Source organism: Tympanuchus pallidicinctus, unplaced genomic scaffold, assembly GCF_026119805.1.
Source record: "Tympanuchus pallidicinctus isolate F22 unplaced genomic scaffold, pur_lepc_1.0 scaffold5, whole genome shotgun sequence".
Classification (NCBI taxonomy): domain Eukaryota; kingdom Metazoa; phylum Chordata; class Aves; order Galliformes; family Phasianidae; genus Tympanuchus; species Tympanuchus pallidicinctus.
The window spans coordinates 52,178,066-52,322,244 of NW_026294769.1; the positions used below are offsets into that span (position 1 = coordinate 52,178,066).

Here is a 144,179-nt window from a genome sequence, read left to right on the forward strand (position 1 = left end):
GGCTCATTTTTGGTGAGGATTTTAAGAGATTTTTAGGATTTTGAGTTCCCAAATCTGTTGTCTTCCTGAAGAACTGTTAGGTTGCTATTGGCAGGCCCAGTGTAGAGCTTAATAAATGTACCTCAGAGTATGTCTTTAGAGCATCTTAAGCCCATGAACTTGCTATCATATGCCCAGTTTTTAACAAAAACAGAAGCATAGGCTTTATTTTGGAGTCCTAATACAGAAGCTGGCATTTATGACCAGGTTTCTTTATAATTTTTCTTGTTTAGGGAAAGATAGAAAGCTGTCAACTGGGCAGCACTGAGTTAACCAGTCAATAGCCAGTTCATCCTACTGCACTTATAGAAAACTGCCTCTGTGGGACCTCTTCCCTGAACGGATGTTCTGCACCTCAGAAGAAGGCTGAAAGCCCTAAGGCCACCCCCAGCTGCCCAGAGGGAGAGCTGTGTTGTGCCTCTGAGTGACAGCTCACGTCTGCACATACAGGTGAGAATTATTAAGCACCTCACCTCGCTGACCTGCTCTTTGAAATATGATTGTTGTCTAAATAACTACCTACTCTGGATTTAAAAAACAAAACAACAAGCAACCACAACAAAACAAAAAACCTCTAGCTCTTGTGATTATCAAAGACCTTTAAACCTTTTAGTCACCTGAGCTGCTAAGCAGTCTGAATAGCAGAAAATAGGTAATAGCTCTGTTTTTCATTATTTTGAGTGCATGCAGCTAAAAATATGCAAGTGTTGTCTCCTAGTGTGTGTGTAGATTTGCTAACAGCCTGCAGTCTCCAAGTGAAGGTAGGTGGACCCAACTAGTAACAAGAGAAGGTACCAAACGCTGTACAGTCAAGCAATATGATATGGCAGGCTAGTAACAAGCATTCTATGGATGTTACCTAGTCTGTAACAAGAAGAATTCAAACACTGAATAAATTCTTAATTCCATTGTTTCATTACACCACTGTGTACCTTTTCTTCTATTGAAATCCTGCCTTGTTTGATGAGTGGGATGCTCTCCCCTGAGCAGCCTCACTCTTGGCTACCCAGAGGATGGGTCATCACTTGAGTTCTGTGCCAGAGCATCACAAGCACAAGCTCACAAGCATGTTTTTCTGCCCTGGGCCTCATTGCCCCTTGGCTCTTTTGACCTGTGTGTCATGCTGCATCCATATCCATGTGTGCCTCAGGGCTGTATTGTGTTCATGTTGCCAGTGAATCTTGAAGGTCCTCAGAAGTAAAGGCTGAGTGATAGACTCTGGCTTCAACAGATTCTTAGTTTCGCAGGGGTTTATGGACTGAAACAACCATTTTGGAATACTTGCATATCTGCTAGTAATATCAGCTAATAACAAACGGAATTTATTCTATGAACCAGGAGGCTATTTCTGCATTCGAAATTAATCACAGTGAAGTATTTTAGATATAAGATTTGAGAGATACATTGCCTCCATAAGTGCAGGTAAGCTGAAAAACATGCTACTAGAGCTCTGACAATTGTACAGGCAAATGAACCAATCTCTGAGAACAACCTTACGAAATGTTTCTCAAGGTGCCTTCATCACTGTCATGGAATTAAATCACACATGTACCCCTGCATCCTGCCCCTAAGTTCTTCTGTATTGAATGAGCAAGGGCAGAACAAGACACATCAGTTACTAACAAGGGTTAAATTAAATACAGACATAACATTAAAAGGGCACAGCATATATTTTTGCTACAGTTTTTACTGATTTCCCAGACTCGGTGCGGCTGTTTGAGAAGTGAGGTAATTAACTAGTTTTATTTTAGTTTATTTTGAAAATATTAACATCCTCAGTGGTTATTTTGTTTTCTATTTTCGAAGCAAAAAAAAAATTCAAATTAATTCAGTATGAGAAAAAAAATCATTGCAAATGTTGAAGCTCGTTATCAAGTGCAAAAGTATTTGTGTGTCAGTATTGGAGACAACTACAACTCTGTTAATTCTGCCTTCTGAATAAGTACTAAATGCAAAACATATTGTATGGAGCTTATTCGTGTTCTACTGATTTTTTTTTTAGGTAACTTTAAATTTGTATGCTATATTTAAGAACAAATAACATATTTAGGAATTCAATACATTTAAGATATATATTTAAGAAAGAAAATAGTTAACTTTTACATGTCTATTGCTCTTATTTTCATAGTAATGCTGAGAGACTGCAAGCCAAAATCTATTGTGACAGGAGCTGTTCAAAAACCTCAGCTTAAATGCTTTTGTTTAAGGAAAAAAAAAAAAAAAAGAATTTGTGTGTCATGCATATTTGCATATCTCACTGGTATTATAAGAAAAGGAATACAGTGCTTCTCAGATCCAGGCACAGGATCTGTTTGCTAGGCTAAAGAACAAGAAGGAAGATCTGGGATTGTTAGTTTCACACATGACCAATCTCCAGACCCCTCCATGGTCTCAGCTCAGTTTTCACAAATAATCAAAGAAGGCACAAATGAAACTTGTATTATACATTTTAACCTTTGTATGATAAAATTGTACTTAAGGATGGCTGAAAATAATTACAAGCCTGTCCTGTGCTGGTTTTGATGCAGAGTAAGGCAGTAAAAAAGAACAATAAAAATCTGCTGTAATTTGCTTGCAGGACTTATGTCAATTCAAATCGTTTTTGAAGGATATTACTATGATATCTGGCTAAGTGAATTTCTAGATTTCATAAATTGGCCATGCTGGGAAGGAGATAAACTGTGGAACTGGATCTTTCTGATACTGTTTTCTGTGCCACTGTATTAATGTTTCTTTTCCTACACTACTGAAATAAAATTTCTCCTGCTATTTGGCAAGACTATTGAATAAAGATAAAAGCAGCCACGCTTATTGTTATATTTTCCCAGGTCTGCTACATTAGGAAGAGAGTGAGAAAGAAGAAGACCCAGCCTATTTTTCCAGACTGTTATACAGAGCAGTGCCCTGCAGCAGCATGTATAGGGTCCACAAAACCCTCTCATCATTTTAATTTACAGAGGTTTCCTGCAACTGCAAGAGTAAGTCTTTAAGATAAGATTTTATACTGTACGTTGTCTGAGAACTGTAATAACATTACTCTGTGTAGTATGAAATACAGGACAGCATTATTAATAACAGTTATAAAAATAGCTAACTATAGGTTTTTACATATGGTTTCAGGTAAGGTACAGAACATGAGAACTATGATAAACTATACAGGATGCTGGTGGAGAGAATGTCTCTTGCTGTTCTTTGTGTAGTGAAACAACCATTCTTATTCAGTATTCTAATCTCTGATGTCCTGTGATACATTTGGAACTTGGCATTGGCATGATAACCTCTGAAACCATTAGTTGGGATGTTTATTCATTTTTTTTCTTGTTTCTTTTAATTTATGTCTCTCTCTCTCTCTCTCATTTATTCATATATAAAAAGTATACAAGCACCATGATAATGGAAACATCATGCAAGTCTGTGTTTATCAGTACTTGGAATAGGGTTGATTCCTCTCCATATAGCAGAAATAAGAATGTCTATAGAGAATAGGATTTAAATGTGAGACTCATAAGCACAGAAGAATTGTATCTCTAGTCCCATCAACATGGTTGTGGGATAAATCACCCGCCCACTAGAAAACACAGACACAGAACATTATTTGGTGGAGTGATGACTCAAGAAGTTGGCGGCAGCAAACGGTGCAGAAAGTGGTTGTTGTTTTCAACCTGCTCCTTCACACCTACAAATGCAGGACTACTGGCACATAGAGCAGCAGGAAGAGTCATAATCACTGCAGTCAAGCATTCTGCATGTTGCTTCTGTTCCCAGAAATGATGGACAGAATTTAGCCACTGATTCTAAAAGCCTATTTTTGGTGACTTTTTGTCCCATATGCTTTACTTCTGTCACTACAGAGCACTCATGCAAATTTATGTATGGAGTCTGCTGTTACAAAGGTACAATTTATTGGCCTGCATTAATTTTACAGACAGAATTTAACTGTGACAGACAGAAATTACCATGGTAAAGACATCTTAATTTACACAAAGGAGACCTCTTCTTTTATTCCTAACTAGAATTGCAGTTCTTGTAGAGCTTATTATTATTATGTGTTCTTGATTGAACATCTGTCACTTCTTTTAGTCTTGGTGCTATTCTAGCTAACCATATTTTTAGAACAATGGAGGAATTTTCTGTCCCAATTCTGAAGCAGTTCATGTTGGAAAATATAATCTTGATTGGCAAGAAAATTGTTGATGTGATTAAATTTTTTTCCAGCCCAGTTTCATATCAGCACATTACCATAACTGCTAAGCTCCTTCTTGGTCATCTTGTAGACACTAGCTGCTTTCAAAAATCTTAATTTAATATATTCACTTCCCCCTAGTCACAGTGCATATACTCAAGATTCCTTCGTTTATTATCTATCAGATGTTTCAATTCAATCAATGCCAATAGATCCCTTCCTTCTGTTAGAAAACATTCCATTCGTTTAGTGTCTTGTCAGATGTTACTCTATGGTTGCTTTTGAGTAAGCTTTTAATTCCTTTAATTTATACTTTCTTTTGTCTTCTTGAATGGGTGGATATTACAGAGTGTGCTTTTTTATATACTTCTAGATTTGAAGATGCTTCTACATTTTAGTTTATATATGATTTTCACTCTATCATTGATTTTTGGTTGGGTGGGTTGGGAGGAACAAGAGGACGGGTAGATTACTTTTCTAGCCAGAAACACATCTAAGTCAATGGCTAGGTGTGTGAAATTCAAGAAAAACTGTTGAAGATCTAAAATGACTCCTGGTGTTTCAATAGATGGCACTCTGCTCTAAGGAGGAATGGAGTCGCTGTACATTTGTGGTGCTAGCTAGAGATTAAGTATAAAGAGGTAAGCTTAAAATTGAAGTGAGGGTTATGATGTCTTTAGATCATGAGGTATCCCATGACACATATCACAAGAATAACAGCATCTTTGTGAAACTCCACTTTGGTTAATTATTCGTCTAACTTGAATTCCCTCTGCCATTTCAGTCTCAAAGAGCATTCTTCATTTTCAACCAAAACTTGTTTCACACAACATTTTAATTAAAGGCTTACTGCATTTCAGGAGTGGATGGATTAACATAAATGAGTATATGATTTTCCAGGCCAAAACAATCAGAGTAATAATGCCTGTTACTATGTGAGTATTGATACCTATTCTAAGTACTGTCTCTCTGATGACCTAATGCTTAATAGGTTCATGACAGTATTTTAAGTTCTACTGCAAAGGCTGCTGTGCACACAGAATCATAGAATCATAGAATGATAGAATCCTTAGAGTTGGAAGGGACCTCTGAGGGCCATCTAGTCCAACTTCCCTGCAATGAACAGGGACACAACATCTAGATCAGGTTCCCCAGAGCCTTATTCAGTCTCACTTTGAAAGTTTCAAAGGCGACTTTCATCACTTACATTAACCACATCTCTGGGCAACTTGTTCCAGTGCCTTACTATCTTCACTATAAAAGATTTTTTCTTTTGATCTAACCTAAATTTATCCTCTCTGAGCTTGAAACCACTTCCCCTTGTTCTGTTACCACAGACCCTGCTAAAGAGTCTGTCCCCTTCTTTCCTGTAGCTCCCCTTTAGATACTGAAAGGCTACTTTCAAGTCTTCCTGGAGCCTTCTTTTCTCCAGGCTGAACAGCCCCAGCTATCTCAGCCTGTCCTCATAAGAGAGGTGTTTCATTCCATAGGACATTTTTGTGGCCCTTCCTTGGATGCACTCCAACAAATCTATGTCTCTTCTGTACTGAGTACTTCAGGTGAGATCTCACCAGCACAGAGTAGAAGGGCAAGATCACCTCCCTTGCCCTGCTGGCCACGCTTCTTTGGATGCAGCCCAAGATATGGTTGGCTTTTTTGGCTGTGAGGGCACATTGCTGCCTCATGTCCAGCCTTGCATTTGGATTTGTTGAATCTCATGAGGTTCACCTGGGCCCACTGCTCAACTGTCTAGGTTCCCCTGGATGCCATCCCAACCTTCTGGTGTGTTGATCACACCACACAGCTTGGTGTCATCAGCAAACTTGCTGAGGGTGCACTCAATCCCACTATCAGTGTAACTGATATAGATATTAAAGACAATTGGCCTCAGCACCAACCCCTGAGGGACACCACTTGTCACCAGTCTCCATCCAGATGTTGAGCCACTGACTACCACTCTCTGGACTTGATCATATATGGATTGTATGGATTGAAATGGCATCAAACTTAATTGCAGTTATTAACATAATGCTCGTACATGAAGATAATGCTCGTGTCATCGAGACTATTCACATTTAGCTGGCAGTCTTTGAATCACTAGAACTTTGGATGTAAACATTTGAAATCAGGCCGGGGAAGTGAAAATGCTGGTGATGGCCCTTCTCCAAGATAAGCTCTATGACTGGGAGCTGCCAAAAGAGATGCTGCTGAAGGAATGTGATCAAATGAAAACCTTAAAGAGCATTGGGTGCCTAGAGCATGGCTCTCTTAGGGTTCCAGGTTCAGGGGGTTAGGAAGGCTTCACATTACTTGATATGTGTTTGTATGAAGTGGAGACTGAGTTTACTGTGAATACCCAGAAATTATACTTGCATGTTTGCAACTAAATACTGGCTCCATCTACATCTACATAACCTCTTTTCATAAGGAAATCATTTATTTATACAAATACAGAATCCTATTGTGTGTATCTCAGCATGTGATGCCAGGGTGGCAGTAACTAGTCTAATCACATCCACCAATAAGAAGGAAATTGTAATTAACTGCAAAACGTAGCAGCATTAGAAGCCTGGAGGGACTCCAGCTGCTAGAAAGCTGAATTTCCATCTCTAAGAATAATGGATTATTTTTTGATCTCTAACTAGATGTTATCAGTGTAGGAAAAGTGAAAACATAGGTTATTAAGGGAAAAGAATTGAGAAGTGAGTGATTTGCAAGGACTAATACCTGAACACTAGAGAAGCTGATGAAGGCCTGATGAGTTCAATGCCATAAAATCATGCATAGGCAGAGCATTTCTTGCATGAAGCCAAGAGTTGCAGAGATGTGTCTTGAAGGAGCTGAGATTTCCAGGGAATCAAAATCAGAATTGCTCAACATCTAAAGCTGAGCAAGGGCACAGGCTGAAGGAATGTGTTAGGTAGAAACATACCAGAAAAATCATGGTACAGTACATACATTGATGAATGCATGAAGTATTGAAGGAAAATTGTTCAGTACTTGGAGACCAGAGCAAAAAGAAAAAAAAAAGAAAAAAAAGAAAAAAGAAAAGTACTTTCTCCATGTTCCAGTGGCATGATATTGATACACTGCCAACAGCTATATATTACTGCCTAGCAGTGACACATATGGTGGATGATACCTCTAGGCACACTGTAAATATGTGATCAGATCACAGCTGAGGAAGTTATTGGTGAGCAAATTCAATTATAGACGATGCTAATAAGAGAGTCAAGGACTATGCTGTAGATGCAGTGGTTGCTCAAGAATATCACCACTAGATGGTACAAAGAGCAAGAAAAACTTTCAAAATAGATTCACCAGCATGCTAATACCTTCACTTGTGATACTTCAAACAAACCAACAAAGCATGAACAAAGCAGACTAAGATAGGCCATAAAAAATAATTCTAAAAATGGACAGTTTTCAACAATGATGCTAGAGAAGGCTGTAGTGAGTGATGACTAATGTGAGCAATAAGTGATTTTGTTTAGAGTGGTCAATGAATACATATGGCAAATTTAAGAGCTGACGTCAGCTGCCATGGATAAAGTTGATCTCTCATGTCTGCAAAGATGCAGAGCCCTCTACTGACTGTATGGATACTCACTTGACATGGAATAGTGTAAAGCATGCTAATATTACCATGATCTTCAACAGAAGAATAATATACAATTTTTTTATAGAAATCCCACTATTATCCTTAGGAAGGTCAAAACTGAGGTGCGAGCTACTTATTCCTATCAACTGACCAGTGTTGAGATTGATGGGAAAAGATACAGGATGTATAACAAGGAGAAAGAATGTAAAATGGTACAATTAGGGTTACAACTGAATAGGAAAAAAAAATCCTTCTTACAAACAAGTTTCAAGATCCATACAATTGAAAATGGTGCAATAAGGTGAGTGTAACTTTTATTGCAGCATCTTTAAAGTAGCTTTCCTAGTGAAGAGCTAATACATATGCAGCCTTTGCACATAGTTACTCAGCAGATAGCACATGAAAAGTTTCCCATAATCTCTTCATCTGGAAAAAAGAAAAACGAGAAAAAGAAAAAAAGAAAAAAAAAAGCACAAGAGAGTTATTCCAGTGTATCTCTGCAAAAGTTCTTTCAGTATGCAAGTGTTGGGACCCAATGGCCCAATTTCCATGTGATTTTGCTCATCAGGTTACTTCCTTAAATTATAAAATTTAGTTCTCTCCCTATGGAGCTGGAAGATGTTGCATTCTGCTCCTATTGCATATAGTATTACAGCTATTAGGGAAAGTTTCAATTTCACTTTTTACCTGCAGGCAACTATCACAGTTCCAGCCAGTCTGCCTTCTTTCCATAATCCCTCCCAGATGACCTACTATATCATTTGAGCTCTCTATTATGCTATCTATTATAGATCACAAAAAATGTTGCTTCCGTATGAAATTTATAACATCTATGTTCTCTGATATATCCTTATATGAAAGTGCTATTGTATCATCTCTGGGCATGTTACTAGAACAGATGGCTAACCAAGAACGTAAACAACTCTTCAGTGTGTTTGGAGAGCATGCTCTTGGAAGTTGAGGACAGACACTGGAGTCAGACAGAGACTGATTCAGAGTTCAGGATTTCCAAGGAAGTGGAAAATGCAGTTCTGGGACAGATCCAAGTCCTCAAAAATAAAATAAAATAAAAATAACTCCTCATTAAAACAACAACAGTGAAGGAGTAACAGCAGTTGTTTTTGTAAGTATTGCTTTCTTTAGGTATGAAAAAGGATTTTATTTATTTATTTTTGTGAAATGCATAATAAGATGAATAGATGTAGGCATCAGCTTTATTTATTGCTTTGACTTTGAGAAAACTGCTGGATTCTTTTTTTTCCTTCCATAGGATTATGCTGACATTAGACAGCAAAGGTATGCAGAGCTTTGGCAGGTGCTTATTAATAGATGTTATAAATCCAGAGATAAAACTTCACGAAGCAATTTCAGGGAAAGATTGAAAGGTGGCTGATGTTGTGCCAACACTAGTTTGAAATACTGGAAGTAGTACTTTCGGTCTTGCAGCTCCATAGTCATAATATATAACTCTATGATTCTTCTGACCTATTCTCTTTTTTACCAAGCACTGTATCCTCCATATGCTCTGCACCTTTTCAAATAATTAAACTGTCCTTATTGTTTAATCATATGTTGCTTTTTTCCACCTCATCAGTCTCCACAATTCAGTCATAACTCACTCCCTGTAGAGGCTGTTCATTCTAACAGACTGGAAGAGCAAACAAAAGTCTGTTGCCAAACTCATCAACTACTTAATCAACTCTTTGTTTGTAAATGCTGAACACAGGGTGATAGTTTTCTTTGGAGTGAGCACAAAAACATTTCTGCATGTCAGTCAGTATTTGTGTATTTGTGCAGCCTACTCTCCTTGGAATCGCACTGAAGAGTTTTGGAGTTTATCCATCTGATTTGTAAATCTCTTTTAACTATTTCATTGCCCTGGTATTGTTTTTCCACTCCAGGTCCTTATCCTGTTTTGTCCCTCTGTCTTCCATGTACATGATTCCTTAATCCTGTTCATTCAGTTCATCTTCGTTTTATCTTGCAGCCTTGCTTCTTGCCAGAGCTATTTCCCTACTCCACCTACTACAAGTAGGGATCAGTGATTCCCTGTCACCTTATACTACTAACCTTAGTCCCATTGTTCATCCTCTACTTTAAAATTTCCCTCTCTCTATCAAACACACCTTCTCCAGTTTCTCTCCCATTTCTGTACTAGGTTCTAGACCTTCCATCCTCTTCTCACAGCCATGATCTTGATGTCCAACTACCTCCTCACTAGGCCAATGCTACCTTCACAGTTTCCCTGTCTCTTCCCCTTGTCTGGGCCTCCAGACTCCTTTTCTGACTTCTCTTCCTTGTCCTTATGGCACTTAAAGCTGGAAAGTTGCATTTCTTTCTTCCTTGGCTACCTGGCATATGAGAGTATGAGAGGTGGGCTCCAGTACTCAGCCCCATAGAGAGTAACTGTAGACAGGCCTTGCAGGTAGAGCTCAGGTTTGCCTGTCCTTCAGCTCTAGGCAGAACGTGCTTCTCCAATCTGCAGGACACCTTCATGCTTTGCTAGAGCAGCATGAGGGGCTCTGACACAATCTGAGAATAAACATTTTCAGGCAAGCTTCCTACTATACATATTCACAATAAAAAAACATTTTTGAAAACATAGCTAGTTAAGAATCTATTCTGGTAGTTTCTTCATTCTTGGGCTCAAACATTAAACTAAGCAAGCCAAACACGAAAGTGTGCTTTGTGCTGCTTTGTAAGTGAAGGTTCTACTTACAGATCTAAAGATGTGAAAGTCTTTATACACATCAGATGGGATTTAAAACTATTCACAGACCACCAGCATTTAGTATTGTCACCCAGACAGTTTATTCTTGAATCTCCTTTGTCCCCCTCATTGCTGTTATCAGGTGTGTATGTAGGTTCTCTGCTCAGCCATCTCAGCTGTTTGTCTGATGTAGACAGATATTTCAGAGTTGTGACAGTAATGGAGAGAATCAGACAGCAGTTTGTATATTGGACACCTCTGGTCTGAAGGAAGGTGTTAAATGTATTTTCTCTATATATGGAATTATATTGCACTAATTACAGTATGCATTTTGAATAACGTATGTGTACACATAGATTGCAGTTTTAGCTGGAGTTCCTACTACTGAATGATATTTGGACAGTCTTAGGGATTGCAATAATTGTCTGGTAACACTTTCTAGCAGTTTAAGGAGTACCTAGGGTCCCTCTTTTGTTCCCTTTCATTATCATCAAGTCTTGGAAGATTATTAGATCATTGGGAAAAAAAATGTATGCTTACGTTGAGACATTCTCTTTCATTGCTCTATAGCCATAACAGACAGCATTTGGAAATTCCACAGTCTAGATAGGAAATAACTGTCACTGTGAAAATTGCTTCAGCTTCAAGGAGTTTAGCAGAGCATGGATTGTTGATTAAGGTTCTTGCCAAGACTATACCAGCAAAATTTGATAACATCCAATGCTAGCCCCATGAAACCTGATTCACTCTCTGGATAAATGGTTGTTAGTACTGGAAGCCCCAAGCATCTAATTTTGAAACCTTTTTCTGCTGAAATGAAGGGTAAAAAGTTGCAGTTGAGTTGTTTTTTTTAATTATTATTTCTGACAACTTAGTATGCATTGAAGTCACTTCCTGTCAAACACAGGTTGCATCCAGACTTATAGGTTTTCATGAAAACTCTCCATTCTAACTGCTGAGCTAACTGACATTTACAGAGCCTGGCAAAACTTTGCTACCACTAACACACACCACTTTTCAATAGCAATCTTCATAGAATTTGCAAAGAAATCTGTGACTCTTTTTACACTTTCTAGTTCAACAGATAGAAAAGGTAAATAAATTTGGTTTTGTGAGCATTAAAATGTTAAATTCAGAAATAAGCCCCATTATTTTGTTTAATTGTATATATATATTGTTTTATATATAAATATATATATAGTAATAAATGTAACTGATTACTGATAGGATTTGTATTAGGTCTTGACACTTAGAATCACAGCATCATTTAGGTCGGAAAAGACCCTTCAGATCATTGAGTCCAACCATCATGTAACACTACAAAGTCCACCACTAAACCATGTCCCCAGGTGCCACATCCACAAGTCTCTTAAATATCTGCAGGGCTGGCAATTCCACCACTTCCCTGGACAGCCCATTCCAATGCCTGAGCACTCTTTCCATGAAGGAATTCTTCCTGATATCCCACGTAAACTTCTTCCCTTACTGCAACCTCCTTTCAGAGTTATAGAGTGATGAGGTCTCTCCTCAAACTCCTTTCCTCCAGATAAAACAACCCCAGTTTCCTCACATTCCAGTCCTTACATCTCATTTTCTAGTTCCTTCACCAGCTTTGTTGCTCCTCCCTCCACGTGTTCTAACAATTCAGTGTCCCTCTGGTAGTGAGGGGCCCCAAACTGAACACAGTATTTGAGGTGTGGTCTCAACGGTTTTGAGTACAGAGGGACAATCACTTGCCTAGTCCTGCTGCAACTCTCTTCCTATTGCAGCCCAGGATGCATTGGCCTTCTTGGCCACTTGGGCACACTGCTGGCTCAAATTTAACTGGCTGAAGACCAGCATGCACAGGGCTATACTTGTCAGAATGGTGTTGATAAGCTATTAGAAAACAGCTTCATGGATGAGTGATTTTAGGTACAGGTATCCTGTGACTAAAATTTGTTTGCACTGTTTCCAGAAAACATAACTTTGTCAGTACTCTGATCCATGGCTGGCATTTTTAAGGTAGAAGGTTGACATTTTCAATCTAAGCATCTTAATGTGCATGTATGCCATGTTAGATTTTGGAAGCAAATAAGAATATGCTTCATTCTGTGGAGGCTTTAGTGCAATTTAATGTATACTTAATTCACATAGAATAATTGCAAACCTTACTACAATCTGATTTTATGGCACTGAGTAAAGGAAAATATAACTATTTCTGATTCAGTATCTCAGATCATGATTGACTGCTTACATACTACATGAGTCAGAAAACTCAATAAGACCTCATTAAAACAATAAAGCCACTTGAAGAGTTTTGTGTATGGCTGCAACTAGTCTGTAATTTATTTTAATGCCCAATGAGCAAGGAACATCTTGGAGATAACAGAGGGAAATGAGATAACATATATACCTAAAAGTAGTAATGCAGCCCCTTTGCTCAACCAATTTTTTATATACCACTTAGCTGGAGTAAGATTTGGATGCTCTTTACTGCTGTCATGAAAACTGTCTGCTACACAGCATTAACTTACTGGTTTTGGCACTGAAGAAGCAACTGAGATTTTCCTAGTACCAGAAGTACCACACATCCTACTCTGATTTCTTTATAAAGTACTACTGAACAAAAGACCTTCCTGAACCACTGGGAAGAAGATACTCTACAATACAATAAATATGAAATAAAGAGAACATAACAGCTGATAAAGTCAGTGTCCTAGTCAGATGTTATCAAAGGTAACCCCTCAGTCACTGATTTCAGTGATTATTTTGTCAACACTGAGATACATTTCAAAACTGCCCCCTAATCCTGAAAATGTCTATTATGACAGTATGCAAAGCACAAATCATCATATAGTTGTCATTGACTTGGATGGGAAAATCGAGTTTCTCTTTATGAAAAAGATTAATAAAGTTGTAGGTTTCTCTAGGCCCATTATGATAATCCATGATTTCTTCGTATTCTGAGAGAATTTAAGAAGCATTTTTTGCATGGAGCCAGTTGAGGTAATCTTATCTATTAAGAAGCACTCACAAGTCTTGATTTAAAGACTTGTGTGACAGTGAACCTATCATATCCTGAAGTGTTCCACAGTTAGCACAGTTAGTTACCTGAGATATTCGTTCTCTCTCTTTTTTTGTAATTTCAGCTTTTAGTCAACGGATTTTATTAGGAGTTTGCTGTTAAACTACACTTTTTGCCCAGAAATTGTAATTAGTCAAACTAAACTTAGTCACAGTAAGGCTTTATTTAAGCATTTGATTTATGTGTCAGAGAGGAAAAAGGGATAGATTTTTTTTTTTTTGGGGGGGGGGGGGGGGGGTGAGAGGGGAGGCATGTACATAATCCTGTTGTACTTGGTCCTGAAGACATCCTTGAGAAGCCAGGAATTCTGGAGCAAGCAGGCATGGTACATCAGTGCCCTTGGCACAGACAGGGAGAGCAGTGGCACACAAACAGCCCTGGCAATCCCACAGAGACATCATGACTGCAGATCCCATGATGTCAGTTTCCAGAAATTCAGAATTTAGTCCCCTTAAAATGTGTTTTCTAGACAGCTTGCAGTCCTTGCTCTCTGCCCCTAAGCTATAAGTATGCTTTGTGATCATGGAGAGCCTTACTTTCTCAGGTCTCATCAAATGCCTTCTGTTGTTTGGTTGTTTTTCTCTTGCTTAGTTACTGCTGCTGCTTTTCTTTGGTATGCTCTGAGGAGTCTTTCTCATAGCTTGCGATGTGTTTTTTCAATGATTTGTTCACACTTTTGCATCTTCTATTTTCATCCTGTTCTGGTATTTTCAAGGCCTTTGTAGCTATCCCACATTACAGTCCACAATAGATGTCTGGTACCAACCACCAGTTCAAAGAACAGGTTCTCACAACAGGCTGATAACCAACCTAACAGGTCAGGATTGAGGCCTTGAGAAGTTAGAAATAAGCCTGCTAGCCATGGCAATGCTCTTCTTAATTATTCTCATTTATTCTGTTGCATGGCAGTAAAGGAATTAGCTCTCCTATGCTCAATGGAGGGTCCCAAATCCTACATAATCTTGACTTCAGTTGTGCTGAGAGGTGTTCAAATAAGGGTGACATATTATACAATCACAGAGTCATTAAGGCTGAAAAAGGCCACTAAGATCATGTAGTCCAATCACTGACCCATCAACACCACGCTCACTAAACCGTGTCCCTTAGTGCCATGTCTACACCTCTCTTGAACACCTCCAGGGACAGTGACCCCCACCACTTCCCTGCGCAGCCTGTTCCAATACCTCACTACTCTTTCTGAGAGGAAATTTTTCCCAGTGTCCAACTTAAGCCTCCTCTCGTGCAACTTAAGGCTATCTCATGCTATCACTGTTACCTGGGAGAAGAGGCTAACCCACACCTCGCCACAACCTCCTTGTTGTAGAGAAGGCAGTTGTAGAGAACAATAGGGTCTTCCCTGAGCCTCCTCTTCTCCAGAGTGAAAAATCCCAGCTCCCTCAGCCACTCTCCATAAGACTTGTGCTTCAGACCCCTCCTCAGTTTCACTGTTAGTGTTGTTGCAGTGTGACAGCTGGCAGCACAGGGGCAGTCTGACACAACGGCATCTGACACAGAAGTGCGTAAGAAGCAAAGTGTGGGACTGAGCTTCTACATGGAAAAAATGGCACTATTGACATTCACTGATTCTTGCTGAACGTTGATGGAGACCACACAGTGGATACGAGCACAGTGAGGCAGTGAGCAGTGAAGTTTCTGCAGCAGTGCCAACAACACCGGTCACTTCCACTGGAGCAGATCTTCAGGAGACAGCAGGCAGGCTACTGTTCGTTGCTGGTGAAAATGCACAGCTAATGGCGGCAACTGTGCTGACAAATAGTGTTTTGTGGCTGAGAGTTTGCTCTATCAAACAGCACGATTGTATATGTAGCGCTCTTTGTATCTGCTGAAGTTTCCATGGAAATAAATAGGAAGCATTATTTTCAGAGCGAGCTATGTCCTTCTTTCCGTTTCTAAAGACAGTCCCATAGGCAGCCTTGGATCAGATAGGTCTTTCGAGCAAGCCACTCCGCAGGTGTTTTTGCCGCGGTGTTTTTGCCGAGGGGGTGCTTCAGCCTTACGATCGATCAGACAGGGACGGCCGTGCGTCTCCCTCACCGTCGTCCTGCGCTCTCACACCGCCCACCAAAGAAACGCTGCCACCGCCGGGCTCAGGGCGCAGAACGCGAGGGCTGCCGAGGCGGGGAGAAGCGGCTCCTCTCAGCGGCGGGGCAGTCCCAGGACACCGGGGCCGCAAACAGCCGATCCCGGAGGCGCCCGAACCCGGAACAACCGAGGCGCCCCAGGCCCGCCGCGGCCCTCCCCGCACTGCGGGCGCGGGTGGAGGGCGGGGCCGGGCGGCGCGGCGCTGCCGGAAGCACGCGGCTCCCGCCGGGGTCGGGGTGAGGGCGTCCGGCGGGCTCGGGCCTGCGGGCGCCCATGGAGGGCTCCGAGGACGAAGAGGCGGAGGCCGGCGGGCCGCTGCAGCAGCTCGTCAAGCGGCAGCGCAGGGAGAAGCGCGAGCTGCAAGGTGAGGAGGGCCGGGAGCAGGGAGCGGCCTGCCCGCTGGGACAGCGCGTGGGGCTCCCTGCAGCGAGAGAGGCCGAAGGGACGGCGGCGGCGGGCGCTTTCTTGCGTTAGCGTGTGTCTCCCGGCCCGGCGTTGTGCTCTTTTCGTTTGTTGTGAAGGGAGACGCGCTTTGGTGAGGCAGTGCAGAAGCGCTTGCCGAAGGGACCCGCATGGCCGCGTGTCATCGCTCACGGCGCGCTGCGGCCTCCGGCCTCGGCCGGCCGCGGTGACGGCGGTCACTGCAGCGCTGCGTCCACATCTCACCGATACGGTGCGGTACCACGGTGTGACTGAGAGATCCTTTAGATGGGTTCTGTTGAGCTGCAACAAAAAAGGTTGACCGTTACCTTTTCGTTAAGCGTTTCCCATTGTTGATATATCGATACGGGCTTTTCCTTATCTGCGTTCTTTGGTATTTAATGAAAGAGATCAATTTTCAGCCTTTAATCAGGAGGTTAGTTTGGCAGTGTATTATTATTATAGGAGCACATTGTTTTGGGATGTATTTTCATCCCTCAGCAGTAGTCAAGAGGTCCTGATAGATGAAAAACATGACATGAGCCTGCAGTGTGTTGTGTGCAATCCAGAAGGTCAACAGTAACCTGTGCTGCATCAAAAGAGGGGTGGCCAGCAGGGACAGGGAGGTTATTGTCCCCCTCTGCTTTGCTCTTGTGAGGCGCCATCTGGAATACTGCGTCCAAGTGTGGACCCTGCAATACAAGAAAGACAGTTGGAGAGGGTCCAGAGAAGGGCCACGAAGATGATCAGGGACTGGAGCACCTCCCCTGTGAAGACAGGCTGAGGGAGCTGGGCTTGTTCAGCATGGAGAAAAGAAAGCTGTGGGGTGACGTCATTGCAGCCTTTCAGTACCTAAAGGGAGCCTACAAACAGGAGGGGAATCAACTCTTTGAAAGGGTTGATAACTGCAGGACGAGGGGAAATGGTTTTAAGTTCAGGGAAGGGAGATTTAGGTTGGATGTCGGGGGAAATTCTTTACAGAGAGAGTGGCGAGGTGCTGGAACAAGCTGCCCAGATTGGTTGCGGATGCCCAGACCCTGGAGGTGTTCAACAAGGCTGGATTGGATGGGGCCCTGGGCAGCCTGGTCTAGCATTAAATGGGGAGGTTGGTGGCCCTGCATGTGGCATGGGGGTTGGAGATTCATGATCCTTGACGTTCCTTCCAACCCTGGCCATTCTGTGATTGTGTGATCTGGAGACCCAAGCACAGGAAAGACATGATGCTGTTGGAACGAGTCCAGAGGAGAGCTGTTAACGTGATCGAGGGCTGTTGGTCTCCTGTGAGGAAAGGCTGAGGGACTTGGGCTTGTTTAGCTTGGAGAAAGCACTGGAGAGACCTCACTGTGGCTTTCCAGTACTTGATGGGTCCTTATAAACAGGAGGGAGAGCGACTTTTTGCATGGGTAGATAGTGATAGAACAAGGAGGTTTTGAACTAGCAGAAAGGAGGTTCAGATTAAATGTGCGGGGGAAGTTTTTCACTGAGAGGGCAATGAGGCCCAGGCACAGCTGCCCAGAGAAGCCTGTGGATGACCCATTCCTGGAGGCATTCAAGGACAGGTTGGATGGAGCCCTGGGCAGCCTGATCTGCTGGGTGGTAGCCTTGCACACAATTCAAGCCTGCTTGAATTACTCCTTCTTGAACCCATTCTGCTTTATATAATAGTAGCGTAGAACACTTCAGTGTCATGATTTCAACTGTTAAAAGAATATATGTAATGTAAAATGCGGTGTGATATGCAGCCTGATATCTGAACTGTTAAAGCATTCTGATGTCTTGAGATATGTAATTTTTTCTTTATGGCTAGCAGTCCTCCTTTAGGCCATGACTGTGGAATTGATGTAACATTTTATCACACTATTTTAACAGCAAAAATTCAAGGCATGAAAAATGCTGTTCCCAAGAATGATAAAAAGAGGCGAAAACAGCTGGCTGAAGAAGTTGCCAAACTAGAGGCAGAACTTGAACAGAAGCACAAGGAAGAATTAAAGCAGCTGAAGGAAACTATGCCCGAGCAGAATAAGGTATATTCCTTAACCTCAGCTGAAGTTGTGTGGATACAATTTGTGTTCAAACTTCTTTAACTTTTTTAAAAATTATAATTAACTAATGTGTAATTTTCTAAAGCATTTCTCCTTTTACTCTCTGTATTTCCCTGTAGTAACTCTTATAATCTTTGGAAAAATCCAGCTGCTATGTTGGTTAAGCAAACGTTGCTGGAAGAAGCATTTACTTGCATTCTTAATGATGAACAGTATTTGGTTTTGCTCTTACAGCTAAGTTAATAGCTCAGGCTAATTAATAAATAGTATGCATTTTTATAGTTCTCGTTACCGTAAGCAGTAGGCTACTCAAGTACTGGACTGGTGAACTTCAGTAGGCAATTGAAAAATGTATTCTGGTTGGTTTTGTGATTCTGGCAACATTATAGGTGACATTCTTTTTTTTGCAAATACATTTCCTGTAGTCATGAGAGTTTTGACCTAAAGGCTGCTGTTAGGCTTTGTTGGCAGTACAACTACTTGAATGTTTCCAGTGTGCTGTGATTAATTTTTTACAGAGGCTTAGTATTATTCCAGTTTAACTGCAGGAAATACTGACGAGTAAACTATATATGAGCATTTAATTAAATAATGTACAGAAATTAACCTATGTTTTAGCAATTACTAAATAAAGTGACTGAAACTCCCATTGCAAACAATTTGCATTCCACAGACTTAATTCTGTATATCCAGTCCTGAAAGAAACCCTTATTTCTAACATGTACTTGAGTTTAAATGCAGTTGATGCAAGCAGGCCTGTTCATATACTTTCTTCTATCTAAATGGCAGTACAGGTTGCAGCTAAATTGGCACATTGGCACAGCATGGTTATCTGTGACTGATGCTATGCTCCATGCTCGTTTGTCTCCTTAAGTGACTTCCTAACTTCGACTTTTTGCTATGTAAATCTTGTAAAGAAACAAACAAAAGCCTGTCTCTGCAGTGCTTTCTGGACACAAATGTTTTCTAACTTAAGGAGGAAGTAAGCAGGTTGGCCTATTGTTTGAAAACAAGAGAGAAAGATCAGTGAAAGACTTTCAGACAAATTGCCTTGTCTGAGAAGAATCTACTGAGATTCCTTTTGAAAACTTTTCAGTTGCGAGCCCTATAACCCTATGCAAACCTTATGTAGTGGTCTTTAATCAGATTCTTAAGCAGGTGTTTAATTCATAAGCATTAAATGTAATGCTTTTTTAGGTTAGTTTCAGTGATTTGTTTCATTTTTGCCAATGAGTTGTCAAAGTACTAGCTAAAGTTCCTGTGGCAATCATAGAGTTCCCTGTGAGGATTTTGGTTTGAGATACCTGTTGGTCTTCTCAGATTTATTTCTTGACTTCTCTATTCAGACCAAAAGTACACCTGTGCTTTCCAGGGCAACATCTGGTTCATACTGTAATGAGATGAGTTTTGACATTCTGTCTTAGAAATGTCAATTCTTGGTCTCTTCCAAGTACTTATTCTTTGTTAAGAAGGGTGGAGCCTTCTGATTTAACTAGCACTGAACTTGGTAACAGCTCCCTGGCTGTTTCAGCTTAACATGCTTCTGCAGGTAAGGAGAGGAAAACTCCCCAGCAGCCAGTAAGCGTGTGTTCAAGCTTCATTGTGGAAGCCTGTAAGAGAACATACAGAATTGTGCAATTCACAACCATTCGTATTTTGAGATGAAAGGAAGAAGGTAATCAGATGGTTGGGATGTGAAACGCTTGACTGTCAGCTATGAGAGGCTTTGTTGAATGCTGATCTTTGTGTAAAAACATTGTACATATACATTGAGACTACCTTGGAGCAGCTTAAAATTGTTTTAGGAGATGCTCATCTCGATGATTTATACCAATAAGAACTTCTAACGCCTTTTTTTCTCTTTTCAGATAGATTCTATAGCTGATGGTGTTGCAAATTTTGAGCTTGAGGGACGGGAGCAGCAGATTCAGCATCCTCGAATATCAAAAGCACAGAAGAGACGGGTATGATATAACATCAGAACATTTTACAAATATTTGATTAAGTTCGTTTAAAATAAACTGTAGTAGCTGGTAATGATTTTACAGAGGGCATTATCTGGATAATTCTGTATTGATTTTGCACCTACTGGATGTCTTGAAAACTTGTGAAGTTGCTATGTAGTCATTTGTAAGCATTTTTAAAATAGTTGCACTTCTTTACATTCAGCTGGAAGTCTGAATAGATGAGGAGGTAGAAGACAGGAGAAAAAAAAAAAAAATTCTAAAAACCAGACAGTTTTGTAAGAATTACACTGGAATTACTAACAAAGAAATAAAGTAAAATACCATAGGATATGTGGAAAAAATGAAAGTAATAGAACATCACAGATTCAACAAATGAACCTTAATAATGAAGTTATTGTAAATTTGTGAGTTTGGGGATTTATTGGTCATTTAGCATTTGCTAAAACTTGGGTTTAGGTTTCTGAAACTTAGTAGTACTGATTTCAGAGAACGTTTCATAAACTTCAATGTACTGAGGAAGCATTTCAGTTAAAGAGTTAAAGACAACTATTAAGTGAAGAGCTGTATAGACATCTTCTGAAGTCTAATAGTTGATATAATTTATATTTACAATCTAAGGAAAAAAAAGCTGCCTTGGAGAAAGAAAGAGAAGAAAGAATAGCTGAAGCTGAGATAGAAAATCTAACAGGAGCAAGGCATCTTGAAAGTCAGAAACTTGCCTCCTTGTTGGCAGCAAGGCACTTGGAGATTAAACAGATTCCTTCAGATGGCCATTGCATGTACAGAGCTATTGAAGATCAGCTTAAGGATCACCACAACTCCTGGACTGTTGCAACTCTGAGAAATCAAACAGCAAAGTATATTCAAAGTCACTTTGATGACTTCCTGCCATTTCTTACAAACCCCAATACTGGAGACATGTATAGCAAAGGTAAGAGTTGTAGTGTAAAACATTTTAGAAACCATTATAATGATTTCTGATATTATTATTGCCCTCTGTTACAGCTGAGGTGTGACTAAGTCATTATTATATATTTGTTCCTGAACTTCATTAGTGTGTTGGTTCTGCTGTGTTCTAAATGCTGTAGAAGTTAACAACTGTTTGGCTAATTTGGAATTCAAAAAGCAACAGCTCAACTACTTGCAGTTGCAAGATACTAAAAATATATCTCACTAAGAATTAAGCATAATACTTGCTTTCATATTCTGTTCTAGACTCTCAAAACAGTAATTTTCGAAACACATATGCAATTTCATGCTTTTTGTTACTAACAACTCCTTGAATAAAAAGTTCAAAATGTAAACTTCTGTTTTTCCCCCATAACTTTCCTTATTTCTGTCTTCAGTCTTCATTTTTCTTTCCAAAACAGTTGTGCTTTTTGTTTCTGGTTTCTACTGCTTTTTTTTTTTTTTTTTAGTGAGCATGTATATTTTCCCATGTTTGGACTTTTCAAGCTCTAGTTGTTCATTGTGCAACTGTTATTTTTCCTTAGTTGCTAGCTCTCAAAGGAGAGGACTACTAACAGTTGACTTTTTTTTGTTTCCCCACAGAGGAATTTGCAAAATACTGTGATGATATAGCAAATACGGCTGCGTGGGGTGGTCAACTGGAAGTAAGTGTCGTATTCACTCAGTTCAGAATTCTGCAAATTATCAATTTATCTTTAAAAAAGGACTTTTTAGGAAGTAGTGCCTGTAAGAATAGGGAAACATTTGTAACTTTCTTCTGCTGCAATTTTCTCCATGTCGGCATTTCTGATGATCTACTGATGTTCTGTTTGACAACTGGTAAAGAATTCAGTAGCTTGAAATATTGTTAGAAAGAATGACAGTAGCGTTAGGGGAAAACTTTGTCTTAAGGGGAAGAAAGCATTTTTTTGTCGTGCAAGTTGGTGGTAGGTGGACTGTGTTCAGTTTTGGGCACCTCAGTACAGAAAGAAAACGCTGAGGTGCTGGAGCAGGTCCAGAGAAGGGCAGCAAGGCTTGTGAAGGGCTTGGAGAATGTGCCCTGCAAGGAGAGACTGAAGGAACTGGGGTTGTTGAGTTTGGGGGAAAGGAGGCTGAGGGGAGAACTTGCTGCTGTCTTCAAACACCTGAAAGGTGATTGCAGCAAGAGGGGGGTTGGTCTCTTCTTGCTGGTGACAGGTGACAGGATGAGGAGAAATGGCCTCAAGTTGCACCAGGTTGGGTATCAGGAAAAACTTCTTTACAGAAGGGTTGTTAAGCACTGCAATAGGCTCCCCAGGGAGATGGTTGAGTCACCATCCCGGGATGTGTTTAAAAAACTGTTTGGATGTGGTGCTCAGGGACATGATTTAGCAGTGGGTTGTTAGAGTTAGGGTAGGATGGTCTGGTTGTGTTGGACTCGATGGTCTTTAAAGTCTTTTCCAACCTAAGCAATTCTGTGATTCTATTGCAGTTGGACTAGATGCTCTTGGAAGTGATTTCCAACCTTGGTGTATCTATGATTGTATAGTAACAAAGCTGACTATAATGGAGCAGTATTGGATTTTTGTAATAACCTTTAAGGTTGAGAAAGTACGTTTTAGTTTATGTCCTTATATTTATTTTTTTACTGCTTTCTGAAGTTATTATGTCGCTAGCACAGTGTTGTGTGTTTTTATCAAGATAATAAATAACTTAAGGCAATTAATTAGTTGGAAAAGTTGGAAGTTGTTTTGCTTTGTAATAAAGTTTAGTTTGTAACAAAATTTGAAATGTTATAACTAGACTCATGTTTGCTAGAACTAAATAGTATGTCTGCTCCCCACTTGGATTTAATCATGTTACTGAATGGTTGGTTTTTTTTGCCTTGCAGCTAAGGGCTTTGTCGCACATTCTGCAGACACCTATTGAGGTGGTGCAGATGGATTCCCCTTCCATTATTGTTGGTGAAGAATATTCAGGCAAACCAATAATACTTGTGTAAGTATGTAGTTTTACCCATTCTCAAAATTCTTACTAACATTAATAAAACTTTCTTTTTTATTATTATTCAAAGCTTATGTCAGTCTGTGTCTGAAAGTCACCAACATTAAAACCTGCCTTTATTAATACTCTTTTTTTTTTTAATGACCATTTATTTTTCTGTGCTAAAGCTTGAACTTAAACTGTCCAGTGCTGTTAATGTTTGGCGTGCAGTATATTTCAGTATATTTTAAACTAAATATTTATTTTCTAACTTTTTTTCAGGTATATGAGACATGCTTATGGATTAGGAGAACATTACAATTCTGTAAAACTTCTAACAGACACAGCTACAGAAAATGGCAGCTAGTATTAAAAAATCCACATTAGTAACAATTGCATCTTGATATGTTGGGCTCCAGACAACTGTTAGATGGACTAGAAAGTAAAACTAACTGGAATGGATAAAAAATGGAAAAAAAGATGTTTGAGGCTCTGCTGGGAATCATAAACAGCTCTTTATTTGAAACACGGAAACAAAATGTTCCACACACCACAGAATTTTGAACTTGTTGGTATTAATCATATTTAGAAAATCTCTAAAATACTGACTGTGTAGGTCAGAACTCTTTTTCTGTTGGTTGGTTTGTTTTTCTTTTCGTAGAACTTCATCTCATGCCACTGTGAAAATACTCAGCAGCAAATGGTTAATCTGAAATATGCTAAAGAATTAAGGTTACTAGGTAGGTTTCTGTTGCATTATTTCTTGGAGATTTTCATGATCATGGAAGAGTTGAGGACTTCAAAATAATTGATTTGTTTAGACTGATGAGTATTGTTTGCTGTATTTTAGTTCCATCAGAATCTAGCTTTAATAATATATTAGGGATCCCCTTTATTTGGGCAGGGAAGAGCTTGACTGAAAGAGTCACAAAAAGTGTCTTAAAATTTTACAGGCTTTTATCAAGTTTTTTACAAGATCTGAGGGCTTTACTTTTATTTTGCTGTAGGATGCTGTTGATGCTGTTCCTAGTACTGAATCTCTTAGGTAGAGAATTGTTGCTGATGACTGTACATCATAACATGGATGAGTCAGCTGTGTTGTTTATCCTTCGTCTGTGTGTTTTGATGGTACAGAAATCTTACAGGTCCTCAGTTTCCTTAGTTCAGGTAGTGAGACTTTACCTGAACTCATCATGCAAGGACCTGCTGATCTATGCGTGGCCTAAAATGCAGTATTTTATAAGGCTTAAAACAGCTGGTTGCATACAAGTGTAAAAATAACCACCTTCTCTTACATCAGTAACTTTAAATGTGATATGCAAAATAATTTATGTTTTACTTTTTATGCACAGAGAAGACTTGAAAGGCTTGTGTTTTACTTTTTGTTTGTCTTTTTACATTGGAAATGTAGATTTTTGTCTATTTTGGAGTCAATTATGACTCCAAAACTGGTATCAAACTGTAATGCAATCAGTTGTTTCTTAATAGTAGAAGTCATTTTGATCTATAAGCCATAGCCTATAACATCATAATTGTCTGCATTATCTTAGTGCCAGTAAGTTGCTTTGGAAAAAAGCAGTTCTTGTCAGATTTAAACATGTTTGCACTCAGTTGAAGATAATGAGGTAACAGTGCACACATTGTAATCTTTTGATGAATTTAGCCAGTGGATACATGTTCATAGGACTTAAAAATTGCAAATCTGCTCTTAATCAAATAGATAAATGTTCACTTTATGGATCAGGTTCTGTCTGAATGAAACACTTTGAGAGAGGGAAAAGTGAAAATAAAAAAGCAGTCATAGCAGAGGTCTGTGGGGGGCAAAGAGGTGCTGGTTGAACAAGCAGAACACGTATTAAGAGTTTTTTTAGAACGGTTTAGGTAACCATGTATTAACAAGATCAAGAATTTGCTGCATTCTTATTTATCAGACATAGTACAGCAAATGTAGCTCTATTTACAGCAGCTGTTCCACTGCAGAATTTTACTACCTTGCCTGTATGAAACCACGTTTTTAACAAAAAAGATGTCTCTATTCATAATACCACTATGAATTTTGCTAAAAATAATAATTTCAAATATTAATCTCAGTGTTGCTTCAAATTGGCATGACATGAAAGCATATGCTGCTTTTCGTAGATACCTTGTGAAAGAAGTTCTTTGGTTTGTTGGGTTCTCATTTTTTTAATTGGTAAGAGGAAGATGTCAGAATCCTGCAATGCCTGTACTAACAGTTTGTGCTGTTTATTATGTTTACAATCTGTATAAAGAAAAAGAATGTTTTAATAGAGTGGGCAAAAGATCCTTGCTCGTGCTGTGTGGAACTTGCCAAAATGTAATAAATTGGTTTATATGTGGCATTTTTTGTTGTGGTCACTTCTAATTCTGTACATGAATTGTTCACTTCTTAATTTCTAGTATTAATAAATTTACTAATTTTTATGACTTTAGGATCCTGCTGTAGCATGAATTCTCTGCGACTCCTCCCATTCAAGCAGACAGAGGTTTGCTCTTTGTAAAATTGTGTTTATAGATGAGTTGCATGCTCAGCATTGTAGTAATTTTCAGAATAATTTATTTGAAAATATCCTTGAATTTCTCTGTAAATGAAAATGACCAAGTGAAATGGAGTTCTCTTCAGAATCTTAATTCTGAATATTAATTTCCTGGTGAATGTGGGACACCTGCCTGTACCTGTCACCATCAGACTCCCCCATCGCATGCCCTTCTCAAAAGTCCTTTCCCAGCTTTCTTGTACGCCCTGTTCAGATATGGGAAAGCCGCTACATTCAGGTATTGGAAGTGCCTCCATTTCCTGAACCTTGCCTTTTAGCAGCCATTGCAGAGCGCTGCGGTTCAGGCTTGCCCTGGGGGCTGCCATCTAAGGGCAGTGCTGCCGAGTGGTGGTGGCTGGCAGGGCAGTGCCCGTGGACCAGGCCGGGAGGGCTGAGCCTTGGTGGGGTGTGGGGCTGTCTGTGGGGCTGTCTGCGTTCTATGGCGTAGTACGTCTGCAAGGTGGGAGTGAAGGGTCTTCCCTGGCCCACTGCAGCCGTTGCCCCCAGCTCTCCCCACCAGCAGGAGGGAGCAAGGGACAGGCACGTTGCCTGCGGGCTGTCCTGACATCGCCCTCCCTGCTCATCTTGGTAGGTGTCCTTTCTCTCAGTCTTTTGCCAATCTGTTTTGTGCCGCCCTATGAACCCTGGCTGATCTGTCAGCCATCCCAGCTGTTCCCTGGGGCTCAGCATTGAGGAGCAGGGACAGAGGGAGCTCTTAATGCCCCCAGGAGTCACAAAAACTGGTGCTGTGGCAGCGCTTACTCTGAGAACTGCGGATACTCCTGCAACCTCAAGGGAGGAAGGATTTCTCACCTGGCCACATCCTGCACATCCTGGAGGTGGGTTGCAGCACTGAGAAGCGCGTCTCAGCTGCCCTACTCCTGAATGTCTTCCATCAGGCTCTTGAGGTTCGTGCTGCATCTTCAAGGACTCCACTGTGGACCTGCAGGTGGAGTCACACAGGGAGCCGCAGCAGGACGATGGGAATATGGCATGCGATGGAAGCGAGCTGGTTTTCATGGGGCTCCTTCCAGAAGATTTCCACCTTCTGCAGCATCAGCTCTGTGGTTAAGGACACTGGTTTAAATAAAAAGAAAAAGAAAAAAAGAATCAGGAAGAGCTGTGGGAAAATAGCCTCCACCACCTTCATGACATGACAAGAGGCAGCTGGAGTGTTTTGGGGATGGTCCAGCCCATTTTGAGACTTGTAGGGGTGGAGGGACAGTCAGGGAGGGAGATCCCCCAGGCAGGTCTATGGCCAGGGACAAGCCTTTGGGGTAGACAAGAGAATGGGATCAGGGACTCAGGCTCAGAAAGGCAAGTGAGGAACTCACGCCCAGGGTACGGAGATGTGCCCCGTGCCTGGTGGGTGGGAGGGGGGTGTGTGCCTCACTGAAAGGTTATCACCATTGGAATACGTCCTGCAGCACCTTCTCTATGGCCAGGAGCTCCAAGAGCATTGCCCTTCAAATGCTGACAGCAACATTGAGGATCCTGTCAGCGTGGCTGCCCCTTCCTGGTTGATGGCCGTGAGGCGGGGAGGGGAGATGAGCCCTGAGGGCTGAAGGCCCCATACCTGGTGCAGGTCAAGGAGTTGTACAGCAGACTTCTAGCCGTATCCCTGGGCTGTTGGCTGGCCAACAAGGATATGAATACTGTCAAAGAATTTATTTACATGTCTCTTTGACAACTACACTACTAAGACATTTTGGTAATATTTGGTCCCTGTGCTCCCTATCTACTCTGTTTTTTGCTGGACAGGTTTTGTTCCCTGCACATCAATTCAAACAGGCAGTCAGCTGGAGTTCTCCTCTTCAGTCTAATTCTTCTTGGGCTGTTTTGGATCCCCTGGGCATCATCTCAGTTGAAGCTGGGGTTATAGGAGAAGAGTGAGTAAAACAAATGCAGAGGAGTATTGTTAGTTGCCGCCATAATATCAAGAAAAGAAAAGAAAGACTTTGAATTGCAAAAGAGAAAGCTGTGCATAAACAAGCCCGTTGTTTGGATTCAACCTTCAATCCAGGCAAGTGCTCTGTCCTGTTGTCTGCAGGGTAGGAAATCCCTCCAGTGATCTCTCCTACTGTAACACAGCAGTGGTGCTGCATCCATTTTCCAGTTTGTCATCCTGTCTGCCTCTGGGATGGTCATGAGAACACAATCAATCTGCTGGTGCCAACAGCCCCAAGAGTGAACTGATCACCATAAATCAGTGAGACTGCCTGCCAGTTCACTCAGCTTGCCGATCCCAGAGGGTAGAAGGATCCCAGATGAGCCTCTGGGTTGTTGGGAAAATTTCTGCTCAAATAGGCTTGCTCCATCATCTTTATCCCCAAAATAGGCAGAGAAGAGTCTCCAGCTTTCTTTATTTGAATAAAGCAAGAATCTGCTAGGGGCATTTCCCTATAGAGTCTCTCAAAGTATCGAGTGTTGTAGCCCCCTTTTTTCCTCATCTCCCAACCACATTGTCCCTCCTCCTTTCCTCATTGGCTGAAGTAGTCAGAGGTTATATGGACAACAGGTTGGCCATGAACCAGCAGTGTGCCCTTGTGGCCAAGAAGGCCAATGGCATCCTGGGGTGCATTAAAAGGAGCATGGCCAATAGGTCAGAAGAGGTGATCATCCCCCTTTGCTTTGGTGAGGAATCTTGTGCGCAGTTCTGGGCTCTCTGGTCCAAAAAAGACAGGGATCTATTGGAAAGAGTCTAGCAGAGGGCCACAAAGATGATAAAGGGCCTGGAGCACCTCTCTTATGAGGAAGACTGAGCATCCTGGGTCTGTTCAGACTTGAGGAAAGAAGACTGAGAGGGCATCTGTCAGTGTCTATAGATATCTAAGGTGCAGAAGGCAAAGGGACGTGGCCAGACTCTTCAGCATTGTATGGTGTTAGGACAAGGGCAAATGGCTGTAAACTGAAGCATAGGAAGTTCTGCACAATTGTGTGTAGGAACTTCACAGTGAGGGTGATAGAGCACTGGCACAGGCTGGCTAGGGAGGTTGTGGAGTCTTCTCTGGAGATATTCAAGACCGATCTGGATACCTACCTGTGCAACCTGAATAGGTCTATGTTTAACATATACTGTTTAAAAAGAATGTTGAAGAAGTGATAGAATGCTAGAACGGTATCCAGTAAGCATCTTAAATAAGTTTTCTGACAAGTCACCTTCAGTGGAAAAAGAAACAGATAAATATAAATGGCATAAAAATCTTCTGTTCTGGGGATTGGTTCTGACTGCATTACTTTATTGACAAACTGCTTAACTTCATCAGTTTGTTTTTTTATTGCTGACAAATGAAGTTGACATTGTTTATAAAAAGGACTTGGGAACCCATATTCTGGCATAAACAAAGTAACTGGAAGTTGGATGCGCCGAATTTGTGCTATGTACAGATCTCTGGTGAAGACAATTCTGAATCCTTTTCTAGCGTACATCTATACAGATGCATTTATAAAAAGTGATTAAAAATTATCTTCTCTGTATTTAATTTTAATCTACACTTTCATTTTCTATGAAGTACTTTTGTAACTTTATTTTAATGAAGCAATGAAGAAAACAGAGTACTCTTCTGGCACCAAATCACTATCTGAGAGGACTCTGTTTACTGAGCTTTTCTTTAATTCCTGTTACTAAAACACAGGCTGCATTTTGCTGAAACCAAAATGTTACTGGTATTAAATGTGGATTAACTTCAAAAGATAATTATTCCCAATGCCCAAGGAAGCATCGCTAGACTGTAAAGACAGTTAACAGCTGAGAGAGCAATTAGATTGTCCTGAATGGGACAACATTTCAGCCGACCTTCTCATAGTCGTTAGTAGTTCACTTTCCAAAAGAAAAAAAAACAACAGATCTTTTTCCTCCCCTCACAGTTGTATTAAAAAAAAAAGGATTTCTGGGCCAGCTATATGAGCTCTGTTAATAACTCTTAGAAGAGATTTGCATATAGAAATAAACAAAGGCTTGTCAAAAGAATTTAAGCTGTCAAACATTCTTAAATTATCCACTAATTTAAACAATGTTTTGCTTTATTTTGTGAAGTGAATTAGATTGCATTAGCAGATATGGTTATCGCTTTGCCCTTCAATTTTATTACTGCTCAGCATAAGAAATCAGATCAATTCTTCTCCTGTGCCCCTTTCTTACGTCATTGCAGCCAATGCACTACCTTCCTAATAGAAAGAAATCCTTTCGCATATATTAAAAACATAAGTTTCAGAGCACAAAGTCATTTCTGTTGACAAACCAGGCTCTGAAATATTAACTTCATTGTTAACAACTTAGACAATCAAAAAATAGTGAGCCATTGCCAGATAACCAACTGTTTACATGAGTTGATAGTGATAGGTGGGTTGGTTTTATGCCAGGACAGAGGAGGTTTAGGTTGGATATTAGGAGGAAGTTTTTCACACAGAGGGTGGTGACGCACTGGAACAGGTTGCCCAAAGAGTTGTGGATGCCCCATCCCTGGAGGCATTCAAGGCCAGGCTGGATGTGGCTCTGGGCAGCCTGGTCTGCTGGTTGGCGACCCTGCACACAGCAGGGGGTTGAAACTGGATGATCTTTGTGGTCCTTTTCAACCCAGGCCGTTCTATGATTCTGTGAAACATTGTCATTCATAAGTATTTTACATAGATGTAGTAAGAATACAAGAGATATGTAGCAAGTCCCTCAAAATGAAAAGACATTATGGCTTAAGAAACATGAAATCACCTTTCACCTGTTTTTCACTATTTAGTTAGAATCAGGAATACGTAGGTAAAAAGCAAGCCAAATATTCCTGTTATTCACATCACAGGCTGTCCAAAAATTCCAGTAATAAGAGAAAGCTTGTTTCATTTGGCCTTACCAACATCCCAGTCACTGCAGGTATCCACTGTTTCTGGTTAGCTAGCATTTTGAAACAGACAAAAAACAGTGATTCTGAAAATATAACTTAAACATATGACCACAGTTATCCAGTACAACAAATGTGATTTAAAAATATTCAGGAGGATGTGTAGCTTTTACCCTTATGTGCAGACCTTCTGCTTCAAATAAAAAAATGCACAGGCTCAGAATTGTGGATGAATAAAGACATTTAAATGAACAGCTATTAGGCAAGAAGTGAATGACAGATGTTCAACATATATAAGAAGAAGAAGAAGATCTACTACTTATATTGGAGAGCAACTTCATCTATGGACAGATAGCAATAGGACTAGGGTAATGGTTTTAAACTAAAAGAGAGGAGATTTAGGGTAGATGCTAGGAGGAAATTCATTACTCAGAGGGCAGTGAGGTGCTGGCACAGCTGCCCAGAGAGCTGTGGGTACTGCATCTCTGGAGGCACCCAGTGCCATGGAAGGGGTCCTGGGCAGCTTGAGCTGATGGGGGCAGCTGGCCTACAGCAGGGGGTGAGGCTGGGGGAGACTGTAAGGTTCCTTCCAAGCCAATTACTCTGCGATTATGTGATAGTTAATTATTCTGTAATACAGGCAGTAGAGCTGAGTATATGACTTATGTGATGGGACAGATCTGATGAAGTGAGATGGTGGCACTCCATCTGCTCTGCTTTGTCTGAGTGTAATGCTTTGATGAATTACAGATGTGAGAATTATTGCTGTATGTTCTGGCAGCAGGCAGAGTAGGGACACTGCTTCTTGCAGCTGGTATTGGCCCTTTGGATTACTCTCATCTTTCCAGCCTTCCTCCTTGGCTGGCTCTGGTCACCTTGTAGTTAGGGAATTCAATGCTAGGAAGGTTGAGTAAGTGGAACTGGGTAGCAGCTCTTAGAGGCAGCCTGGTGTCTTCTAAGAAGCCCTGATCAGATGTTTCAGATGGACCTGTTGAAGCACGATCAGAAGAGGGCCACAAAAGTACTCTGAGGGAAAGAACACCTCCCCTGTCCTCTCACCTGGGCTGAGAGTGCTGGGGCTGTTCAGCCTTGTGAAGAGAAAGCTCTGAGAAGACTTGATGGTGGCCTTTCAGTATCTAGCATGAGAATGTCCCACCTGCATCATCTGGTTAGTTCAAAAGGCAACATTTCAGGTGGTATTTTTTTGTAACTCATGCCATTGTTGCCTGTACAACTTTGTATTTTTAGTTCTCAGACACAAGCTGCCCTTTATCTTCCAGCTGCTCTCCTGTGATGCATTTTTTAATGACAAGCAGCCTGTGTTGATTACTTAATCTATGTAAGCAGCTGAGCAGACTTAAAAATAGGATCTGAACTATGAAAGGCATTTTCTCTGCCTTCTTTGGCTCTGAGAAGAACAGTAACCCACCAATTCCTTTGTTTTGAGAAACTGATAAAAGCAGCAGATGGGTTATGATTTATCACTGGAGGCATATGGTATAGGTACTTTCAGATACAATTAAAATCTTGGCAACTGCCTCTGTATGTTATAAATAGGTGTGTCATAAGAAGAATTGTTCACAGACCAAAAACTTGTAAAATCACAAATAAACCAAGGTAGTCTCTGTGTTCCCAGTTAAATACACCAGGAGTACTGATTGAAAAGCTTCATCCTTTTTGCATGTTAGAAAAATTCAAGTGTATACCTTTAGCAAAAAATAAAAATAATATTTATATATATTTCTGGGGAGCTGTGTTTTCTGCAAAGTCTCCCCAGATTTTATCTGACCTGCAAGTGTTTTGTCATGAACTCTAACGAGATCAGATTCATGAAGAGTCTGAAGATGCTGTTCTTGTCCAGAAATAAACTTAGGAACCTTCCAGATGTGAGTAATGTTATTTTATTTTTTAAAGATGTTTTGTTGTATGATAGAATAATGTTGTCTTATGAAAGATCCTTTTGATAAAACTAAGGACATGGAGATTTTAAACTAACAACTCTTCTTCATGCACATGCATGTGCTATTTAAAAAAAAAAGAAAAACAAAACTTGATAGTATAAGTAGGCAAGAATTTGTTGTAAAATCCTAGTGGAGCTGCACTGAATTTGGAATCAGTGAGGGATAAAAGGTAGCATATCCACTAAAGAAATGTTTTTTTTTCTTATCCGTATGCTGAATGTTGGAGTACAAAAAAACAAAAGCAGAACAGAGGAGGCTGTTGGAAATTGGGGATGGCTGTATGAATAGCATAAAAAGGAAAAAAGAATACAAACTTGAAGGCTACAGTAGCTTTAAAATTAGCCAAGAGACAGCAAATGAAGGTAGAAGCATGTTCTCCAGAAACAAAGCGTGATCTGCACAGGTGGATCATGTACTTCTCTACAGCTTCTATTTTTCTATGGTTCTAAAAGGGAAAAGGTGTTTGCCACAGAGACTGCTTTTACTGGCTCATAATTGTTTTAATAATATGAAAAACATCTATAGACAGGCAAGAAGTTGGAGAGTGGAGTAAGAATGTTTTAAATCCTACTTACAAAATGGCACTATTTGGAAAATGAAAAAGATCCTCAAGGAGAATTACCTAGCTGTTATACCAAAAGTTTACTTTTTCTGTTTTAGTTGTGGCTACCACAGAAAAAGCTTTGCTTGTTTTTAACAGAGAAGAAAATGGATGTCATGCTTCTGATAGTGCACTTCGTTTTTGCAGACTGTTATTTGTAAAGGAGTGGTAACTTTCACCGACATAACAGCAAGCCTTCCCCTCTAGTGCAAGGACGTGTAACAAACACTGTGATAAGGGTCTCTTTCTGCTTGGATGGCTTTTAGTTTCTGTCATCTTCACTGACATAGCCTTGATGCTGTCTGTAGGAATAGTGCTGCAGTATTGTTGTTGCTTTTTGGTTTGTTTGTTGTTGTTTTTTTGTTTTTTTTTTTTTTAATTAAAACCAGCCCTCAACAGGACAGTCCCTTCAGAAAATTATCTTAGCTATTGAGTTTTTCCCCTGATGATGGAAGCCTGTGGACCGTTGTGGATCTAGGACGTTGTCATGGATAAAGAGGGCTGTTGGGTACAGGCAGCTAGGAGGTGAGGAGCTGGAGGAGGGTTGTGCTCTGCCAGGAAGAGCAGCTCAGGTGCACAGTGCCCTGCCTGCTTGTTGACAGCTTGTGGGTCAGGGGGGTGCCTGCTACACACCAGCCAATATAAAAGAGGAAGTATGCAAAGCCTTTAGAACAACTGGGAGACCCTCTAAAAGCCTTTGGAAGAACCTGTAGGACCAAGCAGAAGAAGTTCCTTGGTGGCAGGCACTGCAGTCAGATTCCATCATTGGTAAGTTGATTGCATGCTTGGCTTCTCGAGGACTGCAGTACACCCACCATCAGCATGGTGATGGTGGAATTCAAAGCATTAGGAAGTTGATGACTGACAAGCAACATGAGCACCATCATCTTCCAGGATGCACTTTTTCCCTTGCATTCCTGATGTAATATTTGAGAACTTCTCTAATTATGCTTCCTACAGGCTTGACTTGATAATGTATTCAGTTGATAGCTCAATTTCTGCCTAGACAAAAATACTTGAAAATGCAGATAGCAAATGTGTGTTTAATAAAGACATGCTGAGAACTGTAAAGATCAGCAAAATATGGCTGTATTTTTCAGACATAAAAAAATGTTTTCACAGGCAGGAGTTTTGTAATTAAAAATGTATTGTTTAAACAAAGTGAAATGTAATTACTTCCGATGTCATTTTTCTCATGCAAACAATTTTTTTTAACCAGATTTTCCATATATTACATTTTTCCATTTGCTTTGTTTGCTGTGACTCCCAGAAGATACAAGCACATTGTAAATTGCCATTCCCCTACAGAAGTTCCTTTGTTCACTTCATGCCTCCAGTACAAAATATAGGACAAAATCATGTCAACCTGAGTAATTTCTAAAAATCAATAGTTGCTACTGCTAGTCAGGAACATGTGATGACCAAACACATTTTAGCAGGAAAACCTAAAATATGAATATGATTTTGTATAGTCAGCTACACTTTAGTGCACTTTTAATGGAGTAAAAACCTGTAATGGTTCATTTAAATTTGAAAACAAACAAGATTTAATTCCTTTTTATTTCCAATTACAGATGCTCTGAGAGAATAGTATCTAGAGAGATGATTTCTCTGTACATACCTTTTTTCAAATTTTGTTTTCTTTCTAGACAGTCATAATTTTCAGATGATGATAGACATGCTTTTTAAATTTGTTTGCTCTCAACATCCTTCTGTAATTTTCCCCAAGCTCTCTGGGCTCTCCTCAGATGTCTAACTTTAATTCCTTAAAGGAAAGTTTTTCAAGGCTTCTCTCTCTCTTCATCCTGTTTCTTTCCCTCCCAAGTACTTGAGCATTGATAGGGAACTAAATCCTTGCAAATCTCATCTGTTAAGAAGACAATCCTAAAGCACCATAGGAACCAAAGAGGAAAGTACCATAACTCCATAGCAGCTTATGGTTCAACTACATCCCGGTCTCCTATGGGATCGTAATTATGAGCTGTGTGTCATATGAGCAGACACCAAGTGGAATTTGAGGCAGCAGTGCTTTCTCTCCACTAATAATACAAACATAATCGCAGACTACATTAGGAGTATAGCAAGCAGATCCTCTTGTGCTTGGCACTGGTGAGGCTGGCAGAGCATTCTTGGTTTTGGGCTGATGAGCTCAAGAAAGTCCACTATAGGGCCATGGAGTTGGTTGGGGGTCTGTAAGATGAACACATTGAGACTGAGGGAACTGAGTTTTCTGAGTAGAGAGAAGATGGTAAGGGAGGATCTAATCATAATCTGCTAATGTAGAAGAATTATAAAGATGACTGAGCCAAACTCTCTTCTGGCTTTTTAGTAGTACAGGTGGCAACAATTGAACCTGTGTCTTGATATGTTTCTGTATCTGGATATGTTTCTTTGGCCTACGAGGCTGGTGAAGTGTTGGTCATCCAGAGAGACTGCAGTATGTCCTTGAGTGCTTGCTACACACAACTAGACAAAGCCAGAGCTGACCACAAGATAGCTTGTTTATATTTGTAACAGGTGAAACAGGATCTCAGTAGATGTTTTCTTACATCCTTGTTCACTTCACACAGTGTGTGAATATGTCCCTATGTAACATTAAGTTTTGTCAGGGAGGAAAGCTCAGATCTTACCTTCAAGGTCTGTGCTTCCCCAGATTTATGATAAATGTTACATGATTTAGGAAGAGCCTTGAACTGTTTTTACAAATTTCAGCTGCAGCATCACGCAAAATTTTTCAGATCAGAGCAGATATAAATGATCCTTTCAACGACTGCCATAAAATAGGAGTTTCAGTGTGGTGAAAAAAGAGCTCTGTGCAGTGTGCTGTCAAGAGAGATGAGAACAGCTGAGTGATGTTACAGGAAGTAATCCAGCTGAGTAGAGAGCAAACAGGTTATCGGTTAGATGTGTAAGCTTAATTTTTTTGACATCACTTTTTATGCATAAATAAAGTACATTTGTGGGCTACAAGTTTCTTTACCTAACTAAAACATCACCTTGAATAGAGGTAGCATTATTATGATGCAGTGTTAAAAATGAATATTTCCCGAAGACGCTACAATTCAGTTTTTAAAGAGACTGTACAAAGATCTCCAAAACCACTTGCCTGTTTCTCAGAACTTATTTCACTCAAAGCACTGGCTGATGCAAGGCCTTTGATTTCTTAAAAAAAAAAAATAATTTTCAAAAAAAGCCTACATCAGTGCATTAAGTGGTGCAAAGTGCACCCAAAAATGAACTTCCAAACAATTGTCTACACGTGTCTCTGCCTCTGATTGTGCCTGCCTTCCTGCTTATCACAAGGGTATCACCAGAAGAAACAGCACAGAACAACATCAGTGAAGAGGATAATTTGGAGTTTCTCAAAGCATTTTGCATTACTGAGGATTTCTTCCAAATAACTGGGTTCTAGTGACTTTAGTGATAGCAAAAGGAATATGTGAATTCCCTCATTGTAATCTAAAGAGGACAAACTTGTTCATTCAGAATGATACTGATTGGCTCTTTCTAAGGCAGTGAGTTACTCTCATTCCCTTTTAGTCCTTTTATTTCAACAGAAAAAAGTTTGCAACTGCTAATATCAGTAATTGAGCCATTTGGCTGCTTCAGTTAACATCAACTCTTTTACAAATTGAAAAGCAATTGAAGGAAGTAGAAGCATGAGAAATAGAACAGTTGATCCACAAAGTAAAAGCATAAAGAAATAAGGGCAGTGGTTCTAGGCAGTATGCTAAGTTAGAGCTCTTCTTCCTTTGCAAAAAATTTAGGAGCACATTGTCCCCTAAAGCTTCTAATAAGTAGTTCACATATTTTAATCAGACAGCCAATCCTCATTCACTCTACTAGATTGATCTTCTCACTTGAGTGACAGCTTGCAGGAGAGTTAGAAACAATCAGAAGTAGCTCATTGAAGATGCAAAGTAAGATCTGAGTGCCTGACGTTAACTCATTAAAATGTCTTCTGTTTGACTTATTTTTAGATGCACTTAAATTTTGTTAACTGGAACTGTTTCATGGTATATAACAGAGTAGTATACTCTCTTAGCAGAGAAATAATTCTTTCTTCCAATTTTTAAAATGAAACTTGGCAGATTATTAATTAAATCACCATACAAATTAAGTATGCATTGTCAGGAATAAAACTGTCAGTAAACCTTGATGGAAGAGGCTTAAGAATTATAGGAGCAACTGTAATTCTGATTCTGTGTATAATACATCTTACAAACGTTTGGTTTTGGAATATAGATGTCTGGGAATAGATAACCCATAGCTATACATTTATGTTTCATTTAGGAAACAGTAATTTGAAACATAAATACCACTCATCTTCCCATGGGCATATAAGAAAATCCACATTCTGTCCATTTCTGCCTTCTTCTAAAGCAAAAGAGTAGTACCCAAGCACAGCTCTGGAAACAGTGCTGAGCACGCAAGGTTAATGTACATAACATTTTCTTCACTGAGTGAGTGTCCACAAGGATATTTTACCAAATATTTGAAGGACTGTACACCAAGATAAGTGATGTGTATTAATTCTACTTCACTTTTTATCTCTAAAAGTTAATCTGTTTTAAAAGAACATAAAACAAAAAGCGAGGTGGAGTGGAGTTAGAATATTGTTATTGAAAATGGGCAAAAAATTCTTAACAGGCTTAGTGTTAAGAATCAGTGGCCTTAGTAACATCCATGTTATGATAAGAGTGAGATAACTGCTCAAGTCCCTTGTAACAGCTGATTTTCTAAATGCCAAAATTGAATCTCACTTCTCTAAAGTCCAATACAAAACAGATAAAGAACTGTGAAGCACAAATTTCATAGTTACATTCAGTCCTTTATGTATAGTTTGCGAGAATCAGGGAATATTTCATTTTTGAAGAGATCTCCAGAGGCCTTCTAATTGAACATCCAGATCAGAGCAGCACTACAGTCAGATAAGATCAGGTTACTCTTCCACTTCTGCGTGTGAAAACTAAAGGGGAGGAAAGGATCCTGACAACTTTTTAGGTCCAACAGGAGAAGCGCTTGTTCTGTGTGTTTCTGATTGCAGTTCTCACATTCCTGTGGCCCAGCTGGTCAATGGGACGACACTTCTGAGAAGTTCTTCAGCTGAAGGTTTCCTCAGTTTGTGTTGAATTTTACTGCTTGTCTGGATTCTGTTCCCTAGCCCATAGAGAAGGAAATGATTAATTGGGATTTTCTGCTTGCTTACTGTCTTGAATTCATGGAGCCAACTGACGGACTGGAACAGCTTGAGATATATTTTTGGCTCTTCAGGTTATTTATGATGCTGGTGTGTTGTGCTCAATTGGACAAAATGGTCTGATGCTGATTCCTTTAGACAGGTCTTACATTCGGTCTGTTCTTATCCCTAACCTTTCCATTCTTTAATGAGCTCTCATAGTTCAGTCTTTTCAGATAAATCATTTTATTGGAAAACTGTTAAGGATTACAGTGCTGTCTTGTCTCTTTTTAATGGGGCTGGGAACTGCAGAAGATTTTACCTAAGAAGTTCCCTTGTTTGCCCTCAGTCCTTACCTGAGGCTCCCAGAGCTCTCACCTGGGAGCACATCCCATGCAAAGAGGTGTACTTGCCAAGTTTGTGCAAATTATGATAATCTCACACTTCCTTTTCCACTTCAATTTCAGTTTGTTGTTTTCCATTTGTATTTATTTCCGAAGATCTCTTTCTTATAGCATCTCTCTCCAGTTTAGCAGCAGCTTCACATCCTGTTAAAGCATTTTCTATTTCTTGCACCTCAACACCTTAATGAATGTTGCATAAGACAAGGCTGGACTGCAGCAATGTGCTTTGTCACACAGCATTAGCTGTCTCACTTAGATAATGCCTTGTCCTTTTGCAATTTGCCCCGAGTCTATTTATTTCATGGAACTCCAGCCCCAGCAATTGTGGAGCATTTCTGGAAGATTTTATTATGCAGCATTGAATAAATCAGTGGCAGTGACCTAAACTATATCAATCATCAGACATTCAACATGACTTACATCTCTTTTGAAAGAACTTCCCTATCTTAGAATAGGTAACAATTTCTCTGCACAGTCGGTGCTTAATGCTTCTGCTGCAGCTGCCAGTAAGGGTTCCCACCATGCCATGAATATTTAAAAACCTGGGCTTCATCCATAAGTATCTGGATTGAGAGACCGGGGAGCAAATACCTAACAGTTTGTTTTTATAGCTCTCAATTATTACTCACTGAGTATGTAATGAAAAGAGCAACTTGAAATTGAAGGTCCTAAATTCCTTTTCCATCTCCTGCAGCCATACAGTCCACAAGACACACTTTTAGACATAGTTACATTCTCCAGTGCTGATAATCCTAACTTTTCCCTAGATCTTCTTAAAGTCATAGAATTTAGGACTTGTGTGCTGGGTAATGAACTTTCAACTCTGTCTTAAATGATGTAATGCTGTTAATAACTGCTTTTGAAAGAGACTGAAGTGAATATTCCTCATCTCAAATGTGAGTGACTTAAAGGATCACACAATGGAAAAATAAATGCAGCTTCATAGCCGTAATTACTTTAGCTGACATGTTTAGCTGAGCAGCAATAAAACATATATCATCTTAATGTGTATCATTGTTAATCTTGCCAATGATTTATAACATGCCAGCCAAAATTACCTCACCAGGTTGGACATAATGAAGTCAGTGAAAAGCAGCTAAGCTTGGTAGATGTGCTAGACCCTGCTTAATATATGCATATTATTGCCATATATTTAAGTGCTAACAGACAAAATGAATTTCCTTGTTTTTAGCTGTGATTGCTCCTGCTGTGAATATGTTAGAATAAAACAAATGTCAGTTATTTCATAGTAGTAAAAACACAGTGTTTTGCTTTATTTTATTTCATATAATCATTTGAGTTGGAAGGAACCTCTAAAGGGCATTTGGTCCTACTCTCCTGCAATGAACAGGGGCATCGACAGCTAGATCAGGTTGCTCTGAGTCCCATCCAGCCTGGCCTTGAATATCACCAGGGATAGGGTATCCACCACGTCTTTGGACAGAAAGAGATTTGCAGAGATATATTGGAATCTGATGACATTTTACATTAAGAAATGCCTCTAGCCCTGAAATCTTCAGCAAAGGAGAACCTCATTGTTTGTTTGTTTATACTATTTTATTTTGTAGTTTTGTTGTTTCCTTTTATAGCATTTCTGATAGGGCATTCTTGTTTAGTTGTTTTTTTCTTGTTATTTTTTCTGATCTAACACAAGCATAGAGGTGATAGGAACTGAGGATCTTTGTAATAAAAGAAAAATCAAGTTGCACATTTGTCTACCTCAGATAGAACTACCTCAGAAGATAATTATTATTTTGATCAGATGGACAGGATTTTTATACTTATCAGGATGCCTTCAAATACTTCACAGTAAAACCAGATGGTTATATTTCATCTGTTAACAATATTGTGTTTTTTTTCACTTTGGCCTTTATAACTGTTTCTGTAGCAGTGCGAGACAGTCTTGTCAGCTCACTAATTCTTTAAGCATTCCATAGTGGAAATCAGATGAGTAGCTTCATTTAAATCAAACTAAAAATTTAGGGGGAAATAAAATCCATCTGTCTTTATTATTATTGTTCTTTGTTGCTGCTGCTTGACATTCCCTAAGAATTTGGAGCAGTGTCTTAATCAAAGATTTCCAACAGGACATGTTTGGCTTCTAAGTCATGGGCACACAGCCACTTAAGCTCAATAACACTTCTCTTCTGTATGCCAGTGAATACAAGGAAATAAATCACTTCAAAACAAAAGCCTGATTTGGTAGCTTCTGTTCCATCTCCTCTTAGTTTTTGTTCATCACTGAGTTGTAAAGGATGTGCTCTTACACAAACTTAATTTTTATGAGAAGCTGTGATTTATGGTTGCTCTTTCTGTGCTATCAGGTGAGCACAGGTGCATCTTGGTGTTAGTTACACAGGCCACTGCTTTTCTGTGGTAGATAAGGTCACAGGTTAAATGAGTTGCCTGTAGTATGATGAACAGTATAACAGAAAATGGAATTGGGTTAATTGTGTATGGGAAATTGAGCTGGAATTGTAAATCTGTAGGAAGCATTTGGTTGTACAATACTGAGAAAAAGGAAATCCTGTGCATGTCCATCCAACATGAGCCTATGTTTCTTTGGAAGTGGATTTTAAAAGCTCAATTGGAGGATCCTGGATTAATCATGGAATCATCAAGGTTGTAAAGTACTAAGATCACCTAGTCCAACTGCCAATAAGTTAAATGCTTTTCATTGAAGGACTTTGGTTGGCTTCTTCTACATCTGCCTAATCAAATGAGGCCTTACAGTACATTCTGTTCAATGATTTATAGGCTTACAAAGCATCTGAAGACATCAGATAATGAATGCTTTGTGTCCCAGTGTGGATGTTGGCAGGGAGGGCTGAAGATGGTCAGTGCCTTGGAAAATCTGATCTATTTAGAGCCAGCTGAAGGTGACCCGTTATATAGAAGGCGTGTAAGTACATTAAAGACTGCAGCATGAGGATTTTTAGAGGTCTATGGGGATGCATAGACTTCTAGGATATAGTACAGAAGCACTGGCTATGGAGAACTGAAGTAGCCTTACCCATGGTGCCATTGGCTGCATTTTTTTGAGTGATCCCTCCTCCTAACTTTGCTCAGTTACTTGGAGCAGTCCCAAAGTCCCAGTGAATGAGTTAAAAATGACTCAGTATGGTCATTGAGGGTGCAAGGTGAAATTTCATTTCCAGCCTTTAGACTATTTATTGGAGCAGAAATTTTCCATGCAGTCCAGTCTGGCCAGGCCTGTCATGCTGCCTTGCAATGATACATTAATTCCTGCTCCCTAAATTAAACATAATCTGAGTTGCTTCTGTGATCTCAGAAAAATTCTGTATATTGCAGATACAAACTTTTCAAATATGAAGATGAGATGTTATTTTTTGAGCCAGATTTCCTGCTTAACTATAAAACCATCAGAATTAGAGTTGCCATCAGCAGCTGCATAATAAATAAATGTTAAGAAACTAATTCCAGATCATTCTGAACAAGGCAGTGGCTATCTCTAAGCTCTGGACATGAAGTAAAACCATTGGCTGGCACTACTTAATATATTGTTCATTTAGATGGTTTAGAGAAGAAAATTCCTTAATATCTTGTAATACTACCTTCTGTTATAAGATTTTGAATTCTGAAGTATATAAAGGTATAACAGCTCCGAATATTGCCATTGGGTTGAATATTACCCAGAAGCTAGCAGTGGTCTCTGTCATAGTGATCTTTAAATGGTTTAAATGTCTTAAAGACAAAATCTGAGTTTAAATTGTGCCTTTAGAAACCTTTGTGCCTTCTAATCTGCTTTAAAAAGCTAACAGTATTTACAGAGTGTTTGACAGAATAAGAATTCAGCAGCATCTCTAGTAAAAAGTAATGGAAAGTGATTTCAAAATAATGGCACTCCAGCTTTTCTTAGAAAATATATAAAATATCAGAAGATTCTACATTTAAAAAAATTTTCATGATTCACTCTTACTTTGAGAAGAAAATTAAAATAGTTGAAAATGTACACCTGCTGCCTACAAGGTCTTTGCTGCTACTGCAGCACAAAGCAAGGAAGGAATATGCTCAGTACATAAATCAGATTGCTCTCTTTGGTATTGTTTACAATGATTGTTAATTAGTTTCCTAGCACAGTACCTAATTTGTGGTCAAAATAAGATGTACACCAGATGGAGAGAAAATGAATTCTGAAGTAGTAATCTATCCATATATATAATTATTCCTTGTAACTGTGTAATGGTGGTGGTTTTGGCTGTTGGAACTTCAGCAATGCATAGATCAAGTGGATGACATTTCTTAAGCATTATTCAGGGTTTTATTGGGTAAGCTGTAAACAATTGAAATATGATTGCTTTTTGATTAGATTCTTCTTGTGATCCATGTACTTTAATGTGATATCCTGATTAATGGTTTTCTGTTTACAGACTTTGGGTTCACATGTTACTTGTAATATATTTTGCCATTTCCATTACAAATCCTGCTTTTCATGCTTGTAAACTGCCTTTTAGATTTTAGTGCATAGATGTCTTGATAGAGAAGAAAATGAAGAAATAAAGGGAAAAAAAATGAGGTAAATCAATCAGGGTTTGAAATGTTTAGAGGTTTTGTGGTTTTATTGCTTTTTGTTGTGTGGTTGGGTTTTTTTTTGTTTTTTTTTTTTTTTTGTTTGTTTGTTTTTCCTGGACCTTCTATAGGAGGTTACTATCCATTACAGAAAACAATGAAAAAATGTTAATTGTTTTGTCTTTAGAAATTCTGTACCTATACTCATTGTTTTAATTCCAATGGAAGTTTTCATGTGGGAGAAAAAAATATTCTTACTTTGTTTTTTTGGTAAAAATCAATTTATTTGTGTCATTTCTCCCTGCTTTAAATTACAACTGTTTGTTATTTCACACCCTTTGGAAATAATCATGATGGTACACAGAATGAGTTGATTCCAAGAAACAGATTCCTAATCTTGACATAACTTGTCGGTGGTGTCAGTAGGATTCTCCATGTGCCTGAACTCAGAGTTATGCTTTTTAGTCTTCTTCAGCTACTCCAAAGCTACTTTGAATTTACTTCACTAACGACTACTGCTGATGTCTTAAAACTTAAGAAGATCAGAGCCAGAATACTTTCATACACCTGACTAGTCTAGGAGGTAAAATCAAGCATACATGAAGATCAGTTATTTCAAAAGTTTAAAGAGAACCTATGCCAATTTTATATTTTGTGTGCGCCTAATCTGTGTAGTTCACCTAATCTATGTAGTGTCTTTCCTTTGTGTAGGGCATAAGTCAAAATCCGTTTGTGACAAGGAAAAAAATATATTACTAAGTTATACACAGGTACTGTCCCAGAGTAAATGTCTATGTGGACTGCTGCAGAGAATTTGTAGGAATGCATGCCCATATGCAGGAAAATGTATATACATGTAGAATTTGTGGAACTTTAAAAGTTCTTTATAATTTGGATTTAAAAAAAAAAATCTATCTGATACAGACTTTGTTGTTGAATGTATGTACTGTAATTCATACTGTCTATCTCATTTTCATTTTCAAAAACAGCTTCATTCCAGCATCAGGTTTATAGTATGTTACATGACATTGATTTAAGCTGCTGGCTCTTTAAATAACACGCTTTAAAAACCATTGCACAAATGCTAATAAGGCAATATAAAGGTGGCAAATATTAATTATATATGCAAATAAAGTAAGTAATTGCTGGCAGACAGGGCCCTCATTTACCAGACACTGGGGTCTGGGATAGCCTGAAAGAGGAGGTGAAAGAAAGGAAGAGCTGAAAATCAAAGTTGTGGTCTCACAGCTGCCCAAATCTTTGGTCTGTCAATATTGGTTCCCTTTACTTCACTTTTGTTCTTTACCAACTGTGTAAATGAAGGTCTACAGAATATGCCATCATTTTTCCTTGTCATCAACTTCTCTGTAACATTTGCTCCTTTAATCCAGAGGGCTCCTTCCATCCATTGTAATAGAAGGTCACAACTTTGGCCCATGAAGACTTTGAAGTATGAGAAGGCGCTGAATTAATCTGAGTTTCTCTCACTACAGATACCAGGTTTTCTGCAGAAATTGTCCCAAGGTAGTTTTAAACAAGATTTTTTTTAGGTAATTATATCTTGGAGAAAGCTTCCCCTCTCTCCATTGAAATCCTATTGCAGTTCCAGATTCAGCAAAATGAACTTGAAGTAATCACAGCTCAAAGCAACAAATTTGTGCTATATATGCCCTCTCTGAGGCACTGCTGTAACTAACTTCTAAGTTACAAACACTGTACATATCTGTAGGGCAAAGAAAGATTCATTGGAGGGAAATAATTCCAAAGCAGGAAACTGAACAACTGACCTGTGGGAAGAAAAATCAGTAAATATTCAGTGAAAATCCCATCCCACCAGCACATTTGAGTGCATGAGAGAGGTTTTAACAAGGTGGAAGGAAAATGTCTGTGTGGAGCATGAGAGAAAGAGCATCCTCTTCCAGAAGAAGAAAATGAGTTGCAAATCAGTGGGATGGAAAACAAAATCAACACAGAATCTCAAAAATTGAAACTTCAAAACTAGAAATATGAGGGGAAAAGATAGAGAAAAGTGGCTTGTGTCATTTAAGAAAATAAGGAACTAAACAAAAGCAACTGCTGAGCACCTGCATCAGCAAACTATCCTGCCATATGCTCAAGTGCATTTTTTATTTAACAAAGCACTTCACAGTCAATTAAGCAATCACTGGGGTCTGCAGAAATCTTTCCATAACTGCTACAAGAATTAGTTTAGTCCCTTGGACGTCTTTTTCACTTCAGTAAGACATAGGTTTAGTGTTTCCACTGTCTGTGGAATTACAGAAAATGAGGCCGAGAAGATGACTTAAAAGTTTATATCAAAATATTTTGATGCAAATACACTGAAAAGCACAGTCTTCCTGATTACTTTGAAAAGTGCATTTGGAAAATGTACATATAATGAATTAGTGTATTTCTGTTTGGGCGCAGAATAGTCTCAGCTGTCTGTGCTGTCTTACCTTAGCAAGAGAGGGATGACAATTTCTTAATAGCTGGAGCTAATACTGATTATCAGGAAAACCGACTGTAGTCCTGCAACAGTTGTGAAGCATGTGATGGATTTCTCTTGCCCTGACAAGCACATTTCAAACATCTTAAAATCATGACTTAGTTAAAATGCACAAAATTCTGTCAGATAATAACAAATTAACCGTCTCTTTCAATGGACTATAGATGACCACAGGTCATATCCTTTCTCCCCACTCTCCCAAGTGAGGTTTAACATGTGTGCCACACCACGCTAAGCATGCAACCAATGGTGACAAAGATGATGAAGGTCTGGAGCATCTCCCGTATGAGGAAAGGGTGAGGGACCTGGGTGTGTTCCACCTAGAAGAGAGAAGGCTGAAAGATGTTTGATCAATGTTTATAAATATCTAAAATTTGGGAGACAGTTGGATAAGGCCAGACTCTTTTCAATGGTGTGTAATGATAGAACAAGGGGCAACTGCAAAAAAAGTGGAAAGTAGATGTTCCATACAAATATGAGGAAGAATTTCTTCACAGTGAGGGTGGCAGAGCACTGGAATAGGCTGCCAGTGAGGTTGTGGAGTCTCCTTCTCTGGAGATATTGAAGATTCATCTGGATGCTTACCTTTATGACCTATTTTAGGGAACTGCTGTAAGAGGGGGTTGGACCCAGTGATCTCCAGAGGTCCCTGTGATTCTGTGATCCTTACCAGCTGTTCTCCACTCTCTAATTGCTACCATTTTCAAAAACCTGGGAGAAGTTATATGTACTATGTATAAGATGAAGCTATGTTCTCTAGAACTAGTCATATTTTTATTTGTTTATTTATTTTTAACCCCCCTCTCTGTCCTTTTCACTGAGAGTTTTGGCTCATCTCTTCTAGGACAGAGTCTAGAAGAGACTACCTACCTACTCAGAGCACCATATTGCACCTAAGATGTAGCTGTAACAATTCAAACCATAGATAACTGACTTGATTGCAAAATTACTTTGTCTGTTTCAGGAAAGAACTGTGTCTAATTTTAAATTGTCTAATCTGTGAAGCAGCAGATACTTAAGAAAGCAGCAAAACAAGCATTTCTTCATTCTCTAACTTAAGTCGTTCTATTATTATATCATTTTATGATTCATATATGCAATCTTTGTATTCACATAATAAGTGAATAGAATTACATCTTAATAAACACATAAAACAGGTATACAAGGACAGTATGCATTGCTCAAGGTGATCTACAATAGATTTTTCTGCTGTAAATTTAGGGCACTGAAAACAGAAGCAAAAATGCCCAAATGATAGAGTCCAGATCATGCAATTTTTTCTCATATACTTGGTTGCATAAAAGTGGCATAAAATGGGTAAGCACGTGCATTTGGTTGTGTTCTCTTCTCATGCTGTATTTTCAAAGCAAATTTAAAATTTGGAATGGGGGAATATACATTTGTATAGTGGAAACTTCAAACAAAGTATATGGAGTTGTCTGGATGTAGTCCCTGAATAAGTCATGGCTTGTTAAGGACCTGGCACGCAGAGTCACTGTGTGCTGGGTGACTGCTCAGAGTCTGCACTGGTTTTGTTCCCAGCACTTGGGAAGAAAGTGCTGGAGAGGCAGAAGCAAGGCTCCTGACTTCTTGGCAGTTGGCAAGTACACCTGGTGGCTTACTCTGACTTATTTCTTAACCATTAGCACTTGTAATTATTTTTTATAGCTGTAAGCAGACCTGTGGAGTAGTTTAAAATACTTCATATCAAACCAAATTATTTTATGTGTGTAGTTTACTATGTCACAAGCAAGGCTGACATTTTTATTGAAGCAAGCAGGATATTCATAACAACTCTTTGTTGAATGAATTTTCTGAGGCTACTGTCCTCTTTCATAGCTAAAATACTTAGAAAAATAATGTTCTTATGAATATATAATATCTTTCCAGTTCGTATTTAGAATCAGGAAAAGCTGATGTTACAGGATATTATTAACACAGCAGTTTTCATCTTCTCTAACTTCTTGGCCCCTGGAATAGCTCAGTACACAATATGTTGTTTTCATATGTACTTGATGTGCATTTTTAAGTAAACAAATTATGGAAGGGAAAACATTCAAGTGTTTTTGGGCTTACGCTTGAAAATAAAACAATTTTTTAAAATGCAATGAGAACAGTACATTCTTCATGTGAAACATTTTTGCATGCAGATTACAAGGTAGCAGCATTTGCATGCAAAATACATTTTAAGACATTCTGAAATGCCGTGAGAAAACCAAGAATTGTATGAATGTGTTAATATTTGCAGGTCTTTCTTTTCTGGGGGAATTGTTTTAGCTGTTCCTTAGTTTCAGTGAATTCACCTGTTTGTCACTTTAGAATTCCACTGGCTTACTGTCTCAGAAGGCAATAAGATGTTAGCTGTTTAATTAATGTAAATTTTAATTACTACCCTTTATAGCCTTTCCTTTTTGAATGGCCACATTTTTGTCATTAGTTATAAAATCTATTACAATTGTGATTTATATAACAACAGCCTACAGCACTGGATTAGTACACTGCTTTATATATAAACAGTTTCTTCAGTTAAGTGATTGAGTTTCTATTTCAGCTGGATAAAACTAACCCAAAGAATAAAGTGTGTGGACTGTAAAGCTGCCAGGTTTTGTAACTAACTCTTGGACTGAAATGACACCTCTGTAAAATGTGTAGCAGTGGCACACTGTATAGTAAAGGTGGGTAGAGAGGAGACATTTAGAGGCTTTCACACAGAGAAAAAGGAGTGTGATAAGATTATCAAGGGATGCAAAATAAGGGATTTCATGTGCTGAAGCATCCGGTGGTAAAGTATTGTTGGTTGTTAAGCAGTAACTTATGTGTAACACTATCAGAGCAAAAATTTACTTTTGAAGAAGGCTTCAAAAATTGGGATAATATTCAGTGTAATAGTCTATTCCTCTGTTTTAAGACAGTGTAGCACTCAGTACAGAGAGGTAAAGGGAGGTAAAACTTTCTGCATTATTCACACTGGTTAATTTAATGTGTCTTTTGGGGAAGAGATGGTAACCCTGAAGATGCAACAGGAAAGTGGATCCTTCTGCTCTATTTTTGAAGCAAAAGGGCAGTGATGTCACATTTCAGCATTCTTTTCCTCTTCTGTGAAATTCGTTTTATTGATCTGTTTGTTCATGATCCTAATGGCAGTTAAGGTTTTCCTGGTTTTAGCATGCTCACAAGCTCACAGTGGCTGTGACACTGAGTGCGGCCCTTCTTAGTCACACATTGCTGACAAAAGAGGAGTTTGTTCTATTGTCCTTTAATAAACTTTTTGTGTCTGATGTCTTGGAATCAACATATGCTATTGGTTGACGTAAAAGTCAACACCAAATGCAGTGGGAGGTTAATTAGAAAAAGATCCATCCTTGGAGGTTTTCAAAGCATTCCTGAACAAGTTCCTGAGCAATTTGATCTGACATTGCAATTATCCCATATTTGAAGAAGTATTTTGATTAGCTGGTCTATGGAAGGCCTTTCTCCCATAAATGAGTCTATGACACTAAGGATATCTGGAGATAAAATTCTTCAGGAATGCTTGTTTCATGATAGTTGTTCCCAGATAAGTCTTTTCTAAGTCAGTGAACACAGAATGTTTTGTAATGAATGAGAACACTGTAATTACTCAGGTAAAAAGTAACTGGATGTACAAGCCTTTGAAGGCTTGGGAACAGTGTGTTGTACTGTATGAACAGTTACATTTTAGGCCTATCTGCTGCTTATCTCGCTGACAAGGCTGCTGAACCCTGGTTCCAACAAACCCTGTGGTGGAAGTTTGAATTCGGTCTTCCCAATGTATCAGTGCCTTGATGTCCCACAACCATGTGTAGGCCAGAACCCAGCACAAATCTCACATACTTCTGGATGGATTTAACTTCTTCAAGAAGTTTAAATGCTCAGCACCCAGTGATCTTAAATGGAAGAATATTTGTAGTGAGCAGACGTTTCGAATCTCGTTCTCTGGAGGTCAAGGCTAGAACAGGAGCCTGTGTGCCTCTGCTCGCAGCCAGCTAGCAAAGTTTGAAGTTGAAAAGAGGGTGTTTGAACCTGGGGTTAGTTGCATCCAAATCTGAAGTGTTCTCCATCTGTTGTGTGGCCTCATAGAATCACAGAATTGTAGGGGCTGGAAGGGACCTCTAGAGATCATCAAGTCCAACCCCACTGCAAAGGCAGTGCAGGCTGCACAGGTAGGCATCCAGGTGGGTCTTGAACATCTCCAGAGAAGGAGACTCCACAGCCTCCCTGGGCAGCCTGTTGCAGTGCTTCATCACCAGCACTGTGAAGAAGTTCTTAGCACGTTTGTGTGGAACTTCCTATGCTTCACTTTGTGGCCATTTCCCCTTGTCCTAACACCACACACTGCTGAAAAGCGTCTGGCCTTGTCAGGCTTATAAGTTGGTTTGTGCAACCAGAAATCAGGAAATCTGGTTTATGCATTCTGTCTGAACATTTTGATATGCAAAATAATAACATTTATGACTTGTTTTATCAACTTTCTTTTTTTTTCTTTTTTTTTCTTTTTTTTTTATTGTTTCCTAAAAGTGTCAAGATTAGGGGTTACCACAAAATGCTTTTGTTTCTGATGCTTCTGATATCTGTGCATATGCATGTTTGTGTATTTTGGCTACAAAGACAAGTTCTCAAATGTGGGTGTTCACAAAAATCAATTTACAGTTCATTTGGTAATTTTACCCCTAGCTTAAAAAAAAAATAACAATAATAACCATTTTTTACTATTTTGAAGGAAAGTTTACCTTCCACTGATGCTAGATGCAATCTTAAGAGAGAAGGAAAAAGTGAGATTTTCTTTACAGACATTTTCCATAAGAAACAGGCATTGTTAAGCATCTCGTGCTCATTTTAGACGTTCTAAAATAATTCAGTATCACTTCACATTCATACTATCTTTTTCCTCATTAGCAGCTGCGTGGCACATTATTAGCAGACAGCTGTAACAGAGCAGGAGTGGAATTTAAGAAAATGGTCACACTGTAAAATTATCTGCCTGTTCTGTGCTTGCATTTTTCATTTATTAGACTCATTGAGAGCAGATTATACCTCAGCACTAGGAGCTCCTGTTTCAGTACTTGCTAATTTATCCCCGGTCTTTAATTTCTGACCTGTAAATTTATTTTAAATGTGATGGATAATACTTCTATTGCTGTGATTTTTTACCATCCTGCATTATTAAGCTGTACACTTAAAGTTACACAGTTCAAAAACCATCATGTAGTGAAACGATTTGGTCCAGCTAGTGCTCTCGAGCCTTGCAAAAAATAGAAGAAAAATACCGAACAAAGACACTGGATGTCAGTGTTGCTTCACACAGCTTTGTATAGCATGGCATAGTTAGAGAGCACTGAAAGCCCATTTGTAGACAAGATCCTAAAGCTGAGCCCAAGCCATGTGAGTCAGGACCCGGCTTCTGTATGGCTGGAGGTTTGCCTTTATCTTGTAATAACTTCGGCTCCTCACACTGTGTCAAGCCACAGTGTCTCCTGAGTGTGCTGCATGATGAAGGGAGCAGGATTTGGCTTAGTCATAGTCATATTATTTTTAGTGTAGAGGGCTAGGACCTTATCTTTTTCAGTCAATACCCACGTTTAAGTATTTGAAGTCAGGAGTATTCTTAACTGCAAATGCAAAAGCATTTTGTCTGATTTTGAAAGACGCATTGGGAAGCTTTGGACTTCATAAAGTATATTTTGTTTTGACACCAAAATCTTAGAGGTGAAGTTTCTTAAATTTCGTTGGTAATGACCAGGATATTGAAAGGGTTGCAGCTTCTGAGACCCAGTTTAATATTTTATGCAGCATACGGTTGTTAACTTGTTGGTTGTTTTGTTATTATTATTTTTTTTTTTAATAAATGCTCAAAGTCCAGGAATACATTCCTGAAGATGCTGATGTCTTCTCCTACTTTAGTCTTGTTCTGTTTTTCAGCACCTTCCCAGCCTTCCCAAGAGCTTGTATCATATAATAGTTGTAGTTTGAATGATCTAAACTCATACATACTACTGTTTGTTTTAAATATGACTTCCATTCTCATTGTGGTGAAACATACTTTCCCTTGGAATTTTTGCCAGCTTTCTTAATGAAACAATGCTTGTATACCCAAGATTTTTAGCCATCTTTTATTCTTTTATTTTCTGGCATCCTCTGAATGCTTTGTCCATTTTTGTCTGAATATGACAGAAAGACAGCAGTGTCAAAACGAGATCATAGAATAGGATAGAGGACAAGAATGAATGGAAATTTGGTTCACTGCTGAAAAAAAGATGAGGAGATGTCAGTCATTATATGTTTTTGATTACTCACAGCATGTACTTTCCCTTGCCGAATGACAGTAGATGAGAGACCATGGGGAAGTGAAGTGACTTAGATGCACAAGATGTTCTTAGGGATCAAATGATGTTAATCAGCAGGAGCATAGGTTTAGTTAGTCCAAAGTCCAATTGGTTTAATCTTGGAAGGTATTCAGTGAGTGATCTGTTTTCCTGAGAAAAATTAAAAAGAGCAAGTCACATCATTTCCATCATAGCACTAAGGTACAAAGACTTCTGAAGGACATGTAAACATATTCATAGTTGAATTTTCCTGCTAGTTTATGTGAAGACTAAAAGCACTTCTTGAGCAAAGGTTAAGTGATTTCCTACAAAGCCTGCTTCCATATGAAGTGGGATGCCTGGATTTATATATTTTTTTTTCTGTTTTTATTTTAGTTTTTTTTTTCATCCTTTGAATTCAGAGCCATAAGATCAAACCTCCTAACTCTGTGTATCCATCATGTATGTAAATAGCCAATGAAGAATGAAAATTCAGGTTGTCCTTGCAAAATGTTCCCCATTTTTCAGTGAATCTGTTTTAAAGCAAGTATGAGAAGCCCACCCAACTTGTAGTGCAACATTTTTTTTTCCTTTTATATTAAATATATTGTAAATTTCAACTTATGTAGTTATTTTCTCAGCCCTGCATGTATATCCACTATTAGAATAATACTACTGTGTATTTTCCAGGCTCTCACAGTCCTGGTAGACATTGTAATACAGTTTAAAGAATGACATGTTTGTGTACTTTAGGAGCTTATAGATCACAGGTTTATAGGTTAATGAAAGCCACCTGGTGTGAAAATGTTTGTTTGGTATGGTACAGTACGTGTTTCAGTTAGGGTACTGTGTTTTACCAAAGAACAGATGAGTTTGTTGATGATTCCTTAAGGTTGCACTACTTTGTAGTAAAGAGGTTTTCCGTTTTGTGCACCTGTGCATCCACCATCCCTTAAAACATTTGATTTCTTTGTCTGTGCTGTTGCAAATGATGTATTGCTTTGTGGCATTGGTATGAACACTTAATTAATTACAAAATTACAGTGAGGAACAATGTCTTCCATGACTGGCGGTGACGTTGATCAACTTCAGGTTTAATGATTCTTCAATCTGTCTTTTACTCGTCACAGCAATTGCTGGAGTAAAATCAAATATCCACACAAGTACCACACCAGCATGGACATCCCAAGGACTTTGCATGTGCAATTCTGTCTGTGTCCAATTAGTAGTGTTTATTTTCAAGCATCAGTTGTGAGATGTTTGCATTCATGCATGCACACAGCCATAGAGAGAGAAGCCATCCCTTGTTATTGGATGTAGACAAAAGTCTGTTGACATGGCTAATCCAAGGAGTTCAGATATCAATCTGGGATTGACAAAACTGTCCGAATTTATTGACCCTAAAAATACCAGGTGGGAAAATCTCAATTACAGACTCCTAAACAGCTTCAGCATTTGACATGAGAAATCCAGAGATTAGGGATTATAATCTTGATTGTTTAATCATGAATCTTTGCTTTCATAATGTGCCATTTTCCTGCCTGTTTCAGAATACTCATTCATAGCTCCCAGTGAACCATGATTTTTATTAAATAGGATTAGTCCATCTTACATCAGTACTCACATTTTGTACATACATATCTATGTGTAGAAATGTATTTACATGTATTTTTGTTTAGTAAAACAAACCAGTGGTGGTGTTTCATCTGCTCTTTAAAGGATGTACATGATTAAAAGATGAGCAGGGTAGAGAATAGGTACGCTGGAATATTCTAGATCAAAGCTTTGGCAGAAGTGATCTGTCTGTGTTTCGGTAACCCACTTTTTTCCACTTTTGAGTGATACAACAGTACACACCAGATGAGTGACACAGTAGAATGATTTGTGGTGCATTTACCCTACTGCTTTTTCTCTTTTATTTTTTTTTATTATTATTATTTGAATAGAAATTGCGGTTTTTGAAACATTAGTGTGACTGCAACCATTTCTTTTCAGAACTTATAAAATTAATTTTAAGATTCTACATCCAGTCAGAAAACTTTTTTTCTTTTTTTTGGTAATATTTTATGTTATATTTTTTGCAGCATCATTAGGAATGCTGGTAATATGATTGAGAAGAAAATTTCTTATCATTTAATCACAAACTAACTAAACAAAGCTTTAGCATGCTAGAAAAAAACATCTATTATCCGTGATCTGTACTGATACAATGTGGGAGATATAATAAGATTCAGAATACAAAAAACTGGAGTGCAGCATAAAAAAATGTAAAATATGTTATAAGAAACCATTTTTGGTAATATTCAGGAAACTAATTAAGTTATATTAAGCTTTGATTAAATCTGAAAAGTTAAATGTATAATTAAATATTTCCAAAATTGGTGCTTTGTTTCAGAACCACCAATGCCAGCAATTAAAAAATTGAGTCAGGCTTCAGAATATCAGGAGATTGAGTTAATAGACTAAAAATGAAAATCAAGTATTTTTATTTGCCGTTTTAAATTTCTTGTAATGTTTTTCTATAATTTCAGGGACTGTAAAACTGCTTATATCTGAAATGAGAATTGAGATCTTGAGAATTGAAATGAGTGTTTTGAGCAGAATCTCAAAATCATGAACGGATGACACTTCAGCTTTGTTCATCTTTGCCTAAAGATTAACATATAAACTAATTTATACAAATACCACTAAAATATTTAACGGTATATTTATTTTTATTGCTTACTGTGGGACAGTTTGGGAGGGCACTTTCACACAGGTAATGGATTTTAGATTTTGATCTGAGGGATCTAGAGCATCTAGAGGTACAGATTCTCTAGCTCTCCTGTGCCCTTGTTCCAAATGGAATGAAGCATTTAAGCAAGTTGACAGTTTGACTTTTTCTGCGCTGATCACTTTGTACCTGTATGTTCAGTGCGAGAAGTTATTTCTCGACCAAAAATTACTGGGTGGACTGAGCTCTGTTCTGCCCCATAGGGGCAGCGGGGCTGGTGGAGCTAAGCCCCATCTCTCACCTCACAGCAGCATTGGCTCTGCTGTGACCCTGAAGCAGCCCTGAGATGTCCCAAGGTCCAGCACCTCTCCCGGCACCACGCAGCCCCGGCGAGCGCTTGCCCCGCTGTGCCTCACGTTCCCGCTGGACCGAGGCCAAAAGCACAGCACTGCCCGAATATAAAGCGGGAGGTGACGGGGGAGAGCCACAAACTGACAGGAGAGGAGACGAGCCGAAAATGTGAGCTTTGCTCTGAGAGCTTTGCGTGGCTGTTCGTACAGTTATGACATTTAGTAAGTGCTTTTATTGAGCATAGTGAGAGCACAGCTGCAGAAAATGTGAGTGCTTCTGTGTTGTTTGTTGTTTTGTTGTTTTTTTTTTCAATTTTTTTCCCTACAGTCTCGGAACCACAAATTCTCAGAAGAAACCTGGAGAACGACCCAGATCAGGGTGGTTTCTCAGCCACCCATTCTTCTGCACAAGGAACTTCTTTTGGGGGTTTTGGTGATGACGGGGGCAGAGAGGAGAAGGAGAGCGGTGTGGGGGAAGATCCGGGCTGTTCGCTGTGAAGATATCAAGGAATGGTGCATGAGGCGGCTGCCCATCTTGGAGTGGGTGCCCGTCTACGATTGGAAGGAGAATCTGGTTCCCGATATGGTGTCTGGGATGATGCTGGCCATCCAGCAGGTGACTCAAGGTACAGTTAAACTTCTGAAATCTTGAAATCCAATCCTGCTGGATTTATCTGGTTTTCTTTTATACCCTCTTCATTCATATTATCTTAAAATTTAGTTTAGGACAGCTTGTATCCTTATCTATCAAAAGCAGATTTTATCTAAATAAAAATACAAGAAAAATTCTTAAATCTTATGCATATACAAATGCAGATGGAAATGCATGGTGTTATTTGAATAGCTTTCTGTGAACCAAAACTTCCTCTATATCCGATCCTTTGACAATTTTTCAGAATTAATACAAGAAATAAGGAAGCATTAACTCTGTTCACACAGCAAATGATTACATACAAGATTTTATCAATTACGTGACCACATTTTTTTATTTCACATGAAAAATAAAATGTATCTACGTGGTAACTGCATTGTAATTTGTCTATATGTTGTCCGCATTTTAAGAAAATCTGCTCAGAAGTAATCATTGTGATTATACTATTACCTGTGGAAGCCCAGTGTACAGCAGTAAAAGATAACAGTGTTCTGTACTAAAAGGGCACTTCTGTCAGTGACATGAACCACGGAGAATGTGTGTGCATACACAGCTTGCATATTTCTGCTTCTGTGTTGACTTAGTGCTGTATTACATTACCTATCACTTCTCTTGTCAAGCAGCAATACAAAGAGAGGTGGAGCTAGACTCTACTTTGCTTCATAAACATAAAAAATTAAAAAAAAAAAAAAAAAAAAAAAAGAAAGAAAAACTCCTAGAAACAAAACTCTGCAGAATGACCTGCAGAAAACAAAAGTCCCAGCTATCTGAGTCTCTAAAGTGGTTGTTACTGGGAAATAAATGCTTTGGTCTGTTTTCAATATGTCCATTGTAGTGTCACTTCTTTAGGCAATATTTTATACTTGTCTCAGATAATCCCAGCTGCTTGTCTGCCTCAGATAATTTTCAATCCCTTCCCTGATGTAAACTATACATATATATGTTATTTCTTAACAACTCCCCATACTGGCTGTGCTTAACTATCATTTATGTTGTTAAATTATAAGCACTATTTTAATTGAATTATGCTGCAGCTGAAAACAACTGGCTTGTGTAAGTATTTGTGCTTCCAAGGTAATTAGTAACATCTGCACTGGCATGATTGAACTTTAAGAAACTTAATACTATAACGCTGTAAAGTACCAGTTTCACTAGTATGTGCCTTTACTATAATTGTAATTAAAACTTTTAAAACAGTATGTTGAAATGTTGAAATGTTGAAAAATAGCAATTTTATAATGCCAGTAGTTTTCGATAGAACTTTCTTGTTTGAGTTTTGTACTAAAAGCAATTTAATGTGAGAGATACATTTGAGAAAATCTGCTTTTCTGTATTATTTTTATCAAAGCTAGAAATAATCTTACACTTTTTCAAAATGAGTGTATTCAAACTCTTTCCTCCAACTGACTTTTTTTCCTTTCTTTCTCCTCACTGCTTCCTCAGGTTTGAGAAGGATTTTAGGTTATGGAAAAGGAGAGCTAGATACCTAAATACTTTATCATGTTTGTGGTGTTACTTGAGCACAACTTACTTCCCTAGAACTTGCTGCATTAACTCTTTTACTAATGCTGTAAGCCTTACAATTACCATCACACAATGTTTTCAGTGAGTGATGTATAGGGTAGTTCAGAATAGCTGTTCTTATGACTCTTTTTATTTTGGACAATATTTTATAGAGCTACTACCACTCATTTAGTGATTTTCATTATCAAAAATCTTGGTATCTAAATGTGAGTTATGTCTTCAACCCAGTAATTCATCGTCAAATCAGGTACTTGAAAATTAAATTACTGGAGCATATACTACATAATTTAGGATTAAATATATTCTATTGTGGCACACTGGAAACTAGTCCTTTGCTAGAAACTATGTCCTGTGGAGCAGAGTCTAGGAACAGTGTATGAGAAAGGCATGCTACCTGAACATTCAGTTGTCTTTAGTTGTGCAGACCATCAGGAGGCACAAGGTGTTATGCATACTCTTTCTAATCAAATTCTCTATCAGATTAAAAATATAATCATTATCAAATGAACAATTACTGCAGAAAGTGGATCTTCTGAAGCTTTCTTTTTACTTCTACTGAAGTTTGATCAAAACATAACTAAAGAAGTCATGTTCAACCATGTGGTCAGAATATACTGATCAATAATATCCCATGTAACCAACAGATCCAATTCCTAAGTAGGGGAGGCAAGACAGAGGAAGGTAGAAAGATGAGAAGGAAAATAATGGAATTACCACAATGTGCTGTTTGGCATTTCTGAAGAATGAGGGCTCATACCAAGTCATGTCTGAAAACAAGTAGTCCTCTCTGTGTGTTCCTGTAGTTGTTTTCTTCCCTGCTAGAAATGCCAAGTTAACCTTAATTAATGAGTCTCAGAATTCACTGACAAACTCTTCTACTTACCTACTGAAACAATACTTCTGCAGTCTCTATGCATGTCCTTTAATATTAGAGTCTTTTTGTGAATTCAACAGCAGAGAAAGAGGCATCCAAGTTAATTATGTTTCTATAAATTGTATGGACAGTGAAAATAGACCCTATGAATTACAAAATTCCAATAATGGAAACTTTGAATACTCTAATTGCTGAAAAGATTCAGCTGAAGCTTGCATTGTCTCAGACTGCAAAGCCAGTCAAGCTCAAGTCTAAACCAACAAAAGAAACTAGGCTTCATTAGTTCAAGAGCACAAAACTATAACTTAATAACACACTTCTCAACACCTCATTTCTCAAACATAGAATCATTATTCTTACTCTGGCTGAAAAATTATTCTTACCTAAGACTGAAAAATAATCTTAGAATTTATAATGAATATTTTCTTCCCATCTTGAAGTTTGCTGCTTACTTTCACAGATAGTTAAGAAAGTTGAGTTTTCATGTTTTGATAATTACTACTTTGTCTGCGTTTCTGAAAAATCTATTTTTGATAGACTAGAGAAACAACTCTGTAAAATAACAAATAAATTCTCCATTTGCTTCTCAGACTAGCGTTTCATTCCCCTTTTAAAACTCATTAATACTCCATCAAGATGAAGATGATTTTGAAGTAGGTAGAGTTTTGTTTCTGTTTTATTCATTGTTTCTCTCCCATACACACAAATGCAATTACAGTCTCCAAGTAGATTATTTAGAACTTCCTAATATGTTGTGTTTGTTTGTTTTTCTTTCTTTCCAAAATGAAATTGTGTAAATATAATCAGTGTTCTTCACTGTAGTTGTCAGGAAGCTGTTCTTGCATTCCTTAGAAATCAGTGGAGATCTAGTTGTAAGAGATAGTGAAACTTGGGATGTTTGATCTTCTGGGAGGTAGCAAACAATTGCCTTTACATTGCTTTGTATGTGTTTGGTTGAGTTCCTTCACCTATTAAATTGCCTTTATCTTGTCCTGCAAGTTCTCTTACTTTTGATTTTCTGATTCCTGTCCCTCAGAGGAGGGAGGAGGAGGCTAGGGATATTTAGCTGCTGTCCAGAGCCAGCCCACTCCAGATGTGATTCATATGAATTCAGGCTTTGACTTTGTTAAAGTTAATTGATGTTACTGAGAAGATTATATTGATTAGATTAGAGAAGTGTTACGGGAGACTGGCTTGGGTGTAAGCACAGAAGATGTAGAATTCAGGTGATGTGTTTTCCCAGTCATTATAATTGTGGTATTGTGGGTAATAAACTGTGTTTAAAAAAAGTTTAAGATAGGTCTTATTTTTTTTCCTGTATCTCATCCATTAACCTGACACGTTAACACCAGAATTTTGCTTGTGTTTTTTTCATGTAACCTGGATTACATCTACTCGGAGGAAAAGCATATTTTAATCAAACAGTACCTGAATTTTTCTTAAGTTTTCTTGCATGATAATACTGAGATGCATTATGATGTAGTCTTTTCATGCAGCTGAGTCTCATAAGCCTGTCATCCTGCTTTCTGTTGCCTCCTGAACATGTATTATAGCCCATACATATCAGTTCAGAAAGCACCTGCTTAGCTCATTTTCACAGTCTGTGCTAACTTTCTATTGCACTAAGCAATTTATCTTTAGTTTCAAGGCCTTTTATGGGTGATCTTTCCTGGCATCATTTATTCATTACCAAGCTGTTAGTATATCTCTGATTAATCCATTTTCCAATCCTTCTTGGTCTTACCTTGTCAAATAAATACCTTTGTGGCTTCTTTCAGTATATGAATTATGCAATTACATACCCATCTCAGTTTTTTGCCTTTGGATTGCTATTGTGTAATGTATCGTATTGTGTTTTGGATTGTTTCATATACTGTCTACACAGGCTGTCATCTAGAAGCCATGTAAGTAATATTGCAACCCATCATTAAGCTTCTCTGGCTGCCATGGTCTGCAAAAATGTTAATCTGAGTTTGTCAGAAAAAGACAGTGCATATTTACCCCCAGTCATACAGCTGAGTTCATAGTTATAGTCTGTTTGAATATGTATATATGTGTATGTAACTTATTTAGGAATGTCAGTTCTCTATATAATTAGGGGACACAGATATGTCTGAAGTCTTAAGCAGAGTACTGTGGTTAGGACATCATATAATGTCCTATAATGAAAATTAAGTCTTCTGATTAACAACTGAAGATGCCTTACTCTTTAAAGATTCTGTCAAATTTGGAATAATGTTCTATGATTTGATAGTAGTACGTGTAGTGTTGCATCCTAGTTACAAGACTGCAGTTTGGATGCAGTTGGACCAGATGCAAGCAATAAATGTGTATTTCCCTTTAATGGGAATAAAATAATATTTTTATGTGTAACAATAATGGATAGGAGAGCGATTGATCCTACGACCCATTTCAGAGGTAAGGCTCTGTGTTTTGCTTCAGATCTACACAATCTAAAGACAGATGCACTGATGCACACAGTTAGGGGTAGTTTATATAAACTGCTGGAAAATTATTAGCTTATTGGAAAAGAAAAAAAGTATTAGGGAGATGTAAAGGTGAAAAGAAGGTGATGACTTGATACAGTTTTATCTGAAATATATAATTCTGGTTGCTTGTGTTAATGGAAGGTAACTTCAAACTTCTGTGGGAAAAGGCTAGGAGGAGGATCAGAAAAATAAAGATTGTATGTGGGAGAAGATTTAAGTGGCTTATACGTATCAGTTGAAAGCTGAAAATGTAGATGACTGTGTTTCTTATCAGATGGGTAAGTACAAGAGTTGAGAGACATTTAAATACAACTGCCGCACTGACTATAAATTAACATGAGTATGTTTAGAATTTAAATCTAAAAACAGCCAATTGAAATATCATAAGATGATGCATGTCTTTATCACATAATTTCATTGTAAATGCCGTAAATTACACGTTTGCCAGTTATAAGAATCAGAACACAATGCATAAGGAGATTTCTTCACAAGTTTGGTACTTTGTGTTACCTGCTGCTCAAAAAAAAAAGAGGGAATTCTTAAATTGAGATATGTGTGTTGATAAATTAACATAAGCGCTTTTCTAAAATAAATGAAAACAAACAAACAAAAAAAATCCCACAAACTCTCACTGTATTCCTGGTTTCATCTTTATCTTGCTAAGTTCTTGATATTTGGCCGCATTCATAAACACTGTGACATTAGTTTTAATTTAAAGTTGTACCCATCTGCGTATACTGCATATAGTCAAAAGTTATCCATCTGAAAGTATGTGGTTATAAAATTTTGACTTTAATTTTTATCAGACTTTTTAAATATATATATTCTATAGTCAGCTAGCACATCGATACACTCCATACAGAATTTGTATGTAGTGTTATACAGTAGCTGGCTTGCCTATGACCTATCATGAGAAAAAAATACTTTGGCTCAATTTGGTTTTAGTGGGCTGCGTTTTTCTGGGGAGTGAGGGGGTGTGAAGGGCCCTTGAGGCATGTTTCTTCTAAAAGTGAAATACATACATGGCATCTGATGAAATCAGTATTGTTATTCCTGCCAGCATTTTCATTCCTCAAGTCCAATAATTACTTACTGAGGATTGGCATGGTTTGTATTTTTTAATTGAAGTTAATTTAGTCTCGAGTTGGATTTATTGCTGAACAACTAATTCTTAAACACTGGCTGGAGACCTTGTTAAAAAAAAAAAAAAGACTATACTGCCTTCATGCATTCCAGAATTGTTGCCCAGTGTTTTCGAAGGCATGATGCCAACTTTTTTTTTCAGCTTTCCATGGAGGAACCTCAGCTGTATCTGTTTGTTGTTGTTGTTTGTTTGTTTTGTGGTCTTATGTTTTTGTGGGGGTGTTTTTTTGTGTTTTTCTTTTCCCCCCAGGTTCTGACTATAAATGTATAGATGTAAATACACTCTGAGCAGACAAACTGGAACTGATCATTTTATTAAGGAGCAGATATGTCTTGCAAATATACATCTGGCATACAAATAGCATGTGTAGATGAAATTGAATAAGTGTATTTGGCAACAGAACCAGAAAAGTTGCCTAGAAAATGCATTGGAGAATCCATGTAGTTCATAAGTGATCTGTGGAAGAAAATGTCCATCTGTTATAGTTCTCCCATACAAAAAATAATGATGTAAGCTGATAATGAAATGTAATGTATTAGTCAGTAAATGAGGGACAGTGTTTCATGTTTATACAGCTTTCCAGCAGAGGATTAAGGAACTGATGTTGCTGTGCATGCAATATTGTCATTTCTAATGTCTTCAAATTACATGTGCTAATGTAGATCTGTCTGATAGAATGCTAGAAATGTAAATTCGGCTTCTGAATGACCTGTGAAACCTCTGGAGCCTACTATGAAAGGTAGACCTGTGTTAGTGTGGCCAGATGAGCTGTGACTGTGGCCAGATGTGCCATGTTGGTAACTGAGAGGGGCCTGAGCACCATGGACAGAGACCAACAAAGCCAGGCAGTGTTGATCCATGGAGAAAGAGAGATTGCTCCACCTCTAATCTTCTGGATCAGAGAGCTCCAGAAAACTGTTACTGCCGAGATCCTTGACCAGCAGTTTTTCCAAGTAGGAGTCTTTTTCACAGATTTCCTAAAGTCTGGTTCATCTCTGTTAAGGTTTGTCTCTTCAGTCATGATTGGCCTTTCTTTCTCCATGCTGCTGATGCTTCTCAAAAGGCTACCACTTAGTTTGGTTTTCCATTTGTACTTAGATGCAGAGCCGTCTCCCTGTAATAATACTCTTCATAAATAAATAAAAAAATATTTTAAAATCATACTTACTTTATTTTGGAGAGAGCCACACTCTTCATGAATTATGGCTGACCAACGTGCAATAGTTTGTAGGATTCTCTGTACAGTAATTTATAAAGTCTCTGTGATGTTCAGATATTGTGTCAAATTCATCCTAAATAAGTCTAAACCTTTAATCTCTGCTTATCTGTCAAAGTTCTTTTTTTCTTTTTTCTCTTTTTCTCTCCCTATTTCTCTCCCCGTTTCTCCCTAGTCTGGAGTCATAAATTAAACCTTATGACATAAATTTGTCTAATTTGCTGGTTTTCCAAGGGAATTGATAGGAGACTCATCAAGTGTGTGTTAATTCTACATTTCAGGGCACCTACAGGAAATATCTCTATTACATAATTCAGCTTTGCCAACATGTGGAGAAATAGTCTTTTTTTGAAGCATCAGAGATAGTTCAAGATTGCATATAGCATTTTGGGTGGAAAAGATGTCCTAGTGTTGTTTTGGCTTCCTTAAACTTGAAGTTAAGGCATCTTAATATAGTCACATTTAAGAAAAGTTTACAACTCCAAAGGTATTTGGATGTATATATGACAGAAAATCTGTTAAATATTTAGCTTTTCACTTAAAAAGTAGATGATGAAAATTTTGATGCTCCACAGATTGACTGTAGACTTGCTACTTTTCCTGCTCCTTGATTAGTTTGGTTTGCAGATCTAATTTCCAAAAGACATGGCATAGTTTTCCTTTCAACATATGCATGTATCACAAGCCTTTTTTTTCTATATGCAGATAATTTTTAACTCACTGCTCATATTATGATGATTGATAGCTTTTTTAATGGGAAATAAGGTCTGGTTTTAGCAGCGCAGTCAGCAGAAACTATCAAATTAACAAACGTAGAGAACTTTCTCCTGTGGTGGGATATGGGCTTATTTCTACTTGCATCAAGTTCGCTATTCTATGGTTAACTGCATTTGATGGTTACAAGTAGAGGTACCACATCTCTTGCTTTCCAGTGTGGCAAATCATGACTGTTATTCTTCTGGTGCTAGCCAGACATATGATTTTCAATGAAAAAGCACCACACAAATGTTATCTTATGATAAGAATTCGGTAAAAATAAAAAGATTCACAATATTAATGTACTGCATTTGAACTTATTGTTCATTCTTTGTGAGTTTGACTAGTCCTTGAGCATATGGAATGCATTGTAGCAAGTTTTAATATGAAAATTAATGAAGTGATCTGAAATATATGACTGATTATATTTTGAAAATGTATTTGAAATTTTAGAACATTATATGTCTAATTAGAAGGCCTGAAGTCTTTTCTAATTCTGTTTTATAATGTTTCCTCTATTCTTACACACAATTGATGTGCTTCAGTAACAAGAAATAAAGCCAACAAGCAGAGCCAAGATTGGAATCAAAGCTGTGATTTTAGCTCTGTCCTTATTGAAGTGACCTCACCTGCAAGAGAATGAGCCACCACCTCTAGAAAATTCATACAAAAAGACTATCCAGGAAAAAAATAGTGGCCAGATTTATATTCAGATTATCTGCCTGCAGGAAAGCTGTATTTCCCAGTTAGCCTGTGAGCATTCCTTTATAGATTCAGGTATTTGCTAGGTGGGTAGCACCTTTCATAGGGTTTCACAGAACATGGCAGTGTTTGGGTGTTTGTGTCATACCTCTCAGCATTGTTCAGAGAGTTGAACTGATGGCAATGTTTTTGTGTTTGTGATCAAGGACAGTATTGCTTCTTGTGCTCTACCTACAACTTGTACAGTTTATGCTAGATCAAATGCACTCAGGCTGCAATTGTCAAATGTTTCTGATTCTGATTTTATGTTTTAGGAAACATAAAAACAAAGTAAACACATCTAGGGGAAAGGAATTGACTTTTACAGCTAGATGGTGACAGTATTTTACTGTAGCTGAACCTTTGTTTACCTTGTAAATACTGAGGTGAAAAAACAATCTTCTCTGCTCTTAAGCCTGTAAGAAATTGAGATATTGAATAGTAAAAGAGAATATGGTCCCAATTCCAGAAGTATTTTTGCTTAGCCTGTGGTATATTACTGTAACCTCCAGTTTTGTTTTGTACATCTTCACAGCTCATCTCCACTTGAATGATTTTCTTAGAATGAAAACCTGTTAAAAATGAACCACATGGATTCATACTGAAAACAAGATCCAAAATTAACACAGTTTATTTGCAAAATTAAAAATTATATGAATGTAACGTGATTTCTGCAAAAAATATTTTAAATCATATCTTTCAAAATTGTTACAACTTCCTAATGAAGAGGGAATTTTTGTGCTTGACAGAATCACAGAATGGCCAGGGTTGGAAGGGATCCTCAAGGATCATGAATCTCCAACCTCCCTGCCACAGGCAGGGCCGCCAACCTCCACATTCAATATTAAATCAGGCTGCTTAGGGCCCCATCCAATCTGGCGTTGAACACCTCCAAGGATGGGCCATCCACAACCTCTTTGGGCAGCCTGTTCCAGCACCTCACTAGTCTCTCTGTAAAGAATTCCCCCTGACATCCAACCTAAATCTGTCCTCCCTCAACTTAAAACCACTTCCTTTATAATCTCTGGTGGAAAACAAATGCTTAAGAAATGCAAGTCAGAGAACATATTAAAGAACTAGCAGAGGTGACTTCTCTAGGAATGATGCAACTGTTCCATAGTGTGTGTTTCAGGAATTTTTGAATTTGAAAATGAATTTTTTTACAGTTGACTCAACCAGCTTTTATTAATCTCTTCCCAATATGGCTGATAAATAGGCAACTGGTTCAGTGTTCCATGGTGAATCTTGTAGATTTATATCTCACACAGAGATGTCATTTCACTTCACTTATGTTGTTATAATAAAAATATGGCTGAAGTTATACAGATTTTGCTTACTCTGTTCTTTTCTGGAGAGGAAAACGAATTAGTTTTTCATAAGCTCTTTTGCAAGAATAGAATATTTCTGTGAGTACTATGTAAGTAGTTACAAAGTTTTTGTTTGTTTTCATTTTTATTAGTAAAGTATTTGTAAAGGAAGAGGTATTCAGTGCTGAACAGGCCTTAAAAGTTTCTTTTTTCTTTTTTTTTTCATCTTCTCTCATTTTTCCTATGCTCATTTTAGTTAGCACAGGATCATACTGTTCTCTTCTGTGCTGTCTTATTCTGCTTAGGCACACCCTTTTCTGTTGCTCTTGGATCAGAACTGTCTTTTACATCTCTTGCTCAAGTGAACACAAGCATAGAACTGTAATTTCAGAGATCTTCCTGGTTCATGGTACCAGTGTGTTAAAGAAGAGAAAAAAGAAAAACTGATGAGTAGGCGTGTTAACTGTAAGGCAGAAGAGAAGAAACTGTAAGGCTTGAAAGAAGGCATCCAAATTTTGTGTTTTATAGTATCTCCTCTTCTACCCTGCCCTCTCCTTTTCTCCTCATAATGTTTTACTGATGAACTGCTGGGCCTGCTTTACAGATAGCTGGACTTGTCTGGGCTTTCAGCATTTTGTTGCTCTCCTCGTCACTGTTCTTTGTCACAAATTCAAATTCAAGAAGGGAGCTCTTGAATTAAAGTGTTCTACATTGCCACTGAAAGCCTTTAAGCAAAGATGGTCTTTGATGCCTTCTTAAAATCTGTTTTAAAATACTATTAAAATACTTTCTACATTTCTGGACTCACAGCTTAATGTACAGAAAAAAACTGTTATCAACTGAAGGAGTGAAAAAACCCAGTCACCTAAAGAGAATGAATTCACAATTTTATTTATTTATTTATTTTTAAGAAATTAAAAGAAAGCAAAATGAAGAGTCTCTATCCAAACCAAAATTATAGGTTTTGAACTGTATGCAAGAAATAACCATTTGACTGCCTGCAGCTCTGGCAGACTCAAAACCTTGTTTGTTGGGGAATGGCACTGAATGGCGCTGCCTCCTCCTGTAAGAACTGTCTATTAAAGAAGTTTGAGATGGTTGATGGAGACAATCTGGAAACACAACAGCTGATGCCACAGATCATATACATGACCTATCAGTTTTCACTGGTAAACAAGACGTTGCAAAAAGTGTGAGGACTCTGATAGGCTGTAGATGGACAACCCTTCCTGATTCTTTCTGATCCTCACTGTAAATTAGTTGGCTTATAGTCTAGATTTTTGTAAATGAAAGTGCTTTTTTCCCTGCCTTTATTAAAACATAGACATTCAAAAACTTGAAAGCAGAATAATTTTATTTTATCTTAATTCATGGGGGTAACCCCATTTAATTTTCCATAGGATTGGCCTTTGCTGCTCTCTCTTCAGTCCATCCAGTTTTTGGTTTATATGGTTCATTCTTCCCTGTCATTATATATGCCATATTTGGAATGGGACGTCATGTTGCAACAGGTAAGTGTCTTTCTGCTCTAAACATTTTCAGAAGTATGAAACTGGAAAAAAAAGTGTTATCAATGGAAGGAATATTCTCTAAAAACTAAACAGAAATTAAATGTTTTTGTGCTTCCTTTTACAACTTTCTTCCCCCAGTTTAAGTATTTAAAAAGCCCATTAAGGATACACTGAAGGTAATTCTGTCACTGTAACTTCATATTGCACTTACACTTTTCTAAATGTCATTTACTAAGGGATTTTGGATTTTAACTCCTAAACTCTTTTTTTTTTCCCCAATTTTTAAGATTATATTATTACTCTGTAATTTTTAAGATTTTAAAATCTTAATCAATTAGAATCTGCTTCAAGATAAGATTTTAACAAAAGGTTCAGCAAAGAAGATATATGCAAACAGCAGCAAAAAAGGCTCTGTTCACAACTGCTATATAATTCTCCATATCCATCACTGAAATTCTTTTTCTACCAGCAATTTCTATAAGATTAATGGTGTTCTGTGTACATATACAGACAACAAGAATGATGTTTGTTAGCGGAGTCTGTTATGTCAGTGTGAAGATCAGTCACTTAAATAACAAATCCCTTTTTCTTGGGCCAGAAATCATCTTTTTCTTGATTACTCTTGATATAATTGATGATTGTCTGAAGGCAGTTTCTGCTGTGATATAATATCAAATGTAGAGTCCTACATAAACTGTTCTCAAGTTCAGTCTTATTAGATAAAAAATTTAAATATTAAATATTAAAAAATTTAATATTAAAATATTATAAACCCAGGTAATATATGTCATGTCATAAAAAAAAAAGAAAAAAAAAAAGTTATCCTCCAAAAGTCCCTTCATGCCTCAACATGACAGGAAAATTAACATTTCTGTCATAGGAAAGAATTTAGTACTTAAAAAATGGAAAAACTGACTAAATGAAGTAAGCAGGAAAGCCATGAAAAGTGGTAGGTGAAACAGATGTAGGAAGATTGGAAAGCCAAAAAGAGAAATTTGAAGTATGCCATGGAGAGGAAGATCAAGTGGATGCCTGAAAATTCCCTAAGTGCATCAAAATCAGTAGGCTACGAAGGAAACTGGTGGGAACGGCTTTCTGAGGAAAGTGAAACCAGTGCATTCTGTGACAAGGCCACAAGATTTTTGAGTTACCACTCCGATTTCATTTACCAAAAAGGCTCTGTAGCGAATCCTGGTACCTGCAAACCTGAACTTCACCCTTATTTTTACAGACTACTGTAAAACTACAAGATCACTGAAAGTTACGTGTAATCAATGTCTGTATGAAAGGTGTTAGTGTGACTTCTGTACAGGAAAATCCCATCTCACTAAAGTCATTGAATTCTATAGAAGTGCCAGTAAGCAAATGGCAAAAGGAAATACTTTTAATATAAGATATCAAAATGGTCAAACAGTTACTGATAAGGTTGCACAGCAAAGGTTATTAAAAAAAGTGAAGTTGCCCTTGTGATAGAAGAAAGTTCTTTTATTAATGATTAGCTAGTTGTAGGATAAGAAGCATAAAACAGGACTCAGTGGTGATTTTTCAGGATGGTGGAGTCCCTTGTGGGTGCCCAAAGAATTGTGCTGGGAAGTTTGATAAATAGGGGTATACCCAAGATGAGGGTAGAACTGTACTTATCACATCTTGCTATAGTAGAAGTATGGATAGCTCAATGAAACTCATAAGGGATCACTTTAGAAGCAAGTACAGATTAAAAGATATACCACAGCAGATGCTAAACTTCTGGAACCTGCTCCCAGAGGACACTGCAGAGGCAGAAAGTACTATCAAGTTCAAAGAGAAATTCAACACATTTGTGAATGCTAGTCCATAAAAAAAATCTAAAATACTTGCTAACATCCCTGGTGCAACAGCTACAGGATGCTGGGGATTATGTAGGGAATGGTCTGCAGAAAGTGGCCAGGCTTGTGTGCGTTGCCTAAGTAATGTCTCTGACTGTCACAGCTGGAGGCAGAATGTCGAGCTAAATGGACCGTTGGTCTGACATAGTAGGGCATTTGTTAGACTCTTAGAGCTTTCATGATATATTTGTCCTTTTAAATATTGAATTATGATCTTTCTTTATCTTTAATGAAATGTTTCATTAACCTTGCTTTGCCCTTCTGAGCAATTTTTTATTTCCTTGCCTGTCTCCATTTATTGGAGTGCAGATTATTTGTTGAGTTCTTGAATCAGCAAACTATATTGGACTAGGTCCTATGTATATAGCATGATTTAATTATCCTAGAAATTTGAATGGTGAACATTTGTGGCTATTGGGAAAAAACATTTCATCACACATATACCCAAAAACATTTATGTTAACTTCAAATCATTGTGAATTGTCATGTTGCAAACTCTTTTGTTAATGTGTCTACATGACTGTGCATTAATATAGACACAAATGCATTCAATTTGAATGCATAAATGGTATCTTACATGAAAAAATTTCAATTAAAACTACTTCAAAAATTCTTAAGAGTGTCCAAAAGGATACTTCCACTCAAAATGGTCAAGTTTTTAAAAACAGACCATTAGTGATTTGTATGGGTATAGAATCATTGGTAGCTAATCTGTGGCTTTTTTTTTTATAGGAACTTTTGCCTTAACTTCCTTAATATCTGCCAATGCAGTTGAACGTCTTGTTCCTTCCATTGGCACTAATTTCACTGCAAATAATAATTCAGGAATCTTGGGCCTGTCAGAGTTTGAAATGCAGAGAATTGGAGTTGCAGCAGCAGTTTCATTTCTTGGAGGAATCATTCAGGTAGGTAGTGAACACATATACTCTGTGTTGCTGATGCTCAGCATTTGTGACAGCTATGGCATTTGTAATATTTTTTTTTTCACTTCTCTTGGAAAAACTGACCCTGGGTCTGGTCTGATATTCATGAATGATGAAATGTGTAAGAATCTGGTGTAAGAATCTGTTGCTTCTTGGTTGAGATGTTGTAATAGTCTGTGTGCACGCTCATGAAATGTTGCAATATGAAGTAAAACCACATTCAGTCAGTTCTAATACAGTGTTCAGTCACTGTTGGTGCTCCCTTTCCTTTACCTTCAGAAACAAAACATGAATCAGCTCTCTGGTAAGTTGACATGTTCCTGAGTTTTTCTGTTGCTCTTGTCTTGAAGAGAAACACTATACAGTATTCAATAATTAAAATCATTAAGGAAAGCATCTTTACATTCTCTTCAGAGTTCGCACACCCACTGTTAAAGCATAATAAATTAGTAAAACAGATGTCTTCAAATAATTCTCCAAAGCTTATACAAATGATCAACGATCTTTTTAATTTTTTTCTCTTTTCCTATTTGACCACAAACACTGAATTTCTTTATCCATTGCCAATTGCTCAGGTCTTCAAAGAGGGCTTCTACCTTTCCTTGTTAGTATTTAAATGGAAGAAATGTTTCAGCCCTTGACATTGCAACACTTCCTGGTACCCATCCTCTGAAAGAAACATGGATCCCCATGCTTGGTGCTTTGGGTCCATCCACCATGTAAAGGATGAGCCAAAATGCCCAGAACTGGCATGTCCAGTGTCTTGGCTCTTGGCAGGAACTGGGGCATGTACTTATGCTAGTTGGTAGGAGGTATCAAGAAGTGTGTTCACTTCTGCTGTGCTGTTGCTGTTTCGATTCTCTTACTGCTTACTTAAATATGCAATATAAGGGAAAACCCAGAGGCAGCATAACAGATTAGACCTAGTTCTGATCACATCACACAGGTTGCCAAGCAGATGTGGGGTCTCCTCCTTGGAGACCTTCACAAGCCACCTGGCTTGGGCCCCCTGCTCTGCATGTCCCTGCTGGAGCTGGGGTGGGCCAGATGGCCAAGAGAGCCCTTCCAGTCTCAGCCATCCTGATGTTCTGGTGTTCTGTTTTTGTGTTTGGCTTCTGTATGTGTCTGCTTGTGCCAGTGAGTGTATCACACCACTGCATTTTGTGCAGAACACTTGTAACAGAAAAAAGTCCTTTGAGCATACACACTTGGGAGTGCAATGCTCAGAGCCTGACAATCTCTTACATCATCCCTTCTTATGTGTTAGAGGCCAAAATGCCTACAGCAGGATGCTGGTGACTGCATTTGATCTAAGTTCAAAATCCAGTGCAGAAAATTGTTCTTAGCAAAATCCCATTAGGTGTGTAAATCCACTTCCATTTTCTCTTTCATTCTGAAAAGTACCGCCTTTGCGTATGCCTTTAACTGTCCCAGGTGACTTATCTCAGCCTCTGCCCTGTTCAAGCTGGACTGCAACAAGAACTAGAAAATCCTCTGTATGAGTCTTCAGAATGTGTCTGGCAGGGAGCTGAGCCAAGTACATGGGCTTCTCTCCGAGGTCAGTAAGGCTACATTTATTACAATCCTGCTAATAAAGTTGGTGCTTGTGCTGCCACTAATGCTTCATGCAAGCAAAATGATCAGAGCATCTGCCTGGGACACAGAGAAAAGATTACAATACTTATTTTGCATATCCCAGAGGATACTCATCAGTGAAATTTGGGTGGAAGTCCAGATCAAGATTGTGAATAAATTTTGCCATCATCCTAGGTCAATTTTTGTCACCTCGATTCCAGTCTTCTGGCTAGCAGTTGCTGCAATTACCGGATAAAGAGACAGGGAAAATCTTGTTGTAATTGAGAGCTGTGACAGTGATCTGTTTCTTTTCATCAGACTAAATTAGAAGTTAATGGATAGCTTGGAATAAGATATGGCATTCTGAGATAAAAATATGATGTATTTTGGGGAAACAGATTTCCATTAAAGGCGTCCTGAATTACAAAAAATCATAGAATTGTCAGGGCATTTGGGATGATACTTCTCTGGGAAAGGAGTAGACCTTAGTTTTGGTGTCTGCCCATAAACATGTTTCTTTATACCAAAGCGCAGTGTTCTAATCACAAAATCACACACACACACAAAAAAAAAAAAAAAAAAAAAAAAGAAAAGATGAAGTGTCTCTCTCCTGAACAGCTGATTCCTTCTGAGAAAGAACAGGCTGAGACGTGAATCGATTTGGCTAGAAAAGGCGTTTGATACTGTTTTTCCAGTAGGCTGGCTAAGCGCTCTAAACACATTCCCTGAGGTTGACTTCATTTTCTTAGCCTAGGAACCAAATGATCTGAAGGAAGACCACCATGTCTTACTCTGAGTAGAGCTCAAAAAAAAAACAAAAAAAAAAGAAAGAAAAAAAAAGAAAAAACAGCAAAAACCCAGCACCTTCCATGGAGTCTGAGGGTTTTAAAGTTTGTTCTCCAAAAGTGAGTTCATGCAACAGGTAACCATTATCAGACTCAATTATTTTGGACAGAAAGTTCGAGATTACTCATTTCCAAAGAGCCTGTTACGTGATAAAAAGTTTTTACTGTCCATAAAGTTAAATTGACTACACAGTGAAAGTGGTAATTCCAACTATAATAAACTGAGTTCGTTGTCATGGAAAGTAAGTATTGAAAGTGGACAAGAACTAAAAGGACTTGAATTAATAAACATAGAGGGGTTTGGTTTTTTGCAATTACTCATTTCTCTCTGGCTCTCTATCCTCTTGTAGTTATCAGGTTCAAATTATCAAACAGCTACAAGATAAATATGATAGCTACAAGAAAAAGTTCCTTTTGCCTGATCATTCTCCCAGTCCCACGTTCAGTTTTAATACTTTTTTAGAATTTTTCTTTTGTTGTTGTTGTTGTTTGTTTGTTTGTTTTCTTAGTAATCCTGTCTTCCACCACTTCTGTTGTTTACTTGTACTATAATTTTATAAAGTTTGTTGGAAAAAGATGCATAACTGTTCAAACATCTCTGATCTTCTGTAAACAAGAATGTTGCCCCATGTTCTGAAGAAAAATCTGTAGCTCCTTTTCTGAATATCTGCAAAACTAGAAACCTCATTGTATAAAGCTGATGCAACTCAAAATACTGGACTGACCGTACATGTATTTGAAATCTGTGTATGTGTGGGGCCAGTGTGATATCAGGAAGCTTAGGATCTCCCAGAGGAGTGGAAAAGCTGTGGGTTGAAGACACCAATGTTACAGTGCTTGGGACAGAGTAGATCTCCACAGAATTACACAGTGTTCAGCATAAGGCTCATATCTCTGTAGTTTCAGCACCTAATACATTTGGTAGCTATTGACATTACTGACTGGGAATCATACTATGGACAAGCTATTACTGATTAGGTGGTCCGTCAAATATCAGAGGAACAGGAGTCTTAGCATCAGCCTTACTGGAATGTTTGCTTTCCTCATGTATTTGACCAGGGTAGTAAGCAGTGTATGAAAACATTTTCTTCAAGTCTGCTTTCATTACTAAGTTTAATGTTAGAGTCTGGTAAACCAGTGATGTGAATGAGATGGTGCAGGTGGTTCAGTGGTCCCAATGTAAGCTACATTCATCCTTCAAAGGACTTTTGCTTTCAATCCTCATTTACCTTACAGTTTATTAAAAGGAGCCCATCTCACTGCTCTGTCACCTGGAAGCTGCACATTTTCACCCTTGCTAATGCACATACCCTTGCTCTCCAGGTAGCGATGTTCATGCTGCAGCTGGGCCACACCACCTTCTTGTTAACAGAACCAGTGATCAGTGCAATGACCACAGGAGCTGCGACGCACGTTGTGACTTCACAAGTGAAGTACTTGCTGGGAATGAAAATGCCATACATATCAGGACCGCTAGGATTTTTTCATGTGAGTCCAGTAAAAGAGATGGGTTATTTCATTAGCTTAACCTTTTCTTAAATCATGGTACATTTTAAAAAAATTATATATATGTGAAGAATTTGTGAAGTATGTGTGAGAAAGAACTGATGTAATACCAAAATCTTCGTTTTACTATTTCTTTTCGTAGAAACAGATTAGGAAAACTTGATGAAGAATTAGCGAGACTGGGTCTTATTTTGAAAAGACAAGGAAACTACATTTTCAGTAGATGTGTATTACAGCATCAGTAATTCTCTTCATTATCTTTAGCAATGAGACATTCATCATCTACTAAAATATTTGTTAATTCTTCAAAAGCTTTTTCATAAATACTTCTTAATGTAAGCAGCCATCTGTTTTTTCTTTTCCTCCCTCCCTCCCTCCCTCCCTCCCTCCCTCCCTCCCTCCCTCCCTCCCTCCCTCCCTCCCTCCCTCCCTCCCTCCCTCCCTCCCTCCCTCCCTTCCTTCCTTCCTTCCTTCCTTCCTTCCTTCCTTCCTTCCTTCCTTCCTTCCTTCCTTCCTTCCTTCCTTCCTTCCTTCCTTCCTTCCTTCCTTCCTTCCAAGTAGGTTTTCCAAGGAGGCTATACTTACATATGGGCATATTAGTATCTTGTAGAATTGACAGTGTTAAGTACAACAGCCAGGAAATAATCAAAACACACATTATGAGCAATAATAAAGAACAGCAGTGATAGAAGGAAATATTTCCATGTTAGTGTGTTGATGATATCATAAATGAGGTAATACAAATGCATTGAAAGAAATCTGTTCCCTTATCCCTTGTATATTTTAATGCATATGAAAAAGTTCTTTGCCTTTCACTTCAGTTTTGAAATCAACCCTCTTTGAGCATTTTCCAGAATAAAAATCTTGATAGGTTTTTTTTAAGGTTTTCAATTGCTCTGTAGAATTGCGTAAAAACAAATAAATAAACAAAAAACCCTCTGTACAATTTAAAATAATAACAAATAAGGAAGCCTCTACATTTAGAAAGAACAATTTTACCATACATATACTTCAGAATGTTTCTGGTGTCTGTTTAGACTTGTGAATTGCTTCAAGAAACTCCAGTATTTCAGTCCCCAGCAGTGAATTTGACACTGTGTCTCTTGATATGTTTTTTGCTCCAAATTCATGAAACAAGGGAGTAGGTTTTTGCTTACTTTTTGTTTTCTTTCTTCAAACCACCTCCCACGCACAAATCCCATTGTTATGTTTTAGACAGCCTTTGGGTTGGGAAAGCAAGAATAAGGATGTTTAATAAAGTGTAACAGGAGGGTTGAAAGTAGAGCAAGCCATTGAAATGTGTTCTTTTACAGCAAGTGAGATCACAATTAAATATGTAAAAATGAGCTTTGTGTATGGAGAATGAATATATTACATCTGCATCAAGCATGTGGGATTTTTGTGTTTACACATAGCTTGTGTAATGTATTACATTTCCTTTTCCCTGTGTATGGTTTGTAAGACTGCAACTGTGCTGCACGTTGCAGAATCAGTGGAGATTTTACAAATGGCAATGGCTGGATGAAGGTGAGAAGGAAAATGATGAGGGAGGGCTGCATGTGAAATCTGATGTTCACAAGGGGCAATGAGAAAACTATCATTAAGTTTTACTGAAAACAGAAAGCCATATCTGCATTTGCCCTTTATCCTTCCACAAGTTTCTATGGAATGCAGCACTAAAAAGTGAACTCCTGCAATGTAAGAAGCCTACTTTGCAAAATTGGATCTTTTGTGGTTACGTTGCAAGTTGGTTGCAAAATCCTTGTGGTTGTGCTGCAAGTTGGACGAGAAAGTCTTCATGTTCACACTATTCCACTTCCAGTCTTTTGCCTTTCTTCTCTTATTCTTTTTCTATTCTTTCCCTGTCCAGCTCACAGTAATTGCCTACATGATTTTCCCATACAATGTGTTGTATTTCTTAAAAATAATAATAATAATAAAAAAGAAGCATTTTTTAAAATGTAACAAGGTCACCTACTCTCAGACAGAACCAGGCATTTTAACACAAGTGTTGCTTTTCTTTTTCTTATTTTATTTGCTTCAGTTTCCATACTCATTTTTAAAGCTAATCTTTTGGATTTTCACGTATGCAGTTTAAAAAAAAAAGTCAGGATTTCATTAATCTACCAGAATGCACATTCCTTCTCGAGTACAAACCATGACAGTGTGCACTATTACCATTTAATATTATGTGAAAATTGGGTGAAATTCAAAGCAGTTAATTTCCCATGAGAACAGAGACATTATGTGTGTATATATGTGAACAAAGTTACAAAGTTGCTTTTTTTTACTTATTTTCAAATTTACATCAAGTCACTCATCTAACTGCATCGCTTCAATTAAAATTCTTTGCATGAAAATAACAATAAAAATAAAGAGACAATCAACTAAATATATTACTGTATTGTAAAAATTTTGTTAGCTATATAATGACACAAAATATTCTCTAAATTGCAATATCACACTAAATTCTACTACAGATTCTAAATTACTTCAATGTGTGTGTCATTAAGATGTATAAAATACTGAATTCCTAGTGATTTTTGTGATAAAAACATCTGCAAATATTTCTTCTGAATCAGATTACAATTGTAACTTGAGTTTCAGGTGCTTATATTTAGCGCTCACACTTTTATGTTGGATGAGCACAGGAATCTAACAGACAGTATGAAATCTGAACTGAAGAGTGCAGATTGATGGCTTTAGTACACATTAACCACATGCAGGTTTTTCCTCTGAAGAAACAGTGAGTGGTCTGTGAAATGCTCTGCTTGCTTTGCTGATATCATCATGAAGTGTGTTTTTAGGGCTTCAGAGAACGATTACCAGGGAATAGTCAGTGGTAGCTCTGGAGTCTGATGTGGTAATTGATGTAATATTTACACATATTACTGCCAGATTTGGGAGTTGGACTCGATGATCTCTGGAGGTCCCTTCCAACCCCTACAATTCTGTGATTCTGTGATTCTGTGATTCTGTGATTTGTTTCAGTTTATTACAGACACTGATATTTCTGATATCTTTTTTAGAAATGCCACATTTTGGGGATATGGCTGTTTGGCTGTTTGTTGTTAGCTCTGAAGTATTGATTTTTTATTCACTGATATAGAGTACATATTGAAGGGTAGGGCTTAGAGAGAAACATCAAATAATACTGCAAGCTGTTCAAGTAAAATGTTTGTGGAAGTCCGATAAAGGTATGAAAAAACTTTAACTCAAGAGTGATGCATCCCAACAAAGAGGAAGTCAGGCAAAAATGCCAGAATGCTTGAATGGATGTACAAGAAGATCCTGGCCACACTTAACACAAAAAAGAAACCTACAGAGGATATAAGCAAGGACAGTTAACCTTGGTGGAGTACGGAGACATTGCCTGAGCAGTCAGTGATCGAGTAGGAAAGGTTAAAGCCCAGATGCAATTGAATCTGGCTAGGGAAGTCAGAGGCACCAAGAATGGCTGACACACAAGTATATTAGTGACAAAAAGAAGACTAAGGGAAATGTGGTCCCTGTGTTGAATGAAAAGGGAGACTTGGTTACTGTGAGCAGTGAAAAGGCCAAGCTACTGAATGCATTCTTTGCCTCAGTCTTTACCAGTAATTCAGGCCTTCAGAAATCCCATGTCCCCGAGGCCAGGCTGAAAGACTGGTGCATCGAATATGTAATCTTGGTGGAATAGAATCAGGTCAGAGATTATTTAAGAAAATTGGGCATTTGTAAGTCCATTCGCCTTGTTGGGAGTGCTGAGGGATCTGGCAAATGCGACTGTGAGTCCACTGTATATAATCTTGATGAATGCAAAGGGGAGAAGTGCCTGAAGGCTGGAGGAAAGCAAATGGACTGAGGCCCATGTCAGCTGCAGCTGTCCTGGCATTCTGAGATGTTATGAAAGCTCTACAAGCTTGGGCTAGATATTAATAAAAATAAAAGGAATCTTCCTTTTATTTAATTTGTAAAGAGAGATGTTCTAAAAGCTTGTGCACATTTCTTAGTAATCTTTCATTAAAATTATATTTATTCACCCTGCATTAGATCTCAGTTTTTCTAAGCAAAAAAAATTAAATTAAACAAAAAATACATAGATAGCTAAAGCTGACAGTGCTCATTAGGAAAATAAAAAATAAAAACAAAGCAAACGAACAAAAAAAAACCAACGTCACTTTGACAATTAAGAATCATTCTATTTTCTTACCACTTTATCTTTGATATAGCTCAACCTTCCCTATGTTTGTGGGTGCAGTTTGCAATGTAGTTTTTCTAGATTGCCTTCCTTTGCCCTAATTAATCACAGCTTCTGCTGGGTACCAAGCCAAGGCCTGTGCTCTCTTGACAATGCATGCTTGGAAGATTATGTGTGTGTGGATTATTTGCAAGCCACATTAAGACATAGTTCACATTGTCTGATGACAGTGGGGAAATACGTGATTAAAAATTGGGTTGATTACCATATTCATTACATAGGTATATCACGTTATTTAATAAGTTGTTTTTAAAATGTTTTTCAGGGGTTCTGATAAATGTTTGTGCTGGGTTATGCCATTCATCCTTAATCAAAAACCCACGGCCTATATTTCAATGGAGAGGACTTCCCTTTATGATAAAAACTACATTTCTTCTGTTTTTCTAACACCATTTTTAGAATTTTTTATTATATTTTCAGTTTTTCACCCCTTATAGATTATAAAGATCATCTTAGAAGTAGTAAGAGAGGAAAAATCAGGAAGCCATTAATAATATACTCATGCAAAAAAAGCATAAACTCTTCAATGAGGGACAGAATCAGAACAGGGGAAAAAATTATCATCACATTGACTGCCTTTCTGCTAGAACAGTGCTCTTTCCCAAGATAATTTATCTATCCTTTTTCCCTTCCTAATATAAATGTATGCATTTAAGCTCCAAACTGTCAAACTTTGTTAGTATTATGCATTTATTTGGAAATAGGCTCTGTGAGGCAGAGGATTATTAATATCTACTTTGATAAAATTACAAGTATGACTTTTCATTTATTGTATTGACCTTAGAATCCATAGAATCATGGAATCCTTGAAGTCGGAGGGGACCTTTAAAAACCATCTAGTCCAGCTCCTCTGCAATAAATGGAGAGACATCCACAGCTAGATCAGGTTGCTCAGAGCCTGGTCCACCCTGGTACCTGGGATCTTAGTTGTTGCTAGGAAAAAACAACATTTACTTATATTTTATTTCAAGCGTAAGTTCCCTGATTTTATTATCCTTCGTGCTGTGGTTTTAAGTGAAGTTACTTTTGAAGCAGCCTGAAACTACAGCCTAGATTTTAACTTCTTTTTTCTATACAGTTTATATTTTGGGCTATGCAAATGTTCCTAAAATCTTAATGCACAATTTAAATGTTTAAGCCTACCTTGCTTTTTCTCCACCTTGCATCTTTATAAAGCATGTGCATTACTTTCATTTTCATGCTTCTTCGTTCCTCTAAGCAGTGGACTTATTTTGCAGCTTTCAACTTAAAACTTCATGCTAGAGACAGAAACAGAGCTGAGTAGATAGCATTAGTCATTTAAATAGTCAACAGTGCCTACACACAAAGCATGACAGGCAATTAGTGTGTGCAGCAGCTGGACCCGATCAAAACATGCGTCATGGAGCACTGTTAGTGAAATGGCCATGAGCAATCAAAAGAGACACTGAATGTATCTTGCTCTGTGCAAAATATTTGGATGGACTCCCCAGAGTGCTGGAGAGGTAGCCCTGAAAAGAGCAATCATCTGGGAAGATTCCTCTTGCTTCCCATCCCAGCCTCTATTGCATCTTTCTTTCCTTTTTTTTTTTTTTCTTCCACTCTCTCCTTCTCTTCCCCTTCTTTCTGTCTCTTTAATTCTTTCCTCATACCTCACATTTGCTATTAGTGTTGGTGGATGTCACGTGCTGTAGGCACCAATAATGCATCTTTGTGCAAATTTCTCTCAATGTTTTTGTGCTTGATTCACTGAATTTAATAAAACAGGGAAGGAAAGGACATATATCAGATTTACTGGAATTTTCTTGCTTCTACAATCAATAGAAATATATAAATTATTGATGACAGATCTCTTGGAGTACTGATCCAGCTCACCCAGATAATTCAGACATTTGAAGTGTAGAAAATACCATACCATGTGACCTGGAATTACGTATTTTGTAATTTGTGAATATAATCTGTTGTTCATCTCAATCACTGCAGATTTATGCCTACGTATTTGAGAATATCAGATCGGTTCAGCTAGAGGCTTTACTTCTCTCCTTGCTGAGCATTGTGGTGCTTGTTCTTGTTAAGGAATTGAATGAGAAATTTCAGAGAAACATAAAAATTGTTCTTCCTATCGATCTAGTTTTGGTAAGTAGGAAGCCAAATATTAGACTTTTTGCTTTATAGAGTTTTTAGTGGCTCAACTAATTCCCTGAATTTTTCTATGTTTTCTGTAGTTACTCACACCTGCCACTTATTAAATGAATGGCTAATTTTCATGGCTGTATATTAAATGCAATAACAAGAAAGAGTTTGGCTGAATAATTAAGAAAGAAGTGACATATGTTCCCAATTTTTATAATATTTTTATTACTTTTTTGCATAATTACAAGAGCATGAGGTCTAGAACTATAAGAAGCTTAATGTAGGAAATGAAAAGTAACTGATATAACTCCAGGCAAGCATTGTGCTGAGTAGTTCTGACTTAGATATTGCATATTATTTATCTGCAGCAAAGTTAAATACCTAAGTTATTGCTTTCTATAAGTTTACTTACAGTTTTCCTTTCATATAGCGTAGACCAAATTGAAATTCTCTGTTGTACAGTAAATCTCAACTTTAAGGATTAAACTAGGGTAAAATAACCAGCTCTAGGACAGAGGTTTCTGTTTTGTTCTAGACCAGTAAAAGAAAATTTAACAACAATAACAAAAGGCTTATTTCAGAGTGGATCATCGTGAATACTTTTTTTGTTGTTGCTATTGAAAAAAACTGTTTACAAAAGAACCCTTTTTCTTGTATAAAATGCTGGAAAATGAGATTCTGGTCTCCGCTCTGTGATCTGTTTGTGTATTGCCCATTAAATAATACTGGATAAAACACAGAAAGCCAAGCATGATGTACTACAGCATGTTCCTGTTCTGGGATTTCTGTGGTCAGCTCACAAAAGTATGGGAAATGAGCTTGAACAACCTCAAGGCCAAACTTTCCAATCTCTCAGCAAGGTTTATACCTGCTGAAACATAAATTGAGAGGTAACCACATCTTTTTCTGCTGGGTTTTGTGCTGAAGTTGATATTGCCACTTGGGATCAGAGAGCATGAGCTGAACCACACACTCAGGCGCACCTCAGTTATGGTAACAGTTTTGAATTACTTTAAACTGCGAATGGCAGTGGTTTGAGCCATGTGCTGCACAGGGGCAGTTTGATGAAGACTGGCAGATGGCTTTTCAGATTGATTTTATTACCAGTGAGCATCTAAATTCCTCTGTCATAGTCTTTCCTCAGACATGCTTTCTAAAACTGTTATTGTGTCCAGATCATTTCTTTTGCCTCACTTCCAGATTTACTATAATTTTAGTTATAATACTTCCCTGTCTTACTGGATTAGTGTAAAGACACATGCATGAACACTGTCATATTCTCAGCTCTGGTAGTAACGTGGACTATGTGAGAACCTGAAAGCAATAGAAACATAATGTATTTTTTCTATATTGAATCAAATAGATAATTGCTACATCCATTGCCTGCTGCTGTGCCGATATGGAATACGTCTACGGGCTAGAAGTTGTGGGGCATATTCCTCAAGGGTAATATGGTTTTTATTAGTTTGTGGCTTCTCAATATGCTTAGATCTATGAACAGCTTGTGAGGAGGTCAGAGTAGTTTTTTGGAGTAAGAAATAGAAAAAATCTATCATTTTCATTCATGACCTTCTCGAATACTCTCTCACAATTCAATCTCACACTAACAAGGAGTATTGATGTAGTCTTAAAAATGCAGACTTTTTTGTACATTTTCATAGGTATCTCATTACTTTATGCAGTAAGGTAGCTACTGTATACCTGATGATGGCTAATGGATGTATGTCAGGAGGGCAATCTACTAGATTACTGCTACCTGTGTTTTGTGTAAGAGAGGACTGCAGTGAGATAAACCTGTAGATTGCACCAATGAGTTCCTCTTTACTCATTTATACAGTAATTTTAGAAAATGTGGTTTCTGAAGAGAAGGATTTAGCTATAGAAGAGCATTCTGACTATGGGCAATGATACATTTTCCTCCATGAGTTTGAAAAGAAGGAAAAAGATATTCAGTATAATTAGCTGTGAAAACAATTAGATTAGGTGTTAGGGAGAATGTTCATACTCCAAGGGCTGGTAAGGAACAGCACAGCTGTTCTATAATCTCCCTCTTGGAGATTGTGGGGTTTCCCTAAGTTTCACAGGGCAAGCTCTGAATGCATGTGTGGCAGATTGCACTTATGTAAAATAAAGGAAGTTGCTGAGGAAGAAAATTATTTTTAACTCTTTGGGTATGCTATTACAGGCTATGTGTTTCTGAGGCTGAAACAACGTTATTGTACTCCTTCTGATATGCGTTATGGGCAGTTAAATTGTACTGATACAGCTTTAATCAGAAGCTTATTTTCTGTCTAACCTCACATACCAAGATTCTTTAGTGTTGAAAAATATAAGCAGAAAGCTGGATCCCTCCCACATATCTTTAGTGCTCGCTCACCTGAGATATCTAACTGCCTTGTCAGTGGAGATCATTAGAAACTTTAGGTGTTCTGAGATCTGAGAGGACATAATTTGCTCTCAGAAGAGTCTGACATCTTTTTGAAGAGTACAGAGATAGTTTGGTGTGATTCGATTCTTAACTGCGGGGTTTTATAGCATTAGAAAATCGCCATTAGATGGAGTAAGTTTCCATACTGAATGCTGATGATGAGATGCTGAATACTAACACTGTTCCAATTAATCTAAAATTTAATAAATGTCTTAAGTATTAAACAAAATTAACCATGCATGCAAAGACTGTTTCTCTTCTATTGTCAAGAATAACAGAAGTATTGAGGCTATCTTTATTTTTTACAGGCTGCCACCACCAAAACTGCCATCCATGAATGTCCTATCTGAGGTAGTCACAGAAGCTTTTGGGGTAGCACTGGTTGGTTATGTAGCATCACTAGCTCTAGCCCAAAGCTCTGCTAAAAGGTTTAATTACACTGTGGATGATAACCAGGTAAAGTTCTTTCTCTTTACTTAAGGAGACCAGAAGGTCAGTAAGCTATAAAGCTCATTTACCATTTTGGAGAAGTGTTATGGATGAAAGCCCTGTAAGCATAAATTCTGCATAACATCCTGAGGCCTTCCAATGATTACTGTGGAACTCATATCTAGTCCAAATCAGCTCTGTAGAATATCCTATTTGGATGAGCTACACTTTTTGAGGAAATGCATCCTTCAAGGATAATCTCATAATGCTGCATTTCATGCAGACTGTAGCTAATTTAGGTGTTAATGTGTCTTCCCAGTGTTTCAAGGTGTGACAGCTTCTCTTCTGGCAGCTGAGGCCAGCTAAGATTTTAAACCAGTGATTGATTAAAAGAAAGAAATAAATTAGGTACTTACTGCCATAGGAAATATCTGATGTTATAAAATAAGATTATTCAATGAAGAAGTCTCATCTGAAATTAAGGTTTATTTATATAAAAGATGCAGGATGATTTCAGAGAGCACTGCTAAACTTGCAGCCACAGGAGCTCTCTGTTTAGAGTTCCACTCTGCAGTATGCTAGCTTAAATAAAAGTGGGATGATTTCTTCCTGCGCTACCTCACTACTGGTCATGGTGGGTAGGCAACTTCAAGGCAAGTGGGAATCCATGGAGTCAATGGTTCAAACACTGGTAAGAAACACTCCTAACTGGCAATTAATGCTGTGTGATGATAATTCTGCTCCCAACTTCCTGTTAAATGATTTGGGATAGATGACATAATGTTGTATGAAGAGCAGTTGGTTTTGCAGATGAAGACCTATCTGAACATCCCATCTAGACAGATTGGCCTTGCTACATCAGTGCGTATCTTTTGCAACTCTCGCTACCATTGGAAAATAAGGCAACAATATTCTTATCTATTCAGTTGTCTAAAAATTATTCTGAAATGAATACATTATGCCCTGATTTTCTGTTGGTGCTGAAGAGCAACGTTTTCTAAGGAGCACAGCTTAATATAAGTTATGCCTTGTGACAATGTGCTGTAGTGCCTAGAGGGCACTAAACTGAGCACAGCAACCTGTGTGTCTTATCGTACTTTTGGAAAAATTGTAACTTTTACTGCTTAACTACCAAAATGGTGGAAATTATGTGTATGTCTGCAGAGGATAATGGAGCAAAGTGAAAACCTACAAGAAAACAGAGCAGGCAGGGCAACATGGTGGCAAAGCTGCACTGCATTCACGAGCCAGGCACAGTTCTTTGCATGGTGTCATGTGTGTGTACAAGTCTATCTGAGGACTTCCATGGTGTTCCTCTCTGGTGCTGTGAAGACTGACCCACCATGATGTGTTTCCCTGGCTAGATATGACATCATATATGTATCAAGCACTTTGGCAGCACCAGTGTCTTTGTCACACTGCCCTCAGGGAATGGATAAGCTCCTCCCACTGTAGAGCTGGGATACAAGGTGGCTTCCTCGGTGCATTCTTTCTTCTTCTGTACTAGTTGTTTGTACATACTTGCATTTTGCTTGTGAAAATACATAGAATGCATTTTTAATGAAAGAGAGCGTGCAGATAGTGTTACTATCATACTTCACTTTCACTAATGCATATATGAAAAAAAATCAGTGGCTATCTTCTTCCAGTAGAGTCATAAGCCAGAAAAAACCTGGACACTGTCCAGGTTTGAGCCTTGAGCCTCTGGCCTGTTAAAAAGCAGATGTGGATCAAGATGCAGCTATTTTTGCTGAATTTTGTGTTCAAAACTCAGCAATATCATTTATTCTGTGAAAAAAATGCATCTCCTGTTTTTGGTGAATCTAGTTCAGTAGTTACTTCAAATTACTTTCAAGTTACTTCTGAGTTGTGTACTGAATTTCTGAATAAGTACTGGGAGATGTTTTATTATGTACATATGTTGTGTTTTTTTCCTAACAATTATGGCCATCCTCCATCTTGGCTAATATTTTCATTGAAGATTGCTTTGATGGCAAGAAGCATTGAAATGATGCAGCAATAGGAAAAAAAAAAAAGAAAAAAAAAGAAACTCATTCTTTTTAACAACTTTGCAGGAACTTTTGGCTCATGGCCTCAGCAACGTGATACCTTCGTTTTTCTTTTGCATACCAAGCGCGGCAGCGATGGGACGGACGGCACTGTTATATAGCACGGGCGCCAGAACACAGGTAATAGGATAGAGTGCTGTAAATGGAAGGACACTGACCATGCTGCTCTGGACACTGGAGCTTGCTCTGATTAATCCACTGCATTCCACCATCCTGCAAAATCCCTATCAATTTTAACCATCTGCATGGAATTACCACTGTTTGGCAAGTCTTAATAGAAAAACTAATGGTTCCACTTCTGCATTTTTACCTGTCTAATTTGATATAAAGTTTAAAGTCTGGGACAGTATGGAGGTGAGGGTGTTGTGTTTTCAGATTGCAGGAAACTACGCAAGAGCCCTTTCAGTTTTGTGCAAATTTGTCAGCACTGTAACAAAAGTGCCCTCTAATGGCATCTAGTGGATTTATTGGTACAGGCTAACCTAAAGTGTTGTGTTATATGTTTTTTTTTTAAATAATAATTAGTGATCCTATATGATTTTCAAAAGAAAACGAATGTAATGTTAAGAGTTGCTCCTAAAAGAAACAATGTGCTACCTTCTGTTCTGTGTCTTGGTGTATTTCTTCTGACTCTCACAATGCATTCAGACCACAAATATGGAATATAGTTTTCTCAGGATTTTTTTTGCATTCTGTTTGAAACGAAACTCAGAAGTTCCCATGGCAGTACCTCGGGAAACAGGGAATTGTAACTGAAGAAAATACTCACTGGGGTTCTGTAGTGTCGTAACCTGTCCAATCTGTGCCTGGGAGCAAGAGAAGCAGCTAACTTGATGTGAGATGGCACTGAACACTGCCTCTTTGTCCATACTGTGAAATTCAAGAGCCCATCAAGGCCATCCTATCATACAAATGCTGTATCCTCAAGAGTTTGCTGCCACTGTCCTTTTATAACTCCTGCCCTTGCCTGTATAAAGGTCATTAATTATGAAAAGAACAGTAAAGGGATGTGACTGCCAAGGAAAAGCACAGTCTGTAGGTGGTGATTCTTCCCGTCTATATCCTACAATTGTTTCTCTTGCAGACACCACAATAGTAAGAAATGATACAAGGTTTTATTTCAAAACTATGCATATTAATTACTTGCTAATTAGCCTACACACTTCTCTGAACTCTGTTAATCATAATGAATAATTTATCAAATAATCATCTTTAAAAGCATTCATATGCAAATAGTTTAGCTGCCATTTTGCTATTATCCACTTCAGTTTTTTTTAGTTAGATTCAGTGTTGTACCATGTGCCCTCACCATCACTGACATTCTCTTCTATTACCTGTTCATATCTTTCCAAATTAAAGTTTTACTGCATCATGACTTTTCTAAGACAGCCAATTAACCTGAATGCATATAGGGCATCTGAGCACTTTGGCTCAGGAACATATAGACAAAGGCCCCATTCGAAAGACATTCAAGCTATAAGATGGAAAAACAAACCACCATGGCTTGAAGTCAAAGTGGGAAGTCCATGGTAAGAATAATGAATATCTGCTAGGTTTTATCCAGAAGTTTCATAGTACAGCAGAATTTGCATCCACAAATTAGTGTGGTTGTGCACCAGCATTATGACAATACTTGAAATTATAATATTCTCTCACCTGTCTTCTTTGCCTATGTCTTAGAAAGCAATATATTCACTCCTGCCCATTCTTTTGGAGCTGTCTAGGTAGAATGAGCAACTAAGAAGAGTAACTGTCATAGATGTTTGTCAGATCACAGACAAAAGCAATGGCTTGCTTTGCATACACAAAAAGACATGACAGAAATATGCGCAGCCTGTTTTTCTCCAAAGACCAAACTTCAGATTCAGGGAAGTAATTTATTCTTCACTGCAGGAAGACAGGAATCCAGACCCTGCCATACTGTCAAGTTTTCTATTTGAGTAGTTGGACTTGGTGATCCTGAAGGTCTTTTCCAACCTGAAAGATTCTGTGAGCTGTGATATTCTTTCTGAAAAAAGAACAGAAGTGAAGAACTATTTCATCGACTGAGCAGTGTCCTTCAAGTACAATCGAAACGTTGTTTTTTATGTTTTGAACAGGCAGAGAAAGGCAAAAATTCCTTGTGACTCTGCCAGCAGATTTTGCATCCCTTTTTCTGTAAAAACCCTATTATCTCTCTTGATGGTATTTTAAAGTATGTCATGGCTCTCGTTTTCTACTCTTTCAACAACTTACTTGTTTTTATTTTTAACAACTTGTCTCTTAAAATGAAACAATTATTTTAGTGTGGAAAATTTTTATCAATATAAAAATAAACTGAGCATCTGTGTACTTACCATCAAAACCTTCTGTGAATCTGGACTGTATCTTAGCACTTATTCAATTGTCCCTAGCAGGGATTTGTTGAGGTGTTGATGGTTAAGTTGGTGAGGTGGTGATCAAGAAACATGGAGGTGTGATGCTGAGGGTCATATTTGCGGGCATGGTGTGGATGGGTTGATGATTGTGCTGGATGATCTTAGTGATCTTTTCCAACCATAATGATACTATTTATTTACTATTTGTTTGTTATCAAGACAGAAATGCCATATTTTGTGAACAGACAGAGTAGAGTGGGAGACTACAATTTCAATGTAGTTCTCTAACAGATTAATACAAAGAGTACTGTGAAGTAACATATAATCTGTAGACCACGTTTGTTTAGACTCATGTTGCTTTCATCAATTATCATTATATATATATAATATCAACATAATATTATATGATTTGCTGCTGCATCTTCTAAAGTAAAATACATAGCTTCTATAACATGCTGATCATTGGTGGTTTCTGATTGTACACAGTATCTCCAAGTACTCATCCCAGTAACAGAGGTTAGAAAACTTTTCTGGTGCAAAAATCATGACACAGTTCTTCATATATAATTTTTGCTCAATGCAATACCCAATCTGTGATTTGATGCAACATAGAGTATAATTTTGTAATCATGTTATAGGATGACTGTGTGTGCTGCAATAGGTCTAAAATGAGATGTTACACAACACACATACCATTTAATAACTCTGTGAGTGGAGCTATGGTTTGTGCCTGCTGACATCAGGGTCAAACACAGATACTGGTATTCCTTATTGTGTTTTCACTATAGTTGGCTAAAGGTAATCACCTCAGTTAAAAACTGAAATTACATAGTTAAACAACCTATAAATACCTGGTATCTTCAACATCTCATTCTTGCCTCTGTCTACCATATATGGCAATAATGCTTTTTTACTTTTGTGTGCGCTTGAGTGATTGGATTTTCATGTTTTTTGTTTTAGGTGGCTTGCCTTATCTCTTGTGCATTAGTTCTTGTGGTGATCTACACGATTGGAGCAATGTTGTACTGGCTGCCCATGGTATGGTACTATGACTTCCCGTATTTTATAAAGACTGAGTTTCTTTGAGGGAAAGATGGTACTATATCTGAAACAACTCTCTTTAACTTCAATGGGACAAAGAATAGCAAGGGTAGAACGTGTCCCAGAATGATAACATACAGAGTTGACTGCATAATACATGTAGAATCTACACATATGTAGCTCCATATAAGCCTATCACATAGCTATAAAATAAAACATTTTTCTTCCTCTTACTTTTGGCATGTAGTTTGTGAGAAATCTACATCCAGACTGTTATGGACAGATTGGCAGAGCTGAATAGAAATTAATGAAGATCCACAATCTTACACCAGTAATGCATATGATGTATGATTTTGCTTTTTAAATAAATGTAACACACATGATTGAAGATAGAGATCTTAGTTTAATGAAAGTTCTTTTATCTCTGTCATGGGATGCACCCTTTACATTAAGACTGTAAAGGGTGCCTTCCCACCTCCCTATTGCAAGTCTCTTTTTCTCCACCCTTCTTGAGTTCCCGAAGACTTCATCCTTCTCCCCATCTTGGAGAACAATAAATTATTGTGCCTGCCACAAAGCTAATTGACGTTGTTGGTTTTTTTTTCCTTTAAAGTCTTTCCCTAGGTGATTAGAAAGGGGAATTGAATATTTTCACTGTAGACAATTTGAGTGCTTACTTGCTTTGGAGACCCTCAGATGTCATTGATCTGGCAACACACACAGAATCTTGAGATGTCTTAAAGTTTCTGTCATTTTCTCATAGTCAGGAGCCTTCTAAAATGCCTTCAAGAATGAAAAATTGATTTTGATACTATTATTGTTGCAACAGAAGAATATTTGTTCTTTATAGCATTTTTGAAACACTATCACCAGATTTTCAATAACTTGCTTTTAATATTGATTGCTGGGCTTGAGCAAGAAGATTCATCTCCTCTACTAATTCCATAATGAACTTTTTCTTCTTTCTTTTTCCAGTGTGTGCTAGCAAGCATTATTATTGTGGGCTTGAAGGGGATGCTAATGCAGTTCCGTGACTTAAAAAAATATTGGAATGTGGATAAAATAGACTGGGTAAGTGAGATCTAATCTTAGGAGGTTTTCCTGAAAGCCATTAAAAACACTTGCTAGATAAACTATAATAGTTGTGTGGCCCTAGAGGAGACAATTGCAAGTCATTGTTATTATTGCTTCTGTGTATTATCAGCTTAATTTTTGTCTCACAATAGGAGCATCAGAAATATCAATTGTCTGCATCAGAAAAAGCAAAAAGAAATTTTGACAAATGATAAAGATCATAGTTCAATGCTGAAGATGTATACAGATCTGGGCGGATATGTATCTAATTTTGTATTCCTACTCTGGCCAGTCAGCATGCTTTTATTATTGCATCAAAAAGATCTCATTATCTTTGTTCTCTGTGTATATGGAATGACTGTACAGGACAAGCAGAACTGGAAACACGGGAGATGCAGAAAGATGTATGTCCTAAGATGATGCTATTTGCTTTAACTCTCCAAGATTTTGCAAACAGATACAAAAATGTATTCTTTTATCATATGAGAGATTATGCAGTATGAGAGATGAAACAGAACATAAAGAGCACATAGACAGAAAGAAACAGTGAGAAAATACAATTTAATACAAGATCTAAGTAGTCTGACATGCATTTACACAGAATTTCCAGCAAATATTGAAAATGAGTCATGTTTCGGAAGACACCTAATTTTCTCTCCCATGGGAGTTTGGAATGCATTGGTCAGTAAGCAGAACCCAGGCCTCTAACTGCTTTATAGCTTGTATAAACAAATTGACATTCTGTAGTGATTTTGTAACTCCTATTTATGCAATTTCAATTAACAAATACTCAGAAAGGTATTTTGGCCCTATCTTCCCCAGTTCTGTGGTGAGAGGTAAAGGTTTCTGGAGATAATATTGGATTTTGTTGGACTCTATGGTGATTTAGCATTCTCCTGCAGTAACGGTCACTCCAGCTAATTAGAACATCTATTTTTTTAAATTTTATATTTTTGCTGAGTACTGAATTTCACTGTTGAAAGCAGAGTTGTGTGAACCCCGCTTTGTTCAGGTTTGACTACCTGATGTTTCTCCCTTTCCAAGATAGAAGACTAGAGTTACATGGTTTGTGTCAATCAGAAGAAGAGCTCTGTCTTTCACAAAATCTTACATTCCTCAAAAAGCAAAATTCTGAATATATTTTTCTCTACTTGTGCTGTACTTGGTCTTCATTCTAACCCAGTTATAAAAATATAGGATGGTGTGGATCAAAAATTATTTTGGGGATAGTGAGCCTCAGAAAATTTGTACGAGGGAGCTTAGCTCCTCCAACTGTACACTGATTTCATAAGTGAAGTTTTTCAGCAGAATATTCTGCTAGACTTGATGCATTTTTATAGGTAGAATAACCTGATTGATTTTTGCTCTTGTGATTTTGACAAAAAAGGATGAGTGAATAGTTATAACATCTCTGGCATCTGTTATGATTTTTAAGATAGGTTATAGGGAGAGAGAGCTTCCTGGGCTTATCTTTTTGACTGAATATACTTGGAAAATGATTTATCTTCAAGTAGTTGTGCCATCAGTCCTTAACCTGACAGGATAAATCAGCTTGCTTTAAACAGCATTAATCTAAAATAAAACTACAAACATTGATCTTATATTGCTGCCTAGGCTGAGAAGCCCCACTATGTACAGTGATTTGAATAACTTCAGTGGTGTTGATTTTGGACTGAAAGATTCACTCCAGAACTGACAGCCTTATGGAAACAAATCAGTTCCATTACCCAGGTTATCCAGAGCATTTTGAAGAAAAAAAAACACTGACAAAACATTTGGAAATAATTAGCAGCTGTTCTGGAAATAATTCTTTAAGGGATATAGAAGACAGGTTTGTTATGCTCATGTGTCTGGCAAATAATGCATGGAAACGGACCATTACAGTTTTTCTTACCTTGCTCCTTCACACTTAAACTTCTTAATGAACATGAACAGCATGAGTAATACTGTTTGATTAGTGATTTATACAACATAATCCTTTGACATATGAAAGGTAGCTTAAAATCTCTCAATTCAGCCATGGATTGCATTTTCTTGCAGATCTAATGCTTAGAAGCAGCCAAGTTTGATGTCTTCGTATTTTGGATGGTTGCAAGGTGTTGTTCCCTGAATTATCTGTTTTGTACACTGATCTGGAAATGACTTCTCTTGAATTTTTCCTCTTTTTTGGGGAACTACCAAAAAGTTGATCTGGACTTCTTAAGTGTATCTCTTTTTTTATGTTATCAATTCAAGAATTGATTTCCATATCCTTCCTGCTAGCCTAATTTCTTCTTGCTAAATAAGTTCCCCCTTTGTAAGGGAAAAGGTCAGTAATGTTCTTGTTATGTTATGTTCATAAGGCTGAAAGTCCCAGATGAACAGCAGCTATTTAAACTAGACAAAGATTGATAAAGGAGTGCCAAAAAAAAATATTATTTTGCGGTTAACTGTTGGACTTAGAAATGACCAAATGCAGGGAAAAGTATTTCAGTTAAACAATTATATAAAAGAGATTTAGAATATTCAACAGAGAAACATTACTGCATTTAAAGAGAAAAAAATATTAGAAATTAGAATCATAGAATCATTAAAGTTGGAAAGACTATCAAGATCATCCAACTAGAACCCATGCCTGTGACTGCTCTGGACCATATCACTTCATTAGTGACCTTTTCTTAAAAACCTCTAGGGATGGTGACTACCACCTTCCTGGGCAACCTGTTCCAATACCTCACCACAGTTCAGGAGAATAAATTTTTCTCAGTACCCAACCCAAACCTCCCCTGGTGCAACTTGGGGACATTACCTCTCATCCTGTTGTTGTTACCTGGGAAAAGAGGCTGGCCTCAAAATCACTACAACGACCTTTTGGGTAACTGTAGAGAATGATGAGGTCTCACCTGAGCCTTCTCTTCTCCAGATTAAACAACCACAGCTCTTTTGGCCACTCCCTATAAGGCTTCTGCCCTCACCAACTTCCTTACCTTTTTCTGGACACACTCCAGGGCTTTGATGTTTTTCTTATACCGAGGGACCCAAAACCAAACACAATACTGAAGGTGCAGTCTCACCAGTGCTGAGTACAGATAAACAATTACCTCTCTGCTTCTGCTGGCAGCTCTGATACAAGCCAGGATGCCATTGGCCTTCTTGGCCACTTGGATACACTGCTGGCTCATGTTCAGCCGGCCACTAGCACTCTCAAATCCTTTTCCTCCATGCAGCTTTCCAGCCAGTCTACCCAAAGCCTGCAGCAATGCATGGACTTTTGAAATGGAGGACTCAGCACTTGTTAAAGATCATACAATTGGCCTCAGCCCAGCAATGCAACCCATCCAGGTCCCTCTGAAGGGCCTTCCTACCCCCAGGCAGATTGACACTTTCTCCCAGCTTGGTGACATCTGCAAGCTTACTGTGGGTGCACTCAATGCCCTCATCCAGGCCATCAATAGAGATATTGAACAGGACAGGCCCCAATACCATCTCCTGGGAAGCACTGCTCACGACCAGTCACCAACTGGTTTTAACTTCATTCACCACTGTTCTCTGGGCCCATCCAGCCAGCCAGAATTTTTATCCAGCAAAGAGTACAGCTGATCAGGCCAGGAGTTGCCATATTCTCCAGGATAATACTGGATATGTCAACGTCTGATAGTGTCATTTTTCTCCATGAAAGCTCTTTATTTTTCAACCTTTTAAATTATCACTGTTGTCTTCTATGCCATCTATAAAAAATTTTCTGCACTTTAATCTGCAGAAAACTTAGACTATGTTCCATCAAGAAAATAGTCCACCAACATTTTCTAACAGCACTCTCACTGTATGAGTGACTTGGCCTGGAAATGACCAGAGCTGAATAGCTCGAAGTTGTACTCTTGACTTGTGAAAGCAGAAAGAATAGCAACAATTTATTGTAAAAATTACACACTCCTTTTGTGATATCGTGATGTGAGAGGTACTTATGGATGCATTAATTGCATATGTATGCATATATTTTAATTTGTAAGGGGCATAATGAATGATACTAACTACAATTAAGGCAGTGACAAGATCGGGCTTACTTCTGACAAGTGCCCTCCAGCATCTTTCCAGAGAGGGTTTTCCAACACAAAGCCACCAACCTGTCAAACAGTTTTGTCAAAATAGATTGGAGTAGGGGGATCAGGGAAGGTCTCTCATGGAATTTTGGAGCCCACCGGTATGATTTTAGAACATTTTAACATTTCATCCTCATGAGGGAGATAGCCTTTTTGGTTTGTTCAGGTATTCAGTATGGTGGGGCCCTCCTTCTTGAGAAAGCTCAGAAGGCTTTGCTGTATAACCAATTTTTTGCCAAGTAGCAAGCAAGCCAGCTCTTCTATTATAATAATTTTACATACTAGCGAGATTTTTTTTATCCCTCCAGCATTAGCAGACATGTGTTACATTACTTTTGTGGTAGCTAGTTTGAGTTGATTGGGAAGGGCTTTAAAAGTGCTTAATCCTATGTGCACTGCAATCTGTTCCTGTGCAAGTGTTATCAGAAAGTGCTGTAATGGTTGAAATGGACCCCATGTTGAGAACAGTATATTCATAGAAGAGAAAATACTTTCCATTCTTCTTTAACACTTTTTATTTGAAGATAAGGTGGCAGTCTTTGCTGAAGGATCCCTCAGGCAAAGAAATATGTGCTGGATATCCTTGACATCAGGGCTATATAAGAAATCAAGTCAGTTATACTTTTCTCCTTTTAATGTAAAAATCTGGATATCTCTATGTCACATACACCATTATGGGATGGAAATAGGAGTAATCTCTTCGGCTTAAAAAATAAATTAAGACAATTTTTTGAAATGTAAACATTTTTTCTTCTTCGTATTTAAAATTTCTTTCTGAAGCGACTTTTCTTCGCGATATTCTTTGCATTTTTAAAAAAAAACTTAAATTCAAACATTGAAAGATGGGGAAGCAATCTGAAAACTCACCATTTTAATGTCAACTGATTCATTCCTCAATAATTTTTAATTGTTATAGAGTTGGTTTAGTCAGCTGTACTCTGATAAATGCCACTTGTGATTAACTTCCTTGCAAATTATAATTCCCACTTAGGTAATTAGTGAGAGAAGAGCTCTCTGTGTGTGACCTTTAGAGTACTTCATTGTGTAGAAGGGAAGAAGGATTTTAGCTGTGTGCTGCAAAGAAAGTAGTGATAACTTGCAAGGTGAATAATCAATTACAGTTTTAACCAACCAACCTAGTTCATTCCAAATTAAGCTGCTAGCACAATTACTTGCACTATTTTAAGGACATCCAGAATGATCTTCTGTGAGCATCGGGAAGAGCAGGATGTCCTGTTACACGTGTTCTACAGTGGAGAGATGTTGTTTTGATGATAACTCAGATACTTGCCAGTTCAAACATCTAAATGCTCACCTCTCAGAAACTACTGGCTTTTTTTATTTCTAACTCATAAGATGTACATCATTACAAAATGATCATCTAATCATCTCTTTCTGTTTCCCTCCTTGAAGAGCATATGGGTTACTACCTACATGTTCACAATCTGCTTTGCTGCTAACGTGGGATTGTTGTATGGTGTTGTCTGCACAATAGCAATTGTGATTTTCCGCTTTCCCAGGTGAGATGTAATTTATTGAAATGTTCTAGTAGCACATAATTATGTATTCTTTCTGGAACACTGCTTTGCTGTTGGGATATACCTACACTACACTAAATTTAACAGTGAAATCTCAGTTTTCAGTTATACAGAATGCTGGGATGGCTGAAGTTGGAAGGGACATCTGGAAGCCATCTGGTCCAATTCCTGCCCAGGCAGATATGTACTACCACCTAGTAGTACGTATCTGTTTCACTCACTAGATGAAAGTAGCACAAAGTCATCAGGATAGCCAACAATACATTTTTCTTTCATTTCATACTGTTACTCGTGAAGAATATTTCTGACAAGACTTACTAACAAAACTCCTTTATCAACTGCTAGATACTGCATTGCACAGGAGCTGCAAGCTGATATTTGCCTTGCTAAAACACGTTAATGAAAGATAATTGCATGACATGCTCTAATGCCTGAAATTTGCTTTATGGATCCTGTCTATGAATTAGAGAAGTTGGGATGAAGTATCTAGAGCTAAAACAAATTCAGATATTCTTTTTTCATATATTACAGTTGCTAATTTTGATTAAGAGTAAAGGAAAAACATTGTTCAGGGTTTATGATCATTTCATACTACAGAATTAATCCATAACTCACGAGCCCTATGAATGACTTGCTGCCTGCAGGCAGCTGTTTGCAAGAACATTTAATTGCACAGGAATTAAATACAATATAGACAGCTCGATTAAATGCTTGTTAAAGTTATGCAGAACTGTGTTCTTACAGGATAATTTGCAGAATCAGCGTGAAAATAGCTCAAAATTGCAAATTATTGCAAATGATTTCTGCTTGAAACAATCAGAACCTTACTGGTAATCCCCTGCTGCTTAGAAAACTATTGGTAAATTCTTGTTGTAAAGGAAAGTTTTCATGTTATTTACACATTTGGATGTCTGTTGATCTGCAACAGAAAAGGGAGAGATATTTGACACAAAAAGTAGGATCCTCTTTTGTCCGACTAAAACCTTAGTCTGAACCTGCACTAGTTAACTAAGTAATACTCTTTCTATTGATTTGTGTGGTCTTCCATCAGATTGTACAGGATTGTCCATGCAATCTAAGGGCACCAAAAGACCTAACAACCTTAAAAAGTGCACTGCACAGGTGAGATTATCATGAGAATATGCAGTAAGTCAGCCAGTCATGGCCAAACATGTTCTGACTAACGACTGCTGCAAAAGAGTTAGACGCTAAAGCATGAAAAATAACTTGATGATTTATTATGAAATCTCTGTTCAGACACCAGAGCACTGGACATGGTATGTTATATATCAGGATGCATTAAAAACAGCAGCAGCTACAGTAAGATTTATGCAGACAAGAAAGAACAGCTGAGTTTTGCAAGCCTCATTTAGCCAACCCCAGTACTTGTAAATACTCCCTGTGCATTGCCTTGTCTAGTTCTGGGATTACTCTCATTGCCTAGCTTTAGGCACAGATCTCAGATGACAGCTAGCTTTATAGACTTCTTGTTCTGCACTTTAATGCATTCCTGCAGAGATGTATGGATGCAGAAATTCCTATACTGAACTGCCTGTTCAAAGCAACTTTCCACTGACCATATAGAGAGCATAGGGACACTGTTTTTTCCAACTGAATCCTCCACTTTGACAGCTAGAGTGCAGCGTTCTGCTTTGTCATACAGACAAGCACCAGTTTTAACTACAAATAAATCATCCTTAAAGGTTAAAGGTAGAAAATTTTAATTAAATCTCTGAGCTTTTGTATTAGCTACCTTGATTTGAGACTAGCTCTCTGGCCAGGTATAAAATGGTAACGAAAATTAAAATAAAGATCTTATTATTTGCAGTTGAATAAAATAAAATTCTATTAGATTTTCAAAGTGATGTACTGTAACTCTGAAATTTGCCATTTACTCTTTTGACTACACTGTCATTATGATAAATAAGCTTTATAAGCAGAAAAATACATATGTAGAAAAATACATATGGATAGTATTGTCATGGAATCGTAGAATAGTTTGAGTTGGAAGGTATCTTAGAAATGATCTTGTTCCAACCACCCTGCCACAGGCAGGGACACCTCCCTCTAGACCAGGTTGCTCAAAGCCCCATTCAGCCTGGCCTTGAATGCTCCCAGGGAGTATTCAAGTAAAGAATTTCTTCCTAATATCCAGTCTAAATCTGCCCTCTTCCAGTTTAAAGCCATTTCCCCTCATCCTGTTGCTACCTGCCCTTATAAAACGGGGCAGCTATCCTGTAGGTTCCTTCAGGTACTGAAAGGCCGCAATGAGGTCCCCCCAAAGCCTTCTCTTCTTCAGGCTGAAGAGCCCCAGCTCTCTCAACCTGTCCCATAGGGGAAGTGCTCCAGCCCTCTGATCATCAAATAATTACCATAATTGCCATACATTTAGACTTCTGTGTTACGGTTTTGGGGTGTCTTGTATCTTGCTCTTTCTGTTCATGTTTACTAATGATTTGACTCACATATTTTCTGTATGTGTTGATTACAGAGAAAAGACACTGAATTTGAAAAATATGAAAGAAGTGGAATATAAATACAAAACTGAAGATAACTGTGTAAGTTAAATCCAACCCCCCTCTTTTATTTTTCTTTATTTTTCTTTTTTTTTCTCTGTGTCGTCCTAATTAAGGCTTGTTTGTCTTCTGTAGTTGGTTACCAGATTATAATCAGTGTGTCCTTTCTTACAAAAGGCACTTCAAATCTAAAGCCAGGATAAAATAGTGGGTAGAAAAGTAGCCTTGAGTCTCAGGGAATTGGACAGCTCTTTCTATGTTCTTGTCAGATTTCCTCATTTCCTGAAAGTGCTTTGATACCCCCACCATCCACTATCTCTTTTCTGCCCCTGACACTGCCTCCAGCCCCAGTGACCTGACTCCCAGAGGAGGCCATGTGTGCGAGGCAGCATCATGAAGTATCACGGGCTGCTTCATGCACCTCACTTCTCAGGCAAGCGTATCCTCATGTGATAAGTGGATGTAAGCATTTCTCCCAAAGACTGTGTTGTTTAAATTTGCTTTGTACAAACTTAAACCTACCAACGAGAGGTTTTAAATTCTTTTGGTCGTTTTCATTACAATTACCATCAAAGTTGCTTGTGGTCAAGCTTGTGGTAAGAAGAGATGGGTAACAACCCAGAGAGGTGACCTCCCTCCTCCGGAATGAAGCTTTAGATCAGTAGCCAACAGAAAAGTGGAACCATGTGTCCTTCCAGCATAGAGTCCCGTCACTGGGACATCCTGAGCTCTCCATCATGGAAGTTTCTGTTGTGTCTGCTTTCCTTTCCTAATAACTGTGAAGGGTCAAATGTAACATGTTCACAGTTATTACCTGTTATTATTAAGAAGCTCTCTTCTAAATCTTCTTTTTTCTGGCAAATGTTTTCTATCAGAGCTATCTTGGGCACAATATCCAAGCTTGGTTTGGGTGGTTTTACCATTCTGGCATGCTGAACAATGCTAGAATGTGAGAGGCACGTAAGAATGGAGAGTACTCTAAAACATAAATTTAAAACACTGCTATTGAAGCTGGTCCAATTGTCAATTATATCACTTGTCGTTCTTGAGGAAACTGTTAGAATAACTTTGTCAGAGATGGGCTACCAAAATTTGCCTGCTTTTATTTTTTATTTGCTTTTGTATCAATTCATACAGTATTTGTCTCTGTGCATCTTGTGCATCTTTTTTTTTTTTTTTTTTTTTTTTTAAGCTAAATACTCTCCAGCTTTTTAATCATTAAGATTAATGCCAGCCACCAAGTAATAACGAACTAGTGTCTGCAGGCACTGAGGAAAATAACATTTTGTTAAGAAAGCAAATTGCTCAAGAGCTTATTATACAAATAAAGGAAAATATTTTTAAGATTTATAAAAAATGCTTTTAATTTAATTTATGGAGCCACTGGGTTGCAGCAGTCATTTAGGGTAATTTTTAATGTATGTGTGTTAGAGTTATCCATGTTCCTCTGGTAAATAATAGCTTAGACATAAGTAACAGAGCTTTTTAAACACAAAAATATGCAAGCTTAATGATCTACCCTGCCATTAAAGTCTGTGGATTTATAGGGATTATTTCATCCATAGGAGAAATGACACTTTAATGTGGAAAAAAATCAAGAGGGTGTTTAGAAGTTTGTGTGAAACAAATTGCATCACAGGCGTTCACTAACATGAATTCTTACCCAAACATAGAGAGTTGTGCAGAGCGTGAGGGGCAATTGTAAGCATCCTAAGTGACAGGGGGAATAAGCCACCCATAATGACCATTTTCTTCTTTTCTGGGCAAGAACATTATAAAAAAGAAATGCATTTTTCTTTTTTTCTTAGAACTGTTCTTCTTAAGACAAGAGCTAAAACTCAACTCAAGTCAAGAATAACTGAATCAAATTTGTGTTGCCCATTTTAGGCAAAAGGTTATACCTAAGTGTTCCCCCTGCTTGAATGTGTTTCAGCAGATAGCCTTTCTCTTGCAGAGGTGTTTGATTCTGTGATTCTACAGTTTGAATCTTTCACATCTTTCACTTTTTGATCACCAGAGACTTTGATCTTTGCACATTTATCTTTTTATTTGTCTTTTATTTTTATCTTCTACTTGGTCAGCTCTGGTATGGCACCAAAGTTCTCACTTGTCTCCACACCAAGCTCTGTGTAGGATAGTTTTAAGGGAATCTGTAGGATTTCAGAGTATTTCTGTGTTCAACTATGTATCGCTCTTTGTTTTGTCTCTGTTTTAGAGCCTGGTTTTCATATAATTTTGGCCATTTTAATTGCCAGTTAGGCTTTGCCACTTGACTGACTGAGACATTTTGGTGTTGTGATGTTCACCATAATCAGATTCATAGGTAAACTGCACAAATCACAATATGTAGACTGGGCTTCATTGCCACAGTTTTGGATATTTGAAATGTTTTAGTCTGTATGATGGCTGCTGCGGTGGTGTCCAAGAGATTGCCTTGTTCCCAGAAGTCTGAATAATAGCTTGCAATGAGGAGGTAGTGTGGTTTGTGGTAAAGATTTCCAGTCCTATTTTGCTGGAAGGTCTGTTGGGAAAATTGTTTCTTCAGTGCAATCCCATGCTTCTTTGAACGGCTACAGAAGTGGTCTCTGTGTCAACTCCACTTACTTCTGTTGGAGTGTGGCATAGTTAAGTAACTTTAAATGTCTCTGACTTTTGTTAGGAAGAATTGAAACTTTTGAAGCTTATATTCTCTTTCAAAATGTCTGGGATTTTTATCTCTTTGTTTTCTTACTGCTGATTACTTGTTGTCATGATTAGTTCATTTTTGGGAGCTGACACTTGTATAAATTAGATTTTTTTTTTTTTTTGTAATGAAAACTATTTCAGTAGTGAAAATAAATATAGAGATTTTTTTAACGTTTTACTTTTAATGTTCAGTTGTGGACTCAAGGATCATATTTTTCCATCATCTGCTTGCAAAAAGCTCTGAGATTTCACAAATAATCTTGAGATCCCCTGCATCCATGAAAGACACACCTAAAAGGCAAATTAATTCTACTGTGTTTTTCCAACTGGGCCATATTAGTAGAGTTATTATGGATATTTAAAGATATCTGGTTGTGCCAGTTGGGTAGAAAATGCTCCTGAAAATACTGGTAAGTTTTACAGCTATACATGATCCTTCTTATTCCTATTTTGCAGCACTAGACACATAAAAACTCAACAGTTATTTATTTGAATATAATCAAATAACATTATAACTAGATGTAGTATCTTACTAGATAAGATAATACACTTGGAAAAGCAGAAGACTTTAACAGCCAACAGACCTTTCCTCAAGTCTGAAATGCAAGAAGTAGACACCAAAGCAAATGAGAGCTGCTGCACAGTGAGTGAGGTCCATCTGAAATAGTGACAGAGAGCCAGTATTTGGTATCTATGATACCATATATGATTATTTCCCAAGGAAAAGAGACGCACAGTTTATAATCTGTGAAAAATGGATGTATCACTAGAATTAGGTTAATTCAGTCCACATATAAAAGCTGCATCACAATTAAGCTAGGGATGATAATACCCAATGTTTTTATATATATGAGGGCTGCTCTGAAAGTAATGCCTCCTCTTTTATTATGTTGGCTCACCATGTCAGCAGCTAATGTTGGTGCAATGATAGTAGAGGCTGAACCTTCCCACCAGTATTCCATTACGTTTTGTTACCATGTGACAGATGGCAGCAGAAGGGCATTGTGGCATCTGACTTGGAAGTGCAGATGAAGCAAAGATATGTACTAAATTCCTCCGTGCAGAAAAAATGGCACCCACTAACATTAATTGATGCTTTCTCAATGCTTATGGAGATCAAACAACGAATGTTAGCACAATGACTGTGTGGGCAATGTTTTCCTAAGAATGACACTGTCATAGGCATCTATGAAATGGTGAGTCATTTCTGCTAGTGCAGTTTTTTACAAGTGCAGCATGCAGGCTCGTGTTCATTTCTAGTGAAAATGCATAGATAATTGTGGTGACTATGTTAAAAAATAGGTTTTTTAGCTGAGAGTTTGCTCTATCAAATAGCATTATTGTGCTCTTTGTATCTTTTGTAGTTTCCATGAAAATAAATAAGAGGCATTACTTTCAGAGCAACCCACATACATATACACATTATTACTAGCTTTTGACAGTGTTTTATGAGTTCACCTTAAGAACAAGAGAAAAATTGTGTATTTTGTGGGAAGTGTTCTTCCTTGGTAGCTGGGCATTTCTGACTTTTGTCTGTTTTCCTTCCTTATTTGTTCTGGTGTGTAACAGCTGTGCTTTGAGTTATAGTTTCAGTGATGTTTGGATGAAACTTTTTAGGAAAAAATGTGAAGACAGGATCCAGAGTAGTTGATGGTTCTTTGTGTGTGCTAGCGATCTTAAAATGCGTCCCTCAGACTAAGTCTGGATCCAGTCGGTGCAAGTAGGACCATCAAGAATTTGCACATGCTCAAGAGATCAGTGAGGTGAGAGTGGCTCCAGAAAGATTTCTTCCCAGGCAGGAGCTTCAGCTATAAGCTGTACCTCTTAAACGATTCTCAGCTGTAGCTCAGGGAGGTGTGAGAACCAGAGTTGCAGGTTTGGTGGGATTTCCCTCCACTACTAAAGTCAGTGCTGGCTTTTTTCATTTCCATGGAGAAATATCCCTGTTGTACTATGATAGTCCTCAGGAATCTGAGGTTAACGTTACGAGTGTTCCCCAGACCTGACACAGTGTATACTTCCAAATTTTGTCTACTTTTTCCAATACATGTTTGCACTATAGAAGATATTCCCAGTCTGTAACCCTTGTCTTGTCTGTGTCTGTGGATTATGCCAACAGAAATAGTGCTCCTCCCATTTGCCTGATGATAGCTCTTGAACTTGTGCTTTGTAATGAATGTGATTTTGCTTTTGTGTTAACTTGAATTATGGATAATTTCCCTGTAGATTTCTTATTTCCTCCTTAAGTGCAGTTGCATCAAAGCTGATCAAGGCAGCTATCTGTTAACATCCTCACAACACAAAGTTAATTCTGGGTTGATTTACAGGAATTGTCAGGATTTTTAAAGAAATCACTTTTATTTATGTATATTTCCAAAACGAAGATAAACTGCAGCATTTTGTTTATTTCACTCCACAGGAATCATTAAAACAGGTAAAGATAGTTTCAGTCAGCAACCCATTAGTCTTTCTCAACGCCAGAAAGTTTCATGCAGACCTGATGAAGATAATCCAGGAGAGCACGAGCAGCCAGGCATGTGAAGATGTAAACAAGGTAGGATGTGCTACATGATTCACTATCATGGTGACAGTACTGAAGTTCATGATTACTTTCCCTGCATTTCCATTTTCTATACTATTAGTATTGGAAAACAAATAGTACAAAAAAAAAAAAAAAAATTAGTTGTTTTTTGGAAAATGTCCCAGAAAAGATCATATTTTTTCAAGTTTATTTGCACACAACTATTGCAAATTCCATGATGTTCCTAAAAGGGAAAAAAATACACATTATTCTTTCTATCATTACAGTGAAAGCATTTCAGTACAATAAGATAAAAAGCTAAATTCATAACCAAATTCATCCAGTTTGATGAACTGGACTGAGGAAATCACAGCCATTTCCTAAATGGTTTGTTAATAATTAAGAACTGTAGAATCATAGAAAGATTGAATGGCCTGGGTTGAAAAGGACCATAATGGTCCACAACCTCTGCTGTTGCCTACTGAAGAGCTGTGCTGCCCATACCTATTCTTCACTGTTTAGAAATTCAGCTCTGAAATTTTGCTGTTTTTCCCCTTGGTTCTGTTAAATTTTAATTTAATAAGATAGCAAGTTAATAAGTTCATTTATAAGTTCATTTATATGTTACTAAGGAGGGAGATGTTATCCTTTGTCTATTCTAGAAGGTACTTGGCGATGCAGCTACCTGAAATACGGTGCATAGTGTTTGGTACCTGTGTGGAATAACTGTCTTTCTACAGAACACAATGGAAGTGAAAAAAATTGTGGTTTGAATTTTGTTTCTGTGCTGTATTTCTCTTTTAAACGTATATTGGCGTATATATTCATGTGGAAATCAGTATGAAAACATTTATCTGGATAAAGGTAACTCGTTAATAACTTTATGTGTCAGAATTTTTCTCACAAAAATCTAAATGAGATTTCATTAAGTAAAATGTGAGTCAGAAGCTAATCTTATAAAATTTCTATCAAAAGCAAAATTTTAGTTACAAGCTTCAGAGTGAATCCAGACATCATAGAGACTGAGTTTTGTGGGGGAAAAAAGGGGGGGGAGACATCTACTTGATAGGTCTTTAGAAGAACAATGAAAGTCTTACTCAGCAAATGTGTCCAATAGATTGTTGCATGCAATATGATTTTGAGAGAAGGAGTTAACTTTGATATAGAGAAACAGAATTCTTGTGTATTGCACTGATTTTCTGGTTACTCTGCATCGGGTTCGTTTTCCTTGGTATGCTAATTGTTCATTGCTTTTATTTCAGTGTGAGCAGAACACATTACTCTGCTCATTTTCCAATGGAGGTTGTCATGGTGAGTTTGTTATCTATACATTATATTAAAACCAGGATGGATGTAAGTGTGCAAAATAGCTCCAGATTTTTCTATTTATTCCTAGGCAAATTCAAATTGTCTGGAAACTTATATTTTTTCAGATCACACATTCAGTGAAGCATGAGTTCTAACAGTTGTTAAACTCCATTAACCTTGGCCTAATGGGTCCTGGTTTTATTCTGTTCCTGACTGACTTTTTAAGATTTCAAAAGTGAGGAACCAGTGAAAATACATTTTCTGTAGGGGTCTCTTATTTCACACAAATCACCATATGCATAGTGATTCAGATATGGAGTGGGAGCATCACTAAGAACATTGCTACCTTCCTTGGCCTTCAGCCAAAGAAACAAATAAACCATTTTGTTAAGCTCTGCTCCTGAGTTATTTTTAGTTCATGGTGAGACTTGAACATTAGTATGCAAAACTAAAAATAGGATGGGACGAGAACCATGCGAAGTCTTTGTGGTCTTTGAAGGCACTGAAGAGAAAAGCTCAATAAATGTCAGCTGAACAATCAGTGACGCTATGGCCACCAGTACAGTACAATATAACACAGTTTGCTTTCAATTAGGGATTATGCTGAATGATTCTACTCATCCCACAATTTATTGGGCTTAAATCAAACCAGAGCACACACATTCTCCTGGGACCACTGCAACAACCTTTTGCAGAAGATACTTTATACAGATGACTTCATTGTGGAGGGAATTCCAATGCTGTGTTTATTTAAAACACGTACAAGCACTGAGACCTCAGTAGGGAATCTGATCGGGGGGCTGTTTTCTGACAGTTCACACTTATTAACTGGGCTCATGACATTTTTATGATATTGCAGTGTTTACTTTACTTGGGTGTGATAGAATGCTTTCTGCAACACGCAGTAACGTAATGATGATGGCTCTTGAGGACTATACAGTGCTGTACTGTGAAACAGTAAATAAGTGAACAGCATTGTATTTGTGAAAAGTCTTTTGGAAGGTCTTGTCAGTATGCATTTCTGTCTTCATTTGAATAAGTTGGTTTCTTATGTTACAGAAATGACAGACAGCACAAGAACTCATTTTTGGTTTCCCTGAGGACAATTATTATACCTTATATTATACCTTATATACGCAGAGTAGGGTGACTCTTCATGGGAACTTAAAACAAAGACCGGAGAGAAAAAAAGAATAAGAAAAATCCCTTTCAAAGGATAATAAAACAAGGGGCTTGAATTTCTAGGAAGTGGAGGGAAAGGAAGACATAATCCTTATTCACACAGCAGTCATCTTGGAAAGCATGGCAGCTTTTTTCAAATCTTTCCCTTCTATCTCTAGGGAATACTGATTTGACATGGCCTATATCAGCACGATGTTAAATAGCTTCTGCTGCCTTTGCCCAGTCATTTAGAGAAGCAATAGGTCTGTACCTGCAACCCCTCAACTGAAATGCAGGATGCCGGCTGGGTGGGAGAGTAATGCAAGATCAGCATTGTCTCTGTATTTGCATTTGTACATGTGTGAGTGTGGCTTGACCTTCACAAGGTTTGTCAAGATTTCTGAGCATAATAATACTAGAAGTTTTTCATATTGTGCTAGTCTAACATCAGCTAAGCACAGTTCGTGTGTAAGGTGATCTCAGCCTCTGTGCTGGGATGCAACATTTCTAGGCTAAAGCAATTTGTATTATTATCCTTCTGTCCTTTCCTATTTATTTCCTTTTCTATTTCTTATTTTTTCTGCTATTCTGAAGAAAGTTACATGCTATTACATATATTCAAAATCTATTCTTCAACTGCCAAACACTGAGTTTTATGTAAGCACTATAACAACCAAAAAGAGAAATTCAACCCCAGGGCATTTTTTAAAGTAAAACTTTTGGAACCTGCAGATAGAATTGTGTATGTGCTTTTTGAGGGAATAAGTAACAGAGATAAAAGGTTCTTCTGTTTTGGAAACAAAGGAGGTGTGTAGAAAAGATGACAGTGAGTAGCCCAGCAGATCTCATAAATCCTTCCTGGGTTTCCACTACAGTATTGCCAGGCTGCAGGTTTCCTTTGAAATTCCTTATTTTGTTTGCAGTGCATTTATTCATGTATACTGGATGGCAAATCTCTGGAGGTGCAAATCCAAAAGGCTCTGACTCTCAGACTCCTGTCAGAAAGGAATTAGCACCATTATAAATCTACTCGACAGGGAAATACTGCATGCCTTCAGGATTTTAAAGCTTTTTCCTCTGCTTTGTCAAAACCATGTCTATTAACCTATCTTTGCATTCAAAATAACTCTCCTTTTTTGAGTTTTATGTTTTACGATAACTGATATTAAAGCTGTTATTTACCCACAGAGCAGTGTAAATAAGATGTACGTTATTTTCTTGTCTTCCTTTTATGAAAGCCAGGAATCGTCTATGTGCTAGTTCAGGTCACACTTACTATAGTATGTGCTTAGATTAAAAATTATGTGTATGTGCTTAGATTAAGCACACGGTGGCCAGGAGCTGAAGAATGAATATAAGAAGACCTTCACAAATCTTACATTTTTTTCTCTAGCATCAATATGTGATAGCGTATGCATGTGAAAAATAACCAAACGAAAAACAGGGAAAATGAAACACTCCACTTTACAGACTTGTCTTCCTTATAGGAGAATATTAGTTAAAGCAGAAGAAAGTGTTTAGTTACTACAGAAATGAACTCAATATCAGAATCTGCAAGAGATATTTGCTCTGTGAATCCCACGTGAACTTTCCCAAACAAGCCAAGCTCATTTAGAAATTTAAATGTGAAGACGAACTTCTTTTTTTTGTCCTTGAGAGACTGTTTCTGTCTAATACATCTTGCTAATAATGTATTCCTCATTCCATTGCTCTGATGGTACTTCGCTTGTGCTTTTAAACAGTGCAATTTGCTTAATGCATATCCCAGTACACAATAGACGAATTTACTATGATGTTTTGGACTCATTTTGTTTAACTTTCATAATTCTAATAGGCATTTTTTGACTTATCCCTGGTAATTAAAATTTTCTCTTCCATCAAATGTGCAGGTGAATCACTGCAGCCATGTCAGAGTGAGCGACGCATTTTGATATTGGACTGCAGAGGACTGCATTTCTTTGATTACACTGGAGTCTCCATGTTGCTTCAGGTATTAGTAATACCAGATACTTTCTGTACATTAAAATACATAAATACACACACAAGTTATTCAAGTCAGCTACTAGTCATCCAACTTACAGTGGATAAAGGGGGTAACTTGTGAAAGAGATGAACAGAGATTTGATACTGAACTGTGTTTGTATAAAATTATACACCAATGATTTTTATTTAATGGAGTCGCATTTCAGAAAACGCTCTCTTTGCTGGTATTTTTTTCGTGGGTCGTTCTTGTGTTGTTTTTTTTTGTTTGTTTGTTTTGTAATTTTAAAGCTGATTTATGTCACATCACACCGTCAGCTTTAAAATTTCAGTTTTTATTTCTGTGAGTTTATCTCTATTACCTACTTTCTGCTAAGCCAGAGGTCTTAATGATCTCCATGTTCTATTCTGTGACATACATACCTAGCAGGCTGGGTTCCTCAGGCATGACAGAAGGTCCAGGAAGCTCCCATATGACCAAGAACAGCAACAACATAATGATCAGCACTATACAGCAAATGAAAAAATATGTTCAAAAGCTACTTGCTATTTCCATCAGGTTTGGCATTTAATAGATTTACAGTGGGTACAGATTTAATTGGGTGTTCATGTAATTTTTCTGTTTAAGATAGAATATTAGATTTTAATCATCATAGAATCATGGAATGGCCTGGGTTGGAAGGGACCTCAGGCATAATCAAACCCCGCGCTGCTACAGGCATGGTTTCCAACCTCCACATTTAATACTAGACCAGGCTGCCCATGGCACTATGCAACCTAGTCTTGAACACCTCCAGGGATGGGGCATCCACAACCTCTCTGGGCAGCCTGTTCCAGCACCTCACCACTCTCATTTTAAAGAACTTCCCCCTGACATCCAACCTAAATCTTCCCTCCTTCAATTTAAAACAATTTCCCCTTGTCCTGTTATCTACACTTGTAGGATCCTTTAGGTACTGGAAGGCAGCAATGAGCACAAAAATCTGAAGTTGTGTTTCAGCCCAAGCCTTTTCTTATCCTAAGTGTTTTCTCAGTTTGCTGAATTGATTAATTAAAAAAAAAAAAAGAAAAAAAAAGTGTTAAATTAAAAATAAGTGTATATGTGGGGACATAGTTGGAAGGAAAACTGGTACGAATAAATAAGGTAAGAGTTACTCTTTATTACTTCTTCCCTCAAAAAAAATGCATTCAATAAAATTAGTAGGAAAAAAAAATAGTTTGTCAACTGATTTGCAAAAGATCTATGAGACCTCAGAACTACGGATTAAATCAAAGGAATTAGACAAATTTTGTGGGACACAAATCCATGCTGGGCTATGGCATAGATGGAGGTGGCTTAATGACAAAACTGTGTTACCCATAAGAGGAACGCGCTCAATGTTTTACAGTCCTTCCCTGCATATCATCACTGCCGCTGGAGTTAGAGGGATTTTTTGTGTGGAATGGGCTTCTGGGTCCTTTTTAAAGTAGGTTATACTGATGATGTTCTCATTGAATCACTTCTCTTTTCCCAGTTGTTCCACTTCGCATGGATTAGTTAAGGTTGTTTTTTTATTTTTTATTTTATTATTTTTTTATTTTTTTGCTTTGGATGCTTCCTCATCTGCCAAAAAAAGGCCCTACTCTTCTTCTAGAGTTATTTTCATTTTTTATCACTTTCTAGCTTATACCTAGTCTCTGTGAAACTGCACATTTTCAGAGAAAGAATAAAGAACAACTTGTTGCAGAATGTGGCATGCTAGCTATGGTACCTATTTGATAGATGCTGGAAGTTGGACTAGATGACCTTTCAAGGTCCTTTCCAACTCTAAGGATTCTATGAGTATACAACTCTTCCCTAGGTCCAATAATTGGCTTTGTGGGCTGGTTGGTAAGCTTGTGGGAAAGAGATGAGTAAACTTGCAGAAAAAGGCATACTGGAAACAAATTCATAATAATGTTATTTTAAATGGTACATTATTAATCAGATTTTGATCAGATTGATTTTTATTACCAGCAAAGCTGTAGAGCACTTTGCAAACGAGGGAAGAAATGATGCTTTCCTGCTGAACGTGATTCGGTGCTCTTTGTATTATGGAGGGGCTCTCTCTGGTGGCTGTTGTCAGTATAGCCTGAACAGCAGCACGCCGTACTCTGCCTATTTGAGTATGTTCTCGGTGGGTATGGTGTTGGTGTTTAAAATCTTTTTTTTTTTTCTCCACGTTTTCACATTTGTAGATTTACATGGATTGTAAAAGCAGACACATTGAAGTGTTGCTCGCATGCTGCAAAGGCAAGTATCAACTTACTGCAAAATTTTTAATGTTACATTTATATATTCTTGCTACTTCATCAGTGCTCATATGTTTGTTTTGCTACAGCTTCCTTGATTAAAGCAATGCAGTATGGTGGAAATCTCGAATCTGAAAACCCCATCTTCTTTGACTCCATTTCTTCAGCAATCGATGCCAATCAGATTTCCAGGGTGAGGCTTACAGCAGGGGTAGGGGAGGTCTGGGGGCTCCTCGGGTGCTCACTGAGCTTTGATAAAGCTTTCATTTGGGAAAATGTCACATATTCGGTGAACCTGTTGTACAGAAATATTTTATCTGTATACTCTGCAGCCAGTCCTCAATCTGTGGATTGCATTTACCACGTTTTTCCTGACTGCTCTCTCTTCTTGCCCCCTTCTCTCCTTTTGCAGTAACTCCTCAGTCTTCTATGCTGGATCCAGAGGTGTGTTGTTTTTCATTAATCTGAGTGCATGTTCCACTGGAAAGCATAATGACATCTCAACATAATCAGCACAGACTCTTGGTGAAGCAAATTATCTTTTACTCTGTCATGCATTGCAAAGCAACACTCTGCTCCTCAACCTGTGTTGCTTAAAGCAGAGCACCTCTGTTAGCACAGTAACGTGGCCATAAGGTGCACATGTGCTAAGAGATAAGTGAGATAAACTGAAGGGCACTGTGCTAGACTGAACAAAACATTTTGGCAGGCTTGTTTGGAGCTATTAATCTTATGTCTGCCCTGCAGTGCAGAGTGCAGTGCTGGCTCACTGGTGGGAAGAGGAGAGAGGAACTTTACATGGTGGAAGGGAGAGCTAGAGGGAGAAGGAAAAAAAAAGGTTGTCTTAGAAATTGAGGTTTGAGGCTTGAAAGTGCATTTGCTCATATATTTATTTGCTCGACAATAAGTCTTGCAATCCTTGCTATAAGACTATAAACCCGGGCCTTCCTTATCATGGAGTCTTTTCCATTCTAATGTTCAGTGGGAAATATGGTAATAGGTGGACTGGATGATCTTAGAGGTCTTTTCCAACCTTGGTGATTCTATGATTGTAATCTCTGTGTAACTGAGCATGCATTATAAGCAGTGTGCTTTCCTGTGGTTGTATTTATAATTCCAAACAAGAGCAGAGCTCCTTTCAGAACCCTGTTCAAGAGATATTAAACTAATTATGATCTGTGGTATTTGTTTTCACTTTTCTGCCCTTTACTGTGATCTGGCATGTGTTACTAGTAAAATCAGAGTTGCCCTTGGACAAACAAAACAAAACAAAACAAAACAAAAAAAAAAACAAAAAAAAAGATCATTTTTCGTTGCTTTATCTAGATAAGGTGATTTGGCTCTGTCCGTCTGGAGGATTGACTGGGAAAAGTATGTTCTCTTCAGTGCTTTTCAACATTTCTTTTTGTTGCTCTGCAAAAATTAAAAATTAAAAAAAAAACCCAAAACTGAAATGGTAGCTGCAGGATAAAAATAATGGGGATGGCTATTGTATATTTTGTCTGGGCCTGATTAAATGAATTAGGATGACTGTCATGTTATCTGGATTCTTTATAGACACCATGTAAGCTTTCTAATGTTCCTGTGAGATAGCTGGTATTCCCATTTTATGGGAACGGGGAATGGAAAAGCCAGAAGTACTGAAAATAAAAAGGAGCTCAAGTCCATTTTGCCACAACCTGAGAACGTGCTACTACCACACCTGATAAGCAAACTGGTGAAGTGGTGCAGTCTGAAAGACTTGCATATATTCTGAAATTCTGAGTGTAATCAATATAAACATTAGTATGCTGCTGATGCCTCTTTATAGTGTTTAAGATATGTGGTTTGGTTTCTCAGTGTGTTCACTGCCATTCACATCAGAAGATAAAAAAATGATGGGCAGAAGTAAAGTGGCAGGGTGATCTCACTAGCAGCACCGTGCTGTAACTGGGGTCAAGATGCTGAGGTCAGCAGGGACTTTGAGAAAAGAAGTGGCAGAATAGGATACAAAAGAGCAGGTAATGGAGATTTATGGAAAGTGTTTTGTCTGGGTTTCCATTTCTGATCCCCTCACACCAGAATTTCAGTGGAAGAAAGCTAGAGGCAAGAGGACTTGGTGGTTCCTTTGCATCTCTGATGCATTCAGGAAGACAAAGATACTCTTATATACATCCAAGGTCAATGTCGTGCCATATTCATTTCTAAGTTGATAAGAGACATATCTATTGCTTTATGCCATTCATCTTCATCATAAATAACTTTTTGATTTGCAAGACTTCTTAATGGTGGCAATTTCAAACAATTTCAAATAAGCACTGTTTCACAGAATCACAGAATCACCCGGGTTGGAAGGGACCTCAAGGATCATGTAGTTCCAACCCCCCTGCCTAGCAGGACCACCAAACATACACATTCAGATCAGGTTGCCCAGGACCCCGTCCAACCTGGCCTTGAACACGTCCAAGGATGGGGCATCCACAACCTCCCTGGGCAGCCCGTTCCAGGGCCTAACCACTCTCCTTGTAAAGAACTTCCCCCTAATATCCAACCTAAATCTTCCCTCCTTCAACTTGGATCCATTTCCCCTAGTCCTGCTGTTGTCAGCCCTTTTGAAGAGTTTACTCCCCTCCTGGATGTAGGTTCCCTTTAGGTACTGAAAGGCTGCAATGAGGTCACCCCGCAGCCTTCTCTTCTCCAGGCTGAACAAGCCCAACTCCCTCAGCCTGTCCTCATAGGGGAGGTGCTCCAGCCCTCTGATCATCTTAGTCGCCCTCCTCTGGACCCTTTCCAAGATCTCAATGTCTTTCTTGTACTGAGGGCTCCACACCTGGACACAGTACTCCAGATGGGGCCTCACAAGAGCCGAGTAGAGAGGGACAATCACCTCCCTGTCCCTGCTGACCACCCCTCTCCTGATGGAGCCCAGGATCCCATTTGCCTTTCGAGCTGCCAGAGCGCACTGCTGGCTCATGTTCAGTCTCTCGTCCATCAGGACCCCCAGGTCCTTCTCTGCCAAGCTGCTCTCAAGGACCACTCCTCCCAGCCTGTACGGGTGCCTGGGGTTCTTCCGGCCCTAATGCAAAACCTTGCACTTTGCCGTGTTGAACCTCATTAGGTTCACCCGAGCCCAGCCCTCCAGCCTGTCGAGGTCCCTCTGAATGGCATCCCTTCCTTCCACCGTATCAACCGCACCACTCAGCTTGGTGTTGTCAGCAAACTTGCTGAGGGTGCACTCAATTCCCTCATCGATGTCATTAATAAAGATGTTAAAGAGCACCGGTCCCAAGACAAACCTTTGGGGGACACCACTTGTTACCGGCCTCCATCTGGACATAGAGCCATTGACTCATTGTTTCATCTGCAAATTTTCTTGATCTTCTATGAAAACATTGTAATAATTTGTTTTCTGTTTCTCACAATTTAGAAATGCAGCAAGTTCACCGAACAGAGTGAAGTGTGATGCCAACCCATCCAGTGTGGATAGTTTGACCAGCTCATATGAGAATGAACTACACCATGGTTTCTTGTTAGCTTTTTTTCTCAAGGAAATGTCATAGATGCCATTCTATATGCCATTTATGTTTAGTGCACTCAGTAATGACAGATCTGCCATTCAGAACAAAAGATCTTTCCACTGCCATCACTCAGAGATTGTTCCTATAGTTGATCTACAGTGTTTTTTATAATACTCTTATACACACTTAGAGACAAATTATTAGAAAGCAGATGTGGGGTACTGAGTGTGTTTAACAGTGAGATATATTCTTTTAGATATCTTCTATTATAACATTAGTTGTAATATGCATCCGTAGTTTTGTGCATGGAAGAATGAGACATTAGAATTTCTTAAAAGCACAATGTTATAATTGATACATTATATTTGAGGAAGCCATATACCAATGCATACTTTGTTTCTGATGGAGTTATTTATCTTTCTTGTTGTTCAAGACAGCTATTTACTGTGACAGCATCACAACACAGCTAACATATCCTTCAATTTTTTGGTTATTGTAAAATTTTTTATGCCTGCCAAGGTCAGTGGGAGCACTATTTGTTGAAAGAAGGCAGATGTATGTTGCTTGGATTGTCTCCCTCACTAGTAGATGTCATGAGTTATTATAATGGTTTGCTATATTTTCAGTGCCATGGATATTCTTTAGCTTAGATTGAAGAGGAAAAACTGGTCATATTTTTCCAAAACTTTTTCTTGTTTTCAGCACAGTCATTTGCATTTCCAGCTTGATCTGTTGTTTGGTCAGTGCTGGAATTTGATCATGTAAGAAGTAAGTTTTATTTGTTGCCCAAAGTGCATTCATGTCAGATGCAGTAGTTGATTGCAAATGACTTTGACAGGTTATAACAGGCAATAACATTTAATTATTAAATTGTTCAGACAGTCTTAGTGATTTATGAACACTTTAGGCACTATTTACATTGCACTTTCATTGTAGAGGAATCAATTGTATGTCAGCTGAATGGAGAACTCTTCTTAACTAAAAGCTGAATAAATAAATAAAAGTTATCTTTTCTATTAAGTTCAGTATTTATTCTTTGATAGTTATATGCATTTTCTGAAAATTTAGAGTTACGTCGGTTAATAAAATTGTTAAAACATGGTCTTTAGAAAAGATAACACCTACCAAGAGGCCTTCAGTTTTGTTCTGAATAATCTTGTTAACAGTAATACAGATGCTGTTAAAATTATTTGTAATGTCAGTGCTTGATGAAATCCTTGGCAACTCTGCATCAAATTAAAAAAAATTTACTGCTATTCAAAATGGTTTCCATTTTCCTCAGTGTTCAATAGAAGTTTTCTACAGCTGGATTTTAGTATCAATTTCAACCTAATACAGAATTTAGTAACAACTTCAACACTCTTCTGTATAGACTGTCCACTGGCTTTTCTCAAGTTCATCAGGAAATAGTAGTCTGTATATAGGTAGGAATGTATCTCAAACTTCCCATTAGTTACATTATGTATGGCCTCAAGTTGCACCAGGGGAGATTTAGGCTGGACATTAGGAAATACTGCTTTTCTGAAAGAGTGTTCAGGTGCAGGAATGGGCTGCCCAGGGAGGTGATGGAGTCACCAACCCTGGAGGTGTTCAAGGAACATCTAGACATGAGGGACATGGTTTAGTGGAGCTGTTGGTGGTAGGTGGATGGTTGGACTGGATGATCTTGGAGGTCCTTTCCAACTTTGGTGATACTATGATTCCACGTTTGTTCTTCTGAGTCAGGAGGGCAAGTGAGCCAAACACACCCTGCAGCAAAGAGACTGCACAAAGCAGTTATCATTAAATGCCCAGGTATCATTCTGAAAACTGAGATGAGTCATAGCCAGTAAGAACAATGGAGTGTTGTTATTCTGCTCTCTTGAGACAGACATTCATCTTTGTACATTCTGGCTTTATTTACCTAGATAACCATAGGGACGATTCAGATGAATGCAAAGTCTTATTAATTGTGCTTGTGTGCCTAAGACTGAGCAGCATTAGAAGAGCCTAGTCTTGAGAAGTGCTGAGCTCTCTTGCTTCTTGTTGGTTTTGAAGGTTTGAAAGGCTTGAGGAAGTGTCTGCTCTCCAAGCATGCTGTTCTGCATGGCTTCACCTAGTGAAGCCAACAGGAACTCTGGGCAGTAAGCAATTCTGAAAGACTACGTATTCATTCTGCTTCCTGTATGTGTACACAATGCTCAGATTTTATATTCCTTAATTCAAAGGGTGTGAATCAACTACATTATGAAAATCCTTGTTTCAGTGTTGCAAATTTTTGTATGTTCTGCACTTTATGGGAAAACATTCAGATATTGTTTTCAAGAGATGGTCAATACCTTCATTGATTTCATTTGCTTGATGTGTTCAGGAATTTTCAGATATTTTTAGGAATTAATTCTAAGTGTTAGATGTTACATTATGTGAAATAAGAGTTTTTTTCCCTCAAAATTTATGATGTATTAATTGGGATACGTTAAAATGTGGATTTGATCACATGCTTTCTGCAGAATTTGTGTTTCACACATTCCAAAACAAAGCAATTAATGAGGAAAAAAAATTGAGTGCAAATTGATGTAAAGAAATGAACAAGTGACAATTACAAATTAGGCATAAAATATGTAATAAGGAAAAGACTGTTAACATTATATTTATGCAAATTAAATGTTTCTAATTCTCATCATATGTCTTTCTTTTTAAAGGTTATTTGCCCTGATTCTATGATTCAAGTGTCACAAGGTCTGATTTTAGCTGCTTTGACATAATTTATTTGACAGCTCTGTGTGCCATAAATATATAATGTAACGAGGAAAGGTATCTGCACTGTTGAATGAAAACATTAATGCGTCAATACTGTGTGTGAATACTGTTTGACATTTACTGGTTACAAAAATAAAATACACAGTATGCCTTGAGAATATGGCACTCCTATTTTTGGAAGAGATTTTCTTTGTCTACAGAAAGTAGCATCTCATAAATAAATGAACGAGCGCGCTTCCAGAGTGGATGCTAAATGGTGCTTTCATCATGAAGATGGATTTTCAGTGAAGATCACATAATCTGCATGTTTCCATATGTTTTACAATGCTTTTGATTTATTTTTTTTTTTCATGTTTCAGTGTTGAGTATTAGCATACACTGCCATAAATTTATGTGGAAATAAACTGCAATATGAGACAGTTCACATGTGGAAAGAGGAAACTATCCTCATTATTACAAGACTTAGCAGCTTTTTTTTTTTTTTTTTTTAAATCACATTTTTTACTAACCAATCTCTAATGAGATACGTTGTTTTCTTGAGACTCAAAAGGTATTAAATGCATTACTAGGTCTTAAGAATGAATCATAGAATCATACAATGGCCTGGGTTGAAAAGGACCACAATGATCATCCATTTTCACCCCCCTGCTTTGTGCAGGATCACCAACCACCAGACCAGGCTGCCCAGAGCCACATCCAGCCTGGCCTTGAATGCCTCCAGGGATGGGGCATCCACAGCCTCCTTGGGCAACCCGTTCCAGTGTGTCATCACCCTCTGTGTGAATGTGTAAATGAGAGAAGTTACATTATATTCAGAAGTTTGGCTACATTTCTTAGTATAGTTTCTAACAGACATTCTTACCTCTATTAGAGGTATAGAAATCTCAGACCAATATTCCCAGTATTTCTTCTATGTATAAATTGCCATTTGAGCATCTTTTTTCATCTACAGGTGGTGCACACTGATGGCATATAGAAGTCTGTGGCTTACCCCAGTACTGGGGAAATTATGGGTAAATCCTTTCACATCCCTAGTACCTGTGATGTCATTAAAAAGAGACCAACATTTGCTTATAAATTTGGCCTTGAAAGTAGCAGCTTAATTTTTCATGGCTGGAAATTTGCCATTGCAAATTCAAAAGAATTTGCCTCTACCAAAATTAATGCACTGTCCATTTTTTTACTTTACACTGATTTGCAAAGCATAAATGACTTTCAGTGCCACAAATTCATACAGGCTATTTTCTAGAGCTATACTACTCAATGGCACCCACAAAATGGTGAGGAAAACCACTCTGTAGTGAGATGGCTGAGTAAAACCAGTCTTTATGTTCCCAGAATTGGTATTGAAGTTCAAGATCATTTATCACCAGGGACTTGAGAGGTCACTTCAGAAGCAACTCCTCCCCTAAGAGGAATCTTCTGGCTCCATGACACTTCTGAAAAGCATGACATGCAGAAGCAGATAAATGGATGTCTGTAATTTTTTCCTAATGTACTTTCCAGTAGTAAAAAGCCCTATAGTGCTGGGAACCTTCAGGTGAATAAAGACTGAGAAGGACTGAGGGAGCGAATCATACTGCTGCATGGATGGTTGTGAATGTCTGTGTTATCCCTCTGACAGACTTGGCGATTGTAAATGCTTTGTATCCCTACTGTGCTTTAAAAATGCAACCAGAACTTAAGAATTCCATAAAACTCCAAAATGCTGAATTAAACTGCACCCTGTACATTCACCTAAATCCCACTGTCTCCCAGTAACTGTACATTGTCTTATATTCCATATGAGAAAGAGTTTGATCCTTTTCTGTTACAGGCAGTTGTGAAATTTTGGAGATCACTGTTTTTGCACATTTTTGCTTTGTTGAGTAAATCAAAGAATATATAAACAAAACCATGATTAAATAAGATGACACCTGTAGACCCTGTGATATGGTTAAAAATGTTTGTTACTCATCGGTTCAGGACAAAAGGTTTCTGTTAGGCCACAAAGTGCCAGGAGCATCACTGAATGACACACAGATTTGGACAACTTGTAGCTTCTGAGGAGACTGAACCAGCAAACTGGTAGAAAGAGTGTAAATTTTTAGAAACATGAGGAGATGGGAAAGGACCTGTTCCATCAAAGAGTTGCTTTTAGTGTGTATGTGTGTGTGATCTGATTATTTTATAATCTCAGAGAATGATCTTTAAATTAAACTCATGATTGCTTGGGACTTGATTTGCTTTCTCAAATATTTGAAGCCTGAACAGGCTATAGTAATTATAGCAACAATTCATCTGTGGTAGACTAAAGGCGGAGAGAGCATTGAGAAATGGGAATCAGTATTACCCAAGCAGCAGTCATGCAGCTCCATGCTGACACACTTCACACACCTCCTTTTCTATCACTTGTCCTCTTGCTGATTTAGTCTTCCACAAGTACAGGCTTTCGTATACACTTGCTCCTTGAGCCTGTTCCATCTGTAAATTTCTGGGCATCCTGTATCACCTCTATGATAAAGGAAGAAGTACAATGTTTACTAATCCCATACTTCTGAGGAGGACTGTCTGCATATCTCACATATCAGATGCCAAACATCACGCTTGCCTTAGGTCCATCTCAACTGGATCATCGGTAGTCACTGCAGTAATTAGCTGTAATATCTTCAGCTGATTTTCCATTCTGTTTCTGTGGACCTGCTGTCTCTACATCTCTATTATTAAAAACCTCTTGTAATACGTTTTTAAATAATATAATGACATTTCCTATCCAATAAAATTTGGTAGTCACAGTACTGGAATTGTCAGTATGTACTCCAGTGTAGTACTGAAGTACAAGCTAGTAATTTCAACCATGCTTTGAATTTTCTTTTAGGTTCCTTTTTGTCTCTGTCTGCAACTCCTTTTAAATTTTGAAATTTCATTCTGTTTTAGCTTGGTTTCCTACAGCCAAATTCTTAATTTAGAGAACCTCCATAAAAGAAGACATGTTTTGATAGAATGAGAGCAGTCCTAACTGATAAGAGAAAAAAATAAATCTCTTTTATTGATCTTGCAACATTTCCGGATTTGAAACAGGTTTTGGAATATTACATTTGCAATCTGAATTTTCGTTTTATTTTCAGCAGTAAATCTGTGTTTAAATCTTCCAATCATATTTCAGGTTCACTGCTGGCCTGATTCTGTTGTTTGCTTCACTTATCTCCAGTATGCCTAATATCTTCGATTCCTAATCCCAAGAAATGGAGATGGAGACTTGAAGGGGACTAATGACACTCTGCAGACCAGGAGACTGCAGGCTTTGCTTGTTCCCCTTCTTTTGTCCTCTCTCCTATAGTCTCCTGTGCAACTGGAGTAACCCAAATGTTTTTTGGGTGCAACAGTAACTGCAGCACAAGTGCAGTCGTGCAGATGCAAAGCCAGAGACCAGCCTGAGATGCTGCTGGACTGTGAGACTGCGGAGGACTTGGGACTAGGAGGAGGCAATGGAGTGTGGGAAGAGACCAGATGGGAGAAGAAATATCAAGGGAATGGGAGCATGTGATATTGTGCATGAATGAAAAGGCTGATGAGCATGTGGGGCAGCTGGGATGTCAGGCTATATAGGGTGAAGGAGAAGGTGTGACGGAGTGAAGGAGAGGCGGATGATAAAAATTTGAACCACTTGCTATTGTCAGGCCATTGGTCAGCAGGAAAGTTAATTTTCTGCAGAGATGCCACTTTCACAGAGGGATAGTTCCTCCACACTGCCATAGACCCTGCTAATATAGTTTTAAAAACCTGTTAATTTCTTTACAGCAATAAAAGAAGTTGGTGTGGCATGTTAGGTTGCATTTTTCTAAAGTTCTCTTTTTCAGAAAAATTGCAGCACTTAAAGGTGTTTCACCAATAACACTATTAAGTATGTATGAGAAAACGCACATCTGCCTCTTTCCAACCTCACAGAGTACACCTTTTCAGAGAGACAGGTGGTCCATAAGGAGGAACAGGTGTATCCTGAGCATCACCACCTCCGCATTGTGGACAGTCATGTAAACACCACGCTTAAAGCACTTCAATCATTTCTCCATCAGCGTTGCTTCTCAGCTACTTCATCAGGAACCAGCAGGGGTAGTGGCAGGCGTAGTTCATGGCATGTTTCCAAGAAAACTTTGGATAGAAGTAGAAGTATGCTGACTAAAGGAGAGAAAGGTAAAGGATAAATATTTTGAGTAATGTGATTAATTCAAAGCTAGGGTAACAGTCCTAGGCAATCAGTCAGGGCCAGTCAGCAGTTAGCCACAAGCAGTGTTGACAGTGGTTAGTGTGAACCTGGCACCCTGTGCCTTGGTTTGTGCCACAAAGCAGGGAGCACAACAACAGAGTGCAGCAACAGAGATGCCTTCAGCCCACCTGCGCAGACGCAGGCATGATGCAGAGGACAGCATAATTCATTTAATGTGAGGAAACATAGTGTATCCAGAGGTTCTCACAACCTTACTTATCAGGGTAAAGACACCCATGTAATTTGGATGGCTGCCAAACCTAAGTTCTCCCTGGTCCTCAGCTGATAAAGGTAACATCCTGCCCACCTGGGCTGTGTGTATGTAAGTGTGGTCTGAAAGCTTAAACTACAAGTTGACAGACCACCAAAATCTGCCCCATAACTATACCCAGGTCTGGGCTTCCAATATCAGAGATTTAGGTGTGTTCAAGGGAGTCTATTGAACCCCATGAGTACATAAGAGGAGAGTCAAATGTAGTTGGGGCTGTTCAGGTTTCTTTCTACCATAGCTTTAGTAGAAAGTATCCTCACCCATTATCAGACAGGGTATTCATCTGAAGGAAAAAAGGTAAATTTGAAACATATCATCCCAAGAGGCAGCTAGTTTCTGGAATTTCTCATGATATTTGGTAACAACCAGGCTACTGTACTGAAGGACCTGCCCTAGCTTATGTCTGAAATGAACACCACTTCTGTGTTTTGTTAGCTCTGCTGTCAGAATTGTGGAAACAGTGAAAGACAGAAGGAGGATAACTTTACACCTGTGTCAGGAGTAAAAGACATTCCTCATTGTCTGGTTTGGGCAGCAAACTCTGCAATAACTCTGGTGACACCAGAGCTGCCATTTGGGCATCATGTGAACCATAGTATCTTAGTGCTGCTGTGCCCATCACGGCCGGGAGCATCTGCCAAAACATTTACCAGGGACCGGAGGTGCTGCCTCTGACTGACTAAGTATCAAAAAGGATCTTCCAACACAAATATCATTTCCTTTAGCTAGTACCAGCAGAAAAGAAGTGATGTTTGATTGTGCGCAGTGTAAAGTGTGGCTGTACCAGTAGTTTCTTCCCTATGGAAAGGAGAAGATAAGTTTTGGTGGCAATCACTCTCATGCTTTTTATTTTCTAGATTTTCTTGGCAATGTACATTCAAGATAGGCCCTTAATGCTGTATTAACATAGATTTTTATGTGTCAATTAACAAATAAATTCATTATGAAAACTCATTTAGGAAAGGGATGACACCAGACAGAGCCTTAAGGAAGCTGAGCAGTGCCGGGATGCAACATCTGCTCCATCAAATTGCTCTCAGACGCTGCTGTTCCTCGTCTGTTCACTGCTGCTTGGCAGCATCTCAAGCAGCCCTGTACCTCCCCGGGATATACAAGTTCGGACACAGACCCACAAAGGCCAAATGTCTTCTTTTATTCTCCCAGGCTAAAGGATGTTGTCAAGACACAACACAACTCTTTGACATGGAGAAAAAAATCTGAACAAACTACATGCCATGCTGATTTGCCAAGTGAGGTTTGCTTTCATTGATTTATTTGCTATTTAAATTGACATCCATCTCAAGTATCAAGTATCAAGTTGAATCTACCTTTGTAGCCCCACTATTTGCTGTTATGAACCTCACTTTGCAACTTAGCTAATGTAAAAATGCCTCCCATTACTAGCAGCAGTGCTTCGCATGACATAACAGAAACTGACTCAGAAAGTAGCATATGCTGTTATCACCCATAATAGATCAGCCACATCTCAAAGACTGGAAGCCAAAATTGCCATTTGGCATGTCTGTAAATTCAAATATGCCGTCTGTCCCAAGTTGAAAATTAATGGAATTTTGTCTACTTTATATATATATGTCAAACGCTTTGCTTTCACTGTTGCCATAAAAGATTTTTCATTTAGTATTAGTATTACAGTAACTCTCCATGGGTATTTAATATTGTTGCCAAGCTCATCAGGCTGCAATTCGTAAAACAAATGCCCTTCTGCCTTTCTGCAGATTGTTTCCTCCACGTCTAAGTTCAGTGCTTCCAGAACACAGAACTGTGAGGTTGCAAGAACACCTTCCTGTCCCAAGGCAGAACAAAATAAGCCATCATCAAAATACATTTGCTAATAAAATGAGAAGAAATGCCAAAATATTAAATGCCCATATACATGTGTATACATATATATATATATATATATATGTAGTATATTACAAAAAATTCCTTCACGTGGGCTAGAGTTATTTAACTTTTGTTCTAAGGACTTACAATTCAGAAAAGGGCTATTACAGAGGAGGAACCTTATCTGCACACTTTCTGAGCAGAAATCTCCCAGAGAGCAGCCAGATTTCCATACATACACATGACAGGATATCCTGCCATCCTGCCATATCCTTTCACAAATAGCTCATTTCCACACCTGTAGCTGTGGCACTTCTTCAGCCAGCATGAAAGCTCCTTTTGAGGGTATGTTGTTGTTTTTTTGCCCAGTGAGATTCATGGCCATTTTGTCAGTCTGCCTCTGCCACTCACGTGGTTTGATGAAAGCTTCTTTTCGACAGCTACAGTTTCTAAAAGGGACAAATTATGCGTCCAGTCCTGCAAGGCTGCCTGCAATGAACGCCTTTAGAAATCAGTGAAGCTTTCACATGGCAGATGGCTCCCTAGGATTGAGCTCTACATAATTTTGCGATATTTTAGACGGGGATATTTTAGTGGCTTTTTCCCTATGCATGACAGCATGATTTGCTGGCTGCTAGAAAATGTCATCAGACCCTTTCTCATTCCACAATGAAACCCTTGGATTATTTTTTTTTTCTTTTGAAAGAAAAAAAGTGTTTTCTTTTTGTATTGTACAGGACATTCCTATCTCATGAAAAACAGTCCTAGACAAAAACTGTGACAGCAGAAGGGTGGAAGGACAAAATAATCACACTGTATTTCAAAATAGTCCTGAAGATAAATGGAAGGGGAAGCACTGTTTTTAAAAAATAAAAAATGCTCCACTATAGAAAATATTTCTGTCCCTTAAAATTTTTGTGGACTCTCTTATGTGTTTGATTTCATTTATGTTGTCATATGAGTTCTTTTGGAATTCAGTAAAGGCAAGAACTCATTAGGTTGAGTTCTTTTTGCTCTCTCTCAAAACCAACAATTGCTCAATAGTAAATTCAGCGGTCACTGCAGAACGATCTGCAGCCAATTTACCTCCTGTAAAAACACAGGAAGGAGAAAAATATCAGTGCAAGCTTGGTTCCAGAGAGAATTAATTCATTATCCTTGGCCAGGTTTATGTTTGCATGCAAAGAGTGCAGCAAGTTAACTTGAACCAGTTTTCCTGACAGATATTACAGTGTAGATTCTTATCCTCTGGTCACACTAAGGGGTTAACAGTAGGAAGACATATTCCCACCAGCTATCCTAGTGCTTGAAATGTCCTTGCATGCCCAACAGATGTTTAAGTTCAAGAGACCAGTTAGTGAGAAAAGCAAAGGCTGTCTGGCTCCTTGGGCAATCTATCAAATGACATGAGAGCCCTACTTAGACAGTTTACATTTCCCAGCATGTCATTCCCATTGCATCTGTATCTACAACTTACAGGCTCAGACTACTGAGTTGCCAACAATTTCCTGGATGTAGGTGTGATTCTAAGCATCTACATCCATATTATAGACAAATATATGTAGTCTGAATACATTTCAGTCCTCCCTAGACTTAGCAGTCTGTAATGTCATTAACAGCAAACAGAAATACACGCATCCCAAATATTTTCATTCTTATCTTGTGAATAGTTACAATTATTCCTTTCCAATCTTACTTGTTTTCATTAGGCATTCATTCTTCAACTCTTCACTATGATGAGTATTCAACAACTAATGTGACTTCCTCATTTCCTTCTTTATACCACTGCATAATTAATGCGGTCAGCTGATTTCTGGAGACAGGAATTGCTAGTTTACTTTCCTTGCCAGTCTTGGCTGAACAGCTGTCTGGTTTTTCAGAACATAAAATATTGTATATTACAGAAAAATTGTGTCTTTACTTAAAAAAATGGTCATAACAGCAATTTTAGCAGCAGGTATCTTTTGATTACAGCACTTTGATGCTCTTATCATAAACACTTCAGGATTTGAATGTAGGCTATGGATGATTTTGTTGTTGTTCAGTATGGTTTTTAACCACTGCACCAACAATACTCTGAGCCAAACTCTGCATTAGAAAGGTCTAAGAGAATCCAACCTCAGGCTCCATGGGAATCTCACATGCTGCCCAGACTGAGTCTGGAAGTACAAATGAGTGAAAGCATCCTCCATGGATTATGATTTCATCTGCTGAAGATCCTCACTGTTAGAAGTCCTTTGGTTATGTACATCAAAATCCAGCCACAGAAAAGTGAAAACAGGGTACATTTGTAATCAGAGGTAAAATATTTTTGGAATTGCCAGAATTTTTCAAAATGATTATTTTGAAATCTGGAATACTGGCAATGGGACCATCTTCAGTCTTCAGTCCAGGCTTTTAGAGAAGTGAGACCTTGCAGTGACAGAAACAGAAGAGCATTCCTGAAAATCAATCTTTATCGACATGACAGAGATCAGATCTTTGGTTATCAAAAAACATCACTGAAGAACAGCTGGATTCGTGGAATGACCCCTCCCCAAAAATTTTGATGAGCCTGAGATATTCCCTGCCATGTCTAGGTGAATTCTGATAGCACCCAGCAGCATCATAAAACAGAGACTGTTACAGAGAGGATAAGTTTGTCAGAGAAATTAATCCTTGCATTTTGTTCTAAAAAAGTCTTAGTTTCACACTTTTAGGATCTATTTGGGGGAAAAAGATGCTGTTTTGATAATAAGAATAATAAGAACAAACATACAAAGAAAACCTTTTCCCACTAAATTGATTTGATAAATAACAGAAACATGCACATAAAATTGCTTTTGCTCACCACCAACAGAACATGTATTTAGATAATTTTTTTTAGATTTTCTGTTTGATTTTTTTTTTTTGTATCATTAATTAAAGGGCTCAGCATGCTTGAATTCTTTTAATAAATCTTACATGTTAATTGCAAAGTAATTTTCACTATGCAAAACATTTTGATAGCAAATTGTCAATTCCGTCTGTTGTAAATGAGAAAGAAATCCTTCCATCTTGGTGGAGAATAACAATGATGTAAATGAAATTACAATGTCCTGGGGAAAAATGAGTTTAATTTATGGGAGGTAAAAACCACAGTGGCTTTTCTGCTGAAATTCTGAGCTGCATCTTGTATTTTGGATGCTTGCAAGATCCAAATTTTAATTCATAGAATCACAGAATAGCCTGGGTTGAAAAGGGCCACAATGATCACCTAGTTTCAACCACCCTGCTATGTGCAGGGCTGCCAACCACCAGACCAGGATAGAAACATAAGAAGAATTCAGAATTCAGAAGACAGAGCTGTCTTGACCAGAAGTTCTGTGCTGTTTTGTTTCTGAGTTGCTTTGCATTTCAGGACATGCTAACAAAGGTGGGCTTGTGAAGGGCTTCCAATACTTTGACACTGATTCTTGACCACTAACTGAGGTGGGAAGATTGTATTTCTTCATTTATTTTTCGTATTTCAACCACAGTAAACAAGAAACCTAGCCAACTTAATGCATATTTAAAGCACTTTCAGAATTTCAAAATAATTTTTCAAAATCGATTTTTACACTACTAATATTTGAAGAATAGGTATTTACAGACACTATTCTTCATTGATGCCAAGTCTGAAGTACCTGCAGCTGTGCTTAGAAACCATTTTTAAGAGTAAATGAAAAATAAAAATACTCTCAATCTAAGAACAGTAACGATGCAATTTGATCCTTTCAACCATTTATAGCAATGTTTTTAACAATAGCATTGATTGTACAGTTTACTATTATGTCCATTATTATGGAATTGCAATTATTATCACTGATTTCATTAAATGAATAATATTAAGGAGATACCTGCTAAAAACTGCTTGCATTTTATTTGTGATTGATAACATTTGTAAAAAGCTGAATTGAAATTGAGTAATAGCCTGTATGGGAATGTCACCAACTGACCAGGTTCATGTCTTGCTATCTAGGTGTAGTGCTGCCTGAAAACAATTTCATAGAAGAGCTTACAGTTGCATTATTTCTAAGACACTTAATTTATTGTTTTTGAAAAAACATATTTGAAAAAAAATCAAGATTTATTTTATCCTTTTTTTTAATCCTATTCAAATGCTTTGTTAATTGAATTATTTGTACTGTATGTTTTGATATAGAATAACATCCAAACACAGTATCTACCGTAACAACTGGAAATTCATAATTTTTGCAATCTGAAGTTGATGATTTTTTATCTTTTCAGATATCAAGATCAGAGTTTAAAAAAAAAATTGTCGTTGAAATAGGTTACTTCAGTAAGCATGTACTAACACTTTTTGGAATTTTTATTTTATGGGAAATGTTGGAATTTCGGCTCAACATTTCCATTAGTGCAGAGAAGAGAAAACAAAATATTACTCAAAATGGAGCAGAACTGTGTAATAAATGGAAAACATGTGTTCCAAACAGTATGAAAAGGGAGAAATGGAAAACATTGGTCTGCGAGGTTGCACTTCTTCGCAGGAGGACCGGCATTACTTATATTAACAAATCTACATATATTAAATAAAAACAAGGATTTTGACATGACAGTTAAAATAGTCAGGGATTCATCCTCTGTACTGCTTGATCTTGCAGTATACACTTATCATTGTTATGAGGACACATAATTTACACCTTGGGCCAGCAGGGACCCCAAAGATCATTCAGTTCTAACTCCTCTGCCACGGGCAGGGCTGCCACCCACTGGATTAGGCTGCCCAGGGCCCCACACAACCTGGCCTTGAATGCCTCCAGGGATGGGGCAGCCACAGCTTCTGTGGGCAACACCTCATTACTTCTGAGTAAAACATTTATTTTAACATCTAACATAAATCTACCTTCTTCTAGTTTAAAACCATTCCCCCCTATCCTATCACTATCAGACCACGTAAAATTTGGCCCCCCTTCCTGCCTATGAGCTCCATTCAAGTACTGGAAGGCCACAGTGAGGTCTCCCTAGAGCCTTCTAATCTCCAAGCTAAACAAGCCCTACTCCCTCAGCCTTTCATCACAGGAGAGCTACATCTTCGTTGTCCTCCTCAGGACTTGCTCCAACAGCTCAGCCTTTCTCCCGTACTGAGGTCCCCAGGCTTAGACACAGTGCTTCAGATAGAGTCTCAGAAGGGCAGATAAGCCCAGTCTGCTCCTGGGCCAGAATTATCTACCTCTTATGACCCATGTGGACCCAATCAGCAGCCATCAGACCAGTGCTGAGTAATCCACTCCGTAGTCAAATAAGCCAAAATTCCTGTGGTGGCACCAGCTCTTCAGCCATGTATTTATCAGATGTGTTTTCACAGTCCTCTCGGTAGTTCTGACTACTTCTGAAGGGATAAACACCATCTGTACTCCCTATCTGTCCATTAACCACTCCAGAGCCCTGAAGCCCCTTTTGCTACTCCTCAGTCTTCTCTCGTTGAATTCATTGCTGCTGGCTGGAACCGTCAGTAGGTGATAATAATCAGAGGAGTGAACCAGACTAGTCATTCTCCTAGAAGTGACCCTGATCCAGGCCCCAGGGAGGCAGCACACTTTCCTGTGATGAGGGTCTGGCCAACGTATCGAGTGGAGGCAGTCTTCAGGCATGGAGTTGTCATTCTTGCCCACAGCCTTCTGAGTAGACCTTCCACTGCACCCCTACTTACCTGGCCCTCAAGTTCCAGAGCCTCAAACCTATTGTGTAAGAGCATCTGGGAAGGTGAGATAGGTAGGGAGGGGGTTTTCCTGCAGTGCTGCCAAGGGACCCATTTCCAGTTCTCTACATCTGTTAGGTCCCCTCCCTCTGCCTTATGGTGACAAGGCACCACTATCTGGAATGTATAATTCCAGTGTCTTTCTCATCAGTATGGCAGAGAGATGCTCCACCAGTTTACCTCTTGCTCACACTCCCTGACGCTCCTTAATCTCTCCACCTCCTCCTTAAGCTCTGCCACCATGGTGAACAGATCTTCCACCTGCTCACAGCTCATGCATGTGTCATGTCTACCACCCTGAGGGGACAGCAACAGGCTCAAGCAGCTGGAGACCAAAACAGTCGCATTTCTGGGCAAGCACTTGGGCTGGGTAACTGCACTCTTTTGGGCAAGGTATTTCTATCTACTTGAGACCATGGTTAGATTTGTTGTCTGGGAGGCAGCCAATAGGTGAGCCAGTTCCTCAAATGGGGAGGGCTATTCTGCTCTCCCTGCTCACCCTGCCTGCACCAGCTTCAGTGCATACTGCTGCGTCACTCTGTTACTGAAGTACCACCCTCTGTTTGCCCACTCTATTTGCAGTGGTCCAGGGAGCTCCTTGGGGCTGCCTTTGTAATGGCAGGGTGTAAAATCACTGCTCCTGGCCCTGCCCCATGACAGAGCCGCTGCCACACTGAAAGCAATGGCTTTCAGTGCCATACTGCAATAGCATCTCCTTGCTAACAAGAATTCAATTGCCCAGTGGCAGTGATTCCTTGCTTCAGCGCAGAATGCGACCACGCCAGAGCTGTTTGCCTCCAGAGAAAAATAGTTAGGGGTGGTAACCTTCTTTGTGTTAATATTATTTGAGTTCTAACTACAATGGACATTGTATAAACTACAGAGGAATCAAAGAAAATAAAAATAAAAATAAAAAAAAGAATGGTTTCTAGGCTTTCATTTGTGGTCAGTCATCACTGTACTACCTCTCATTTCTTTTGAGATTTGTAGCCATGAACAGATCTGGGGCCATCTGTTTTTAATCTGCTATTCAGGATGATAGTCTGTGGATCAATGAACTCTAGCCATAGACCATAAAGAAACTGCAAATCTTTTTGGGATAATTTCCAGAGGATAATAATATTCACAAGAGACTTCTTTTTCCTTTCTTATCTCAAACTACAGTTTTTCATAAAAGAATGGTATCATAGCTGCCTGTTCCAACAATTGCTTCTGTCATGATGCATTATTGCCAGCGAGCTAAACAATTGAAGTCATATATCTCTGAGCTTTTAACTATGCTTCCACTGCCCACAGAAGATCCTATCAGGCAGCAGCGATCTACAGAGAGTCAAGCGACTAAATGAGTGAAATGAGACAGACAAGCTTCCTCTAAGACATTGACCGGGTTTTCTTGCAAGAAGATCATAGCATAAAATACAGTTACTTGGCAAGTCTGAAAGTAAAGAGGGTGTGTTGCCTCAGCTAATGTCCAGCTGACAATGAACTTACTGATATGAGTTGTTCCACTGACTGTACACTACCCTGAGAAAAAACATGTAAGCAGAAAATAAAAACTTCTGCTTGCTGTCCTGGTGCCCATTGACTTGGCCTTTCAGGAGAGGAAAACAGGGAGCACTACTGCACATTCCCCCTACATGCACACTGCTGTGTAGACTTCCAGCTGATCTGCCAAAGCCAAAAAATTCTGTGTGATTTAACCCCAAGAGGCCACTGCAGTGCTGTTGGTTCTCCCCTGACAAAAAAGCTGGGGCAATATGCTGAGCTGAAGGAGATGCAGGCCCAGCAATGACACGTAAAGTCTCCTCCAGTATAGCTGGACAGCACAGATATCTGCAAGGCTGGCTGGAAGCCCTTGGCCCTTAAGGATGCTCATTATTACACACACACTGCTGTTCCTCGCACAGGGGCATGAAAGCACAACAAGGTAGCCTACAGAACTGTTCCAAATAAAAAAAATATACAGCACTCCTAGGTATTAACTCTTCCGTCAGGCTTTGTTATTTCTTTCAGTAATCTGTTGGAAACGAAACCAACACAAACTCAAGAACAGCTTCTGATGGAGCCCTGCTACCCAAAGTGCATCGCTACTGAGAAATGTGTATACCCACCTTTTCAAATTATTGTTATATACTCCATGTCAGCTCTTGCATCCTCATGCCTCTTGAGAAAAACTTAACCTGACCATTCTTTCAGATTCTTGTAACACTATGTGTAGAGATTCTGCATTTTAATAGCAACAGTTGAAATCTCCCCTTAGAAACATAAATGCAATTCCCACTGAAATCAATTAGAGCCGTCTCGAAATCTAACAGAGTATCGTAAGTTTTATATCCATTTATATCTTGGTGCACTTAGAGATATATTATGTGAATTGTCTAATGGAATGATGAATGATGAACCACCCAGACAGGTGGTTGAGGCACTGTCCCTGGAGGTGTTCAAGAAACGTTTGTATGTGGTACGAAGGAACATGGTATAGAGGGGAAATATTAGTGGTAGGTAGATGGTTGCCTGGATGGTCTTGAAGGTCTTTTCCAGCCTTGGTGATTCTATGACTCTGATTTTGTGAACTGCCCCCATTTCACTACCAGAACAGTTTAAGTTTAGATATTTGATCTGCAGTCATTTGCTGCAAATTTGCAGAATAGTAGCATCTCTATACATCTTCATTTGCATAAATTACTTCAATTTCATGGTTCTAATCATCTGATTTTGTGAGCCTTATATGGATTTTCTGCCAGGAAGGAAAGAACTATGGGGGAAAAAATGTATTTTAATTGAGAGAACTCTTACATAAAATATTTCTACTCTGTAATACTACAGAGAGCATTTTATAACAAAGCAGATTTTCTATGAAATCAGAGAAGTTACTGTTTCTAGCTAGGAAATATTTGCCGGGGAAATTGCTACAATGATGAAAATTCAAATTGTTGAATTTTTCATCTAAGTCAACATAGCTTTAGTCATTAATGTTCATGCTGTGCAGGATTTCATCTGTCCGAGGGGTGCCATCTCAATGGTCAGTAGAATACTTATTTAGAGCATGTAAGAAAAGAATGGAATGAAAATTTCTCCTAAAATACTCTTTCAAGAGCATCTAGAAATACTGACAAGCCTGTCATTAAAATGAAAATTGCTTTTTATTTCCAGGGGATATTTATTTTCTGCTAGAAATAGTAAAGATTCTTAGCTTGACACCAAAATTATGCCAAATTAATTGCAAAATATCTTGTCTGAAGTAATTTCTTGGTTTTCTTGGTTTTAATATTAATTTTGGACTGAAGTAAAATTAGATTGGAGTGAAAAACCCATATTTAAGATATCTGGTTGGGAGATAGAAGCACTGCTCAGAATCTGTGACCAGTGCTATCATTGATAACAGTATTGATAACAACCATCACTGATAACAGTAGTATGAGGAGTCATATAAGCAGGAAGAGGAAGTACTTCGAGCTACGGGCAGGAGAAAACATTTTTGTGTTCCTTTTGTTTCTACCACAGAGTAAGTTAGCTTCAGCTTTACAAAAGAAATTGCCTTCCCAACTACACTCTTAATAAAATTGTCATAAATTTTAATTAAGAGATGCTATGATTGAAACAGAATATTTTCATAGAATAATAGTCTCTTGCTGTCTGACAATTGAAATTAGAATTATCTTCAAAGCAGAAGATATTGATTGTGCACTATCACAATAAACGTATTATTTCTTTTACGAGGTGATTGATGATGATGAAATGATTTTGTTTGATGGATGTCAGTGAACAAGAGAGACAGCAGTTTCACGCGATGTTACCAAATAGATTTCTGAATAGTTAAAATCATAATTGCCCCTTCAGGGGATAAGAAACATAGGAAAATTTTGGAAAATAATTTATGGTTCCTTCACAGAATGGATTTTACATTAAAAATGCCTTTTAAATCGGATACCTTTTAATCAGTGATTTTGTAACTACTTAAATACAATAATTTATCTTTTATGTAGATGTTTCCTAGTTATGAAACAATTTGGCTAATAAAGCACAATAAAGAATACATTTGTCCTCCATCTAACATTCATGCAGAGTTTTTATGAATGCAGAATGCACCTGCTGCTGTCATCCATGTGTGTGTTTTGGAGTATAACAGGGCTGTGAGAACCTCATTTATGTCTCAGGAATGGTTAGGAAGTGTGGGACAGATTCCTGTCTAATCTCACCGGTGTGATCCATTTCCTCTTTAAAAACCATCACTAATTCATCCTTTCTCAACATAAGCAGAAAGTATATGAAAGTATATTCTTTTAAAGAGAGGAATGAAGAAACTCATTTTTCCTATGGTGATCATTTCATGCTGAAAGCTGTAAGTGAAAAATGATAAGAACCCTAACATCAGTTTCACTTCATTTTTCAGTTTATTTTATGTCTTGTTCCTGACGGCATGGTAGATCTTCACAAACCACTGAATCTATCCTAAATATCCTGATTGGTTAGTTTGACTTAGGCCTACCTAATCTGAACAAAAAGATGCAATCATATTGGGTAATAACTTCAATAGTTTTGTCTTTATTATCACTTATTTAATTAATTTGTTGAGGTTTTAACATTTGTGGAAAAGTGTTTGTTTCCTGAGAAATAATAGTAATAGATAAGAGTTTTCAGATATTTATTTGGTTGATTCCAAATCTTTGAGTTTTCAAAGAAAGCTAGATGTGGATATAAATATAAATAAAGTGTTCTTAAAAGATTGCAAACAATCTTTTGTAAAATACAGGGCATAGCAGATCATGGCATGGTCAACCAGATATAGATAAGTGTTATGGGTGCTCAACAACACTGTCCTGCTAAAGTTAGTGCTTATGTTCCCCAGCAGGTGACTGGGAGAAGTAAGAAGTTCTGGTTCTCCAGAGGCAGATCACTTATGGCTAGATCCTAATGAAAGACAGTCCCCCACCATGAGAGTCTTAAAAACAAACCAGGGTTTCTTACTGAATAAACACTGAGGGTAGAGGTGAAGTCTTGAAGTGACCCTTTTGACAAACTATTGCATCCCCCCTGCTCCTGCTGCAAGGACAGAAGGAAAGGACAGGGGCAGGAACAGGAATAAGGTGGTTTTTCTGGTATTTCTACTTTCACTGAGCATTCTCTTGGCATACATCTTGCTCTCCATGTCCGTACGGCACTGCTGTGATATCAACCTCAGTAAGTGCAGGATTGTGCTGTCACTTGTGCTATAGTGGAATATATGGATGTACTGAAATTGGAGCATGAAATGAGAAGGTAGTATAGGAGGGAGGATGAATACAGGACTTCCTTTCTGCTTTTAAACCCATCTTTGTTTCCTTGTTCCATAAGAAAGAGCTATCTTGACTTTTCAGGGCCTAATGGCAGTGCATATTTCACCTCCTCCTTGCTCACTGCAACAGCAGCAGGGATGTCCCCGGCCTTTGCTAGGGGCTCAGCCATCTGCCTTCCCCAGAAATCTCCCACCCGGCAAACCCAGCTCCTTTCATCCACGGGGGAAGGGCAAAGCCGAGCCCCAGTGACTACGGAGACTCTCACTGGTCCCACCGCATCCTGTGCAGCCGGGGGCCTGGCAGCCAGGCAGGCTCTGCGTGGGGCCACAACACTTCCCGGACCCCCGTCACGCTTGGCGCCTGCCCCCGGGGCTGCCGCTGCTGCTCCCCAGCCGCTGCTCGCTGCAGGCACAGCTTGTTCCTCATTTGAATAAAACCATCATCAAAACCATTCGGTTGAGTCAGCTATTAAACCACTTAATTCCAAAATCCATACCATGGGTGATTTAGAAAGGACAATTAAAAAGCCAGGGAATGGTCTCTATGGCTTTTTTATTGTGAACTTCATCAGCTCCGAGTGCCGCTTGCCATCAGCTTTGCTAATAAAAGTCTTGATACACAAATTGAAATAGTGTTTTATAGGTGCCTGCTTTTCTTCCCCTCCTCTAACCCAGACTGTCAGAAAACACTTTCTTGGTTATAAATCACACTTTTCTTTATTTTTTTCTGACTACAGATTTAGGGCCAGATTACAAGCAGCCATGACGGAGTCAACAGGAGAGAAGTGATGATGCAGCTGCCCAATGGGATTCATGGGGTTCTTCACAGTTGGGTGTGAGGCTGTCTGGGCCATGTTAGGAGCTCAGCACCATTTTGGTCAAAGTCATGGAGCAACAGAGCTGTGGAATAAGCCAGTTTTGTCACTGCTCTGCTGCAATACCATCACTGAACACAGATCCTCCTTGGGATGGGAGCAAGGCCCACCCTTGCCAGTCAACAGTAGAGATGGTGGGACCTATATCTACAATTAAACCAGGCAAAACCTTGCTTTTGTATCTATTAATTCCAGATTAATGAAACTGAGAAGTGTGTGACTAAAACTATACAAAGCTCAACACAGAATTAATGTGCTGAATTAGTTTTGTTCTCATGCTGTTCCCCTGGTTACATCACGTTTGTATCACGCTATGGTTTCCTTCCATAGGTAGCCTGCATGAACCTCGCTTCTTGCAAACTCCAGTGTTTGGTGAAGTACTGGGCCCAGATCTCTCCTTTCGTGCTTCCAACTGTACTTTGAGGTCAGACCGCTCCGGAAAAAGCGCTCCTTGAGAGGTCCTCATGTTCAGCCTCAACCAGTGAGATCTTGACATGTAGCACACAATGACAGTTCTCCTTCCCAGATTGCTGTAAGCCCATGCTCTACACTGGATAGCAACAGCTGAGGTGTGTTTCCTTGCAACTTCTACTCATGTCTGGTTTTTCACTTCTCTCCCTTTTCCGTTTCCCGTTGGCGCGATGTCCCAAGTTCCTAACCTCTTACACACAAGCACATTTTCCCTCTCGCTGGGAGGTGCCGCACAATGAAATCCATGTAGCGAGAGCTCAGTTACTGTGTGCTGGAGCAGCACAGATGCTAGCCAGTTTTCTCACCCACACCCCTCTCCGTGGGATTTCTGAGCACACTTGCTTCCCAGCTCCTGCGCTCAACATGTGGTGCGAAGTGTAGGGGAATATCCGGGTCTGAGGCCCCACGGTGTACATGAGGACTCCTCCTGCCTTGTATTAATATTACTGACAGTGAGATCTGTGGCATTTTGATTGCTTTGGAGCTCCAGTCCTGAAACGCCTTTCCCTCTGCTTGCCCATATGAGCCTCCTTTCAGCTTTTTGTCTTCACTTGAAAGAGAAGTAAAAAAAAAAATCTTTTGATGTTTTTGAGAATATTGCAAGATATTCTCAAGAAAACACCATTTCATTTGCTCAGGCTCTTGTTCATACAGGCTTTCATGACTTCCAGGATTGACTATTTTAATTTGTTCCTGGTGGTGTTCCAGATTGTTTGCTAAACTGGCTGCAGATGGTTGTGAATGTTGCTGCTGCCAGAATTGTTACTAGGACTTGATCTGCAGATCGTATTTCTCCAGTCTCACGTTCCCTCTACCCCAGTGCCTGTTAAGCAGCATATGGCTTTAAAATTCCTTTACTGACTTATAAAGCTTGCAGCGGCCCTGATTCTTTTTACTTTCTTGACCTTGTAACTCTTTAGACTTTGGCTTGTGCTCACAGCTTGTCTGATGTAATGTCCACTGGCAGTTCAGAGCCAGCATTCAGAATCCAGTGTCGAGCATGGCTTGGGGTTTTGCTCCTTGTCATACTTTTCTGCAGTGAAGTGAAAGGAGTGGGAATTTTCTGTTTGAGTTGCCTAATATTTAAATGATTATCCCAAGCTCTACGCTAAGCTTTTCTTACATAGAAGCACGCGCAGTCACAGCTACTCAAAAAGTCAGCATACAGACTCTGCTCCCTTAAAATTAAAAAATACAAAAAAAGATGACTTGATCCCCAGCTGATATGTAAGAGAAGAAGTGTAATGAATCCTGGAGAGCCAATTCCCAACTATATTGTGCAGAGTGACTGTTCCTTGTGAGTATGTGGCATGAAAAAATCAGGAACTGCTTTTTATTTGTGTGCCCTTCAAACGCTGAAAGCTGAAAGCTCAGGAGTGTCACTCATAGTTAATTCTGAGTAATTGCTTTCTATCATCCCTGTGATGTCTGAATTGAAAAGCAAGTATTCGAAAATACAACCTTCCTTGGGTATGCTTAATCCCACAGTATTTTTTTGCCCCATAGTCCTGCTGCTGGTTGCCATCCCTACTGGATGCAGAACCAAAGGCCACGGGAGAGAACTGGATTCTCTCTGGAAAGAGGTGTAGTTGTAGTACTTCTGTTGATAATTGTGCTGAGTAAATGCACAGTGGGTGAAATTTTCTATTTGTTGAAATCCGTGGGAATTTTGTGGGTAGCTTTGTAGCAGTTGATAATTTAAAAAGTGAAGTTTAGAAGCGACTTGGGTACCTAAGATTGAGAAGTGCATGGAAAACGTAAGTGACATCAGTGAGTCAGACCAAGATTGTTCAGTGGGGCACTGAGATGGTTGGGGGTGTCACTGTTTTAGGACCTTTGTCTCATCCAGTACTGAGCTGCCCTCCGAGCTGAAGCACTTATTTCTTTGATGATACATGAGCATATCTGTGATCTGAGCAGCTCTGACTTTGCACATCTCTTTTACTTCACAGTCTCCTTCATCCAATTCTCTTGATGAGCTTCTAAATATTTTGTACTTATTCCTTTTATTCCATCTTTCTATAAACTCTCTTCTGTTCTATTTTCTGGTCAAGCCTTCCCTGTGGATGTCCTTCTCAACCATTTTGCTGCTCATGGTTCTTCTTGAGTTACCGTCATTATGGATATATATATATTATATACATATCTATATATATCATAGAATCATAGAATCACCAAGGTTGGAAAAGACCTAAAAGATCACCCAGTCCAACCGTTCACCTATTCCCAATAGCTCCTACTAAACCATGTCCCTCAACACAACACAACATCCAGCCTTTAGGAAATTGAACAGCCTTTAGGACAGTTGAAAAGTTGCTGAAATGCATTTTAACTACTTCTGTAAAACAAATGCTGATATTCATTGCTTTTGTCCTTTTAAAGGCAAACAAAAAGGCTTGCTGTTGTTCCACCTTTATGTATACATGTTTATTTATATTATAAAACCATGACACCTGTAGAAATTTATTAATAAAAAAAAAAAGAAGAAGAATAAAATAAAAAGGAAACAGTGAATAGGAAAAACAAGTGAAAGAAGAAAAAGGAAAAAAATCTGAAAATTTATCTTCAGTGCCCTTTTACTTGACTGTATTCTGGCTGTCTTGTTTTTGTTTTGTTCTGTCAAAGAAACGGAGAAGAGAGGAAAAAATGAATGGACATATCAATACTTCTTCATAAAAATCCTTCTCTCAAGAGAATTGTCTAACTTACATAAAAAGAAGTCAAAGTTCAGATTACTTTTTGGTCATAAAATATGTTTATTCCTGTATGGTAAATTTGCCAAGAGAGAATTATAGTACTTTATAAAAAGTTAGAATGCCCTAGCAGTTTATGAAGTATATGGAAAGGAGCTGAAGCTATAAGGCAGGGAACATAGGATACGGGGCAAGGAAATTTGTTACAGTTCATGACAATTTACTGCTATGATGGTGAGGCCAAATGACTGATATGGTCCCCAAAACAGACAGGCAGGTCTGGTTGGGGAAGTTCAGAGTTACTTTTCTTCAGAGTGTACACAGGTGTAAGTAATACATGGCTCATAGGTATGCAACAGCTTTTTAAGCATAATGTTTACTAATTGGAAAAAAAAAAAAAGAGTAAAGGAAAATTATGTAAAAGAGTAAAGAAAATGATTTGAGAGTTAGAGGAGTTACTTTGCCTTCACAAACTTAAATCTCGGGATGTTTGAATTAAAAGATGTATGTAGAAGTAATCTCTAACCCAACACATAGGACCACAAGAGTTACAGTTGGAAGTTCTGTCTGGTTGAAGTCAAAATGAAACAAGCAAGGAAACTCTGAGCTGAAAGGGCAAGTAACCACTGGAAACAGACAAACAAACAAACAAACCAGAAAAAAAACAGCGATATTGCCTAAACAATTCTGAATGCTTTCCTGGAAGACTTGCTTTTACTCAACATCAGTTTTACTTTAGACACACATATTACTAAGCTCTCTCAGTATGTGAAGCCTAGACAAGGTGCAGTACTCTGTGATGTGCAGGAGAAAACATTAAAAGAGGTGGTGGTCCATTCTGACCATAAGTTTCAGCAATTTGGAAGATGGCGTGCTGGGTCCAGCCAGGTTTCTATCACACTTTCTTCACACATAAAGGTGGAACAACAGCAAGCCTTTTTGTTTGCCTTTAAAAGGACAAAAGCAATGAATATCAGCATTTGTTTTACAGAAGTAGTTAAAATGCATTTCAGCAACTTTTCAATTGTCTTAATTGAAGTTAAATACCTTAACTCTTCCAAATAAAATTGTCTAATTTTTGTGTCTTGACTTCTACTAAAATGTTGTCCCTATGAGCTCCTTCGATTCCTCATGGGAACTGTAGCTCAGATGCAGTGCTCCCATTTTTCCGGTGTGGTTTGGGATCTCCAAATGAACTGGATCTTTAACCAATGTTTCAGCTTCAGGAATGTCTATAGTGTATAAAAGAAAACTTCAGCAGCTGGGGCAAGTGTTATCTGAACTCTCGTGAGGCACTGCTATGACTTCTGTGACTGTGAAACAAAGTTTAACTGATCTGATCTGAAATGCTTTAACTAAACAAAACATCCCCTTGGAGCCAGTGTTTAGCAGTAAAGACTCAGAAACCTCCAGGAATATTAATATTTCCTCAAAGTAAAGTTCAGTTTTGCAGAAAATGCATTTTCTACGAGAAAGCGTTCATGAAAATTTTCTGGCTAGTTTTATTTAAGAACAAGAGAAATGGCTCTTAATTGAAAGGGGGAGCATGCCAAATATTAACACCCCCAGGGACAGCAAAACTGATTAAATATGTTTCTAGGGCTCTGTTTTTAATCCAAGGGAAACTACATCAACGACATACATGTTGTTTTAAGTTTTTTTCTCATTTTTATGAAAAAGTGTCTGAGTAAAACAGCATGTTCTTTATACTGGGGTTCCATTCCCTCGGGGTTACTCTGATCGTGCTCACAGCTGCTCTCTTCTCTGTGCAAGCAGACTTGCCAGCAACATGATGGCTAGGAGTAGCAGTGGGGAAGAAAACATCGTGGTGGTTCTTGAGTGCACCTGACTAAATGCCAGGTCATGGTGATCTCGAGACCTGAGCTCCCTTGCATAGGCATGATGATGGTTGCCTTTGACTTCCCATGTGACCCTTACTTTTACTGTTTTACAGTGCTGGTTGTGGCATGAGAGCCATGTGGTATGAGAGCACATCAAGGCCACTGTTGTCCTCATTGACGTGTGCCTTCTGGAAGCCACAGCTGATCCAAACTGCCCAGTTGGGTGACCATAGTGGGTGGTGTAGGATGCATAGGTGTAGGAAGTGGCAAAGTCTTGTTGCTACTGATAGAAGTGGAAAATGCAGATTTTCATTGGAAGTCTTGTTTTGGCCCCTGTTCAATCACTCGAAGCAAGCTCAGCTACTTAAATATCTCTGAATCTAGATGCAGGGTGAACAGAAATCTTCTTGCAGTGATGTAAATCAGATATATCTTCCTTTTTATGGTGTAAGTAAGCTTCAATGCAAAGATGATTTTGCCTCTTAACTGCACACAGATTTGAACGGTGTGAGGCAGTTTGTAGGATTCTCACATGGTTCAGAAAAGTATAGACTTAATGAATGCAAAACATGAGATTTCAAGGAGACACTGAACTCTGCATGCTGAGCCATTGCGAGTGCCTCTTATATTCCTGGTTTAATAAATATCACCTCTTCAGACGTATTTTCCTTTAGGTGTACATGTGAAGCCGTCCAGAAGGAAGTATGATAAATATTAATTCTATTTTTAACATAAAAGTCTTCATTAAAGTCAACACCTGGGTGTCTTAGAGACTTCCTCTGGATAATAGTTGCTTTTAGGTAGACACAAATTACACAAAATACAATAGATAATCTAAAGAAAATACTTCTGATCTTCCATCAACTCTTACTGCTTGTGTATCCACCAACTGCACTATCAGAGTCATTAAAACATCTTAGCTTCTACTATACCAGACCCACCTGCTCCAAAAAATGTGTACCATTGATCAGCATAATCTATTAATAATTAAAATTTGAAGATGTGGAGCTATTGAGAGTGCTCTCGATACTGAAATACCATTAACCAAGGTTTTCAAGTCTCCATAGCCAAGAGGAGAAAGCAAACATCTTGCGTTTTATCCCTTGACTTACTATCACTGGTGCACATGCTGAGAAGCATAATGTGGCATCTCTGAGAGCAAATCTGCATCTCTGTAGTACAGACCTGTAGCTTTTGACGGTGATCAGACAGTCTACTGCAGCACAATGAGGTGGTGTAAGGAGCTATAATCAGAGTCAAAATTGCTTTATTCTAACTTTTAAACCTGTAAGATAGGTTATTTTTTAGCAATGCTGTTGTAATAACTGTAATATTAGCTGTATTCATTCAGTTGCACAAAACTGCATGATATTTCTGGAAATATGTTAAGTATTCATATGCATATGTGTGCATATACACTTTTTTGAAATGAAATTGCTACGATGTCCAACTGATATAAATGTGGGTACAGTGCCATACTCTTCGCTGGTACTTATTCCCAGAAAAGTTGATGGATATATTTGACTCTGGCAAATATATTTCTTTAGGTTACTTTCAGGCTGAAAGCTTTCACCTTTCAAGAAAACAAATATCTCATCCAAAAGTCACATGTAAATGTAGTCAAAGGTCAAATCTGAACTTCTTTTACAGTGCAGAAATGCAGAGATGAGGTTGCGCAGTCCTGTTCTGTAGACAACATCCTGAGAAAAAGCAGAAATTTGGAGAAAAAAGATCATTCATTCGTGAACAGCATGTTCTTCTCATCACAGAACGCAAAACCAGAGCAGTGAAGAAGACTGGCAAAGCATTTGTTTACTTTCACCACTAATTTGTGGGGGACTAATTGAGAGCACTGTGTGACAGTAAGGAACAAATGCTTCATGTTTATATCACGTAATCCGATGAAATGATCAAAGACAAGCCAAATCACTTACAGGAGGCTTTCCGTGTGGCAAAGGGTTTCAGAGCAGCTTTGCCAAAACGCAGCTGATCTCTGTTAGAGGTGCCTTCAGCTGATTCTTAGTGGCTGATCCTGGTCTCCACATAGAAGACTCATGAGTGTGTGTTCTGCATAAAAGGGCTCATTCCTTAAATCTAGCTGTTGCTGTTTTTAAGATGGTCAAGAACATGGAACTGGATGAGTCCCTTAGGATTTCCAATAGTACCTAGCAATTAAATGCGTTATGCATTTCTGTTCATGAAGGCACCTTTAAAATATGATACACAATGAATTAATCTTGATGTCACAAAAGTAAAGGTGGGAAAAGAAGGTGCTATTGAATAGCACTGTTAGAAGAAATGTAGACACAACAGTTCTCAGCAGTGTGATGTGGACAAGTAGTACATCTCCAATCTGCAGAGTTGGAGACATGTCTAAGGGTGGGAGCAGGAGAGTGGCAGTGATTGGCACTTGTTACCAGAGCTTCTCCTGGCTTAGATTAGGACTGCCACATTTGTGACAAGGGTTTCCTGCCCAGAAATATGTGTGCAGGCACCACCCAGATGGCCTACACATGCACTGGAAGTGCATCCCATCCTCAGCATGTCTGATGTGCTGTGCATGTGCTGTGCAGCTGTGCACACACAGTCAGTCAGATGGATCCAGTACTCATTGCGCTTACGCTGTCATCTGTACAGTCTATAAACTATCGGGAGAAGCGCATATGGCACATGTACACAATGTGAAATTTCTGGTTGCTTTTGGACTTCTTACATCCTAAGATTCAGCGTGGGGGTAAAAAGAGGACATGCCTGGAACAATCCAGACAAATGGGGAATGTTCTTTCTTGCATATCTTTTCCCCAAAAGGTGATTTTATAGAAACTGGAAGATGTCTGTTGTGCATTTACAGACTGTGACACAGACAGCATAGCAAAACCAATGCAGCATAGGAAAACCAACGCTTTGTTCATGTAGCAAAAAAAAAAAAGTGTTTAATACACTGCTCCTGGACCAAGCTGAGAATGAAATCATATCAAAGCAAAAATGCACCGTTCAAGAAATGCAACACAGCTCCCAGATGCATCAACCTTTGGAGTAAAATAAAAGCACATGATCCCCATTCATAAAAGCAGCCTTTGGTGGCATTTGCTCTGCCTTTGGCTTGCAAACATTTGAGTGTAAAAGCTTTTGTTCATGAGAATATATGTAGGATTGTGAATACTTCTACACATACACTACTGGTAGAAAGCATATATGCATGCAAACCTCTGTGTACACTGCAGTGTGGATCTTGGATGCCTCTCTTCATTTCAGGAGTCAGAAAGCAGTCTGTATATGGTTTTAGCAACCAAATGCAGAGTTGAGAGAACGGAGCACTTCATAAACTGTTATTATGCAGAATTATTTGATGAATTCTGTGCTTTGACAAACCTGTGTCTGGGAAAGATAATCTAATGGAGATAATACGTTACTCACAGTGATGGGTGTGCACAGGTTTCAGTAGCGTGGGAGTTAACATTTTACAGTGCACAAGCAGAGACGGTCAAAAGATTTACAGAAAGGAAATTCACGATAAAAATGCAGTGAGCATTTTTGCCAATAACAGAACCTCTTGCAGAACGCATCTCTCCCCTGTCATTTCGATTCAAGTCCTAAATGTTATTCACTGACACGCAAACTAACAATGACATTTTAAAGCTTGCACAGTGCACACGCATTCAGCTCCCCTAGGAAAAGTCAGGCAAACACCTGATGCCTGCTGGGAATTTCGCTGAGGGTGCCAGACAGCTGCTGCCCATCAGTGTTTCCAGGTGTGCTTATTCGGCTGGGAGGTCGCTCCAGCTGCAAGCACAATCATAGCAGGGACCCAAGCAGGCTGGATAGACAGAGGACATGCTCAGATTTTGCTGCTTGGGCTGGCTTGATTTTGCCCTGATTTAGAGCACCTGGCTTGTTGCAGGATGCAGATGTTTGCTCTGTTGCCCAAGAACCAGCACTTCATTCCCTTTATAATGAGCACTGTGACCTGGGGGAGTTATTAAACCCCCGGTTCAAAAGAATCTAGTTTTCCTCTCTTTTTGTTTCTCAGCTGACAGTCTAAAGTTCACAAACAGATTAGTGGAAGGAGTACTTAGAAATTAAAAACTTAATTTTCAAACTCCTCTGAGTCAGATTTAATTGACAATTTGAATTATAACCTGCGCTGTTCTTTCATTCATTTTTCTTTGGGGAAATCCCTGGTTATAGTTTTGCTTTGTCCTTTACTATAATTTTACAAGCCTATATTTAAAAATTATTCTGAAGCAACTTCTAGAGTCTGAAGCAATTTTAGGACTACTGCAGTGCTGGTGGGAGACCAAGCAATATTCAAAATTGAAGAGATTATACCTTACTCAGGAGAATAGGTACCTTTTTTAAGACCATCGATTTAATTAAAAAAACACAGGCACTATATTAGCAGCAAGCTTATGGTCACATAGCACCATATGCCAGTCAAACCTAATGAAATACATGTAAATGTTAAATGGCATATTCTTTTGTCTCTGAAATCAGCAATCTCACTGAATACTCTCTGTGCCATGTGGGGGGATTTACTTATTTATTTGGCTTTACATGTAGGAAAAAAGTGCTTCTAAGTGAATGGTAAGAAAGGTTATAAGTAATCCATTGGCAATAATGCTCTCTTTGTAGCTCATAGTTTGGCATTCCCACCTTCCATCAGAAATGTCTGCACTCTACACAACATTTACATTGAGTTGAGATGCACCCTTTCCTATGTACATGCTTTTGCACTTGGAGGTTATTTGTATTGAAGGGTAAGAAAAGTCATGAAACTGAAACCCTGGAGAAAACCACTTATGCTCAAGAAATGCATTTTAACCTTTTTGTCTGAACAGGCTTTTTTTTTTTCAATTTCATTCTGCATTGTTGTCATCCATCCGCTCAGCCACTCGTGCTTGGGAAGTCAAAGGACGGGAGAACCTTTGCTCTTTGTATTGCTGCCATCATCAAGGACTATAGAGGAAATTGGGCTGC

General features: G+C 38.4%; 2 protein-coding genes across 2 annotated transcripts; both read left to right on the forward strand.

Annotated features, from left to right (window-relative positions):
• The first annotated feature begins 15,914 nt into the window (after positions 1 to 15,914).
• OTUD6B (OTU deubiquitinase 6B) lies at positions 15,915 to 25,487 on the forward strand. The gene is made up of 7 exons (XM_052703377.1): positions 15,915 to 16,067; positions 17,993 to 18,147; positions 20,034 to 20,129; positions 20,751 to 21,063; positions 21,684 to 21,745; positions 22,951 to 23,057; positions 23,325 to 25,487. Exons 1-7 carry the CDS (start codon positions 15,977 to 15,979, stop codon positions 23,407 to 23,409), a joined length of 909 nt encoding a protein of 302 aa, XP_052559337.1. The 5' UTR covers positions 15,915 to 15,976; the 3' UTR covers positions 23,410 to 25,487.
• Positions 25,488 to 47,147: 21,660 nt separating this feature from the next.
• SLC26A7 (solute carrier family 26 member 7) lies at positions 47,148 to 110,989 on the forward strand. The gene is made up of 17 exons (XM_052703391.1): positions 47,148 to 55,619; positions 67,097 to 67,207; positions 69,805 to 69,977; positions 73,739 to 73,903; positions 80,124 to 80,276; positions 81,637 to 81,719; positions 83,010 to 83,157; positions 85,206 to 85,319; positions 88,517 to 88,594; positions 89,573 to 89,668; positions 95,164 to 95,270; positions 97,780 to 97,846; positions 102,909 to 103,043; positions 104,273 to 104,321; positions 107,369 to 107,469; positions 109,677 to 109,731; positions 109,820 to 110,989. The coding sequence occupies exons 1-17, from the start codon at positions 55,430 to 55,432 to the stop codon at positions 110,143 to 110,145; spliced, it is 2,151 nt and encodes a 716-aa protein (XP_052559351.1). The 5' UTR covers positions 47,148 to 55,429; the 3' UTR covers positions 110,146 to 110,989.
• Positions 110,990 to 144,179: the final 33,190 nt, after the last annotated feature.

What these genes read in the sequence shown, in the direction of transcription:
- OTUD6B (XM_052703377.1), top strand. Translation starts at nt 15,977, where the DNA reads ATGGAGGGCTCCGAGGACGAAGAGGCGGAGGCCGGCGGGCCGCTGCAG. An exon ending in GGAGAAGCGCGAGCTGCAAG is followed by an intron (nt 16,068 to 17,992) that starts GTGAGGAGGGCC and finishes CTATTTTAACAG; the next exon opens with CAAAAATTCAAGGCATGAAA. An exon ending in GGCAAACCAATAATACTTGT is followed by an intron (nt 23,058 to 23,324) that starts GTAAGTATGTAG and finishes ACTTTTTTTCAG; the next exon opens with GTATATGAGACATGCTTATG.
- SLC26A7 (XM_052703391.1), top strand. Translation starts at nt 55,430, where the DNA reads ATGACGGGGGCAGAGAGGAGAAGGAGAGCGGTGTGGGGGAAGATCCGG. An exon ending in GTGGGGCATATTCCTCAAGG is followed by an intron (nt 81,720 to 83,009) that starts GTAATATGGTTT and finishes TATTTTTTACAG; the next exon opens with GCTGCCACCACCAAAACTGC. An exon ending in ATGTGGATAAAATAGACTGG is followed by an intron (nt 89,669 to 95,163) that starts GTAAGTGAGATC and finishes CCCTCCTTGAAG; the next exon opens with AGCATATGGGTTACTACCTA.